The 144179-nt window shown below is 35.9% G+C and overlaps 3 protein-coding genes across 5 annotated transcripts in view; 1 reads left to right on the forward strand and 2 right to left on the reverse strand.

Annotated features, from left to right (window-relative positions):
- Positions 1 to 1245, reverse strand: part of C5H3orf38 (chromosome 5 C3orf38 homolog) — a 6125-nt gene extending 4880 nt beyond the window's left edge. The window contains exon 1 of the mRNA XM_060149391.1: positions 823 to 1245. Coding sequence (XP_060005374.1) covers positions 823 to 949 — 127 coding nt within the window. The 5' untranslated portion in view covers positions 950 to 1245. The remainder of the gene's footprint in view (positions 1 to 822) is intronic.
- Positions 1246 to 6274: 5029 nt separating this feature from the next.
- ZNF654 (zinc finger protein 654) lies at positions 6275 to 100556 on the reverse strand. Of its 3 annotated transcripts, XM_060150743.1 has the most exons (9): positions 100318 to 100556; positions 78175 to 78320; positions 41346 to 41427; positions 26056 to 26191; positions 23171 to 23373; positions 22420 to 22559; positions 15901 to 16042; positions 9986 to 12326; positions 6275 to 9392 (listed from the first exon to the last, which is right to left on the reverse strand). In XM_060150743.1, exons 1-9 carry the CDS (start codon positions 100504 to 100506, stop codon positions 9385 to 9387), a joined length of 3387 nt encoding a protein of 1128 aa, XP_060006726.1. In that variant the 5' UTR covers positions 100507 to 100556; the 3' UTR covers positions 6275 to 9384. The 3 variants fall into 3 exon arrangements, with proteins under 3 accessions (XP_060006726.1, XP_060006725.1, XP_060006727.1); XM_060150742.1 differs by lacking the exon at positions 6275 to 9392 and having other exon boundaries at positions 9461 to 12326; XM_060150744.1 differs by lacking the exons at positions 6275 to 9392; positions 23171 to 23373; positions 26056 to 26191 and having other exon boundaries at positions 9461 to 12326.
- A 1114-nt stretch (positions 100557 to 101670) lies between these two features.
- Positions 101671 to 107852, forward strand: CGGBP1 (CGG triplet repeat binding protein 1). The gene is made up of 2 exons (XM_060150745.1): positions 101671 to 101811; positions 103730 to 107852. Exon 2 carries the CDS (start codon positions 103749 to 103751, stop codon positions 104250 to 104252), a length of 504 nt encoding a protein of 167 aa, XP_060006728.1. The 5' UTR covers positions 101671 to 101811; positions 103730 to 103748; the 3' UTR covers positions 104253 to 107852.
- Positions 107853 to 144179: the final 36327 nt, after the last annotated feature.

Here is a 144179-nt window from a genome sequence, read left to right on the forward strand (position 1 = left end):
AAATTTATTCACTTAGTGTTCCTGGTTCACTTTCAAATGAATGACCTTAAATGGCAGAAATGTTAAAAGCAAAGAAAGACAGTTTTAAAAGGCAGACTCTTTTGTAGATACTTAAGTCATATGCTAACACAGGAGGCGGACATTTTCTCATTTTAAACTAAAATTCAGCAAATTTAAAATATAACTAGCCAGGTAATATACAAAATCATAAATGCTTAAGCTACTCATTACATTACAACCACACTGAATATTTATAATCCATGAAATCTACTCTACCAAAATGTTTATTTGGCTCTGAAAGTAATGTAGTCCTAGTACACAGAATCATCTCTGAAAAACTTTGGATCCAAAGAGACATGGATTGATCCTATCTGCTCTTTTATCACAGTAGTTATTTTACGCAGCACACTGATAAAAAGTGTTTATGATAGATATCCTCCCCCAAGCTTGAAGAAAATGAGCAGCGGCTGACACTCCTCAGCTGATCCAAACTGAAAATGGAAAACACCCTGACTCCCCGGAAATCTTCAAAAAAACAAACAAACAAAATCACTATTCACGTACTCTGCATCTTCGAAACAAGCAGCATTTGCCCACAACGTATAATGAATAAAACCTGGAAGCAGCGCCATTTTCAGCGTGCATCTGAAGCAACAGAGCAGCTATAGGGGCCGAGATTCCCGAGGGTTCCGCACAAGCGCAATCCCGGACGGGCTGGGAAGGAGGCCTACCACGGCCTCCACTCACACGCTCCCGCCAGCTGGGGGCCGGGTGAGGTCTGGGGAGGGACGGCCGCCCTTGGGGAGAAGGGTCTACCTTTACCTTGGCGGTCCTCCGGCTGCACCTGGCGGTTGGTGATGGTGTCGCATAGGGCCATGATCTCGTCGTTGTCCAACAGACCGAGCAGGCTACGACAGCCCTCCATCTCTGAGTAGCTGAGCCCCGACATCTCTACCCCCAGAAAGCGGCGAGAGGACGCCAATAACTTCGCCCCCTTAGGCCCACTGGGCCGGCGCCGTGGCAACAGGTACCGGAAATGCTCTTCCCGTTGTTCGCAGCCAAAAGGCCTCGGGTATTCCAGAGCCGTGGGCGCGTAAGTGATCGTTAATGAGGGCACTAAGGGAACGCGGTGCTCCGACCGGTGGTTCCGGGCTCTCGGGGACTGAGTGGAGTCCCACGGGTCTCACTTTAGGGAAACTCCGCATTTACACCGGGAACATCGACCTTCCACAAGGGAAAACGAAACCTAAACTCCTCAGGAGTCCCTTCTCCAAAAGAACGCCTGGGAGGCTGCGCAGGGCAGGTGCGCGGAAAGCCGGCAGCGGCCCCAGCGCAAGACAAGCTCCCGTGATGCCGCGGGGCCGGCCAATGGAGGCGTCTCCTCCCCGCCTTTGGGCCGGGACCCCGGGAGCGCTCGAAAGTTCTCTGCGGCCACTTCTGCGTTGGGAGCACCTGTAGTTTGATATTCTTAAATTACGTAGTTCTGTGTTAAAACAATTTGGTTTTGTTTAACATTACACTTGGAAAAGTTAAGGGGAAAAAAATCACCTATCCTGCCACGCCTGCCCGCCTTGCAGCTGACTTAAATTCCCCAACAAGCTGCGGTCCGCTGTTGCTTCCCTTCTTATTCTCGCCGGCTTGGCTTTAGGCGAGGCAGTATCACGAATAGTTTAAGGTTGGGGTCTTTGAAAGCCAGATTACCAGGGTTTTATCCCGTCATTTACTAACTGTGACCGAGAGCAAGCTCTTTGGTCTTCCAGTTTTCTGTCTCGAAACGAATCTAGTAGAGATACCTACCTCATAGGGTTGTTGAAGCGCAGGGAGGGGGTGAAGAACTGTGCCTGGCGCCTAGAAAAAGCCCAGTATATATCAGCTATTGTTACCACTGTTGGTGTCAACATTCACGAGAGGGAAACTTCAGACTTCAACGCATTGTCACTGGCTTCTGTCTCCTTGCATTGTTTTAGCCATTTTAGATTTTTAACATTTAATTAGATTATTGCCAGTTAGTAGCTGAAATGTACACACCTGCAGATACAGGTGAGCAGATTTAACTTTTTAAAAAAAATATCACAGCTAAATAGTCAAAATGAACTGTAAATACAGTCTTTAAAATAAGGCATTCAAACCATGGTTAAACTGATTTGCCAGTGGATGTTACTGGGGGTACCACTTACTCATCAGATACCAATTCTTCATTTGTCATTAAGCGTTGAGTGCCTACTATGCTAGATATTGAAGATTCCGAGAAATGACACAGACCCTCCTTCAAGGAGCTTTTGGGAGTGTTGCAAATAAAGAGATAAGTGCTCACAATACTGGTGTGGAACCAAATGGAAGAAGACATGCCCAACTTTTTCATTCGTTCATTTTTTTAAAAATGTGTTTACTGAGCATGATTTGCCAGACACTGGTCTTTATGCTGGGAACAAATGCAAGTCCTTTGGAGCTTGTATTCTAGTGAAAGGAAATAGACAATAAACATAAAAGAAACTATACTATGGCAGGAAATTCTGTGGAGAGAAATCAAAAAGAGAGGGATGGAGGAGAGGATGTTGCTATTTTATACAGGCTGTGAAGAAAGGCTTCTCTAAGTGACATTGAAGGAAAGACCTGAAAAAAGTGAGAAACTGAACCACAGAAGAGTGTTCTAGAAAGAAGCAAAAGAAGAGGTTCTGAGGAAAGAACAGAGTGCTTGGCATGTAGGAAGGAGGCCAGGAGGCTGCAGCAGCTTGTGCAAAGAGGAAGCAGTGACTGGTGAGGTTGGAGTTGTCAAGATTGATCTAGAGCAGGGTTTCTCAACCGTGGCACTACTAACATTTTGGGCAGGATAATTCTTTGTTGTGGGTCTGTCCCACAACATTGTAGGATGCTTCAGCATCCCTGACCTCTCCCCACTAGATGCCAGTAGCACCTCCTCTCCCCTACCAAAAATACCTTGTTCCTCAAATGTTTCCTGGGGTGGGGGGGCAAAATTCCCCAAGTTGAGAACCACTGATATAGAACCACTTGTCCAAAAGTGCTTTCTGAGATGAAAATATTCTGCATCTGAGCTAATACAGTAACCATCAGGCACATATGGTTATTGAGCTCTTGTAATGTGGCTAGTGCAGCTCAGCCGGTGAATTTTAAATTTTATTTGAATTTTAATTAAATTTTAATAGCCACTTGTGGCTAGTGGCTACTGTATCAGTACAGTCTAGAGTCTTGCAGCCCATTGTAAAAACTTTGGCTTTTATCTTTTACCTCTCTCTGCATTTCCTTTTATTCTCTCAGTCTCTCACTCCAGACCAGTCAGTGGTTCCCTTGCTATTTTGTTCCTTAAACTTGCCATGCAGGTCCTTGCCTCAGAGCCTTTGCTCTTGCTATTCAGCCTAGCACATTTTCCCCTCATATATGAGTGGCTCTCTTTCCCTTAACTTCATTCATTACTATCCCTGCTCAACAGTTATCAAAGAGGTGGTATCATCATATTTTATCATCATCCTGTTTAAACACCACCTACAATGCCATGCTTACTTATACTTTCCCTACGCACTTAATTTTTCTCTATAGCACTTATATTGTATTTTTGTCCCCCCTCCCTACCACCCCCCCGGTAGAATGTGAGTTCTGAGATTCAGGGATTTTTATGTTTCTTTTTTATTATTTTTTTTCAATTGTCTATTACAGAGGCTGGCACATAGTAGGTATGCAATAAGTATTTGTTGAATGAATGAATTGTAAAGCCATTGGAGGATTTTAAACTGAGGAATGGCATGATCTGACTTGTTTCAAACAGTATCATTTTGGCTGCTGGTGTCTAGAACAGACTGCCAGAAGGGCAACAGTAGAGGCAGGGAACCCAACTAGAAGATTAATACAGTAGTCCAGGTGAGAGTGAAGGACACGATGAGTCAGGGATGATTGCAAGGATTTGGTTTGGGCAACTGGAGTTGCTGTTTACTGAGAGGAGGAAGACTGGGAGAAACAGGTTTCAATAGAGAAATCCAGAATTGTCAAGAGATTAGACTTTCTGGAGAGTGTGGTGATGCCCAAGAAGATAAAGCAAAGAATGAGGAGTGGGGTGGAAAAAGAATTACAGGTAAAGGGAGCAGTAGTGAAAAATGCATGGAATAAAACAGCATGGCTGTTTTTGGCTGGAACCAAGAGAAAGTTAGTAAAATCACTAACAGGAAGGCCTCAGCTCCCTTCAGGAGCTTAATTCTTAACCTTGCAAGAACGGCTCTCCCCTTTTAACAGATGTGGAAGTCTGAGCTCAGTGGGATACACTTAATTGCCTTAAAACTATCATGCTGGAATTTGAATATAGCTGATCACACATCTTTGAGCTGTTTTCATTAAATTACATTGTGGTAGTTTCAATCACTGAATACTTTGAAAAAAGTTCTCTAGATTAGAATTGTTTTGGGGTATTAGATCTGTTAAAATATCCATTCATTCAACAGTAGTTATTTAAGTACCTATTAATAGGGGACTTCTTTAAATGTCCTGGAAATTGAGTTTCTAAGGCTCTATAAATTTAATACTTTATGAAGAAACTGGTTGCTTTGTATCTGTGGTTTTCAGTCCTTACCTGGAGGACTTGTTAAATGACAGATTGGTCCCTCATCTGATCAAAAATTTAGCATTTCTTTCTTTTTTGAGGGGGGGCGGCGGGCACGCCTCATGGTTTATGGGATCTTAGTTCCCCGATCCCTGGGGACATGGCAGTGAAAGCACAGATTCCTAACCACTGGACCGCCAGGGAACTCCCCCAAATTTAGCATTTCTAACAAGTTCTCAGATGATAGCGATTCTGCTCTTCTAGGGACCACACTCTTAAGAATCACTGCTAGTAGAAGAGAATGGAACATCAAACAGCCATGTCCGTACCAGACTTCATCCTTTGTGAAATCACCGATCCTTAGGCAAGACTAACCCTCTCCATCTGGATATATTAGATCCACTCATGCTCTACAATTTGTAGGGAAAACTGCATGGCAGAATGGAAACTGCATGGCAGGATTTTAGGAGGAAACATCCGACTTTTCAGTTCCACCTCTCCATTTACTAGCTGTGTGACTAGTCAAGTTATTTAATCTTTCTGAGCCTTGGTGTCTAAAAAGCATTGTTCATATCTACCTTTGGGTTGTTTTAACAATAAGAGGTAACACACATAAAGTAACCTGGTACACAGTAATTTCTTCTCTAGTTGCAGCACCCATAAATAAGGCATGAACCTCTCTCCCTTTAGTTTTTATTCCATGTAATATTGGATCGCCTCCATTTTAAATATTGATATATAGCCCAAACTTCTGGCCTTGTTATCAGTTGATTCTTGAATTAGTATGGACCTTATGCTATGAAAGCAATCTAATTTATCTTGGAAGTGTATTTAATATTTGATTGCTTCCCAGCATTTCTCAAATTTCAGAAAAGAAAAAAATGGAAAGTCTAGATAACCCCAATAACTTTATCTAAATACCTCAATACATTTATTTAATAGTCTAAGATCATATGACCATAAATCATAGATGGAGAATTCTAGATCTCAGCTCTAGAATGTTTCAGTAATTTTCTCATAGTTTTTCAAAGCATAACATTTGTAATATGTGCAAATCACCGTAATTAACACAATATCTGTTCTTTCATTTGCAGTGCTCTCATCGTATCAAAGAGTTTCTCTCTACTTCAGCCCCAAGCTGCAAGTTATAGCAAAAAGTGTAGGAGGTTTTCCTTTGTTAGTGAGCCAAAAGAGTAGAGCCCTCATGCCCAAGAACCCCACTTTTAGATACAGATTACTAATTGGTTTGAACGTTTTCCCATTGAAATACTTTCGTAGGAAGTAATTTTCATAATTTACATCTTATTTCAAAGCGACTTCACAGTCTTTAAGTTCCACCAGAGGCTCTTCATCTCTGAAGAATTACCAGTGCAGATCAGTCCATCCACTGTCTTGGAGAGTTCTGATATTTGTTTTCCACCTACTAAGTTTCCAGAGGGTACTATTTCACACTGAAACCACTTACCTGAAATGACTTTAGTAACCAGTGTTCTATCAACTTGTAATTCCTGCATATGGACATTAGTTTAAATAATGTCAAAAATATCTATTTTGTGTAGACTTTTAGCGTTTTCTATGTTCTTTAAAATCACTCAATAACCTGAATATGGTAATATTAACTGAAATACCTCATTCTCTTATGAAACATAATAGAAATTTCTTATTTAACATATACCTTAAGCCTAATTCCTTTTGAAGTAATGTGCTACATAAAACTGAACAACTTCATTACCAACAAGGACAATGTTTTATTGAACAAATCTATGTACAGTACAAAAAATTTCTTGAAATGAGACACTGTTGATTTATTGCAGTTCAATGGCTCAGTTTTAATTTGTACTCTTATAAAATGCAAAGTAAAATAATTTAATGTTCAACAAGGAAGCACATATTTCCTTTCTTGCTGAATCTGTAATATCTTTCACATATTAACAATTCCAAAATGCATATGCAGCATTTAGTCATTCTGAAATGGTGTTTTACAGTACCAAATAAATTAAAAAATAAACACTACCATCCCTTTTAGGTTTTTCACCCATACTACAGTTTGAACCAAACATGAAAGGAGTACAGCTGAACCTTCAAGTGTGATTTGAAAAGAATCACAAGTTCAATGTTATGTTATGTCTTCATTATATAATTGGTGGTTTATTAAAAAAAAAAAAAAAGAGTATGACTGAAGCCCAAAGTACCAGTGCCCCTGTCCACGAAGGTTCTCCTTTTCTATCTTCTCCATAATATCTGAGCAGCAAAAATTCAGATTTGCTATTTTTTTGACCTTACTGAAACATAGCAGAAAGTTAATATTTAATGTTTCAAAGGAAATTTTTATTTGAAAATAAAGGATGGAAACTTGGTCCACGTAAGATAAACACATCCTTAAAATAGAAGGAATAGAAAAGAAAAAGAGAAGAATTTGAGGAATAAGAAGAAAGCTTCCTTGTCTTCTGAATTCCACATTGGAACTGTTGGAAGTTTATGCACCCCGTAAAAGCAAAATGATGTAAGTTTATGTTTTATAAGGCATACATAAGAAAATGTACACATTCTTTCAATAGCAATTATTTGATAAGTATATAAAGAGGTTAGAACAATGTGGTCAAACAGAATTTTATAAAACATTCCTTGATCTAGTTATGTATAAACCAATTTGATCTCAGTCTTTCAGAAAGTTTTCCCTTACCAACACAAAAGTAGAAATAAAACCTCAAAGACAAAAAAATAACAAGTGGAATATGTTTAAAACATCTTGGTATGAACTGCAAAATGAATGAAAATAAGTTGCAGACATGGATTTATGTCAATAGTTACAACTTATAAAACATAAAAAGTTAAAAGTGTGATAAAATGTTAAGCTGTGATTTTAAACATCTGGAAAATGTACAAAGCAGAAATATTTTAAAATAACTTCATTGTCCATATGAACTAGTTTCCAAATACTTTTTATTATATGATGTATTTTAGACTGAACTGAAAAAGAACTCAAGTATTATATTTTTAGTATCAGGAAGTATGGAAAACATTTTTTTCTTTAGTTGACCTTAAAGGATTTAAAAACCTTATCGAGTTGTTTACTTATGTTTTTAAATGTAAATTCCACAGCCTAATGTAGGCTACATAACAAAACAAAAACCTGATTTGATTGATATGGACTTATGACTATCAATTGCATAGTAGTGAACGCCTATGATAAATAAACTAATAAAATTGGGTAGTTTTTTAGATATCTGATTTATCATGACCTGGAAATCCTAATTTAATAAAGCCTGGGTGCTACCCTGGAAGAAAAGTCACACTTCCTTAGTGACTTCATTCAAGAAGCTTTAATATCCAGAAATTTATAATAGTAGGGTCTGATGAGATTATATACTTTGAACAAGAATGTATCAGTTGGAATAACTGGAATATCTGGTTGACATTGGTACATTAATAACTCTGTTTTTGAAGAATTTGCCTTTGCATTTTTGTTCATTTTACCCCTGCTATAGATTAACACACTGTTAGGTAAAAGGAAGTCTTTAAGCTTCCTCTTTTAAAGACATGGAACACATCTGAGAGGGTATTTTTAAAAACCTTTTTGTTTTAACGATTTATTGACTATTAAGTTAAAATCTTCCTTAGGAAAATTACTGGTCATCAAAGAAAATAAATGCATCAATATATCTTACTGTGTTCTTGCTGTGCAAATTTTTGTGTAAATATTTCTTTTTATATATAAAAATTACTATTCAGACCAAATTCATCAGAAATAAATAAGAAAGCATAAGTAATATGGCTTATTTTAGAATTAACTCTCCTAATTGAATAAAACCAATGAATTCTTGACCGGATTCTTAGCTGCATATTTTTTTTTTATAGTCAGTTATTTTTATAGGACTGTACTTAGATAACTCACATTAATGTCTAAAGGACCTTACTATGAATCATCAAGCAATGTCCTAACACTACTCTATATACAAACAGAAATATCCCAGTGTGCTTATACCATTATTCACATTGAAGAATTTGCAATTCAGTGTTTTCTTTCAACTAAGATAGCCTTTAATGGTCTTAGATCCTCCCATCTCTTCCCAGAGTTACTGATAATATGTTTTCTATTGACGCTGCTGCCTTTTAAATATAACTCATTGGTATTATAAAAATGGAAAGTGGAAGGTTCTGTCAAGAGCTTATTAGCAAAGCACTGTTGTTTTGTCTTCTTTGTTTGTTAATTTTAAATGCTGGTATGTCATTCATTGAACTTTGACCTAATCAATCATCTGGAAACAAGGTACAATCTTTTATAGCTAGTATGGTGATAAATCGTTTTACTTTCATCTTATCAATCAGTTTCTAAGTAATAATAAATCAAACAGAAATGGTTCCTTAAAGCATGTTTGACCAGAAAGGAGGACATAATCTGATTAGGCATGACAAGAAAACAAACCCTATTTGTGGAATACTTTTAAGTTGTAAACCACCCCCCCCTTTTTTATAATGGGTTTTTCCCTTTCTGTAAGGCCATAGCTGGTTATTCTTTTTGACTAGTTGCCTGCATATGTTTCTCACATAAGCGAAACTGAACATGCTGCTATTAATCATCATCGACTTCTTAAAAAAAATGTGGTTTTTCTGGATAACTGGTACTTTGGGAGTTTTGTAATAACCCTTTTGGAGTCTAAACCAGCACATCTCCTCTGTGGGTTCATTCTAGAAAATGTGCTTTGTCTTTATCTTTAGTAATCCAAGACCGCTCTAAAATTAAGGCCATCAGGGAAATAGCAAACTGATGATGCATTTTCTTGTAGTGCTTTTTGCACACTACTGCTTGATCGACAGATCGTTCTGAAACATTTTTATCAGGCACCTGTAAAACAGAACACGTCTGTTAATTCATATTTATAGATGTTCATCTAGTATTCTAAGTTAGATTTCCTGTTTATTTATACCCTTACTCATTTAAAGAATATTAATATTAGTAGAAAGGCAAGCTCTTCTTTTGCTCAGTTTTATTTTTCAATTATTTTCTGGTTCTTTCTTATTTTTGTTTTTGTAATAGAGGCTCAACTTGGTTTACATTTCTGGCATGCAGATGAAAAACATTTCCATCATAATTACTTTGTTTTTAGATCTCTTACTACATAAAACTTGGAATGAAGAAAAGCCTCAGATACAGTTAAAGAGTATGATCCAAAAGTATGAAAAAACTGTGTTCAAGTTCTGGCTTCCACAAGTTCACAGGTGTATGCCTATGCAAATTACTTGTGAATGTCAGTTGCTTGATCTATAAAACAGGAATAGTGATAGCACCTCATGGTGGTTGTATGGATTAAAGGAAATAATGTATGGGGTAGTGCTTTATTATCTGTGTTATATAAATGTTAATTTTTTTAACCTTACAAAGATCTATGGCATTTTCTATTTCTACAGATATACCTGCTGAGAAGACAGAAGACTTACTTTCATCATCTGAATCAAATCCAAAGAGTGTCTGACATTTCTTTTGTGCAAGGTGAGCCTCAAGTGCTTCTGCATTACAGTAGGTGGTCAGGCATTTGCCACATCTTAATCTTTTCACTGATTTTTTACAAACGTTATCTTGATCAGAACAGGCATCTACCCTATCAGTCAGAAATTTTCTGCGTTTTGGCATACTAAGGTACCGTTCATCAAGGTAACTGGGAGGCAATGGTCTGACATATGGCTTTGTTAAAATTAAGCCATATGAAGTATGTTCACTCGTCTGATTTGGTTTGGAAGGTGCCTGAGGTACTGGCAGGGTACTGTGTTCTTGTGGTACAACACTAGGTAAAATGGAACCGTTTTCTGTCCTGATTCTATTTGTATCAATTTTCAAAGCAGGATCTGAGGAAACTAAAGGTGTTTGCTCTATTCCACTGTGTCCATTGACTAAATCACTAATACAATTATTTTCAGAATTTGGCTCTATGTCAGGCATCTTTTGGTCTGTCAAGCTTATATCAGAAACAGTGTGATCAGAATGTTCATTTCCATTCTGAACTAAACGGTCTTTCTTTTCCATACTTTCTATACATGTCTTTGGTTCTGTAGGATCTTTCCTTGATTTACTAGTAGAAACTGGTAGACTAACAGTTTGTTTCTCATTACTAGATGAGTCTTTTTCCTGATGATTAGATTTTGAGTCTGTAAGAACATCCCAAAGAATTGCTTCACTTGGTTGTGCAGATGATTCTGGTGTTTTACTTAAATAGTGCTGAGCTTCATGTTCATATAGCAGAGGAAGATCTTCAAAAAGCTCATGGCATTCTGGAAAACTACACTGAGCTTGAAATATCCTGTGACTTTTTGTGTGCTGAGCAAGTTGGATTGGCAGCTTAAATGACTCATTGCAATTAAAATGCAAACAAAAGTACACATTTGGATAGCTGTGTCTATTAAGGTGATCTATAAAATGTTGAGAATCTTCAAACTGCCTTTGACAAAATTTGCATTTTCCTTTGCTCCACTTCATTACTGTTTGCCGCACATTTAAATCAGTTGGATGTACAGTCCTTGCATGCTTATTTAGAAATCCAATTCTTTTAAATATCCTGACACAGCCAAGAGCGGGGCACTTAAAGTTTCCTTCTTGATCTGTCGCATATATGTCTTTTGGATGGCACACGGTTCCATTGATTTTATGAAGTACTGAAGTTTCCTGATTCAAGTCGTAATCATCTTCTTCATAATCACCTTCTTCGTCTTCTTCCTCCTCATAGTCATCCACACATACAGGTAATGGCTCTGAGACATTATTTAAAGAAGTATCAGGATTGCCATTTTCAGTAATATTTTCAATAACATCTTCTGATACACTTCCGGGAATTTCAATGAATTCACCCACATGTGAAGGGATGACATCTTTGTTTCCATCACTGGAACGGGTAATAGTCTCTACTTCCAAATCCTTATTATCAGACTTCCCATTTTCAAATGAAATGAAAGTATCAGAACAATTTATTTCTTCCAAAGCAGGATTTTCCTGATCCTCCTGTTGAGCTGCAGCAAGTTGCTGTCTCTGTATTTTCTTAACATGATTCTTTAAATGCTTCTGCATAAGTCCTCTGTTTCTAAATTTTCTACCACATATCACACATGAAAAACTGCCCTTTTTCTGATGAGCCTGGGCATGCCGTACAATGTGACCACCTAGAAATTCCTTGTTACATAACATACACCGATGCCTTGGGACATTGTGATCTACTCTGGAAGCATTAAGAGCTGTGAGGTTTTTCTTTGCATTAATATGACCTTTTGGTTGCACTCCAGATATATCATCAGGATCAAGCTCTCCAGTGCTCTGATCTGTAAGAGAGTCAAGTCCTTCATCTAAACCTTGCTGTTCCACTGCCTTTTTTACATTACCTGTAGAATTTTCCAGTGTACTTTCATTTAGAAATCTAACTGCTGATTTATCACTCAGTAACGCTACACAGTTTTTCTTAATCATTATGAAGTTCCAGAATTCAGGATCAAAAAACAATCCCTTTTTCAAAATTGGAAGTAATTCAAAACGAACACGATTTTGAACACTACTTGTGCCTTCATTATATTCTTCATCTGGACGTTTGTAAAGCTCTTCAACAGTATGATAAGCTTCCAAGGAGCGCTCAAGAAAAAATATTGAGAGTGCACAAATCCTGAGAATCTCCAAATCATTTGGCAAAAAATGTGCAATTGTTTTATAAATTAGACATTTAGTTTTAGGATCATCATGAAGGTCTAGCTGTAGAGCACAACCACATATTTCAACACAAATTTGTAAGCCTTCTTCTTCAACCTGTAAAAAGAAAAATATTACTGCTACTTCTTAAAAAAAATTATTAACACTTACTAGATTATCCTTTTAAAATACAGGGTTGGCCAAAACGTTCCATAGCATCGTACGGAAAAACTCGAACAAACTTTCTGGCCAACCCAATACAACTCTGAAATGAAAGCTAAACAAACAGAGTATTCTAAATGTGCAATTTTCTTCAATGGGTAGCCATGTTTAACTGCTTTTTAATATATAAATAAATCTGTTTTAACTTGAGAATAACCTGGAAAAGACAGTATTTTAGCTTCCAATTTATTTAATTTTCAAGTCTGACAAGCCCTACTGACCATAATACAAAATGCTTCATAACCTTATGGTTATTAAAAAAATAAAATGCTTCATGAACTTATGGTGGTTCAAGTTTCTTACATATCTAGGCCCCTGTTTTAAGGTACCAATCTTACATTCTGTGGCAGAAGGGTTAAATTATATGTATTTAAAAACACAGTTATCAATTTTCTTTGTTTTGTCTTTGTTTTTGTTTTTGCGGTATGTGGGCCTCTCACTGTTGTGGCCTCTCCTGTTGCGGAGCACAGGCTCCGGACGCGCAGGCTCAGCGGCCATGGCGCACGGGCCCAGCCGCTCTGTGGCATGTGGGATCTTCCCGGACCAAGGCACGAACCCGTGTCCCCTGCATCGGCAGGCGGACTCTCAACCACTGAGCCACCAGGGAAGCCCAGTTATCAATTTTTGATGTTAAAAAAATACTAAAGTAAAAACAAAAAGAACTGCTTATGGAAACTCTTTCATAAAGCTGCACTAAATAATATTACTTATTGTACTTATTAAGTAACATTATTTATCCAAATAAGGGGAGAAGTGTAATCCACATGAAGAAGGCAATTATAAACTTTCCAAATCTAATAAGGTATCAGAATAATGAACCTACTGGAAGTTATCTGAAAAGTATTCAAGCTTTGAAACTTTGACTGATGACTCAAAGATAACTGCATCAGCTTTTAGTTGGGAATTTGTTGTCTATCCACCTTAATTCAAGTTATAAATAATGCCTCTAGAATGACCTAAATGCTTGTTTGAATAGAAAGAGATAAAATAATAATATGTCTTTAACAGTTGTGTCTGTGTATCATATTGCCTGCATATGGTATATTACAGATGACATGCAAGCCTCATGTCCTCTGAGTTCCTTATGTGCTATGCAACCCTCACTTACAGTTCCACAAGCAGAACTTAACTCTGCATATCACTTTACCTCGCTGGTAAATTCCTACCCATCTCCTATTCATTCTTTGAGAATCAATTCTGCCTTGACAGTTTTTCTGATTCATTCTGGCCCCTACCTTGGGGTAGAGTTAAAAACATTCTCTATTCTTTCCACTGAGAATAATTTATACTTATTTCTAAAAAGCATGTAATATTGTTTTATAACTGTCTACGCCCCTACTTCTTGACTTGGAATTCCTAAATCACAGGGACAGTATCTCATTTTTCGTATCCTTCTGTGGTTAACATAGGAGTTGACATACAGTGACCTTTGAATAAATGTTTGCAGAATGAATGAGATCAGATATATTCCACTGATTTAGTCTCCTATAAATCCACCATTTCCAGCTTGGAATCCTTTTCTGAATTCAAATTTCTTATTTCTATAATTGTCAGTTATAAAACCTACCTAGATTTTCCAGATATAGCAAATTCAACTCCACTGCTTCAAAACAATTCATTCTCTTTGTCCAATGTTCTATCTACATCCTCTCTTTTCTCATGAAATTATAATGTACTCACAGTTGCTGAGGTTTAAAAATTTCAGGATCATCACAAAAGGGAACAGGCTACTTTCTTACCTGAAAGCCTTTAACAATTCCAGTATATTTATGGACTGACATTTCAATTTTTAGAGTAGCATTCAGTCCCTTTAGGGCCTATAGCAACCCCACCCCCAACCCCATAGAAACTAAACTCTTCGATTAGTTTTGTCATCCACACACTTCCCCGTTTCTGTGCCACCCTATTAATGCCACTGGACAGCTGTGAGAACCAAATAATAAAATGAGGAGAAGGGGCTCTGTAAACACAAAATCCTCTACAAATATTAGTATTATCCTCCCCTATCATTTAAAACCCAACTGAAAGCATCTTCCTCTGTGAAGGCTTTTCAGATATGCTATCTGTAATGTCTCCTTCTGAACTCACACAGCATTGCCTGTGCCTCTTAGCACTGAGGCGTGTGAATGATCTATTCCATCAGATAAAAATGTTTTTAATAGACTGTATAAGAAATTAAGCACATTTTAAATATTTATTTCATCTTTGAATTTTTCCCCTTATCATGTATTCTTAGGTTGACCACACATGTGAAAACGAGAAAGCTCTATGATAATTGGCTGAACTTCACCTATATTGTAAATTTTCTATAACAAAGTCTCTCGATTTTTGGTACAAATGAGAATCATATGTTAAAAAAACAGAGATAGATAAATATTTTTTAGAAAGTTTTACAGGTAATTCTGATGTACTTCAAATATTAAGAAGTATTCTATAGCATAGTTTGTTTTTTCTTTGTTTTTTTGGTGGGGAGAGAGGTTAACTTTGACAATGCATTTAAATAACATTTTACTCTTTAATAATGAAGCTATTAATGCAGTTAGCAAAATAAATAGGAAATAAAACAAAACCAAACCCTCTGATATAGTGCTTTTTATCACGGGAATATGATCACTACATGGTCATACATCTAATGAGTGATGTGATAATGAATGTAATAAATGCATAAATATGTAAAAAAATTAAAATATATTATTTAATGGATGCCTCCTTATATATTTAAAAGTAACCCACATAAAGATTCAGTTAAATGGAGCTACCTAAAATGTAAGGTAGCTTTATCTTTCCTATCTTTGTACTCAAAGTTCTGTTAATACTTGAGGAGAAAAAGTAAAAGGATCTGTAGGATCTACTTTCATGTCTATGTAAGAATCATATGTAGAATTTTACTCACTTGCCAGTGGCCCATGAAAAACTTGCTTCAGAACTATTTTTAAAAATAGGTAATGGGTTTTTACTATTATTTTAAATAAACACTTTAAAAATTTGTCCTTAGGTTTCAAAAATGTCTCAGAATTCATTATTCCTTTTTACCTAAACACCAAACGTAAAACTATGAACTATTTATTTCTCTATGATGGTGAACAGGTATTAGCTATAGTTACAGAAAGTTCATTTGCAAATTAGTTAAGATTCTACATACAGGACTTAGAATAATGTTAAAAGTGCCAGGCTTATTTAATTATAAGAAAAGAGATAATAGCTTCTTATGGAAGCAGTTCCCATACTAAACTTTATGTAACACTAAATTTTTTTTCTTTTTTCAGTTATTTTCATTTATGCATACTTTTTGTACCATGTTGGGAGTTTGAGGTGGGGGGAGGGGAGGATATAATATATGGAGAATGCCTTAAAATCCTCCTTTTCTTCAATTACATGATCAAATACATTTTACCACAAGAGATTCAAGTTTCAGTGAACTGTCATTTAAATTTAATTTAAAATGAAGGGATAAATATATACTATTTACCTCATCTTTAATGATTTTCATGAAAGGAAATATGACTCTCACATTAGTTGCTGTTCTTAAAAGCTGGTAGCATTGATCTACAAAAACTTGTTTTGAAGGATTAGACTTTAGCTGAAGTTTACTCCATATGAAAATCAACTCCCTGTAAATGAGAAAAAAAGAGAAATATCAAAGATACAGTTTATTCAAATACAGACATTAGCTGTCTTTCCCTGATTCTGTAGTGCCCTGGCTGGGATGTATACAAAGTGGGTGTAAATGGATATTAAGTTAACTTCCAGGCTACTTCCACTACCTATTTGGGACTAATAGAAGCTAGGAGAAAAGGTGAGATTAGAAATTGCAATTTGCTATATGCAATGCATTCTAATTATATGCCAACAAACCTAAGGCATCTCTAGTATTTGATCAAAACAAATTCTAATCTCAGTATACCAATATTAATGATATTGCTTAAAAAATTTAACTTTGACCTTAATTAATACCCACTTGCAAATTTAGAAATCAATGTTGTAGAATTTCTGCAAAGAATGGTTCATACTTTTCAATCTATTAAGATACCAAAAGTACTACAGATTAAAAGTGTAAGTATATTATAGTACTGATTCTGAAATTTTGTTTTATATCATCTACTCTTCCATTAAGATGTAGTATTTTAAACAAGCTATGGACCATTTAAAGTATTTCACAGGTAGATTCTTTTCTAAAATATGGCCAAGGTTATTAGATGAACAAGGTAGGAGCAGTGGGTTTTGAGGCAAAGGAAATCATAAGATATAATTGTTACATTTGGATATCACATTTTAGCAAATTAGAATTCCTTGAAAAGTGTCATAAAAGTTACATAAAACATCATAATCTAAAACGTATTAAAATAATTGATGAAAATGTTAAAAAAAAAGTGATATACTGAGAATGTACTTTGAACCCAGCACATACAGCTATTAAATCTAAGGACACCTTGACTACTATCATGAAGGTATGCATACTCTATTTAGAGAGACAACACAGAACACAAAACAAAAAATGATGGCAAGCAACACAAAAAGTAAAACCAAAATTCCTCTTCTATTTCACACAAGCTGTGTGGGTGTTCCTAAGCTTTCGTCCACCACTCACTTTTTTTTGGCACACATATTCCTTTGGAAAGCTCACCAGGTTTCACACCATGTTCCCAAATCTCTAGCTCTGACTTCTTTCCCACTTTCCGTAACTGGATATTTCAACTTAGATTGGTTTCTATCACTTTAATCCATTTAGAACAAATCAAATTCCTGCAAAATTGATTACCTTTTCCTAGACCAATGACACTAAACATTTCTCTAACCTGTCTGGTTCTAACCTGCTTGTTTTTCATAGTCTTTATATTTTTATTATATTTTTGCCCACAGTTATATCATTCTTTCTCAATGCTACCACGTTAGGCCCTTTAATTTTCCATATGTACTTCTATAGGGGTTGCTAAACTGATCTGCTTCCAGCCTCCCAGATTATTTCATTTAGTACTTGTTCAATATGCCTTGTGTTAAAAGCAACAGAAACATGGGCTTTGGTGTCAGAAGGATCAGGATTTGAATCCTGGGCATTCTCCTAAGTTGGTTTCCTCAGTGTCAGTTAATGTGCTTCATTTATTCTCACTTTTTGTTGTGCTGATTGCTCTACTTGGAAAATATTTATTTCTAAGATAAGCTTATCTTTCAGAGTCCATATCAAGTGCCTCTTCTTCATGAAAATTTTCATGAATACCCCGAACTTAAAGTGATAACTACTTCAGAACAGATCTTATCTCTCTTACTGGTTTAATGCCTTTCATATACTTCCTTGTTTATAAGTCCTGTTTCCCCAACTATTAATACATTGTAAATCTTCTCAATGACACATTATATAGTGGAGGTAGTGAAGAAGAACAGGAGATTGGGAATAAGAGACCTACATTTCAATAGGGCATTACATGCCAACTGAGATGGTACTCCCCAGTTCACAGTGAACCACCATTTTCTAAGAATAGCCCGAATACACAGGGCTGGAACCTCAGTGGCCGTGCCTCCTAAGTGACCCTCCTCACTCTCCTTAAAATATTAATTCAGGAATGGGAAACTGACCCCAATTAAGTCAGAATCCCTGGAATGTTTTCAGCTCTAAACTATGAAGCCTGGGGACTGTTGGCATTCTTCTGGTCTGCAACAGGAAAGACTGAAGCCAAATGGCAGAACAGAGATACTTCTAAAAAACCCCAGCAATCTCAACGTCCCTGTTAGCAATTATCTTTGAGGATCACCTATAACCCTGCCCTTTTTGTGGCTCACGTCATACTCCAGTATACATTCAATAAATACTACCTTCTCCCTGAACTAGTTAGACATAGGATGTTATCACTTGGAAACTGACTAGTATAAATTCCAACTCCATTTTGTTACTAGCTGTGTGGCTTTTATCTCTTTTATCCACAGTTTTCTTATACATAAAAAGAATTAAGAGAGATAAGTGAAAACACCTAGGTGAAATGTCTGGTATATACTGATGTTTAATAAATTGCTCAGATAGTATTCTTTGTGAAGATGAAAGGGAAAGTTTAATGAAGCTTATGCTTTCCTTTCCAAAAAAGGGTCCTTAAAAAAGAAACAACACAGCACTGATTTGGTGTACAAACACATTTCCCAGGTAGCTAACTGCTAATATAACCTCCAAGTTATCTAGTTGCAGAGAGACTATAACAAGGTCTATAGCCACCCTTACCACATAGATTTTTTTTCATACTATACCCATTTTATAGTAAGTAATGTTTAGTAGCAGAGACTGCCTGGGTTTGAATCATTATTTACTAGTTGAATGGTTTGGGCATATTATCTACCCCATAAGATTGCTGGAGTAAATGAGATAATGCATATACAAAGCATAGACTAATGGAAGCACTCAGCAAATATAAGCAGCTGCTATTATTATAATATTCTTATTATCGATGGTGAGAGAACTGGATTAGTAGCTTGCTTCATTGGCTTGAGACAGAGCAAAACTGGACTGTGATCAGGTTTTGTCCTCAGAGAGGGGAGATGAAGAGTAATCTGAAGACCAAGATGAAACAGACAACACAGACCTTATAAGCTGGAAAGAATCCTGCTCTTGAAGTTACCATGAAAATCAACTTTTTTCGGACCCCAGCACTCAGAAATATAAAGGAGAGAGGTAGAAGAAATAAGAGGGCAGGCAATCAGAACTCAGCCTACTCAGAAGGAAGGACAAAGAAGCAGGCTAAAGATTCCTTTTCAGTTAGGCAGCTGGGAGTCACACACCCAGCTTCTATTCTTAGAAGGTGACTGTGGCCAGGAGCAGGAAAGATAGGCACTGTTCTATTTTTAAAGTTCTTCCCTAAAGAGTAGAAATTGGTCAGCCAAGAGAAGAAGAAAATAAAATGTTTTCCTGGTCCTTTTTGGTTTGTTTATACTTGATTCCAGTTTACTTATGAGTGTGTTAAAATGAAAACAATGGATATTCTGTTTAAATAGTTTAATATAGCCAAGGGTAGAGAACATTCCTATCACCATAGGAAAAGATATACTATAATAGTAATGACTATATCCTGTTTCAAAATAACTGCATATCAAGAAATGATAATACTTTGAAAACTATTTAGAAGTGTATGTCTTACCATTGTCTCCTGATCCTCCACTCTATTTGTAATTTCAATTTACATGGTAAACTTCTGAATAAAAATTTGTATATTCTAAGAGTACAGTCCCATAGAAGACAAAATCCACTAGTTTCTAGACCCAGTTCTATTAATTAGCTATTTGACTCTATCTCTGAATCTGAAGATTTTAATCTATAAAATCTATAATATATTAAATAAGTTTATCTTTAAACCCCCTTCAAGCTATTGTTTTAAGTATCTAAGAACTTAAAATTTGAAAGCATTTATTAAAAAATGTTTATAGCCCATATCATTTCATATTATGATGTTAGGCACATGAAACCTAGTTTTCTCTTAAGAATTAATGGCATGTCAAAGTGGTAGGGTTTTTTTCTTTTGTGTGTGTGTGTGTGTGTGTGTGTGTGTACTGGGGTAGGGGAGGCAGAAGTTATTAGAATCTTTTCTAATTATTATTCATGATTTCATCTAATAGCACTTAAGGGTTGGTACTAAAAATACTCTCAAACCACATTCTAAATTACATGATTGCTAGATAAATTTGATGCTTCATAATATTCTAATAATTTTTTTTCTGCTAATAATTTTTAACTGGTTTTAAAAATGCTTACAATAACTAATAGTCACACAATACCATTTATATTAGTGTCCCCAAAATGAGTTACTTAGGTATAAGTCTAGCAAAATATGTATAAGATCTACATGAGGAAAAAATCTAGCAAAATATGTATAAGATCTACATGAGGAAAACTACAAAACTCTGATGAATGAAATCAAAGGACTAAATAAATGGAGATATATTCCATGTTCATGGACAGGAGGGCTCAATATTGTCAAGTTATTAGTTTTTCTCAACTTAATCTACAGATTCAATCCCAATCTAAATCCCAGCAGGTTATTTTATGGATATGGACAAACTGTTTATGTGGAGAGACAAAAGACCCAGAATAGCTAATACAATACTGAAGAAGAACAAATTTGGAGGAATGATACTACCCGACTTCAGGACTTAATATAAACTAACATAATGAAGACAGAGTTGTACTGATGAAAGAAGAGACACATAGATCAATGGAAGAGAACAGAGAGCTAGAAATAGACCCACATAAATATAGTCAACTGTTCTTTGACAAAGGAGCAAAGGCAATACAATGGAGCAAAGATAGTCTTTTCAAGAAATGGTGCTAGAACAACTAGACATCCACATTAAAAAAAAAAAAGAGTCTAAACACAGACCTTACACCCTTCACAAAAATTAACTAAAAATGGATCATGATCTAAACAGAAAACACAGAACTACAAAACTCCTAGAAGATAACATAGGAGAATACCTAGATGACCTTGCGTATGTTGATGCCTTTTTAGATATAACACCAAAGACATGATCCATGAAAGAAATAATTGATAAGCTGGACTTCATTAAGATTGAAAACTTCTCTGTGAAAGACAATATCAAGAGAATTAAAAGACAAGCCGCAGACTGGGAGAAAATATTTGTAAAAGACTCATCCAATAAAGGACTGTTATCCATAATATACAAAGAACTCTTAAAACTCGACAATAAGAAAACAAACAACCCAATTAAAAAATGGGCCAAAGACCTTAACAGACACCTCACCAAAGAAGATATACAGATAGCAAATAAGCATATGAAAAGATGCTCCACATCATATGTCATCAGGGGAATGCAAATTAAAATGAGATACCACTACACACCTATTAGAATGGCCAAAATCTGGGACACGAATAACAAATGCTGGTGAGGATGTGGAGCAACAGGAAATCTCAAACACTGCTGGTGGAAATGAAAAATGGTACAGCCACTCTGGAAGACAGTTTGGCAGGTTCTTACAAAACTAAACATACTCTTACCATACGTTCCAGCAATCGTGCTCCTTGGTATTTACCCAAAGGAGGTGAAAATTTATGTCCACACATAAACCTGCACACAGATGTTTATAGCAGCTTTATTCATAACTGCCAAATCTTGGAGGCAACCAAGATGTCCTTTAGTAGATGATGGATAAATAAACTGTGGTACATCCAGGCAATGGAATATTATTCAGCACTAAAAAGAAATGAGCTATCAAGCTATGAAAAGACGCAGAGGAAACTTAAATGCATATTACTAAGTGAAAAAGGCCAATCTGAAAAGGCTACATGCTGTATGATTCCAACTATATGATATTTTGGAAAAGGCAGAACTATGGAGATAGTAAAAAAAAAAAAAAATCAGTTGTTTCCAGAGGTGGTGGCAGGGGTGGGACGGAGAGATGAATAGGCAGAGCACAGAGGATTTTTAGGGCATACTCTGTATGATATTATAGTGATGGATATATGTCACTATATATTTGTCCAAACCCATAGAAAATTAACACCAAGAGTGAACCCTAAAGGTAAACTGTGGACTCTGGGTAATTGTGTCAATGTAGGTTCATTCTTAGTAAAAAATGTACCATTTGGTGAGTGATCTTGATAATGGGGGAGGAAATGCCTTTGTGGGGGCAGGGAATATATAGGGAATGCCTGTACCTCCCTCTCAATTTTGTTGTAAAACTTAAAACTGCTCCGAAAAATGAACTCTTAAAAAAATTTAAAAATAACACTCTAAATTTAATTTAAAACATAACTATTTTATTGTAACACATTCCTTAAATATCAACACTATCAATTACTGGTACATGATCATTTTCTTTTTTAATCCTTACGATAGGTCTTACAACCTATCGTTTTTTGCACAATAAATGTGGGGGAAAAAGTGGCTTAACATTTTCACATAACTTTAAAAAAATATATAAAGTGCAAATTCTGCTAACCAATTCTCCTTCTGTACCCCATCTCACCATTTCAATTTCTATATTAGGAACACTTACCAGATACAGTACATATCCCCATTCTGGAGCTGTGGAATAAGAAAGGATTCACAGAGTTGCAAGGCTAACATAGTCTTGCCTTCTTTTTCAGTGTTACAGATGATATCAATTCCACTCTTACAATCAGTTTTCAGTAAATGCTATAAGAGAAAAAGAAAAACCAGTTTGTATCATTAAAAATATCTAGAAAGATAGGTGTAATAAATGTTTAAATTAAGCATTCAGAAGAAATTAGATTTCTAGTTTTCTTCTACAAAGACAATGATGAATTGTACAGAGATATTTTCATGTTTTCATAGTTTCACTATATAGAACCTACAGTTTACAATGACTACTTTTAATCTCAATGTCCACAGCTTGTCGATATGTAGGGTCCATATTCGAAAAAGGTTCTTTCATCTTAAAAAAAAAACCAAAATAACAAACATATGCATTTAATTTCTTACAATTTTATTTAAAATGCAAAATCATAATGCTTCTCGGTTTTTATTTAACCTCTGTCACACCAGAAGCTCACTCAACATGAATAATGCTTATCAACAAAAATTTTAATTTCATCATTTGTTAATATCAGACTCTAATTCAATATGAGCTTAAAGAATGGTGCCAAAGGGAACATCTAGATAATGTAATTTTAAAACCTTTGATATTACTGTAAAAGGAATTTAACAAGAATGGGCTACTTTTTTTTTTTTTTTTTTTTTTTGGTAAGGTTAAAATGGTAATAGGCAAACATAATCTCAAACAATACCTCCCGGAATAGGTGATCTTCTACAGGTGACATAAACAGACATGTGAAGAGTGCTTGATGGAAGTACAAGTCTTTACTGATTTCTGGGTGATTTATACAACATTTAATGAGAGCCATTGCTTCAGGTATGCGTTCACAAGCAATTAGATATCTGGCACGTAGTTCAAAGAACAGTGGATTTTCAGAACTTAAATATTTGTTCACTATAGTAAAAAGAAAACAGACTCTTATTACTCTCATGAAAAGACTGTCTCAAACTTTGTTCTTTGACACCTTAGCGCTAACATGTGGTATCTAATTAAATCAACTATTTAATTAAATAGCATTTTTCTTATTAGGAGTTTATTTGTGAAAGGAATGTTCAGTTAAATGATTGGAAAAATGGAAGTAAGAGACACCAAAACTGTGTCCAAGAAATATTTGCTGATTCTTTCTCAGTCTAAAAAGTAAGCAAAATTTAAGAAACAAAACAAAAAAAGAAATATTCTTTTTTTGTGTTCACTAATGTTAAAATGTTTCAAATTTCTTTCTAGTCTAAGATTACATACTTTATCTTCTTACTGACCAGTATTTTCATTCCTATAAGATTAAAAGGCTAAATTGTAATTTGTCATTAAACCATATTAATTCAGATTAATTATAGAGAAATGTAATCTGAATTAATGAAAAAGTTCAATCATAAAAGAAATATATTTTATTACTTTCAAACAAAAAAATTAAGTTACAAGTAGTGCCAAACAGGACTGCTTATTAATATATGCCCATGTGTCACTAAGGATAATTACTAATTAATACTTGCTTTTACACAATTTTAAAATATATAAAAGCCTTTATCTATAAAAGTTCATTTAGACCTAACAACAACCTCATGACAGGTATAATATTAATACTTGTTTTACAGATCACAAAACTGAGTCTCAGAGAGGTCAAATGACTTGCCCAAGGACAAAGAATTAATTAAATAAGTGGCAGAGCAGGAACTGGAACCCATATTTCATGATTTCAAATCCAAAAATCTTTTAATTAGTTATATATGTTTAATCAGTAGTTTCTGAAATGCCTATGAATAATGTTTTATTTGGGCTTCAACATTTGCCTTGCAATTCTGTTTACACTATAAGCTAAGCAGACAATGATTTTGTATAGTTGATGCAAAGATAAACTTCAGACTGATCTTTACCCTGATGATCACCAACTAGAGTACAGTCATCTACATTAATGAGGTTCTAGAGCAGCTTTTCCCAAAGTGAGGTATGCTAGTGTAAGTATAAAAGGAATATATATGAAAGGACTATATACATATTATAAACTGTATATATTGAGGCCATCAGCCCTCACACCAAAAAGCAACAGGTTTGTTCTAGCTCCTACTGAAAGGAGCCTAAAAGCTACCCTAAAACCCCAAACTCTCCTCCCCTGTTCTCATTCCCTATGATTCTGTCTTTGCCTAGCTCCTGTCCCCTCTGGCCACATTCTCCAGTTTCCTCAGAGATTCCTTCAAGGCTGTCACCCTTGCCTTCCCTATATTTGATGGTTCATACTTTTCCTCAATGAGCCGACTCTTCCTCCTCTGATCTAACTACTGCCTCCCTCTTCAGTTTTTTTCTTTTCTTTTTATTCCTTTCCAAGACCCTCACATCAAGTGCTACTCTCCTTTGTATCCTTTATATTTATACCACACCATTGTCACATATACCTTAGCTCTTTCCTTCTAGTCTTGTCCTACCTCCCATCTCATTCCACCACTGCTTCTCCTGGTCTTATCTCTTTTTTCATCTTCTCTAACATCTCTTCTAGTCCTCTACACTTGTATCTGGGGTCAGCTTGCTCTTAAGCCCTAGAATCATAGCCCCTTCTCCATTCAGTTCTAATCACAACCCACCCCACTCCTTTACCTGGGACAAATGGAAAGATCCTAACCTGCACAGGCAATTGGTGGTGTGAAACGTCTTCTCACCAGACCAATATCTGAATGGTTCCAGCTGGCAGGTCTTGTCTTTCCCTTTGGCCATGTTATAATTGCACTCCATAGGCTCTCTCCATGCTCTCAAATGTGTCCACACTTTTGTGCTTATTCACTACTGCTGAGCTTACATTCTATGTTTTGGTGACCCAAATGTTCTGGGGCTCAGGAATAATATGGCAAATATTTTTTTAAAAAGAATTAACTAGAAATAGTTGACAGAGCTTCCTGCCTTCAAAAGCAGATTTTGGCTCACAGGAACCACTGTGTATCTAGGTTGGAGAGGAAGTGATGTCCAAAAGGTATGCAGGTGGTAAGGGGATGAAACAAAACTTAACTTCTGTTAATGAATGAAGTTTGGGAAATACTGCTTTAGAGTATTTGGAATCGAAATTTACTTATTAGTCACTCATTCAGTTATGCATTCATCATGTGGTCATTCATTCAGTAAACAAATATTTATACTGAGCACTGGCTAGGTGTAGGATATATGGTAGTGTACATCAAAACAAAAGCTGAAGGAGTTCCATCCTTCACAGAGTTTCCTGTATAAGGGAGATTCCATGTGTTTAAGGAGGGTGTTTTTTTGTTTGTTTTAAAGGGTGTTCCTACTTAAATAGATTTTAAAAAACATAACTGAAGTGAAAACAAACTCTGTAAAAAGCATGGGGATACTAAATATGTTAACACTCTGAATTCCCATTTTAATAGGAAATTACTAGAAATAATTGTACCTAATCTTATGTCAAGTCACTCTTGGGCTGGGTTAATGTAACAAATTAGACACACTTCATGTGAAAATACATTACTCTTATTCAGTATTATAAAATAAAGAAAAATCACTATTACTGCTCTAGTTAGAAAATGAAATTGTATTTGCTTCTCACAAATGTTGGTTTAGAGTTTGAGTCTCCTGAAGTACCTATCTCCTGAGATGCTGGCTGGGCTTTTAGAACAGCTTGCAACACTGGATCTTCCCATGGGCCACCATCTCTAATGATTCGAGTCACCAGTTCCAGATTCACATTTCCATATCTGCGGAGGTGATTCTGGCATTCCTAGGAGAGAAAAATCATTTTGGCTTTGTGAATTTAAAGGGGTTAAAAACTAAACTTGATCATCATTGTCAATAAAATGACTGATGGTCAGTGAGGCAGCTGTTAAACTACAGAAGAGAAAGGGTTGCTTTAGTAACCTAATTAGGGTGTCAAAACCCCATTAGTACACAAATAGGCTTTAATGCCAAAGGTTACACAGTTTGTACATAATTGGACTTAGAAAATCCCATTATAACAGGGATGAAGTGTAACCTAAGGGAAAAACATATGGGATGCATCATTTCTAGGAAAAGAACCAGGCTGCAAAACCTAATGGAAAAACTTACAGGATGCATCATTCCTAGGAAAAGAACCAGGTTGCAAAAATGTAAAACGTGTACGTTCAGTTATGTGAGAGTTCATAAAGTCTCTGTTAACAATGGCAGGCCTAACAATAAGAAGGTAATAGAGAGGTCCCTGTCCAATGCAGATTCTGGTTGGCAGGTAGGTACAGGTCTCTGTCACTGATCCCAAATGTAGAATCTTAGGTGTAGCAGAAGGCTGGAAGATGGAAATTCTATTCCACTTTGTTGTGTAAGTAGATTTATAGTCTTGGGATGAGAAATGACAGGCTGAAGGAATGAATCCAGGCTATAATATGAAGACTTTGCATTAGGCTTAAGATAAAGATACTATTGATAAGTTGGGCATTAACTGATAATTTGTCTATGCATTTTGGAGGACTTTTTAAAAAAAGATATTTGAAATGTTTTTAGAGAATCTGGTATCTCAGACTTGTGATTAAAATACGAAATATGTAACAAGTTTGTGAACTATGTTTAATATTTAGGAGAACTTGGTTTACTGAATTTATAAATTTATTAGACTTAGATTTACAAGATTTAATCATTTGATTATGATGCTTTGATTCATTATATACTTTGTTAGGTATTTTTTTAAATGTTTCATGGAATTTAATTTGATAATTTAAAAAGATTAACTGAAGGCCTAGTGAAGGTATGGATAGATTTATTTTTTAATGCATAAATTGAGCTTAAGGCCTTAAGAAAAAACTAGATATTGAAATTGGCAATGCTAAAAATTGGAATAAACTGCACATCAATTAAAATACAAGCAACTGTCAGAATTTCTTTCTGTGCTAAAAAAATCCCTCAGACATGAAAAACTTAGTAACAGTTATAAAGCGAAGCTTCAGGATAAAACCATATATATTTACAAATTTTATTTATCAGATGAATCATTAGGCTACATATTCAAAGTGGCAGTGAACACTGTGCTTTTATTAAATTGTCATGCTCTTTCATCGTTTCAACTTTCCAAAGTGATATCTATATGCCACTTTTCATTCATTGTTAAAATACATGAAAGAGGTTTTGTTTTATAAGAGAACAAGGCAGTAGAAGGAATCAAGTTTCAAGATGAAGAATCATTCAAAGAAGCCAAAGGATCATTAAGTCAAAACATGAAAGTAAGTATCTTCTAAAAGTTACTTAGGGAATTCCCAAATTAAAATGAGCAAGCAAGCAAACAAAAACCCTATAACCAAATGGGCAAGTTACTTAACCTCTCTGCTCCTTCAGTTAACTCCTCTATAAAACGGATACTAAAAACACCTACTTCATAGGATTGTTGTGAGGATTAAATAATACACAGTATTGAAAAGTGCTTAGGACAATGCATAAGTACTTAATGTTAGATATTTTTTTTCTATTTTTTAAGATTCTGAATAAATATTTCATTTTAGGACACCCACCTGCCTTAGCATAAAATTAATTTCTACATTTCCATGTGTCAGCATATTATAGCACTCATAAAAATATGGTATAAAGTTATTGATCAGCCATGATTTTTTAACACATGGAACATAGTAATGATCTGTGGCAATGACTTCATGGTTAAAAATAATCATCGATTTCAAACCTCAAGGTAAACAAACTCCTAAATTACTCTAGACATACATATTGCTGCCCATACAAATTAAACTACCGTAAGCTGGCTTTTGGTCCAGGCAAAGCATAAGAAATAAGGTGAGCTGGATGCCAGCCCATGAATCACTGATTAGGCTTTAGCTCTGCTGCTGAGCTCTTGGACAATCTTTCTTTCTAGCTGTGTTAGGATAGGTGAGGCACCAATCATACAGCCATTAGTGCTGTGGGACCCAGAACTGGACTTGGGCCTAAAGTCAAGATATGGTGAAATAGGTCTATTGCTAATTTCTTAAACTTGGCTGAAAATAAGAAACACTTGGAGGTCCTGTTAAAAAATGATTCCCAGACCCCAATTCAAACCTACTGAATCAAGGTTTCTAGGAGAAAACCCTGATAATCTGTATATTTAACAATCCCTACCCCACAGTCAACTCTGGCATACTTTTTGATTGTATTGGGTTGGCCAAAAAGTTCCTTCGGTTTTAAAGTAAAAATAAGACAGATTTTTCATTTTCACCAAGAACTTTATTTGCCATTTTGTTCCACTACCTTCTGCCATTTTTCAGGCAACTTCATAATTCCATCTTGCCAAAACTTTTTACCTTTTTGAGCAAAGAACTGTTCCAGGTGCCTTTTATAGTCTTCCATGGAATTGAAATTTTTTCTATTAAGAGAATTTTGTAAAGACCGAAATAAATGGAAATCCGAAGGTGCAATGCCTGGTGAATACATCGGATGAATCAGAACTTCCCAGCCACTGTAACAGTTTTTGCCTGGTCATCAAAGAAACATGCAGTCTTGCATTAACCTGATGGAAGATTATGTGTTTCTGTTGACTTTCTGGATGCTTTCTGTCGAGTGCTGCTTTCAGTTGGTCTAACTGGTAGCAGTACTTGTTGGAATTAATCGTTTGGTTTTCCAGAAGGAGCTCATAATAGAAGACTCCCTTCCAATCCCACCATATACACAACATCACCTTCTTTGGATGAAGACCGGCCTTTGGTTTGGTTGGTGCTGGTTCATTTCACTTGCCCCACAATCTCTTCCGTTCCACATTATTGTATAGTATCCACTTTTCATCGCCCGTCACAATTTGTTTTAAAAACAGAACATTTTAATTACGTTTAAGTAGAGAATCGTATGTTGAAATACGGTCAAGAAGGGTTTTTTTGCTTAACTTATGTGGAACCCAAACATCAAAGCGATGAACATAACCAAGCTGGTGCAAATGATCTTCAACACTTGATTTGGATATTTTGAGTATGTCGGCTATCTCCCACGTGGTATAACGTTGATTGTTTTCAATTAATGTCTCAATTTGATCGCTATCAACTTCAACTGGCCTACCTGACCACGGAGCATCATCCAGCGAGAAACTGCCAGCACAAAACTTCACAAACCACTTTTGACACATTTGATCAGTCACAGCACCTTCTCCATATACTGCACAAATTTTTTTTCACGTTTCAGTTGTATTTTTACCTCTCTTGAAATAATAAAGCATAATATGCCAAAAATGTTGCTTTTTTCTTCCATCTTCAATATTAAAATGGCTATACAGAAATTCACCAATTTTGATAAGTTTTTTTTTTTAACACACGATGATATGAGAGCTGTCAGAATACAATCTAACAAAATTGTTCCAAATGAAGTTAAAGACAACTAAGCACTACTAGCTACTAGAGCCATCTTACAGAAAAAACTGAATGAACTTTTTGGCAAACCCAATCCCTCCTACATTTGGAGTGCACTTTCATAAATGTTTATACTGTAAATTATATACCTGTACTCCTACCAATCCTTCTATTAAAGATTAGTAAATTAGCTTAAATTCATCTTTCTAATATAAAAATTATAAATGAAAGTTTTGTTTTTTGTGTGCGTGCACTCGTTAAGTGCACCATATTTTGGAGGCCACTTCTATGGGGAAATAACTCTGGATAGGAAATAGAGATGAAAGAAAGATTTCACTTTTGTCTACTTAAAAAGACACAGGATGAAAGAAAAGTTTCTAAGTATCTTCTGGCTTATTTTTCCTTAAATAGTATGGTGGCTTTTTTGGATGATATTCAATTTAAAAGCCTCCCAAGTGAAAAGGAAACACTTAAATCACTACAGAATTTACAACTTATCTTTTCTAGAGTATATTCATATTGTGTTTTTTTAGAATGTTTACTTAATTAAATTTGGACCTGTGTATTAACCTCATCCTTTATTTACCCACTGCACTGTGCTAAATACAACTTCCTCAGAAACTTACATTCAATCTTGTGTTTTTGCCAAAGGCAGAGAGAAAACATAACTACCTCACTCTTCTTTTAGAATCCATTTAGTTCCAGAAGATGTTTCTTCCCTGCACCTGCTGCCACTTTAGAGTTGGCCACCACAACATGTCTGTGAAGCTGCAGGTCAGTGTTCTGGACATCACACAAACTTGATCTTAACCCTTTCGCTTATCATAGGATAAAGGTTCTTAATGCCCCAACTTCATATTTAAGGACCTCTGGATTTACGTACCTACTCACTCACCTATTATTGCACATCATGACTCCTTTTCTCCATCCTGGTCTCTTCCATGTCTCCCAAACTTATCTTGTCCTTTCTTGCCTATGCCTTTTCTCGTATCATTCTCTTTCTCTTACAACTTTTGGTAAACCTATCTAAATCCTTTCTTAACTATTTTTCCACAGAGAAGCCTCCACTAGCCACCTCAATCCATAATAATTCTTTCTCCTGCAGTACTGAAAACCTGTACCACTCCACTCTTCTGGTACTCATAATATAGGAGGAAGGCCTTGCATTACTAATTAGGTGTTGCCATCTTACTTCCTAGGTAGTTAAAAGCTTCTTCAAACAGTCAGAAAAGGAAAGGTATATCAGAGAAGACGTATTTGCAATAATAAATAACTTTTTAAATCAAAATAGGAATTTATAGAAATCTGTGTAAGTAGAAGCACTATGGAATATCTGTCTTATTTTGAATGAAATGCAGATTCCAGAAGAAAAGTATAAAATACCACATGTCAAATTCATTCATAAGCAAGCTACTGCAGTAAATCAAAGCAAAAATACAAAAGGTATTCAATGTGGTTAATTTATAAAAACAAAGCCTTAAAATACAGTAAAATCTTTATAATACTTTGAAATGAGAATGCTCATGATATCTTTTATTATTATATTTTCATCGATTATCTTATGGCAAAGCACTTTAAAAGTGGTAAAATTCAAAGATGTTATGCAGTTTTCATTTACAAAAAGACAGTTCTCACAAATTTGCTGTTCATTTCTGTGATAAGTTCCTAAGAAGTATTTACCTATGTTTTTGAAAACATAAACATTCTGAGTTTGCTCATATAAAGAGAATAGTATACAGTGAAAAAGTTACTGCTTTGTAAAAGAAAGTTCTTAAGGAGAAAATCATTTAAAATGGATGTTTGGACGTATTTACATCATTACGTGATTGTTGTTGCCCAAAATCGGTATCACCTATAATGCTTGTATCTATGCCATTAAAAAACTTAAACTAGAATTTTTTGTTTAAAACAATCCTTCAATAAGAACCTGCTGTATAAAAAAAAATAAATAAAATTCTAAAAAAAAAATTCTTCATTTGGAGCATTTAAATGAGTTATTTTGTTTAAAAAATGGTTGCTATTCAAGAAAACAATGATTGATTTCAGAAACAATAGAAATTCAGCAGTCAAATTGCAACAAAAAATTGCAAATTTGCAAAAAGTTGCAAAATTGCAAATTTTTTATTAAAAAAATTATAAATTTGGTGGAAGGCATTTAAAACTGAGTATCAACATTTAGAAAAAAAAATTTTTCCATTTGGATCTACCAAAGGTATCTTTTTCACCTACGACAACTATTAAAACCAAGTATCAAAGCAAACTGAACTTAAAAAATCAGACTTTGAAGTACTATGTGAACTGTTAAAAATTTTTCAAAAATAAAAGCACATTCAGTCATACTGATGTCATTAAAGTCTCACACTGTTAAAATATTTTACTATGTATTTTTGTGTTTTATAATGTATTATAGTATTAGTGCACGTACATAAATAACAAATATACATATATTGGGGATATGCGCTCAAACTTAAAAAAAAATCTCGATGAGTATTATATCAGAAGTCTGGGGATTCTTGGTTTTAGGTATTATTTGTTTTTATGTTTGTGTTTGGAATTAAATATAAAACTCATCTGCTTCTATTGATCCTAATGTCATGGCAGTTTTCTTCAACATCTCCTGATCTGCTTCTTCCTTGCCATTTCTATAATTTGCACTCTAGTTGATGCCTTCATCTGCTATCATTCAGGTAACCAAACTAAAGTTTCTTCTTCTTCCCTCTCCCGGATAAGGTGGTCTTGAAAAGGCTTTAAAATGTTAAGACCATGAAGCATTTAAGATGGTAGTATAAATAAAAACGTTTCTTTAAACCTATTCTTTTGACATATACATTATTGCAAACACATGGTTACATCATTTCATATAATAGATTAGGGAATACTGGAAAGAATGCTGGGTTGAGAACAGGATTTAGGCCCTTTTTCTGCTTCTATAAACCTCAACTCCACTGGAGCTTAATTTTCTGATCTATAAAATAAGGGATTATTGGATTAAATAATTTCTAAAGTGACTCTCAGTCTTAAAATTATAAAAATGCATTAATGCACATAAATTACACATATTTGATTTTTTAAAATAACTAGAATCACGTACTTAGTGAACTATTTAAGATACCTCTTTTGGGGCTTTTGAAAAAAACAAATATTTAAATATGAGTAACTGTCTCCTGTAATAAACCTGATTGCATTATTATATTTAAAAAATTTTAGGTAACAATGTAAATGTTACTTAAATTAGCAATCAGTTTTTTTCTGAAGCGGAAGCCAATCATAAATACAGTAAAACTATCAACTGAGAGTATAATCAAATTTCAAAATTAATTGGTGGTTGCCATGCTAATAAAAGCACAACCGTGCCCTACTATCAATATTTTTAAATAAGTAATGAGATATTATGGCCAACAGAGAAGTGCTATTATTACAGTTCTAGCCTCTAAGATAGACCCTGAAGCAGAATTAAAGTATATGCAAGATTTATTTGAGCACAGTTTCCTACACAGAGAGCTAAATGTAAAATATAACTCAGCAGAAAGAGTACTGGAGTCAGTCAAGAGAACAGGTCACAATACGGGCTATGCTACAAATTGAACAAGTTACTTAAGCATCAGTAAACATTGTTGAATGAATGAATTAATGAATCTCTCTGGTCTTTGGTTTCATCATTTATTAAAAAATTAGATTGGACTTAATATCCTCTACAGTTCTTTACAGCTAAATTTTCTATGAGCTAATATTTTATCTGGGAAAATATAAACTACTTCAAGCACTAATATGTTGATAATTCTAATTATTATGTATTAAAGACACTCTACAGAATCAGCTTTCAGTGAATAATGAGTGCCTCAGTGATCCTGATATGCTTTTAGAACTAATTTCAAAGTTAAGTCCTATCATTGACTTTAAAGGCACGTATATGTCTGCTCCTGACAACACAGATTGCAAGATACTCAGGATATTAAGATCTTCATTTATGTTGGATACTATGGTGTGAATAACTATCAATGTTCATCTCTTTTGAGATGACTGCTCTTCCATATGCCCAGGTATACCCGCCTTTCCTGAGATATGCAACTTACTGATGTTGACAGCCCTATCTTTTGGAGGCTTGCTCTTGGTCCCTTGAGCTTAACTATCTCAAGTTTATTTATTATATATTTTATGCTTGAAATAATTCTGGGTCTTTTATCTCTTCAAAGTGACTGTAGAACTTCAACAGTTGAACCAAAGTAAAGTGTTTCCTACTCAAACAGATTATTAAAAAAAACACAGAGAAAGTGAAAACATTTCTGAGGCGGTGATATATAAGAATTATTAACCATGAGTAATAATTTCAAGATAAATGCCAGAGGAAAAATATCAAAGCTTTTACCCATTTCAACACAAGATTTATCTAAGGAATACAATCTTTACAAAATGATTTCAGAATCTGAAACTTTAATTTTAACATCAATCCCTCTTACTCCCAGTGCTAAATATGTGGCACACTTGTCAAACATGTTTCTTTCATAGATAGTGAAATCTTTTCTCTTATACTTTTCTCACAATTAAACATACTTTAGTTTCTCTTTTTTCCTACACATCGTCAAAGTATAATCTACAAGTAAACATTTGATGGTTTCATCCCATGAATACATTTATTGATGTCTCCCCCATCTTACTGTACACAGTGGTAACCAATGGACCATGAAGTAAACAGCTTCAGACAATACACCTCATTGTTTCTTATTTTTTAAGAGTTCAGCAAGGATACTACATCTCTAAATAGAACTTTTTTTTAAAGTAAGAAATGGCTAGACATCAGATGGAAATGTCTATGGACTTATTTATCCTTCCTTTGTACTGGCAGACATACCAGTCCCCCTTAGGGGACTTAGACTACTAAGTGTTGGAAACAAAGGGATGAAAGTTAGTCTTTGCCCACCAAATCTAGTTATGTCGTAGTTGGAGAGACTATCAAACCACAGACAGAATATAGATTAGTGCTTTGTAACAGTGGAAAAACTTAGGTGGGGCAAGTCATATGCAGTCAAGATGGAGTTGTGCAGAGACAGGAGAGCTTCTATTCAAGCAGAAAATATGGGAACACAATTTTGAAACTGCTTCTCACTTATGTCTTGTTCTTAAGCTGATATGGTTATATTTAAAAACCTTTTAACCAGCAATACAAAGGTGGTTTTGAATACCAAGATGAGGAATTTTGGTATTCAAAACCGCCAAATTAAGTATTTGGGAAATTTCTTCCAAGTAGCCTAGGGAGGAGGGGACATGATCCCAGTTTTGAGAAGGTTTCAATGGAATGTTAATAGTTCTAAACTTATTCCTATTAGCTACAAATAATAAAATCTGGGAGATGTGCTGGTCTTATGACCACGATGAATATATACTCTAACTTCTCAGGGGAGATCAACACTTGCCCCAGTGCAACAGGGTGGGCATAACGATCTATTGTGGCTGGTTGTTTTACTGCTGATTATGTTTTGCTCCTTTTTTTTTTTTTTTTTTTTTTGCTGTACGCGGGCCTCTCACTGTTGTGGCCTCTCCCGTTGCGGAGCACAGGCTCCGGACGCGCAGGCTCAGCGGCCATGGCTCACGGGCCCAGCCACTCCGCAGCATGTGGGATCTTCCCAGACCGGGGCATGAACCCATGCCCCCTGCATTGGCAGGCAGACTCTCAACCACTGCGCCACCAGGGAAGCCCCTATTTTTTGCTCCTTTTAAGATGCTATTGCAGTAAGATAGCCTTGGGCCTCTTCCTGTTTGGAAGTTTATGTCCCCTACCTCACCTCCTCCCATCTCCTTCCTCTACTCCCCCAAGGAAGATCAAGCAGATTTAAAAATAGGGTGAAGTCCCAGGAAAAAAAGCTTAAGGAAGGCCAACTTCTAGTCTAAACAAAAAAGATCTTTGTGATTTATACACTGACCCCAAAGGATGGGGATAGAGTTTTCTCTGAGATAAAGGTAGGCTCATTAAAACATTTGTGGAGCTCTAGCAGTAACGCTTTTAATTACTGGTTGGCATTTTGTTGACTACTCCAGGGTCTCTGTTTTTTTTCCCCTAAATTAAACAAGTGAACAAAAATCTTTATAACATCTATTTTTCTCTTGATTAATAAAAATTATACATGTTCTTGGATTAAAAAGAAACAAATTAGGAAGATACATATATAGACCCATGAAACTAAACATTATTGTGCATCATCAGTACTTGGATATTCCAAAGATATTTAAAACTCTTACATCTAGAATGGAACTTATCTTCTTTCTATATCCTCCTCTTCCTGCTAGGATCACTGCTCACTTAGTGAATAGCACTACCCTACGTGGTTACTTCAGCTTAGATGCCCAAGAATATACTTGATTCCTCCCTATCTTCCTTACCTCCATCCAATCAATAACATAATCTGAGATTTTAGTTCCTGATTACTGTGTGTGTGCTTTTATTTAAAACTTGTATTTTCTTTTCTTGGAATCATTTCTGATATTAATAGGATTTTCATAATAACGATATTAACAATAGTGTGCTAATTTTTACTTGTTTCTTCAGGTCAGTCCTTTTTTTTTCTGTAACAACTCTGTAAATTCTTTGTTTTGATCACTTCTAAATCAGCTGGCATACTTCTTTTATTTGTTTTCCTGATAAAAGATGTAGCTGGTTTGTTTTCCAAGTATTTGGACTATTTATTTCTGTTGCCTTCTCTCATAGACTATAGGGCCTGGCAGCTGTATTATTAAATAATATTTTTCCCTTTAAAAACTCCAGACATTATTTATTTATTCTGGCATTTGTTACAATGAAGAAGTTCACTGCAGACCTGATTTTATTCTTTCCTTTGTGAGAATCCTGTTTGTTCTACAGGAGTCCTGCATCTTTCTTTATCTTGAAAACTGAAATAAGATACAGCTGTATGTAATTATGAATTGAAAATTAATTTTTAAAAATTATTTCCTTCACTGATTTGGATTTTCCTGGAGCTAATCTGCTGTTGATCGCCTTCACTACACTTTTAGTTTAGTAGTTTCATCTCCATACAATATTTTACTTCCATACATTCCTGAGGTTGTCCCTTCTTTACAATTTCACTTCCAGTTTCATGGAAGATACCATAGACTCAACCACAGCAAGAACATAACTGATCCTTGTTTTAAAAACTGTCTTATCTTACCATGTAACTGATGGTAACTGGTGTTAGTCTCTTTATTCATCTTTACCTAGAGTATTTAGAACAGAGAGCTCTTTTACTAATGGGTAAACAGGTTTCTGTGAAATCCTTCAAGCCCAAACAGAGAAGGTAAAAGTTTATAAGTTTGATTTGTTAGATGAATGGCCCATGAGGCAGTAAATTATGAGGAAGCTACAGTGGGAGACAAAACTTTACAAAACTTTCTGACCTCTGGGTATTGGGGCAGGCAGCATTTAGTTTGGGTCATACAGTCATTCTCTCAGTGGAAGGAATGCTCTCATGCAGAGCCATACATCCCATTCTTAATGTAGGTATAACACGATTCCTGTTCTGTTGGTTCTGCTGCACACCTAGTGCATTTTGAAGAAGCACCAACAAGAATGAGATTGGTCACATACCAAATGCCCCACCACCTGCTACTTCCTCCAGCCCCTATTGTTACAAGCTGGTAGGGGGAGTGGCGTATTACTGGATAGCACTGGAGGGTCTTTCTTTTATCGCTCTCTCTCATTTCCCTATTTAATCACATTCAGTTAATTGACTGTTAATAAGTCCTCATCCTAGTTAACAGAATTTACAAGGAAGTTTTTCCAAATTTTATATTATTTTTGTCATTTCATTAGGAATCTAAAATATTTAATTAAATTAATCGATTTTGTAGTGTATGAATTCAATCACGAGCCTATGGAAAGCTCACCAATGAACAGATTAAAAATAATAATGAGGTAGGGGCATCATATAAGAAATGTGTCATCTTCTTGTGTTGAGGTAAAGAAAAGTTACTGGAAGCCAAGTGCCAAGTAAGCAAGGGTCTTAGAAGCCAGCATAGATCTTGCTCAACTTACAATGGGGTTAAGTCCCAATAAACCACCGTAAGTTGAAAATATAAGTCGAAAATGCATTTAATACACCTAACCTCCCAAACATCATAGCTTAGCCACGCCTACCTTAAAAATGCTCAGAACACTTACATTACAGTTGGGCAACGTCATCTACCACAAAGCCTATTTTATAATAAAATGTTGAACATCTCATGTAATTTATTGATTATACTGAAAACGAAACAGAATGGTTGTCTGGGTACAGAACGGTTGTAAGTGTATTGGTTGTTTACTCTTGTGATGGCATGGCTAACTGGGAGCTATGGGGAGCTGCTGCTTGCTGCAGCTGCCCAGCATATGAGACAGTATCATGTGGCATATCACTAGCCTGGGAAAAGATCAAAATTTGAAGTACAGTTTCTACTGAATGGTATGCTTTCACACCATTGTAGAGTTGAAAAATTGTAAGTTGAACCATCGTTAAGTTGGGGACTATCTGTATATGGAACATCTGGCTCTAAGAATGAAGTTTCCTCTTGGAATAAAGCATTGGAAAAATATAGTCAGTGGATAAGAAAAATTAATAATTTCTACTTGAACAACTCAAGGTTTAGGAAATCTGAAATTCATGGAGAACAGAATAAGCTTAAGAGGTAGGTTTTGATCTCACTGTGAAAAACAGAAATCCGAACAGTATGACTTCAGAGTTAACACATTTCACCAGACAGGTTACAGGCCTGCCTTAGGCCTTAAGCCTGATCATTTTTCTAAGAACCACGCCAAACCGATGAACCTATATACAGCAAGTACGATCATTATCCCCATTTTACAAATGATAAAACTGACACAGAAATTATGTAACTTGCCCAAGATGACAGAGTGGCAAGCTGGGATACTCACAGTTGGAAAATGGGAGGGGAGTAGGTGGGGGAACAGATAAGCGATTAACTCAAACCCAGCAAAGAATGTTAGACCCTTGCTAACCCAAAGCGTGATCAGGGAACGGCACCATCAGCATCACCTCAGAGCAGGTTAGAGATGCAGACTCTCAGGCCTCACCCCAGAACTACTGAGTCATAACTTGGACTTTAACAAGATACCCAGGTGATCTTTATGTACATTAAAGTATTAGCAGCACTGTGTTTGTCCTACTTCTTGTAGAGGAGAAAGAGCATGATCTTAAGCTGTATGAAAGATGGATAGAAATGTACCACTTGGGAACTAGGGCTTGCACTAGTAGAAAGTATTAAAAAATTCAAAAGGTGACATTGAGATTGTCACTGGGTTATCAAAGGTCAGTCAAAAGCCTGGAGAATTCACAAAACTTAGCAAATGTGAGGTTTTAGAAGAGTATACATGATGGACTACGTGTTGGCCTTTCCTGGGTCGCTTAGGGCACATGTCTGGGAAGCACCAGCAGCAAAGCACCAGCAGCAGCAGTTCAGTTAGAAAATGGAAGACTATTCTCCAGATAAAGCTAAGATGGGAAGAGAAGGTAAAATCTCTCCAAGGAGGCAGGAGTTAGAGGCCCAAGAAAATTCAGAGTAGGAAGAAAGAACAGCAACAAAAGTAGTGGAAATGCAGAGATTAAAAACAAACAGGAGAAGGGGCGGGCTTTAGAATTTGAGTAGGAGATAGAAAACAATACAAAACCATGAACTCTCCCTTGAGGGATTAATTATTTTGATAACTGAATGGAAACCCTGTTCACAAGAAAAAAAGAAAAAGGATATATATCCCTTCACAAATGCTATGATTTCACACATTTAAAACAGAAGTCAAGTATTGTCTCTCATCTACTCTAAAAACACTTCAGTAGTTCCCACTAAAGTCATCTGTCACTTTCTAAAATACTCTTACTTTACAAAGGTTTGACTTCTTGTCTTTGTGTCTCTACACCAGAATTCAACTGCACAGTAGTAGGGGCTCTTTTGTTTTTGCTTATTTTGGTTTTTCCAGAGCTTAGCGCCTAGCACACAATGGGGACTAAATAAATATTTGCTGAAGTAAAAGTTCAAGAATAGATTGCCAAGAACACAAGTGTCAAAGGAAAAATGGAATGGAAAATTAAGAAGTTTTAAATACTTGAATATAGACTCTAATTAGAATGCAGGCTCCATGAGAACAGGTATTTTAACCACTTGCTGAATGTAAGGATGGATAAAGTAGAAAGTTCAATATAATGTACCTAATTTCACTGATTCTAAGATACATTTTTTCATATTTTTATAACTCTGAAATCAGATTATGTTTTACATTCAATGCTATCTTTGAATCCATGTCAGCCTGGTAATGGTCATGATGTAGTTGTCATTCTGCATGCACGGACATTCAGAGACAATATGAAAACTTGCAAAAGGGTATATTGGTGACGCAGAATAAAATCCAGGAGACTAGCAGAGCACTCTCTTAACTCTTGGATATCAGATGGTATAGGAAGGGTATAGGGTAATTAATCTAATTTAACACTACCCCTGAAGCAGGAGTCAAAAGTTGATTAAACAGAACTTATTATAAAGCCAGCTTAAGCTTTTAAAAGCCCAGTACCAGTGACTTTGAGTTCTTTTATTAATTATTTTAGGAAATGCTGCATCACCAACACTTTTGATGCCACTGAAGACAAAATGGTGTAGAAAAATAGACACTGATGACTGGAAAGGAAAAGCAATTCTAGAGTAAGCTTCTGAATGTGAAGAAGTTTTAGATATACCTTAGCCAATTAAGTTTGCTTATAGTTTTCCTATTTTATGTATGTACCAGAGTGATCACTCATAAAAATCTGTTTTAATTCAGTCTAAAAGTTCTTTAAATAAACATGAAATAAAAATTCTAGGTGAGAGAAAGCACTGCATAACTTTCTGTTACTCTGATGACTTCCTTCCTCAAGGTAGACTGCAATACGTTGTCTGAACAACTATACCTCTAGGGGGAGCTCAAAGTACATCTTTCTTTATTCCACCCCAAAAAAGGGCAGTGAGACTGCCAAGGACCCATCAGTGAGCCACGGTACTACGTATTGCTTCCCAACAAAATGGTAAAAACATCAAATGTTCTTTTATCTACAGGTGAGGTCTTAGATCTTTTGTCATTCCCTTCTGGATTTACTCTTCACTCATAGAGCATGTGCAAAAAAAAAAAAAAAAAAAAAAAATCTGTCTCCTATCTTGGGAAGGCTATTAAGAAAACAAATGACAAAATCAGGAGACAACCAAAGGAAAAAGTGGCATGGGACAAACAGCCTGCTTCTAGTCTAGGCAAAAAGAGTCCTTTTTCCAGGCTGAGTTCTACATGGGGCTTTGGAACAAAAGCTTTTAGCAATAAAAAGCAAGTATATGTCCAAGATGCGCTTGGGAATCTATAAGGGTGGTGGCAGCAGGCTCTAGTCTAGCAAATGTGGAATTAGAATCCTCTGTATGAATTGCTTAGAAGTACAGCTAAAGATTAATTTTAAGAACTTTCTTTTTTGCCAACATAACAGAATCTTAAGCACTGCCACCTTAGTAAATATAAAAGCTTATAATCAATATACTATTTTTAGGTGGGGAATAAAGGCCTGTTTTAAATGTAGACAAAATGTAGACAAAATGTTTTACCTGGAATGATCCAAGAATATCCTTTAAGGGCTCTTCATAAAACTCATCTCTTCCAAAGAACAGCAGCAACTCAAAGAAACTCCTGGAAAGAATAAGTGAATGATAACTTTCATTGCTTCTCTGAATTTTTGCCCCAATTTAAAAGTCTCAAGAGATACCAGTTATATAATATCAGATATTTAGTTTTAAAATAGTTGGCTTTGAAAAATTATATTGATCATTTAGGATTCATGTTATGTTTTCAGTAAAATTATAATAAAAAGAAATACACTGAAATTCTATACCTATAGAATGAACAATTACATTACTTATGTCTACCAGTGTTCACAGTGGGGGAAAAAATGCAATGGTATACCAGGTGGCAAAAATGTGGCTATACATATAACAATGATTCAAAATGGGCACATAGTCCAGCTTCACTCCAATACAATGGACCCCAGAGAAAACTCAAAATCTGATTGTTTTTCAAAGAGATACAAGGGGTGGTAAAATTGACCCAAAAATATAACAGGCACAATGAAAAGTCTCAGCCAACATTTATATTATAGCAATATCACCAATTTTATACCTAATACATGACACATGGTCCTCAAACCCTAGGCTTACCTTGATTATCCCATTTATGATAAGTTGTCCAAACTCTGTGGTTCCTCCTTTTTAAATAAATTATTTGGAAAATACTGTTACTAAGTACTTTATGTGCCTTTAACAATTCATGAGTTCACACAGGCAGAAATATAACTTATTTCCTAATCATGAGCAAGGAAAACTATTAAAAATTATTTAGTAATCCTAAAGTATCACAATGACGAATCCCTGAAAAATTTTAAATTTTATTAACCTAGAAGACTCAATTAGGAATACCTGAGGTCGTATTTTTTTAAACACTTGTGGCGCCTTTTTTTGAGGCATAATTGACACACAACAATATATTGGTGTCAGCTGTACAACATAATGATTCAACATTTGTATATATTGTGAAATGATCACAGTAAGTCTAGTTAACATCCATCACCATACATAGTTGCAATTTTTTTCTTGTGATGAGAACTTTTAAGATTTTTTCTCTTAGCAATTTTCAAATATGCAACATAGTATTATTAACTATAGTCACCATGCTGTGTATTATTAATACATCTCCATGATTTATTCATTTTATAACTGGAAGTCTGTACCTTTTGTCTCGCTTCGTGCATTCTGCCTACTCCCCACCCCCCACCTCTGGCAACCACTAATCTGCTCTCTGTATCTATGAGCTTGGTATTTTGGGGGTTCTTGGGGTTTTTTGGTCTTAAAATTCAACATATAGGTGAGCTCATACAGTATTTGTCTTTATCTGACTTATTTCACTTAGCATAATGCCCTTAAGGTTCATCCACGCTGTCACAAATGGCAATACTGCATTTTTTTAATGGCTAAATAATGTTTGTGTATATATACCACATCTTCTTTATCCACTAATCCACTGATGGACACACTTAGGTTGTTTCCACATCTCAGCTCTTGTAAATAATGCTGCAATAAACATGGGGTGCATATGTCTTTTTGAGTTAGTGTTTTCATTTTCTTTGGATAAATACTGAAGTGGAATTGCTGGATCATATGATAGTTCCAATTTTAATTTTTTGAGGAAACTCCAGACTGTCTGCACCAATTTACATTCCCACTAACAGTGTACAAAGGTTCCCTTTTCTCTGCATCCATGCCAACATGTATTATTTCTTGTCTTTTTACTTTTTGCCTTTAATCAAAGCAAATCACTAATAAAGACAACTTTTAAAATACAAATGCAAATGTAGAATATAACTGAGAATTTTAAAATTATATAAAAGACCTAGGTATTACACAATAATTACAAAGACCCTTCTAAATACAGTATAGTAACCATACTCCATAAACTGATATATTTATAAATTTGACTACTTAAAATTTTTAAATGTCAACAGAACAAAACCACATAAAAGCAGTCAAAAGTAAAATAATACACTGAGAATCTTTGCTGATTTCCTTAATTAAAAAGCTTATATAAGTAATTTTTGTTTTAAAAAAAACCAGTTAACAACCTAGTAGAAAACTGGGAGAGAAGACCACAGAAAAGAAACGCAAGTGGATTTTTTTTCAAATATGAAAAGATTCTCTATAATTAAATAAGTGAAATTATAAAGATGAAATGTCATCTCTCCTATCTTATTTACAAAAATAAAAATGTTGATATATCCCATGATGGCTCTGAAGTACAGAAATAGGCTCTGCTATCTAGTTGGAGGGATGGTAAGTGGTACTACTTTTAAAGGCAACATAGTAATAGTCAACAAAATTTTAAACACACACATACCACTAGACTTACCATTTCCATTTATAAGAATTTAATCCTCCAAATAATACACACGTAAGTTCAAAGACACACATATATATGGATATGCATCCACAGATGGTTTGTAGCAGTAAAACAATGGAAACATACTAAATGTCTACCACAAGGGACTGGTTAAATTATAATATACCCATGAAGTGAAATATAATACAAATATTAATGAGAATATTATTGAGAATATATTTACATCTATATGAATAGATAAGGGGAAAATTCCAGCATATATTGTTAAACAAAGATGGAGAAGTCTATTCATTACATTATCACTGGTGTAAAGGAAGGGAGAGAGTAGAAGGCACATGTACACCAATGCATATTGCCAGACTACTAGAGGGATATGCAACAAACTGGTAAAAACAGTTGCCTTTACATAGGGGAAAAAGAAACTAGGGGTCAGGGATGAAAAGGAGAATTATTTTTCATTATCAACCGTTATATATTTATTTTACCATCAATAAGTAAGTATAAAATAGCACCATCAACATACTTCTGGAATCTTCTCCATCCCTATTAATAAAGCATTAATTCACATCTATCTCATCTTTAAACTTCTAATAGACCCTATCTCCTGTCTTGCTATTCCACACTTACCTAAAATCCATGTTCAACATGGCTGCCATTGTTATCTTCCTAAAACACAGAATGATCTACTTACAGACTTAACACTTGCTGTGTAGATTTTACCATCTAAAGCAAAGACCTTCAGCTGACACATTTGTTTATATAGATCAAATATTTTTAAAAAATATTTTAGTTTCCAATATTTAAAAACTGTGGTATTTCAGATTAAATGTAGATTTCTCTGAGCTCTTGATAAAGAGGAACCCCTGTAACACAGGGCTTGCATCTCTCCATAGCAAAATAAGCTGAGCAGCTACTGCCTTTAGTCAGGGCATGGACCTCTCTTCCAATTTGTCAGTCTCCATCCATCTCCCATTTCCCCAGCACACTGCCTACTTGACTTATTTATTACTTATATTCCCATTCTATTTTATTTAGGTATTTGAGATCACTGATGAAGAGGAGGAAATTCAGATTCCTTATTTTGACATAAGAACCTTTATGTCTGATCCAAAACTACTTTTACACACAGATATTACTAAATTCCATGCTCAAATTGCAGCAAACTTTCCTACATAGCCTAAAACTCCTGTGTGCTTAAAGGTGTTTAGATCTGTTGCTTCCTCAAGACCTATTTATACGATTCCACCTAGGAACTTAGCCCAAAAACTCCCTTGCTTCTCTCCAGACTAATACATAGGTGATTCTTCTGTACTATCATAGTACTGTACTTTGCATGTATCACTATTATAACATGTTGAAACAAGGTGTTAACTTTGTACTAGGTAGAATGGGGTAGAAATTGCATCATTACATTGAGTAGATAGTACTGACTGGTAGACCACTTAATTCTATTGAAGGAGGAAGAGATACAAAGGTTTTTAGTAGAAATAAAATATGCTATGGCAGTAAATTTAGAGATGAATGTGCAGATTAATATGACCTTGTAGATAATCTAAATATGCAGAATTATGTCTGTATTATGTGAACATGAAAGGGGAGCCAACATTACAAGAGATCTGTATATGCCTCACTATCAGCTACCTCAATAACAAGGCCCAAGTCCATTATAATGACATTAAAATGAGAAAAACTATATGCAAAATAAGTAGAGTAAATAATGATAAAACAATATGGTCTAGCTAACTCTGCCTGAGGGTAAGATTCAGGAAAGTCAACAAGTATTTACATAGTAGTGAAATCACTAAGGGAAAAAACCTAGAGTATATGTAGAAGTAGAAACTTCTTGTCTCAGACCTGTTGAATTTCCTATTGCCTAGTGTAAAGGATCAACTAAGTGTTTAGAGATCAAATTGTCTAGCCCTCAAGGAGGCAAACTCTACAAGATGCAGAGTAAATGAGTCCACAATAGAACAAGGTAGGACTCCAAAATATACATAGCAGTCTAGAGCAGGAAGGCCTGTTGTTGTATAATACATGAGATAAGAATAGTTAGCCATATTTAAACTGTTAAAAAACAAAGACGGGCTTTCCTGGTGGCGCAGTGGTTGAGAGTCCGCCTGCTGATGCAGGGGACACGGGTTCATGCCCCGGTCCGGGAAGATCCCACATGCCGCAGAGCGGCTGGGCCCGTGAGCCATGGCCGCTGAGCCCGCGCATCCGGAGCCTGTGCTCCGCAATGGGAGAGGCCACAACAGTGAGAGGCCCGCGTACCACCAAAAAAAAAAAAAAAAAAAAAAAAGACAAAAACAAACACCCCCCCCAAAACAAAACAAAACAAAAAACCCAAGAGAATAATATTTCCTAACAGGTAAAAATTACATGAAATTTAAATATTACTGTCAATAAGTACATTATTATTCAAACAGAACCACACCCATATATTTACATATTGGCTATGGTTGCTTTCATACTAGATAATAGAACTGAGTAGTGGCCACAGAGACCTTATGAGTTAAGCCTAAAAATACTTGCTATCTGGCCCTTTACTCATCCATGGTCTACAGCCACACTGGGTTTCAATCTCAGCACCACCATCTCCTTGATATGTGACCCTGGGCAAGTCACTTAATATCTCTGTGCCTCGGTTTCTTTATTTATAAAACAGGAACAATAACTGTAGCTACCTCTTGTAAAGCACTTAAAACAATCCCTGGAGGTGCTATAGGTGCATGCTAATAATAATATAGTACTACTACTTCTATTATTAACATTGCCATCAAAGTTTCCTTCAACAATCTAAGAAGAAACCTGAGGTCTTCACAGATTTGTTCTTCTCAGCTCTGCATATGTCAATTTTGTTGATATGTAAGACACCAATTTTTCCTCACTTAAATTATGAAGATTTTTTAAGATATCTAACTAAATTCATCAAAATGTTTCTTTCCAAAAATTTATTATTGTATAATGTTATATTGGTTTTTAATGTTGAATATGTTTCATATAGTGTTTAATGTTTGTGTAATAAAATATTTAGTATAATGCTTAATATGTCATAGTCTGTACATTAACCAATTATAATTAATATTAGTCCAAATTATGGGTTACCTACAGTTCATTCACCTAAATTGAAATAATTACTCAAAATAGAAATACCTAGGTAAAATGATTTATATAAAAACATAAATTATTTGCAGTGGGACAAGTATATTATAGATGGTATGCCCTTTGAATTTAAAAAAGTATACCTTTTACCATCATTTTTATTTGACTTTCATCAATCAGTATATTCCTATTAGCTATGTAAGTTTAAATAACTAGAATATCACTAAAGTCTCCATTTATGAAACAAACTATATTCTATCCTTGGGCTGCTTGGAATTCAGACAATATATTACAAGTGTTTACCAGACTTCACATATATTACAAGTGGTAATAAGGTGGCAGACTTCTTAAAATACAAAGGCACACATAAATAGATTGGTAATTATGACCAGAATTACTTTTTTTTTTTGGGTCTCTGAAGCAGATAAGTAATTTTCACACTAAAATATAAGAATGTGGATTTGTGCATTTATCTGCCATAGGAAAATTCCACTAAATTATGATGCTTAACTATCCAAATATAAGAAATCCACTTACTAATTTAAGCCAAAGAAAATTAGGTCTGTTCTACATGAATTAAATAAGAATAGAATAAAATGTTATTGCCCACACTTTAAACACTCATTTTTAACAATTTCTTCTACACTTACTAACTCTAAATCTTTGATCATATAGATGTTTCAACTCAGCAGTACTTAATCTTTTTTTTTTTTTCCTTTGGCCATGCCCGTGCAGCATGTGGGACCTTAGTTCCCTGACCAGAGAACGAACCTGCACCTGCTGTAGTAGAAGTGTGGAGTCTTAACCACTGGACCACCAGGGAAGTCCCAGCACTACTTAATATTAACAAAGAGCATTTACTTTGTCATACTCAAGCATTCCAATGCATTTATCTTCAAAATACTTTCTTCAGTAACGTCTTTAGTGAGGAAAGAAGAGGTTCATAGTTTTTTTTTTCAACTATATACTGATAAACTGTATCAGTATAAAACATTATTTTCTCTAAAGTATGACAGACTAGTACCCTTAGCGATTCACCATCAGAAAACAAGTAAAATGCTGGATAAAACAGCTGGCTTTTGCCTTGACTAAAACTTCAAACAGCTATGCCAATATGCTCCTCCCACCAACTTCACCACATTTCTAAGACTGTTAAGGAAAACTGTCTGGTTGCACTTTGAACTACCCTGGAAAAGAAAAAAAAAATCTAGTTTTAAAATCCTCTCATATAGGTTGTCACCTGAATTCATATTGCGTACATGGTCCAAAAATTCTCAAGCCAAGAATTTAGCTAAGATTGGTCCTGGACTAGTAATATCTCCAGGTCCCTGCCAGAAACAAATGTAGATCCTTTCTGAATATCCACTTCAAATTCAGGCCTCAATTTTTGCAAATAAATTTATTCCAAGAAAATACAAATTCACAATGTAAATAATAATGATGAAGACAATAAAAACCACAGTATATAAGGAAACACAACACCATGAGCAAGAAGCAACAGAAAGTCCATAAAGACTTTATATATTTAAACCAGACCCAGAATATAAAATGAGGATAATATTAAGGAATAAAGTAATATTAAAATAATAAAAAATAGCAGTCAAAAAATTATAGAAATAAAAAGTAAAATCAATGAAATTAAAAGCCAATGAACATATTTAATTGCAGATTAGACACAGCTGAAGAAAGAACTGGTAAACAGAAAGATCTGTAAAAAAATAAAGTGCAATACAGAGAGACAAAGAAATGGAAAATACAAGCAAGAGTTAAAGACATGAGGAATGGAGTGTACAAGTCTAACATCCCTAATCATACTTCCAAAAAAAAAAAAAAGAATGAGAGAATGAAGCTAAGACAAAAACTGGGTAAGAATTTTTTCATAACTGATGAAAGATACCAATCCTCAGGTACAGGAAGCCCAGAAAATCTCAATAATGATTAATAAAAATAAATCTATACCTAGCTAATCACAGTAAGCTATAAAATGCCAAATACAAAGAACAATATATAAACAACCAGAGAATAATAAAGACAGTTTACAAAGACACAGGTAATTAAATTAGCAAGAAGAGTCTAAGATGCAAATTAGTAAGCATATAGGCTAAAACATTTGACAGCATGAAGCAATAATAATAATTTCATCTGGGCTTTTAAAAGTCATAGCAAAAATACATGGCATCAATAAACATTAAAGTTGGAAGGAGAAGTTTCAGCCTTAGTGTTCCAGTGTTTTTGAAGTGGAGGAAGATAAAGAGCATATAAAATATATACTTCAGTAAGTTAAATATTAAATTCTCCTAATTTATAAATTTACATAACTTCAAGTTTTTCTGAAAGTAGAAAGTTGATTACAAAGTTAATATCTAGGAAAACCATGAAATAGCATGAGCAATGAAAAGGAACTTGCCAATATTAAAACATTTTGTAAAGCCTTTATGATTCAACTAGCATTATACTGACACATCAACAAATAGCCTAATGAAATCAAATGGAAAATCCAAAAATAGGACAACTGCATGTGAAAAATGAGTATATGACAAAAACAGCATCTCAAATCAGGGAAAATGTTTACTCCATATCACATAGCCCAATACTAAAAGACAAAATTGATTCACTCCAATTTCCAAACATAAGAAAAAATTCAAAATGGATAAAAAAACCTAAATATAAAAAATTAAACACTACAAATATCAGAAGTAATCACATATAACTTGGTTATAGAGAACTTTTTCTTAACTATGACTCAAAAGTCAGAAGCAACAGAACACTGATAAATTTTAATTACATTTTAAAATGTCTAAAAGTATAATTGCCATAAGGAAAGCAAAACATAAATGAAAACATATACATTTGTAACTAGTATCAGAGGAAGGGGTTAATATCCCTAATACATAAAGAGTTTATGAAAACTGAGAAGAAAAAGTCCAACTAACTTATAGAAAATGGGCTTGAGATAATATAAACAGGTAGCTCATGGAAAATGAAACAAAATAGTCTTTAAGGATATGCAAAAGGGTGTTCACCTTCACTCACAATAAGAAAAATACAAATTAAAACCACATTGACGTGCCATTTCTCTCCTATTAGCTTAGCAAAAAATCAAAAGTTTGACAACAAAAAACTGTGGTGAGGTCGGAAGTAAAGCTTTATTTTATGGGTGAGAATGCAAAATGGTACAAGCTGTATAAAGGGAACTTTGAGATTACTTAGCAAAATTACATATCTATTCATCCTTTGACACAGATTCTAGGAGCCTACCCCAAAAATCTACTGGCAAACATACAAAAAGATGTATGCCAATGGATATTACTCATAGCACTACTTGTAATAGGAAAACAATGGAAGCAATCCAAATACTTATCAATAGAAGGCATGTTGAATGAACTATGGTACATCTACACAATATTGTAAGATGTAAAAAGGAATTTGGACTATCTCTGTATCACTATGGAGTGATCTCCAAGATATAATATTAAGTGAAAAAAGCAGAGTGTAGAAAAGTGTGTACCTGTTTATCTAAAAAAGGGTGTAGGGGTATGGATATATATCTGTTGGAACTTGCTTTTTTATCCAACTAATTTGTCTTTTTTAATAGGTTTAGGCAATTTACATATATTGCTTGGATTAAAACCTACCATGGATTTGTTCTCTGTTCATTGCTCCATTTGATGCTTCTTCCCCCTTCTTTTGGATTGAGTGATTTTATGATTCCATTTTATCTCTATTTTCGCTTAATATATCCATCTCTGTATTCAATGTTTTTAGTGATTACTCTAGGGTTTACCTTATATATAAGTCCTAGCCTACCTTCAAATGATATTATGCTGCTTTAAGTATAATATAATAATCCTTGTGCTCTTTTTGCCATTCATTTAAATTTTACATGCTACAAACAATACTTCACTACAATTTTTGCTTTAATCTCAGCACTTAGAAAATATAACCCATAGGCTGGCTGCCAGTTTCTGTAAAAGTTTTACTGGAACACAGCCACATGCATTCACTTATGTTATCTATGGCTACCTTGGTGCTACAAGAGCAGAGTTGAGTAGTTACTCTATGATCTGCAAGGCTAAAGTATATGGCCTTTAAAAAAAAAAAAATGTTTGCCAACCCCTGCATTAAACAGTTACGTTTCACAGTGACTAAAAATTTTTTAAATTCAATTTTATATTTACAGTTGGCCCTTAAACAACATAGATTTGAACTGTGAAGGTCCACTTATATGCAGATTTCTTTCAATAAATATGTACTGAAGTACTATGCAATCTGTGATTGGCTGAATCCATGGATGCAGAATTGCAGAAATGGAAGCCTGACTGTAAAGTTCTACATGAATTTTCGACTGTGTGGGAGGTTGGTGCCCCTAACCCCTCCACCATTCAAGGGTCAACCGCATCTTCAAGCTTGTACCATTTTCAGATCTCATTTCTTTAGGTAGATTTTCTGTCTGGCATCATACTTGTACTACTTTTTTTTGTAGTTCAGGTCTTCTGGGAATAAGTCTTTCAGTTTTTGCTTCCCCAAAAACATCTTTATTTCTCCCTCTCGAACTGATAGTTGAAAGAATTGTTCTTTCAGCACTTTAAAGATGTCACTTGACTGTGTTCTGGCTTGCATAGTTTCTGAGATGCCTGCTGTAGCTTTCTAAATTAGGTAATGTCTTTGTTCTCTGGTGGCCTTCAAGATTTTCTCTGTAATTTTTTGAGTTTGAATGTGATGCACCTAGGGGACCTAGGTGGTAGTCTGAGAGAGTTTGAAATTATCCTGTATGTTGTTCTGAGTTTCTTAGACCTGTGGTTTAACATCTTTCATTATATTTGAAAACTTCATGGCTACTATTTTATACTTCTTCTGCCTCATTTTTCTTCTCTTTCTGGGATTCTAACAGACGTATGTTATACAATTTCATATTTTCCCAACACTCTTAGATGCTCTGTTGTTTTCTTCTCTTTTTCTCTTTGTCATTTAGTTTGGGTAATTTATTCTGACCTATATTTGAGTTCATTCATTCTTTCCACAATTGTGTTGTGTTGACTCTACTGATGAGCACATCAGAGGCATTCTTAATCTGTTACTATATCTTTTACTTCCAGCATTTTCATATGAATCTTTCTTAAAAAGTGTCCCAGCTCTCTGCTGGAATTCTCAATATGTTCAACCATGTTATCCATTTTTCCCACTAGATCTTTATATCTAAATTTGATTCTACAAACTGCTTTGTCTCTTGATAGTGCATTTTTTTCTTTTTTATGTGTCTATAATTTTTGACTGAAAGCTGGACTTTATGATATATGAAAGTATAAACAGATGTTAATAAAATTGGTGCCTGGAAACAGACAAGCCTTTTCTTCTGCTAGCCTTTACTGTTGGGCATTTAAATAAATCTACTCATGAGTTAAGTGAGTTTGTGTTATTGCTATCATGTGGGTTGTTGCTATCATGACCTTCAGTGCACCACTGTCTTCAAATTCCTCCAATGTTATATTATGTTGAGGAATATTATATTCCTCCAATGTTATATTATATTATAATATTATGTTATATTATGTTGTTATATTATATTATGTTGAGGGTGGAGCCTGGGTTGCCAGATAATATTTTAGGCTTTCTGGGCCACATTAAGTCTCTCTCACATTTTTTTTTTTTTACACACCATTGCTTAAAAATATAAAGACCAGTCTTAGCTTGGGAGCCATATTAAAAAAAAACAGAAAAAACAGAAACAGTCATGGGCAGCATTTGACCCCATGGGCCATAGTCTGCCAACTCCTAAGGTAAAGAATAATCAGGTTAAGCAGAGAAATGGAAGACATAAAAGACCCAATTAAAACTTTCATAAATAAAAAAATCCAATGTCTGAAATGAAAAATACATTGTATGGGATTAATGTCAGATTAGACTCTGCAGAAGATAAAATCAGTGAAAACAAGGTATAGCATTACTAAAACAAAACACACACACAAAAAGACAGAAAAAAATGAATAGAACAATCAGTCAGGTATGGGTCAACTGTGGATTCCCTTCAAGTGGTGTCCTTTAAGAAAACATAATGGTGATTTCTAAAAAAATTCTTTTTTTTTTTAACAACTGAAAATAAAATTTATTTGTAATATTTATTTAATTCATTTTAAGAAAGGAAATACATTTCTACATATTCTTGTGAAGTATCTATAGATACATGTTTTTTCTTAGCTTTCTTATCAGTTGTCTAAATAGTGAATTCTGAAAATTCTGACAAATAAGCAATGTAGGATATAATTTATGATAATCCTGTGAAAGACCTCCATAAGTTTCCACCTTACTTCTTTTTTTTTCCTAAAAAATTCTTGAGAGAATTTCCCAAATTTGGTAAAAAAGTACAAAACCAAAATTCCAAGAAATTTAAGAGTAAGAAATGTGAGAGATATTACACAAGGAAAATTACAATCAAATTTCTTAAAACCAGCAATAGATTCCAAAAGACACCAATAAGAAAATGAAAAGACAAGCCACAGAATAGGTAAAAGTATTTACGAATCATAGATCTGACAAAGAAATGTGCAACCAGAATATATAAAGAACTCTTACAACTTAATAAGGCAAACAATCCAATTTAAAAATGGGCAAAGATTTGAACAGACATTTTACCAAAGAAGATATGCAATAGCATACAGGTACATGAAAGGATATTTGCCATCAACAGTGCTGAGGAAGTGCAAATTAAAACCAAAATAAGATACCATTACACAACTAGTGGAATAGCTATCATGAAAAAGACAAATAATCACAAGTGTTAGTGAACATATGGAGACACTGAAACCTTTCTAGATAGCTGGTTAGAATTTTAAATGGTGTAGTTAGTCACTTTGGAAACAGTGTGGCAGTTCTATGTTAAACCAAAGTTAAACATAAACTTATCATAGCATCTAGCAATTCCATCCCTAGGTATCTACTCAAGAGAAATAAAAACATTTGTCCACTTGTACACAAATGTTCATAGCGAAAAAACTGCAAACAATCCATATATCCATCAATTGCTGATCGTAAAAACAAAATGTACTATATCCATACAATGGATTACTATCCAGCACAAAAATGAATGAGCTACTGATAAGTGGTAAAACATGAATGAACCTCAAAAACATTACTCTAAATGAAAGTACTCATATGTAAAAGCCTACATGTTGTGACATACTGTTTACACGAAATGTCTAGGTATAGCAGCTCTATTAAGATAGAAAACAGATCAGTAGTTGCCTTGGGCTGGGAATTGTCTGGAAGTAAGTATGAGGGATATTTTAGAGGTGGAGAAAATGTAGTAACACTGGATTGTGGTGACGGCTATACAACTTTATAAATTTACTATAAATCATTTAATTATACTTAAACTGCATGAACTTAATGACATGGAAATTATGCCTCAATAAAGCTATAAAAAATAGATAACTAGCAATGGGTAAAGAGTGTGGAGGTATAGATGAAAGAAGACTAACGATATATTGATAATTACTGAAGCTGGTGATGGGTAAGGGCAGTTCATTATACTACTCCTTCTACTTCTGTGTAGGTTTGAAAATTATAATAATTTTAAAAATTTATAAAACAATGTATTGACAAAGGTGTAGGGAAACAGGTCCTCTCTTATATGGCTGGCAATACTGTAAATTGCCTCAACTCTACAGAGAAAATTTGGCACTATCAAAATGACAAACCTAAGACTCTTTGATCTAGCAATTCTTCTCCCAGGATACCTGTACAATATACAAAACTCTTTGCACAGGTATACCTCAGATATTGCAGATTCAGGTCCAGATCACTGCAATAAAGCAAATATTGCAATAAAGACACATGACTTTTTTGGTTTCCCAGTGCATATAAAAGTTATGTTTACACTATACTATAATCTATTAAGTGTGCAATAATGTCATGTATAAAAAAGTATATACCTTAATTTAAAAATGTTTTCTTGCTAAAAAGTGCTAACCATCATTTGAGCCTTCAGTGAGTTGTAGCAGTAACATCACAGATCACTGATCACAGATAATAACAAATGTAATAATAATGAAAAAGTGTGAAACATTATGAGAATTACCAAAACATGACAAAAAGACATGAAATGAGCAAATTCTGTTGAGCACCAACAGACCTGCTCAACGCAGGGTTGCCACAAACCTTCAACTTGCAAAAAACACAGTTATCTGCAAATCAAATTAAGCAGAGTGCAACAAAACAAGGTATGCCTGTATATATTCCAAGTGTCACTCATACGTGGCAATTCATTAAAATTCAAGATTCATTATTGTTGACAACAGCAATAGATTGGAACATAATCTAAACACCCATTAATAGAGTACCAGTTAGTTAAAATTTTTATATATCCATAACAGTTAAATACTCTACAACCATTATAATGACTGATGATAGTTTTTCTATGATGGGGAAAAATATCTGAATGAAGATATCTGAATTAAGAAAGGGTACAAGACAGTGCGCACACTACACTAGCATTTTTGTAAAATGGAGGAAAAGGAAACATGATTTTTTTTCTTGTACATGCATAAAATATGTCTGGAAGGAAACCCAAGAGAACAATTACATTGTTTGCCTATGGAAATGGAAACTAAATGGAACTAAGTGCGTTTCCACGGTAAACAAAATTGAAAGATGTAAATTGAACAATATCTACTTGTATGCTCCTTGTATGCTCAGCATAATTTTTGAATTTTGAAACACGAACATGTGTTACCTACTCAAAAAAAAAAAAAAAGAAAAAGGGCACATTATATACAGGGAAACAAAAATAAGGACAGCAGACTTTTCATCAGGAAAAAAAAAATTGTGCAAGCCAGAAAACAATGGATGGACACCTTTTAAAGTACTGAGGATAAAAATCCTGTCAACCAAAAATTCAATAATCAGTGAAAATATCTTTCAAAAACAGAGGTCTCTGACCTCCAAAACAATCAGCACACTACAGAATCATATCCATCTCACTGCTGACAACCTTGTGATGAACCTATAGGATGAAAGTTTCACCCAAGGAAGTGACAGCTTTATAAAGGGTAAGAATTGAGCCTAGTGACCAAGAACTCCTCCCCCAGAGAAGAAATGAATCTCTTTCTCCCTTGGTGTTTGAGGAGCCAGCTTGGGGTCCAGCAAGCCCCACCCTGACCCCAGTATCGTGTGATGGTCCCCTCTGCTCCAGTCCTCCCAACCCTTCTTGGATGAATGAAAACTGACCCATTTTCAGGGGAATGACTTTCCTCCTCACTGTGTTGGCCTGAGGTTTTGGAACAGTGTGTGATTTTTCAGTGGTTTCCTACACTGTTGGTTCCTCCCTCGAGGCTGGGAGGCAATAACTACCATCCCAGGACTTCTCAGTACATTTTTATTACCTAAACTGATGGGGGAAAATACCCCAGAGATCTCTGTCAGTTATGCAGAAGCCAACTGGTTAATGGTTAAGTTTGATCAAGGGAGGCAATGGTAGAAAACTGAAAGTTAGGAAGAAGGGAGGAATAAGTGGTCTTTTCCCCCTGCCCTTCTTCTTCTGGGACCTCTTTAGCAGTAATTATATTTCTTCTGAGGTCTCCTCTCACACAAGTCAATGCTTCTTCCCCTCATCAACCATTTCCAGTCTCCGAGTTCTAGTATTCCATCCTTGTGCCTTTGTCCTTTTATTTCCAGGACTAACAGCGACTTAACTACTAGTTGCTAAGTCTAGGTTCATCATCCTCTCCTTGGTCTATTCTCTCAGATCTTCAAACTATGAACTGGTTCTATAAATTAAATTAAATTCTCTCTACTGAATTACCTAGCATGACTTACATTTTCCTAACGAGATCTTGATTTAAATAACCTATAAAACTCACCCATAACTTATAAACTTATCTCCACCTATAAACCTATCTTAATCAAAAAGAAAGTAAAAAAGGAAACAAAAATAAACTTACTTGTGATTATTCCCTATAAGACCAGCAGGAAATTATACTCCATTCCCCCAGTTCCAAAATTAGAATGGAAAACTTTTTCTAAAGTCCATGGCTTAAGAAAAATATAACCAATAAGCTACAGCCAAGATGAGTCACATATTTGTTTTTATTAAATATTTAAAAAATATAAGTTTGCCTTGGTACCTTCATCCTAGGAAAAATTTTTAATTGCAATATAATTTACATATAACATTATATTAGTTTCAGGTGCACAATATAATAATTTGATACTTGCGTATATTACAAAATGATCACCACAACAAGTCTAGTTAACATCCGTCATCATATAATGTTTTTTCCTGTGATAAGAGCTTACAAGATCTACTCTCTTAGCATCTTACAAATTACTAACTATATAGTCACCAAGCTATACATACATTCAATGACCTATTTATTGTATAACTGGAAAGTCTGTACCTTTTAACCACCTTCACCCATTTGGCCTACCCCCAACCCCCACCTATGGCAACCACCAATCTGTTTTCTATAGCTATGAGTTCAGTTTTGTTTTGCTTTCTTTTAGATTCCATATATAACTGAAATCATTAGGGTATTTGACTTTCTCTGTCTGACTTATTTCACTTAGCATAATAACCTCAAGGTCCATCCATGTTGTCACAGATGGCAAAACTGAATTCTTTTTTATGGCTGATAATAGTCATATATATATACATACATATACACACATACACATACATATCACATCTCTTTATCCTTCCATCTATCAGTGGACACTTAGGTTGCTTCCGTATCTTGGCTACTGTAAATAGCAATGAACATAGGGTTGGCAATATCTTTTTGAGTTAATGTTTTTACTTCTTTCATATTAATACCCAGAAGTGAAACTGCTGTATCATATGGTAGTTCTATTTTTAACTTTTTGAGGAACTTCCATAGTAGCACTTTCCACAGTGGCTGCACCAATTTACATTCCCAAAAACAGTGCACAAGGATTCCTTTTCTCCACATCCTTGCAATGCTTACTACTTCTTGTCTTTTTGATAATAGCCATTCTAACAGGTGTGAGATGATAGCTTATTGTGGTTTTGATTTGCATTTCCCTGATGATTAGTGATGTTGAACATATTTACACATACCTTTTGGTCATCTGTATGTCTTCTCTGCAAAACTGTCTATTCAGACCTACCCATTTTTTTTTAATCTGATTGTTTTTTGCTATTGAGTTGTATGAGTCTTTATACTTTCTGTATTTTGGGTATTGACCCCTTGTCAGATATATAATTTGCAAATATTTTCTCTCATCCAGTAAAGTTGCCTTCCATTTTGATGGTTACCTTTGCTGTGCAGAAACTGTTTACTTTGATGTAGTCCCACATGTTGATTTTTCTTTTTTGTTTCATTTGCTTTTGGTGTCAAATCCAAATAAATTATCACCAAGAACAATGTCAAGGAGCTTGCCACCTATGTTTTCTTCTAGGAGTTTGATAGTTTCAGGTCTTACATTTGATTCTTACAACCATTGTTAGTTGATTTTTGTGTATGGTTTGAGATAGTGGTCCAGTTTCATTCTTTTGCATTTGGCTGTCCAGTTTTCCCAACACCATTTATTAAAGAGGCTGCCCAATCCCCACTGTATATTCTTGGCTCCTATGTTATAAATTAACTGACCATGTATGTGTTGGTTTACTTCTGGGCTCCCTATTCTTTTTGAAGACCTATGTGTCTGTTTTTATGTCAGTACCATACTGTTTTGATTACTATAGTTTTGTAATATACAGTTGACCCTTGAATAACTTGGGTTTGAACTGCACAGGTACACTTATACCTGGATTTTTCCCCCTAAATATGTACTATAGTACTACACAATCTTCAGTTGGTTGAATCTGTGGATGTGGAACCTTGGATACAAGGGCTGAATGTAAAGTTATACACAGATTTTCAACTGCACAGGGGATGGGAAAGTTGGTGTCCCTAGCCCCCCATTGTTCAAGGGTCAACTTAGTTTGAAATCAGGAAATATGATGCCTTCAGCTTTGTCTTTCTTTCTCAAGATTGCCTTGCCTATTTGGGGTCCTTTATGGTTCCATACAAATTTTAGGAATTGTTAGTTCTATTTCTGTCAAAATTTTAATGTATTGTTGCATTCAGTTTGTTAATATTTGATTGAGGATTTTTGCATCTATGTTCACCAGGGACATTGACCTGTAATTTTCTTTCATGATACCCTTGTCTGGTTTTGATATTAAGGTAATGTTGGTCTCATAAAATGAGTTTGGAAGTGTTCCCTTCTATTCTATTTTCTGGATGAGTCTGAGAAGGACTGGTATTTAATTGTTTTAATGTTTGGTAGAATTTGCCAGTAAAGCTGTCTGGTCCTGGATTTTTGTTTTTTGAGAGGTTTTCGATTACTGATTCAATATCCGTACTAATAATTGCACTGTTCAGATTTTCTATTTCTTCATGATTCACTCCTGGTAGGCAGTATATGTATGTAGGAATTTATCCACTTCTTCTCAATTGTTAAATTTACTGGGGTATAATTATCCATGGTATAGTCAACTCTCTATATCTGTAGGTTCTGCATCCATGGATTCAATCCACCATAGATCAAAAATATTGGGGGTAGGGGCAATTCCAGAAGGTTCCAAAAAGCAAAACTTGAATGTGCTGAGCACTAGCAATGATTTACATAGCATTTACTTTGTATTTACATTTACACAGCATTTACATTGTATTAGATATTACAAGTAATCTAGAGACGATTTACAGTATATGAGAGAATGTGCTTAGGTTATATGCAAATACTAGGCCATTTAATATAAGGGATTTGAGCATCCATGGATTTTGGTATCTGTGGGGAAATCCTGGAACTAAGCCCCCATGGATAACAAGGGACAAATATAACCACTTATGATCCTTTGTATTTCTGTGGAATTGGCTATAGCATCTCCTCTTTTGTTTCTTACTTTTAGTCCTCTCTCTTTTTTTCTTGGTGAGTCTAGCTAAAGGTTTGTCAATTTTATTTATCTTCTCAAAGAACCAGCTCTTAGTTTCATCAATCTTTCTTATCATCCTTTTAGTCTCTATTTCATTTAGTTCCACCCTGATCTTTTGTTATTTCCTTCCTTCTACTAACTTTGGGCTTCATTTGTTCTGATTCCTTAGAGTGCAAAGTTAGGCTGTTTATTTGAGATCATTTTTTTTTCTTGATGTAAGTATTTATTGCTATGAACTTTCCTCTTACAACTGCTTTGAGACTTTCAAGATGGCGGAGGAGTAAGAGGTGGAGATCATCTTCCTCCCCACAAATACATCAGAAATACATCTACATGTGGAACAACTCCTACAGAACACCTACTGAACCCTGGCAAAAGACCTCAGACTTCCCAAAAGGCAAGAAACTCCCCACGTACCTAGGTAGGGCTAAAGAAAAAAGAAAAAAACAGAAACAATGGAATAAGAATGGGACTTGCACCTCTGGGAGGGAGCTGTGAAGGAGGAAAAGTTACCACACACTAGGAAGCCCCTTCACTGGCAGAGACGCAGGGGTTGCGGGGGGGAAGCTTCGGAGCTACGGAGGAGAGCACAGCAACAGGGGTGCAGAGGGCAAAGCAGAGATTCCCGCACAGAGGATCGGTGACGACCAGCACTCACCAGCCTGAGAGGCTTGTCTGCTCACCTGCCAGGGTAGGTGGGGGCTGGGAGCTGAGGCCCTGGCTTCAGAGGTCAGATCACAGGGAGAAGACTGGGGTTAGCTGCGTGAACACAGCCTGAAGGGGGCTAGTGCGACACAGCTACTACTCCCGGAGGGAGTCCAGGAAAAAGTCTGGACCTGCCTAAGAGTCAAGAGACCACTGTTTTGGGGTGCACGAGGAGAGGGGATTGAGAGAACTGCCTAAACGAGCTCCAGAGATGGGCGCAAGCCGCGGGTCTCAGCACGGACACCACAGACGGTCATGAGACACTAAGGCTGCTGCTGCGGCCACCAAGAAGCCTGTATGCAAGCACAGGTCACTATCCACACCTCCCCCCACACCCCGGGAGCCTGTGCAGCCCGCCACTGCCAGAGTCCCGTGATCCAGGGACAACTTCCCCTGGAGAAAACACGGCGCACCTCAGGCTGTTGCAATGTCATATTGGCCTCTGCTGCCGCAGGCTCGCCCCATACTCTGTACCCCTCCCTCTCCCAGGCCTGAGTGAGCCAGAGCCCCCTAATCAGCTGCTACTTTAACTCCATCCTGTCTGAGTGATGAACAGATGCCCTCAGGCGACCTACATGCAGAGGCGGGGCCAAATCCAAAGCTGAACCCCAGGAGTTGTGAGAACAAAGAAGAGAAAGGGTAATCTTCCCAGCAGACTCAGGAGCAGTGTATTAAATCTCCACAATCAACTTGATGTACCCTGCATCTGTGGAATACCTGAATAGACAATGAATTATCCCAAAATTGAGGTGGTGGACTTTGGGAGCAACGACATATATATTTTTTTCCTTTTTCTCTTTTTGTGAGTGTGTATGTGTATGTTTCTTTGTGTGATTTTGTCTGTATAGCTTTGTTTTTACCATTTGTCCTAGGGTTCTGTCTCTCCATTTTTTTTTACAGTATAGTTTTTAGCACTTGTTATCATTGGTGGATTTATTTTTTGGTTTGGTTGCTCTCTTCTTTTTTTTCTTTTTCTTGTTACTTAATTTTTTTATTTTCTCATAATTATGTATTATTCTTCATTTTAATAACTTTATTTTATTTCCCCTCCCTCCCTCTCTCATTTTCTTTCCTTCTTTCTTTCTTTTTTTCTCCCTTTTATTCTGAGCCCTGAGGCTAACAGGGTCTTGATACTCCAGCAGGGTGTCAGGCCTATGCCTCTGAGGTAGGAGAGTGGAGTTCAAGACATTGGTACACCAGAGACCTCCAAGCTCCACGTAATATGAAATAGTGAAAGCTCTCCCAGAGATCTCCTTCTCAATGCTAAGACCCAGCTCCACTCAATGACCAGCAACCTTCAGTGCTGGACACCCTATGACAAACAACTAGCAAGACAGGAACACAATGCAACCCATTAGCAGGGAGACTGCCTAAAATCATAATAGGGTCACAGACACCCCAAAACACACCACTGAACACGGACATGCCCACCAGAAAGACAAGACCCAGCCTCATCCACCAGAACACAGGCACTAGTCCCATCCACCAGGAAGCCTACACAACCCACTGAAACAACCCTAGCCACTGAGGGCAGACACCAAAAGCAACGGTAACTATGAATGTGCAGCCTGTGAAAAGGAGACTCCAAACACAGTAAGTAAAGCAAAAGGGGAAGACAGAGAAACACACAGCAGATGAAGGAGCAAGGTAAAAACCCACCACAACAAACAAATGAAGAGGAAAGAGGCAGTCTACCTGAAAAAGAATTCAGAGTAATGATAGCAAAGATGATCCAAAATCTTGGAAACAGAATGGAGAAAACAAAAGAAACGTTTAACAAGGACCTAGAAGAACTAAAGAGCAAACAAACAATGATGAACACCATAAATGAAATTAAAAATTCTCTAGAAGGAATCAATAGCCGAATAACTGAGGCAGAAGAATGGATAAGTAACCTGGAAGATAAAATAGTGGAAATAACTACTGCAGAGTAGAATAAAGGAAAAAGAATGAAAATAATTGAGGACAGTCTCAGAGAACTCTGGGAAAACATTAAATGCACCAACATTCGAAATATAGGGGTGGCAGAAGAAGAAAAGAAAAAGAAAGGGACTGAGAAAATATTTGAAGAGATTATAGTTGCAAATTTCCCTAATATGGGAAAGGAAATAGTTAATCAAATCCAGGAAGCACAGAGAGTCCCATACAGGATAAATCCAAGGAGAAACAGGCCAAGACACATATTAATCAAACTCTCAAAAATTAAATACAAAGAAAAAATATTAAAAGCAGCAAGGTAAAAACAACAAATAATACACAAGGGAATCCCCAAGGTTAACAGCTGATCTTTCAGCACAAACTCTGCAAGCCAGAAGGGAGTAACAGGACATATTTAAAGTGATTAAAGGGAAAAAACCTATAACCAAGATTACTCTACCCAGCAAGGATCTCATTCAAATTTGACAAAGAAATTAAAACCTTTTCAGACAAGCAAAAGCTAAGAGTATTCAGCACCACCAAAGCAGCTTTACAGCAAATGCGAAAGGAACTTCTCTATGGAGGAAATACAAGAGAAAGAAAAAAACTACAATAACAAACCACAAACAATTAAGAAAATGGTAATAGGAACACACATATCGATAATTACCTTAAATGTAAATGGATTAAATGCGCCAACCAAAAGACATAGACTGGCTAAATGGATGCCAAAAAGAGACCTATATATATGCTGTCAACAAGAGACCCACTTCAGACCTAGGGACACATACAGACTGAAACTGAAGGGATAGAAAAAGATATTCCATGCTAATGGAAATCAAAAGAAAGCTGGAGTAGCAACACTCATATCAGGTAAAATAGACTTTAAAATTAAGACTATTAAAAGAGGCAAAGAAGGACACTACATAATGATCAAGGGATCAATCCCAGAACAAGACATAACATTTGTACATATTTATGCACCCAAACAGAAGCATCTCAATACATAAGGCAAATGCTAAGAGCCATAAAAGGGGAAATCGACAGTAACACAATCAGAGTAGGGGACTTTAACACCCCACTTTCACCAATGGACAGATCATCCAAAATGAAAATAAATAAGGAAACACAAGCTTTAAATGAAACATTAAACAAGATGGACTTAATTGATATTCATAGGATATTCCATCCAAAAACAACAGAATACACTTCTCAAGTGCTCATGGAACATTCTCCAGGATAGCTCATATCTTGGGTCACAAATCAAGCCTTGGTAAATTTCAGAAAACTGAAATCGTATCAAGTATCTTTTCCGACCACAACGCTATGGGACTAGATATCAATTACGGGAAAAAATCTATAAAAAATATAAACACAGGGAGACTAAACAATACACTACTTAATAACCAAGAGATCACTGAAGAAATCTAAGAGGAAATAAAAAAATACCTAGAAACAAATGACAATGAAAACACACCGACCCAAAACTTATGGGATGCAGCAAGAGCAGTTCTAAGAGGGAAGTTGATAGCAATACAATCCTACCTCAAGAAACAAGAAACATCTCAAATAAACAACCTAACCTTACACCTAAAGCAATTAGAGAAAGAACAAAAACCCCTCAAAGTTAGCAGAAGGAAAGAAATCATAAAGACCAGATCAGAAATAAATGAAAAAGAAATAAAGGAAACAATACCAAAGATCAATAAAACTAAAAGCTGGTTCTTTGAGAAGATAAACGAAATTGATAAACCATTAGTCAGACTCATCAAGAAAAAAAGGGAGAATACGCAAATCAATAGAATCAGAAATGAAAAAGGAGAAGTAACAACTGACACTGCAGAAATACAAAGGATCATGAAAGATTAGTACAGGCAACTATATGCCAATAAAATGGACAATGTGGAAGAAATGGACAATTTTTTAGAAAAGCACAACCTTCCGAGACTGAACCAGGAAGAAAAAAGAAAATATAAACAGACCAATCACAAGCACTGAAATTGAGACTGTGATTAAAAATCTTCCAACAAACAAAAGCCCAGGACTAGATGGCTTCACAGGCAAATTCTATGTAACATTTAGAGAAGAGCTAACACCTTCTCAAAGTCTTCCAAAAAACTGCAGAGGAAGGAACACTCCCAAACTCATTCTATGAGGCCACCATCACCCTGATACCAAAACCAGACAAAGATACTACAAACAAAGAAAATTACAGAGCAATATCACTCATGAATATAGATGCAAAAATCCTCAACAAAATACTAGCAAATAGAATCCAACAGCACATTAAAAGGATCATACACTGTGATCAAGTGGGGTTTATCCCAGGAATGCAAGGATTCTTCAATATATGCAAACCAATCAATGTGATACACCATATTAACAAACTGAAGGTGAAAAACCATATGATCATCTCAATAGATGCAGAAAAAGCTTTCGACAAAATTCAACACCCAGTTATGAAAAAAACCCTCCAGAATGTAGGCATATAGGGAACTTTCCTCAATATAATAAAGGCCATATATGACAAACCCACAGCCAACATCATTCTCAATGGTGAAAAACTGAAACCATTTCCACTAAGATCAGGAACAAGACAAGGTTGACCACTTTCACCACTAGTATTCAACATAGTTTTGGAAGTTTTAGCCACAGGAATCAGAGACAAAAAGAAATAAAAGGAAACCAAATCAGAAAAGAAGTAAAGCTGTCACTGTTTGCAGATGACATACTATACATACAGAATCCTAAAGAGGCTACCAGAAAACTACTAGAGCTAATCAATAAATCTGGTAAAGTAGCAAGATACAAAATTAATGCACAGAAAACTCTTGCATTCCTATACACTAATGATGAAAAATCGGAAAGAGAAATTAAGGGAACACTCCCATTTACCACTGCAACAAAAAGAATAAAATACCTAGGAATAAACCTACCTAAGGAGACAAAAGACCTGTATGCAGAAAACTATAAGACAATGATGAAAGTAATTAAAGATGATACAAACAAATGGAGAGATATACCATGTTCTTGGATCAGAAGAATCAACATTGTGAAAATGACTATACTACTCAAAGCAATCTACAGATTCAATGCAATCCCTATCAAACTTCCACTGGCATTTTTCATAGAACTAGAACCAAAAATTCACGATTTTATGGAAACACAAAAGACCCCGAATAGCTAAAGCAATCTTGAGAAAGAAAAACAAGCTGGAGGAATCAGACTCCCAGACTTCAGACTATACTACAAAGCTACATTAATCAAGACAGTATGGTACTGGCAAAAAAAACAGAAATATAGACCAATGGAACAGGATAGAAAGCCCAGAGATAAACCCACGCACATATGGCCACCTTATTTTTGATAAAGGAGGCAAGAATATACAATGGAGAAAAGACAGCCTCTTCACTAAGTGGTGCTGGGAAAACTGGACAGCTACATGTAAAAGAATGAAACTAGAACACTCACTAATACCATACACAAAAATAAACTCAAAATGGATTAAAGACCTAAATGTAAGGCCAGACACTAGAAAACTCTTAGAGGAAAACATAGGCAGAACACTCTATGACATAAATCACAGCAAGATCCTTTTTGACCCACCTTCTAAAGAAATGGAAATAAAGCCAAAAATAAACAAATGGGACCTAATGAAACTTAAAAGCTTTTGCACAGCAAAGGAAACCATAAACAAGACAAAAAGATAACCCTCTGAATGGGAGAAATTATTTGCCAATGAAGAAATTGACCAAGGATTAGTCTCCAAAATTTACAAGCAGCTCATGAAACTCAATATCAAAAAAACAAACATGGGGCTTCCCTGGTGGCACAGTGGTTGAGAGTCCCCCTGCCGATGCACGGGACACGGGTCCATACCCCAGTCCGGGAAGATCCCACATGCCGTGGAGCAGTTAGGCCCGTAAGCCATGGCCGCTGAGCCTGTGAGTCCGGAGCCTGTGCTCCGCAACAGGAGAGGTCACAACAGTGAGAGGCCCGCATACCGCAAAAAAAAAAAAAAAAAAACAACCGAATCCAAAAATGGGCAGAAGACCTAAATATACATTTCTCCAAAGAAGATATACAGATTGCCAACAGACACATGAAAGCATCCTCAACATCACTAATCATTAGAGAAATGCAAATCAAAATTACAATGAGGTATCACCTCACACCGGTCAAAATGGTCATATCAAAAAATCTATAAACAATAAATGCCGGAGATGGTGTGGAGAAAAGGGAACCCTCTTGCTCTGTTGGTGGTAATGTAAATTGATATAGCCACTATGGAGAACAGTGTGGAGGTTCCTTAAAATACTAAAAATAGAACTACCATACGACCAGGAATCCCACTACTGCGCATATACCCTGAGAAAACCATAATTCAAAAAGAGTCATGTACCACAATGTTCATTGCAGCTCTATTTACAATAGCCAGGACATGGAAGCAACCTATGTGCCCACTGCCAGATGAATGGATAAAGAAGATGTGGCAAATATACACAATGATATATTACTCAGCCACAAAAGAAACGAAATTGAGTTATTTATAGTGAGGTGGATGGACCTAGAGTTTGCCATACGAGTGAAGTAAGTCAGAAAGAGAAAAACAATACTGTATGCTAACACATATATACGGAATCTAAAAAAAAAAACTTGGTTTTGAAGAACCTAGGGGCAGGACAGGAATAAAGATGCACACAGAGAATGGACTTGAGGACAAGGGGACGGGGAAGCGGAAGCTGGGACGAAGTGACAGAGTGGCATGGACTTGAATATACTACCAAATGTAAAATAGATATAGCTAGTGGGAAGCAGCTGCACAGCACAGGGAGAGCAGCTCAGTGCTTTGTGACCACCTAGAGGGGTGGGATAGGGCGGGTGGGAGGGAGACACAAGAGGGATGAGATATGGGGATATATGTAAATCCATAGCTAATTCACTATGTTATACAGCAGAAACTAACACACCATTGTAAAGCAATTATACTCCAATAAAGATGTTAAAAATAAAAAAAAAAGACACTTAAAAAAAAACTGCTTTTGCTGTATCCCATAAGCTTTGATATGTTGTATTTCCATTTTCATTTTTCTTAAGGTATTTTAAAATTTTTCTTTGACTTGTTCTTTGACCCACTGATTGTCAGTAAGAATGTTGTTTAATCTCCATATATTTGAGAATTTTTCAGTTTTCTTCTTGTAATTGATTTCTAGTTCCACACCATCGTGGTCAGAAAAGATGCTTGATATGATTTAAGTTTTCTAAATGTACTAAGATTTGTTTTATGGACTAACATATGATCTATACTATTCATTTGAGAAGAGTGTGTATTCTGTTGCTTTTGGATGGAATATTCTGTAGGTCTGTTAAGTACAACTGGTTTAAAGTGTCATCCAAAGCCAATGGTTCCTAACGGATTTTGTCTGGAAGATCTATCTGTTGATGAAAAGTGGGGTATTAAAGTCCCTTACTATTATTATATTGCTTGTCTATTTCTCCCTTAAGGTCTCTTAATATTTGCTTTATGTATTTAGGTGTGTCTGGGGGAATTTCTTTTAAGATTTCTGCATAAGGAGCAATGAGCAAAATTTTGTCAAATTTTCAGCAACTACAGATGTATTTCGTATATGTTTTGTTTTTGTTTTCTTTTCCTTCTTACTTCAGTCCACAGTGAAAGCTGACAGTATAATGCTGTAGTCTAGCTCTATGAACCAAAGCTAGCGGGGGAAGGAAGGAAAAGTTAAAATGTTCAGATCTGTAGTTTTTCAGGGATCTGACTGAGCATAAAATTAAGACAGTCAAATATTAGAAAAATTCAAACATGTATTTACATCCTTCATAATGACTATATACATGTTCTTCTAAAGAATATCACCGATCTTCCTGATAGCAGCAGAAATAGTAACACCTTTCAGTCTACTGCTTTTTCACTCTAGTTTTAGTGTATCCACACTGATCAAGGCAATTATCAAGCTGTCCTTCCTTTAGTTAGATCAGAAAAAAATAAATACCATTTTTAAAACTACACACATACATCCTTCTAGATTTTGATACATAGTATGGGTGAGAAGAGAGTATGTCATTATCCGATCACTTTTCACTTCTGCCAAAACAAATATACCACTTAACAATCCCTGTATCTCTTTGTCATTAAAATGACTATAGTCTCAACTACTTCACTCCAAAATTAACAAAAGGAGTAATAAAAACCAAAATTACAAGGAAAAAAGACGCCAGTCCACAACTAGCGCCAAATGAAATGTTGAGCACCTAAACATGGCCAATATAAATAAATGCACATAGGTTTGTCTAATTTGACTTTAAATACAACAAATCCTGAAAACAAAATATTCTAATGAAATAGTAATGAGAAACAAAACAATGTTGAGAGAAGTTAGTGAGGGAATTTAATTAAGACCCCAAATGGACTCAAAAAGGAAGACATCTCTTCCTTAGAGAGAGAAAACAAAGAAATAGGCTAGACAGTCTTGATTTCTCTATAAAATAAACAAGGTTCACCTGTCACAAATGATTAGTAAAGATGATGGATACAAAATTGGAGACGGTTTTGAGTAAGTGTTGGTCAAAATAATTGAAGAGTCTAACCTTACACCTAAAGGAACTAGAGACAGAAGAACAAACAAAACCAAAAGTTAGTAGAAGGAAAGAAATAATAAAGATCAGAGCAGAAATAAATGAAATAGAAACAAAGAAAACAATAGCAAAGATCAATAAAACTAAAAGCTGGTTCTCTGAGAAGATAAACAATATTGATAAACCATTTGCCAGACTCATCAAGAAAAAGAGGGAGAGGACTCAACTCAATAGAATTAGAAATGAAAAAGGAGAAGTTACAACAGACACCACAGAAATACAAAGCATCCTAAGAGATTACTACAAGCAACTCTATGCCAATAAAATGGACAACTTGGAAGAAATGGACAAATACTTAGAAAGTTATAACCTTCCAAGACTGAACCAGGAAGAAATAGAAAATATGAACAGACCAATCACAAGTAGTGAAATTGAAACTGTGATTAAAAATCTTCCAATAAACAAAATCCAGGACCAGATGGCTTCACAGGAAAATACTATCAAACATTTAGAGAAGAGCTAACACCCTTCTCAAACTCTTCCAAAAAACTGCAGAGGAAGGAACACTCCCAAACTCATTCTATGAGGCCACCATCACCCTGATACCAAAACCAGACAAAGATACTACAAACAAAGAAAATTACAGAGCAATATCACTCATGAATATAGATGCAAAAATCCTCAACAAAATACTAGCAAATAGAATCCAACAACACATTAAAAGGTTCATACACCACGATCAAATGGGATTTATCCCAGGGATGCAAGGATTCTTCAATATACGCAAATCAATGTGATACACCATATTAACAAACTGAAGAAGAAAAACCATATGATCCTCTCAATAGATGCAGAAAAAGCTTTTGACAAAATTCAACACCCATTTATGATAAAAACTCTCCAGAAAGTGGGCATAGAGGGAACCTACCTCAATATAATAAAGGCCATATGCAACAAACCCACAGCCAACATCATTCTCAATGGTGAAAAACTGAAAGCATTTCCTCTAAGATCAGGAACAAGACAAGGATGTCCAATCTCACCACTATTATTCAACATAGTTTTGGAAGTCCTACCCATGGCAATCAGAGAAGAAAAAGAAATAAGAGGAATACAAATTAGAAAAGAAGAAGTAAAACTCTCACTGTTTGCAGATGACATGATACCATACATAGAGAATCTTAAAGATACCACCAGAAAACTACTAGAGCTGATGAATGAATTTGGTAAAGTTTCAGGATACAAAATTAATGCACAGAAATCTCTTGCCTTCCTATACACTAATGATGAAAAATCTGAAAGTGAAATTAAGGAAACACTCCCATTTACCACTGCAACAAAAAGAATAAAATACCTAGGAGTAAACCTACTTAGGGAGACAAAAGACCTGTATGCAGAAAACTATATATAAGACACTGATGAAAGAAATTAAAGATGATACAAACAGATGGAGAGATATACCATGTTCTTGGATTGGAAGAATCAATATTGTGAAAATGACTATACTACCCAAAGCAATCTACAGATTCAATGCAATCCCTATCAAATTGCTAATGGCATTTTTTACAGAACTAGAAAAAAAAAATCTTAAAATTTGTGTGGAGATACAAAAGACCCCGAATAGCCAAAGCAGTCTTGAGGGAAAAAAACGGAGCTGGAGGAATCAGACTCCCTGACTTCAGACTATACTACAAAGCTACAGTAATCAAGACAATATGGTACTGGCACAAAAACAGAGATATAGCGCAATGGGACAGGATAGAAAGCCCAGAGATAAACCCACATACCTATGGTCAACTAATTATGACAAAGGAGGCAAGGATATACAATGGAGAAAAGACAGTCTCTTCAATAAGTGGTGCTGGGAAAACTGGACAGCTACATGTAAAAGAATGAAATTAGAACACTCCCCAACACCATACACAAAAATAAACTCAAAATGGATTAGAGACCTAAATGTAAGATCGGGCACTATAAAACTCTTAGAGGAAAACATAGGAAGAACACTCTTTGACATAAATCACAGCAAGATCTTTTTTGATCCACCTCCTAGAGTACTGGAAATAAAAACAAAAATAAACAAATGGGACCTAATGAAACTTAAAAGCTTTTGTAAAGCAAGGGAAACTATAAGCAAGATGAAATACATCCCTCAGAATGGGAGAAAATATTTGCAAATGAATCAACAGACAAAGGATTCATCTCCAAAATATATAAACAGCTCATGCAGCTCAATATTAAAAAAACAAACAACCCAATCCAAAAATGGGCAGAAGACCTAAATAGATATTTCTCCAAAGACGACATACAGATGGCCAAGAAGCACATGAAAAGCTGCTCAACATCACTAATTACTAGAGAAATGCAAATCAAAACTACAATGAGGTGTCACCTCACACCAGTTAGAATGGGCATCATCAGAAAATCTACAAACAACAAATGCTGGAGAGAGTGTGGACAAAAGGCAACCCTCTTGCAGTGTTGGTGGGAATGTAAATTGATATAGCCACTATGGAGAACAGTACAGAGGTTCCTTAAAAAACTAAAAATTGAATTACCCTATGAGCCAGCAATCCCACTACTGGGCATATACCCAGAGAAAACTATAACTCAAAAGGATACATGCACCCCAATGTTCACTGCAGCACTATTTACAACAGCCAGGTCATGGAAGCAACCTAAATGCCCATCAACAGACAAATGGATAAAGAAGATGTGGTACATATATACAATGGAATACTACTCAGCCATAAAAAGGAATGAAATTGGGTCATTTGTAGAGATGTGGATGGACCTAGAGACTGTCATACAGAGTGAAGTAAGTCAGAAAGAGAAAAACAAATATCGTATATTAATGCATATATGTGGAACCTAGAAAAATGGTATAGATGAACTGGTTTACAAGGCAGAAATTAAGATACAGTTATAGAGAACAAACGTATGGACACCAAGCAGGGAAAGCAGCAGGGCTGGTGGTGGTGGTGGTGTGATGAATTGGGAGATTGGGATTGGCATGTATACACTGATGTGTATAAAATGGATGACTAATAAGAACCTGCTGTATAAAAAAATAAATAAAATAAAATTCAAAAAAAAATAATTGAAGAGTCAGGAAGTAATAAGAGTTGTTACATGTTGTAGAGAAAGGATATACGCACTGATTGGGGCCTACAAGACTAACACCTTTTGTGGGGCCTGGCACCACTGAAAAAAAATGGCACTTTAGAATTAGTCTTTCTTCCTCTGATTTCTAGGCTGTCTCCTAAATTAGTTGAAGCCTGGACTTAAGTTATAAATGTAATCAAATAAAACATGGTTTAATATAGTAGAGACTGAAATTAGGCACAAATTCTATGAAATATGGTAAAATTCAGCAACATAATCAGAAAGGGTCACTGATCTCTCATGTAATATGTGTGGCCCATGATTGTCTAGTCACTCTAAACAAGAGGCTGAGTATACCCACTTAGTTCCATGAAAAAGAAGGCCCTTTGGTCTTCTCTCCCTATGCAACTTGACATATATACTTTTAGTGTTTGCCACTGCATATACTAAATGCTGCTAGCTGAACTAGTTTCCTCCGCCAGTGGACTATGTGGGTCCTTGTGGACCTAATGGACCTAATGCTGCCAGGCAAATTACTACTTCCATTACTGAACCCTGCCTGGACTGCTGAAATCTATGAACATTTACTTTCCGCCTGGCTACAGAGGCTAGAAAGGCAGCATTAAAGCTTGCTTTTATGTAAAACTTACAAAGTCTATGTTCTCTGCCTGAAGGTCTGCTTAGTTTCAGGGTGTTTGGCTTTGCTCTACCTGGAAAACTTAGAAATCAGTATTTAACCGATCTAAAACAAGAAAACAACAGGAAAAATAAACAGTCAGAACTTAATTAACTTGAATTTGCAAAAGCCCCCTAACTTCTCAGGCCTCAGTTTTCTTATCTATAAAAAAGGAATTAATTTGAGGTCCTTTTTAGTGCCAACACATACATACATACACAGCAAAACCTTCATTTCTTTAGAAAATACAGCTTACAAGGAGAGTCAACCCAGGTAAAATTATAATTAATCAATTTAAGACAATTCTCTACATAACTATTCATTTCCATAAACTTTAAAAAAACAGTCAGGTATGAATAAAAACAGAATCCAGTTTCCTTCTCTGTAAAGAACATCTTGGAAAAAGTGTAGTTTTTAGAATCTCCCAGTCTACAGAAGGCAGATCTTCACATACGTATTAATTTACAAGGTGGGTATAGGATTTTATGAAGGTAGATATACAGACCAGACAAAACTACCAGAGAATATAGTAGTTTTATGTTTAACATATATTTTGTATGCATATATTATACATATATATTAGCATGAGACAGAATGTTATAAACATTACTTCTTTAGCTCACCTATATATTTTTTAAGTGACTAAAACTTTTAAAATACATTATATATATCATAAACAATTCTACAAATAGATATGAGTTATAATGAAATCCATTAATAACCTGATATCCTGTCCAGGCACCTTGAACATTCTGTTTACCATTCCTGGGAGTCTCTTTTGCTCCTTCATCTAATTTACTCCCATCATCCCTTCAGAGCTCAGCTCAAGTTTTAGTTCACCGAGCAAATTTTCCCTGACAGGGAAAGGTCCCCTGTTAAACTCTCTCACTGTACCCTATAATTCTTTCATACTTAACAATACGTACTAGTGGAGCCTCTTGTGTAATATCTTTTAGCTCTGTAAGGTCTTTAAAACAAGGACTCACCAATCTTATTTTCTATTTTACCTCTAGAAGCAAGCACAGAGATTTACAGAATGAATGAATGAATGAATGATTATGGAATAATTGTTAGAAGAATTTTCTAGCTTAAATATTTCAATAAAATAGAACACTGTTCCAGACTCACTAACGCTTTCAATGGCACCACCATATGGCCATTTCCCCATTTTTCTTCTGGTATTAAAAGTACAATTATCTTTTCCACTAAAGTAAATTCAAATAATGCAGAAAGTTTTCTTTATAAGAAACATTACCATTTAACAAACCACTAAGATAATTTACTTTCTTTTGCCCAGTGCTGTCCATCTTAGATAAGATTTACCTTTGCTTAATACATTATTCTTTTCATGAGCAGTAGTTAAAAAAAAAAAAAAAGCTAGCAAGCAGTGAAACGTAAGTCAACAAATGACTTAATTTACTTTTGAAAGCCTTAAAAACATTTTCACATTACAACACAAACGTTAACAAGATTATACAGATGAAAAGGGGGAAATATCCAAATGGGCACTGAATCAAGAACAATGCTTCTTGCTTACAAATAATGTATTTCTTTCAATACTTATTTATTTTCCTCAGAAATCAGCAGAGAATAATTGAAGCTGCTTCAGTAGCTTTCAAAATATCATATAAAAATATTCTTTGTAGTGACATCCATTACTTTTGTCTACTTAGCCAGCTCTCCTTCACACTATCGCATTCACTTCTTGAGGAAACTGCTTATCCCTCCAACATTTCTATGGTCCTCACAGGGCTGCCAATGTAGTGTCCTCCTTTCCCCTAGCCATGAGGTGGGCTTGCTATCAGATAGCCAAAAATCTTACCATACTCTTCTCAACAGAGTGATTAGTTTAAGCAATTGGCACATAACCTCAGACAGGCCTGAGTTCCCAAAATATTTTGGGGAATAGAAGTGGGAGCAGAGGGTTTCTTCTCCCTTGGTTAATAAAGTAAACTTAATCCAAGAATTGTCAACAGCCCTGAGAGAATGAAGCCAAAAAAGGAATGATGGAAAGGAAGAGAACAATTCTAGATATTTTATTCTCTAGGTTCGGAAAATCCTGAAACTAGCTCTAGTCCTTGCTTTTCCATGATTTAGTTATCTAATAAATCCCTCCAAGCGCTTCTTTTTTTGTTTAAACTAGGCTGGGTAGGATTTGTCAATTATAATCAAGAAGTCCTAATACTTCCCATATTTATTTAGGTATCGCAAAAATAAATCTATTTTTTAAAAATAATACATATATTTTTAAAACTTCTGTGCTCTTACAAGTCTAAATAACGTTATATTCTAAACTCTTCCCCCCCACAATTTTTTTTCAGCTTTACTAGGCTATAATTAACAAATAGAAACTATATATATTTAAGGTATACAAATTGATACATAGTGAAATGATCACCACAATTAAGCTGGTTAACATATCCATCACTTCACATAGCTTCTATAACTTTAAATATATATAAACTTTTAAAGAAGCACAATGTACATGCACTCTTTAAAATTTTTATGCATGTATGTAAATCAAAAAACATAAAAGTTCACATATATTAAATTTACACATCTTCAATATTTAAAAATGCTAAGTGTATAGAAAGGTTTCAACACTCTCTCACTGCCAATTACCCAGAATTAACAACTTTCAGTATTTTTAATAGCTGGTGATAATAAGCTCTGCTAGTATTTCTTGATTTACCAATTTTAAATATTATCTCTTAACTTCCTGCTGTGATAGAAGAGAATTAAACTCCTCACACAAGTACATCCTCCTAACAGTCATTCACTATTATTTCCTCTATTATTTATCTTTGTAACTTTAGTTACACCTTTATTTACGGTTTCATGTACTGACACTCCATTTTGTAAAATAAGAATTTTAAGGAAGGATATTAGTGCCCTTGTCCTTCACTTTCAACTTGCAATTTCCATCAAATAGTCTTATATTGAAAGGTTAATAATTCTCCTCCGTTCTGTAATTATAATTATTTTTGTGCTTTAAAAGTTTGAAGTCAATAAGCATCATTTACATGAAGAAAACTATATATAAGTAACATTCAGTGCATATCTAAGTAGTTTGTTATGACTCTGTGTCATTTCCTGTTCAGATTATTTTTTCTAATTGCTTTTTTATTTCCTTTGCCTTGTCTACTTTTATCACTACCTTAAATGGTTCCAAATTCTCAAGGTGTTTCAAGTCTCCATTTTTACTGGATATTCCCCTCTGGGAGGTGACATATCTGTAAGACCTACTAATTAGCAGCGACCCTGGAACTTCTCTTCTGTCTATCTTAAGTAAAAGCTACTGTTTTCTAGATCCATTGTCATCTGGTCTTTTTATATTATACCCCATTTTTCTGGAGTACATTCTCTAATAACTTCCCAAGAAAGAGAATGTGGACAAATCAATCTCCTAGGTCCTTACATGCCTGGAAATATTGTTTCTACTCTCACACTTCACTGACAGTTTGAATGAGTATAAAATTCTACACTGAAAATAATTTCTCTTCAAAACTTCAGAGACATTGATTCATTATATTCTACCACCCACTGTTGGGTGGTAGAATATATCAACAAACATCAATCTGATGTTTGTTCCTTTGTAGGTGACCTAGTTTTTTCTCTCTAGAAGGTGTTCAAATCTGCTTTTTCATTCTTGTTATTTTCAAATTGCAAAATGATGTATTTAGATGAGTATTTTTTATATTCATTGTGCTGAGCACTTCTTGGGCTCTTTCAGTCTGGAAGTTTATGACTTTTATTTCTGGGAAATTCTTTTATTATATATTTATTTGAAAATTTCCTCCAACATATATTCTCTAAATTCTTTTTCTGGAACTTCAGCTAGTTAAATAATGAACCTCCTACATGAAGTCACTGTATCAGTGTTCTTCTGAGCATTCCTTCACTTTGGTTTTGTTTTACATTCTAGATTATTTTTTCAACTTTACCTTGCAACTTTCCTACAGAATTTTAAATTTTAACCATCACATATTTTTAATTTCCACAAACTCATTTTTGGTATCTCTTTATTCCTTTCACACAGCATGATATGTTGATGTTTTAATGTCCTACAAATCTTCTCAACTCTCTCTGAAAATGCTAATTATAGATTTTACATTTCTCTTTTAAATTTTTTGTTTTCAACATTAACTGTATTTCTTCCAGAATTTTTTTTTAGTTTGTTTTCATTGTATTTTTTTCATGTTGAAGGCATTCCCCAAATGTCTGATGATTCTTGAATATCCATTAATATCTAAGAATAAAGCCACAAGCAGTTTAATTGGGAGCCCTGTGAGCAAGCATGTCTAGAGTTTGGTGACTGGTAAGTTTTTCTTTAGGGTAATTAAGTGATTAGGTAGCTGTCTCAAGAAGAACACTTAATTGCCAGAATACAAAGGTCACTGCTTCAAAGTCATTTAATTTCATTAGAGAAAAAAAGAAAGTATCAATGCTGTTTCCCCACCCTACCCAGGCCCTAGGGTCTAGTGAATGGCCTGAATGGAAAAACTGCAATTAACTCCTTTATCTGTATTCTCCCAAAGTATCTCATTCCCTACTCTCTATTTCATACCTATAATGTTCAAATTCTATACCTCCCTAGGATTCCAAGGGGAAGGAGGCAGGACAGATGGTCTTCCTCCTATCTTATAAGGCAGAGGATAATTTTGTTTTATATGCTACCCACAGTTTCAAAAAATGTTTTACAAATAATAAAGTATACACATACATAAAAATAAATATATAAAACAAGAGTTTTACAAAATAATACTTATCCCATGAGACACACTCTGATATTTTCTATTGTATTTTGTAATGTTGATAAATGAATTCAAACCCACTAATGTGATGTGAGTGTAATGTGAGGAACAAAAAAAGAAAAGAAAATTAAGTTGTGACTTGCTCTGACATGTTTCAAAGACACTCCTCTATCTGTTTTCTTTCCCAAAGAAAATTGTTGAAATCTTTTCATTCACTGATGACTCTTCTCTATTTTCTTTTCACTGTATTTCCCTCTTTTACTTCTTTACTATTTTAGTAGGATCTAGGAGGGCAAAAACGATAAATACAAGTGCTCAGTTTGTGATCTTTAACTCGAAGTCCTTTACAAGTATTTTTAAAAACCGAAGTTTCCTAACCTCTTTCTGGCCCGATTTAAGATCTATGATGGCCTCAACTGCTGCTGGGATTTACCATTAAAGTTTGCCAAGGGAATCTGGGGAATTAAAAAGGAAAGGAAAGTGCTAGTAGTAAACCTAAGAATCTATATAACAATTCCACTTAACTCTAAAGCTAAAAGTAAAATTGTGGTTAAATGTCCAAAATTAAACCTAAACACTTAAATGAAGAAATAGAAATCTTTTTGAGGGAAGACTTTAGGAAAGGTTTCTTCTGCAGGGAAAATAATCAAAAACCAGTTCTCAAATATATCAAGAAAATACTTTCGTAAGAAGTAAAGAGTACTTACAAAGCAAGGCTACTCAAAACATATTGTACGTGCTCACATTCATCTGGGAATGATGCACTGGCTGATGTAAAACAGCAAAGTGCAGTCTGAAGAACCTGAAGCTGTGGCAAAGGGACCTGCCATCTTCCAGCATAATCTTCAACCACCTGACAGGGAAGCAATCCGAAAAGTACATTATTAGAGAAAATGTTAAATTTGGATAAATTAAATTATACCAGATAAATTAAAATATTAGTTCAGCATGAACACATGATTTAGGAAGGGGAAAAAGTTCTTTATTGTTTAGTTTCATGGTATACATCTGAAAATAAAATGAACTATTATTTGAAAATGTGGAAAAGAAATATAGTATATAAATGACCACACAGTTCAGCTGCCAAATGTTGTAACAAATGCCTTTACATCCCATATCTAGTTTTTGTCAAAATGCCAATTATCAAATATTAAAATAGCTAGACAGTAGACTATAGTAATAAAGAAAATTAGAAATGAGCATGCATTATTATTACCATTAATATTTACAAGACTGAACTCTAAACATTCTGGCAACAAATGAGTATTATAGTGGTGTGATACTCTGATTAGGAAAGTTTAAACTGTACCATACTGAGGAGAAAAGAATACAGAATATAATCAGTCTTGGCTCTGTCACTTAACTAGTTTTATGAATTGGGTATGTCATCTTCCTTCTCTATGCAGTAGTTGCCTCACCATAAAATGGAGATAATAATGCTTATCTTGCAGATTTACTCTGAAGCTAAATTGGGAATAATTTATGAGAAAACATTTTAGAACTATCAATTGCTATAAAATGTTAATTATGATATCTCATATGCAAGACTGCTGTATTAAAACTATTATATTCTAGAAATTCATCTTATAAAACAAGTTGGCAAACTATGGCATATAGGCCAAATTCAGCCTGCTACACATTTTTGCATGACCTACAAGCTAAGAAATGGATGTTACATTTTCAAATGGTTGAAAAAAACATTTTGTGATGTACGAAAATCACATGAAATTCAAATTTCAATGTCCATAAAGTCTTATTGGAACATAACCAGGCTCATCCATTTACATATTATCTATGGCTGCTTTCCTGCTACATACAACAGGTTGAGTAGTTGTGACAGAAATCATATGGCTCACAAAGTCTAGAATATTTAATATCTGACCCTTTACAGAAAAAGTCTGCCAACTCCTGATTTAAAAGCTGGTAAAACTAGAGCAGAGTAGAAAAGCCAAGAACATTCAGAGCTCAAGGACTTTTCATACTAATCACTTCCTGTTGGAGATAATTTTCCATGAGTCTCTTGTATTTCCACAGTTTTTTAAAAGAGGCCCTGACTGCCTTCATCCTTTCAAAGATGTTTACAGGGAACAGCCTTGAAAAATAGAGATGATATCCATGATGCCCCTGCCCAAAGCAATGTGTCTCTCTGGAGCAAAGGTCAGGCAGATATGCTTGCAGACTATTATAAAAGATTAGGACTCCCTAAGCTTGGGGTTCGTAAGCTGTGATATAAACTTACTATGAGTTCAGGATCCACCTGGGCCATTCACATCACCTTTGTGACACTTGAGGGGCAAAGGGAACCATCATGAACTTGAAGCACATGCTGCTTGCTGTGCCATGAGTAACAGAGTCTGCTATCTCTGATCCAGGAGTTTCATATCTTGGGCCAGCATTTGTGAAACTGTGGCAATCTACCTTAGATAAAATCCCAGACACTTCACACTTGTTTGACAATTCCAAATTGCATTACCAGGTGTCTAGCATGTCTCCAATGTTTCTAGGAACATGTATGGATAAAGAAGAAAGCTATGTGAACTTGTATCCCCCTTCTATATCTAGTAGTCCTTACTAGCTGGGAAGTAAAAACTACTAGTAACTATGATGACTCCAAGTAGGACAAATTTTTCCAAACCACCACAGGCAAAAAAAAAAAAAAAAAAAAAAAGAAGAAGAAGGAGAAGGTTAGATAAATGGTGGTTTCCTGGCTTTAAATTTTCTCTTCACTAAAGTGTTTGACCACCTTTATTGCCTCTTTTTGGCCCCCACACCACGATTCTGGTGCCACATAAAAAACAGGTACTAACAGACTCACATTTTTTCTACCTTTAATCCGAAATAGTTTGCCCTAATACATTTCTACTTACAACCTTATGCACTTCCTATTTATGGGCTGGGTTTATCTCCTTAGAAGAGAAGCTTTCTACTTTCTCAGGTTCTGTTCTCATTGTAGCTTCCCTCATTCACCAAGATTCGGCTATTAATACCCTGCCTCATCCAGCTGAGCCCAAACCTAACACAATAAAAGTACTTGTGCACGACACCCCCAGTAGGTTTCCCACAATACCCTTTAAGGGACATAAACAAAACTGGCTGAAATTTACAACAGTTGGCCCTCAGTATCTGTGGAGGATTGGTTCCAGGATCCCCCACCCCATACCAAAATCTGCAGATGTTCAAGTCCTTTATATAAATAATGTATTTGCATATAACCTACACACGTCCTCTCGTATACTTTAAATCATCTCTAGATTACTTATAATACCTAATACAATGTAAATACTATGTAAATAGTTGCTAGCGCATAGCAAATTCAAGTTTTGTGTTTTGGAACTTTCTGGAATTTTTTTTCCAAATATTTTTGATCCACAGTTGGTTGAATCCACAGATGTGGAACCTACAGATACAGAGGGCTGACTGTATCTTCTTATACTGTTTAATGTCATGCCAGACACTAATAATTCACTATAACATTCACTATAACACCACTTTTTAAATATTTTCCTTAAAATATGTAAAACTATACATTACACTATCTTTTTACTTTGAAAGTTTTCTCCTGCATTATAACTGTTATCATAAGCACTCAGGTAATGAGAGCTGATAACCATGACATCATAATCTGAATGTGCTCTACCAGGTCACTGTGCGGTGAGCAACACATCCTACATTTGTCATTTTCTTTGGTATTCTAATAAGTAACAGTTTTTACTGTTACTATGTAAAGAACTGCTGTATAATTACATTCTTTACTTACGAACATCATCCAAATTACTACAGACTAAAATGTGTCCCCCTAAAGTTCATGTATTGAAGTCTTAACCCCAGTGTGACAGTATCTGGAAATAGGACTCTTAGGAAGTAATTTAGGTTAAATGATGTGATAAGGAAGGGGTCCTAATCAGATAGTATTGGTGGCCTTATAACAAGAGGAAGAGAGGAGAGATCTTTCTGTCCCTCTACATGCATGCACTGAGGGAAGGCGATGGGGAGGCCACAGAGAGAAGGCAGCAGCCTGCAAGCCAGGAAGAGCATCTTTGCCAGAACTCAACCATGCTGGCACCCTGATCTCAAACTTCTAGCCTCAAGAACTGAGAAAATAAATTTCTATTGTTTAAGCTGCCAAGTCTGTGATATTTTGTTATGGCAGCCAGAGCTGCCTAATACACAAATGTATAAAAATAATACAAACGTAGCAGTCTAGGAACCCCTAAAATGTCATATAAAGTGATTGACTAAAATATGATTATCTGTTTCTTAACTGAATTCTCCTTTTTTCTAATGTAACAATGAAGACTACCAAACACTAGTTTGTCACTGAGCAAACAATCCTCTTGATTTCTAAATCCAGGTAATAATAGACTAGATCATTAACATAGTTATCACACATGACTTTACTTCCGTTAGCTGGCCATTCACATCCCTGTCATTTTCCTACCTGAAACCTCCCACTGGCATCAACTTTCATTATTTATATCAAACACTTCACAGGTGTCAGTGGAGCTGTTCACTAATGTTAATTTCATTACCTGTTTACAGTGAATCCACCCACTTTTAAAATCTGATTTACAAACCATGGCCATTATCGTATGTGATTAGCCACATCACAACTACCTTCCATTCTAAGAGCTTCAAAAAATGCCTAGAATACATGCCAATCTATGCACTGAATAAATTTGTTAATCTTCTAAATACCTAAAATAAACATTGTAAGAAACATTAAGTTAGCCTTTTCCCCACCCCCTTTCAGTATGATTAGGTTATTCATTTGTAATATACCTACTATATATATATATATATATATATATATATACACACACAATTTCCTAGCTCTGTCCATTGAGAGGGCCACACAGCAATGACACCTCAGTAGCAACATACACACTTAGGGCCCAAATCTTGGTTTCTAAACACTATTCTCCAATATGAGGAACTTGGGGCTCCTCAGGCACAAGGAACTTGGGCTGCTCAAGCCCTCCTCCAGCAGGGATGGAACAGGGAAAATAACTAGATAGGACTAAGTAATGAAATGCTGAAACAGTGATGGAATATAAGAACATGGGAGCCAACCTGAAGGTGCTCCGAGCAGTTAAAGCTAGAACAATTTGAGCAACAAAATAAATGATGGTAGTATTGGACTTTAATCCATAAAACCAGATAAATATCCATGAGTCCCTACAAATAATCAAATTAATCAGTAAGTGTAAGAGACAGCTCTTCCTCACGGAAGAAGACTAATTAATAAACATAGAACAAAAGAGAGAAATAGAGAATCACCATTAGGCAAATACTGTACACAGCAATGAATGTTGCAGACAAGATCCATGGAACAATGCTAATATTAGTGGGTGAAAAGTTTGAGGATGCAGGATTTGCAGTTTCAAAGCATCTCCCGCAAGACGGTTATCAACTACAAACAGATAGCAACTTTAGAGTGGAGAAACCCCACGGACACAAACTTAACAAAGCCATCAAGGTAATATCACTAATAAGTAATAAAGCATATTATTATCATAAATCTCTTGATATGAAGCCCCAAGAAATACAAAAGCATTTTTGTGGTACTTTTGCCAAAAATGCATAAACTCATTCCAATCATGAGAAATCATCAAACAAACCCAAACTGTAGGATATTCTACCAAAAAAATTGATCAGTACTCTTCAAACATGTTAAGGTCATGAAAGGAAAAACAGAAGAACTGTTACAGAATAGAACAGACTAAGGAGAAATAACAACTAAATACAATGTGAGATCAGAAATAACACCCTGGAACAGAAAAAGAGCATTGGTGGAAAACCAGTGAAAAGTATCACTCCCAGAAGACTCTCATCTCCCTTCTTGAGTATGTTGCATCCATATGGTATGAGGCTGGCCAGAGTTCTCCCTGTGGCTGCCTGAGTATCAACTTAAAGACCCAACTTTTCTCTTAAGTAGGTCCAAAGGTAAGTAGTAGGCTCATTTTAAAGGCTTTAGATCAGTTTTGGTACCCATCAATTTTTTCTTTGATTTCAAACTCACTAGAGAGAATAATATACTAAATGCTCCCTGTATAAACATTAAAATTGGCACACAGACAAGGGAACCCCAAATATAAGGAAATGTATATGAATATCAAATGAACATGTTGGGTGAACAAATATCTTCTTTTGCCTGCAGCTGGTGATATCCACAGATGTGTGTGCACATGATAATGTCTTAACTAGCATGGGCTAAGCAAAATTCTAAATCTGACTTCAATTTAGCATGGCCACTAAGGCAAAAGAAATAAAAGCAAAAATAAACAAATGGGACCTAAACTTAAAAGCTTTTGCACAGCAAAGGAAACCATCAACAAAAGGAAAAAAACCTACGGAATGGGAGAAAATATATGCAAATGATGCGACCAAGGGGTTAATATCCAAAATATACAAACAGCTCATACAACTCAATTAGAAAAAAAAATCCAATCAAAAAATGAGCAGAAGACCTGAAAAGACATTTTCCCAAAGAAGACATACAGATGGCTAACAGGCACATGAAAAGATGCTCAATATTGCTAAATATAAGAGAAATGCAAATCAAAACCACAATTAGGTATCACCTCACACCTGTCAGAATGGCTATCATCAAAAAGTCTACAGATAACAAATGTTGGAGAGGATATGGAGAAAGGGGAACCCTTCTACACTATTGGTGGGAATGTAAATTGGTGTAGCCACTGTGGAAAACAGTATGGAGGTTCCTTAAAAAACTAAAAATAGAAATACCATATGATCTAGCAATTCCACTTCTGGGTATATATATGGAAAAAAGCCCACAAAAACATTAATTCGAAGATACATGTGCCCTGATGTTCACAGCAGCACTATTTACAATAGCCAAGACATGGAAGCAACCCAAGTGCCCATCAAGAGATAACTGAATTAAGATGTGGCATATATATACAATGCAATATCAGCCACAAAAAAATTAAAAAATACTGCCATTTGCAGCAACATGGATGGACCTAGAGAATATTATGCTTGGTGAAATATGTGAAAGACAAATACTATATGAAATATGTGGAATCTAAAAAATAATACAAATGAATGTATATGCAAAACAGAAACAGACTCACAAATATAGAAAACAGACTCGTAGTTACCAAAGGGGAATGGGAAGGGGGGAGGGACAAATTAGGGGTGTGTGATTAACAGATACAAGCTGCTATATATAAAAGATAAGCAACAGAATATACCATAAAGCACAAGGAATTATACCCATTATCTTGTAATGACCTATAATGGAATATAATCTGCAAAAATAATGAATCATTATGCTGCACATCTGAAATTAACACAATATTGTAAATCAACTATACTTCAATTAAAAAAAAAAATTAGCATAGCCTGGCCACAGATGGTATTACAGGTGTGGCTGAGGCAATAATTATATTATTGAATTTTTTAAATGTCCATTAGCCGTATAGGTTTTTTAGATATTAGTAGGTGGAAATCCTTTTTGTTCCTTCTGTCTGGTTTCTCAACAAAGACTACAAGCCAGAGGATTAAACTGAAAAGCTGGTTAAGTTCCATATGGGTCTTAGCACACTAGTGTGTTAATGTCTAGACTTTAAATTGTTAATATTAGTCTTAGATCAGCTGACTTAATTCTGTCCCTCTTAATTTTGTTCTCAGAGAACAGCTCTTATATTCATGTGACTTGTCCAAAGGCTTCTAGAGTCACTGTCATAATATAATCTCTAGTAACTTCTGAGATTGATATGTACACAAATAATCAAAGCTATAGATGTCAAGATTTTACCTGAGTTCAGTGAAGATGTCCAGTGGATTTTATTAAGTGCAGAGATAAAGAAGGGTCAAGGTTCTTTATTGTTTAGGGCATAAATCACTTTCCTAGGATGAGGAAGAAGAAAAGCTCAATGGAATTATTACAAAGTCAAAGCCAAAAGGGAAACTTTTAAAAGGCCTATGCCTCAAAAACTAACTTTAGGTACCAGGTTTGCTTAGTCTCAAGAAGAGCTAAATTTGTTTTAAAAAGATGATAAACTTTCAATTAAAGTAACAGTGGAAGAGTTAAAGTAAATAAAAAAAAGGAGGTCATGTTAAGATGGAAGAAGAGAGGGACTTCCTTAAAAGTAAGTTCAATCGCAGAAGCTAGACTAGTCAGATATGAAAAAAGACAAAGGAAATATATATACCAGAACTATGTGTTCCTAAAGATGGAATGGGGGCAGAAAGTATTTTAGTTGCTACTCATCAGAAAGGAAGGGTGACTGACTCCAAAGGTATCTAACAGAGGGATAGCAGGTAACTGTAGGATGGAAATCTCGGTGAACTGAACTGGAAATTCAAGTATGGTAAGATGGTATTTTAAAGAAACAGAAAGTACATAATAAAAGTGAAAAAAAACACACCATGAAGACTGCGTACAGATTTGAAAGGTTAAAAAAAGCTAAGAGATTACCTTTAAATACCTGAAGAATTTCAGGTGCATTTCAAATTACTAGTTATTACAGAGGGCAATGTATGGTATGGCATGGTGTCACAAAGAAAAGTGCCCCAGGAACTCAAAGTTAGGCCTCAGGGAGTGGACAAGGAAAAGCAAAACTGAAGAAAAACAAAATAAGAGGTCAGACCTAGGTTTTATGTTGAGCTGGTAAGACTTCCTTAAACCTGGGAGAAGAGAGTGGGAAAAATCTGTTTGATAATAAATGCTTTTTTTTTTTTTTTTTTTTTTTTGCGGTACGCGGGCCTCTCACTGTTGTGGCCTCTCCCGTTGCGGAGCACAGGCTCCAGACGCACAGGCTCCGCGGCCATGGCTCACGGGCCCAGCCGCTCCGCGGCATGTGGGATCTTCCCAGACCGGGGCACGAACCCGTGTCCCCTGCATCAGCAGGCGGACTCTCAACCACTGCGCCACCAGGGAAGCCCGATAATAAATGCTTTTTGATAAACTCAGAATTCCTTGACTTTCATCTCTGACATTATGGCAGATCTTAGAAGACATAATTGAAGAATAATAAAACCTAAGCCCAAAAGCAAAGAGAAAGGGAAAGGAAGACAAGAGGGGCCAACTTAAGAATAGGCTAAAATATAAACAAAAACAGAAACCAACTATGTTTATCTGAAATGGCATATCCTATTATTGCTGAAAGGAACGTGACAAAAAGGAATGTTTACACTGCCAATGAGGTAGAACAAATTATGCAAGGCCTATAACAGTTAAAAGCAGAATAAAGAAAAGGTCTAGAGAAGCAAGTAGCTGAAGAGGTACTGTCTTTACTGGGCTCCTATGAGTGCAGACATCAGAAACATTAAAAGTAGCTTCATTTCAGGTACCCATTTATGGTTATTATCCAAATAATACAAATATGGGGCACAAGAGGAGTGCTTTTATGATTTTAGCTCAATAGGCCTAAGAATTTCAGGGGAAGTGGCAAAAGCCAAGGTAGCACAGGGCTAAAAATGTCTTGGCACAGGTTGGGGACGGAGGAGTCCAGAGACAAGAGCAGGACACTAGAGCTATGGAAATTGCAAGGCTGGAGCCTTGTGGGGCCTTGTAGAGATTATACTTTGAGCTTTACACACTGCAAGTAAGTGATACACTCTTTACAAGAGGCAGTATAGAAATTGGTGCCACTAAACAGAATCTATGCTCACTGTAGCAAAGGAGTACAGGACAACACAGAAAAAATGGAAAGTAAAAGCTTTTTTTTTTTTTTTTTTGCGGTACGCGGGCCTCTCACCACTGCGGCCTCTCCCATTGCAGAGCACAGGCTCCAGAAGCGCAGGCTCAGCGGACATGGCTCACGGGCCCAGCCGCTCCACAGCATGTGGGATCCTCCCAGACCGGGGCACGAACCTGTGTCCCCTGCATCGGTAGGCGGACTCTCAACCACTGCGCCACCAGGGAAGCCCGTAAAAGCTTTTAATATATAAAGGAAATCTAAAGGAAGAGACATCAAGTATGACCTTGGTGCCTGTGGCTATAATCCATGGAAATTTATAAACTCTGCAAGACAGAAATTCAGACACAGCTTTCAAGGAAGTAGGAACGTTCAGGTAAAGTGCTTCCACCCCTCAGAAAAATGTCATAAGCACACAGTGGCACAACCACTTGATGAATTTTCCCAGTACAACTTTACGAGTTATAGACACTGGCAGTTGCCATAACTGACTGGCACCCTGGTAAAGTTGAAACCAAAACTGACTTGTTACCCTGTTTTTTGTGCACCCATCTTTCCTCTAATATCCATCTTTAGTGATATCACTAAATCCTATTGGCGAAAGTGATGTGAGTCAACTGTATTATGTATTAAATTCAAGGAATTACTAGTGTTTCTAAATTTAATGGGTGTTGGCTGGTTAAAATATTAAGTGTTTGCCCACTGACCTACCGGATTCTTTAAAAAGTAAGATTGGAGGCTAAATAATTTTCCTTTTGAGGTGTGAAAGAAGCCACTCCCAGTCAGAGGAGCACGACCAAGCTATAGCTCCTGAAAACTCCCCAACCCTAACCAGACAGGCACACTCTGTCTCTGATTACGCAATATTCCAGGAAGGCAAGAATTTCATATCTTAACCTCTATGGGACTCTAGTTTTTAATTTCTCTTTGTGAACTTGATAATGGGAAACAATTCATTTGACCCAAATGAAGTGTTTCTGACAGACAAAGCAAAGGCCAAGTGGCAGGAGAATAGTTATTCAAGTCGAAGGAGGGGGCAAAAACACTAGGGTAGCTGAAGGTAAGTAGTAGACACAAAGAGTAATAGGGGACAAGTCAAAGAGCTAGACAGGGGCTGGATCACGAAGCCCTGCAGTCCATGGTAAGAATTCTGGCTTTGACCCTGAGATAGAAAAGCATGGAAGGTTTAGAAGAGACCTCACTCATGTCTTTAAAAGGATCACTTTGGCTGTGTGGAGAAAAAACTGAGAAAAACTAAAAGCTGGGAGATAAAATTGTCCAGGAGAAAGACAACTGTAGCTTGCACCAAGGTTGTAACAGCAGTTACAGTAGTCAGATATGCTTTTTCTCCCTTATTAGATGATTCAGTTCCTTGAGGGAAGGGGTTGTGACCTTTTCCTCCCTAAATCCCCTGTAATCATTAGGATGAAGCTTTCCACATAGTACACAGCCAATGTTTTCTTTCAGGAATATCTTCTACAACACTTTTATGTATCTAGATCTATGCCTAAGATAATTAAGGATAATTCAATTGACTGACATTAAGAAAAAGTAAGTTACGTATACATTGTCAGATAGGCACATATGCAGCATTTTATGACCACCTATTAAGTTATGAGCAATTAATAGTTGTTGAAGTTAAATTCAAAATATAAAAGAGAGGATAAAGAATCTCAAGAGTTAAAGGGCGACTTCCCTGGTGATGCAGTGGTTAAGAGTCCGCCGGCCAATGTCAGGCACACGGGTTCAAGCCCTGGTCCGGGAAGATCCCACATGCCGCGGAGCAACTAAGCCAGTGCACCACAACTACTGAGCCTGCTCTCTAGAGCCCGCGAGCCACAACTACTGAGCCCACGTGCCACAGCTACTGAAGCCCCCACGCCTAGAGCCCGTGTTCCGCTACAAGAGAAGCCACCGCAATGAGAAGCCCGTGTACCACAACGAGGAGTAGCCCCCACTCGCCGCAACTAGAGAAAGCCCACGCACAGTAACGAAGACCCAATGCAGCCAAAAATTTAAAAATTAATTAATTTAAAAAAAGAGTTAAAGGGCAATGTATGTGGAATCTAAAATATGGCACAAATGAAACTATTTACAAAACAAAAACAGACTCACAGACATAGAGATCAGACTTGTAGCTGCCAAGGGGAAGGGGGAAGGGAGAGGGATGGACTGGGAATTTGGGGTTGGTAGATGCCAACTATTACATTTAGAATGGACAAACAACAAGGTCCTACTGTATAGCACAGAGAACCATATCCAATCTCCTGGGATAAACCATAATGCAAAGCAATATTTTAAAAAGAATATTAAAAAAAATGTGTATATGGTAAAATTAAGTCACTTTGCTGTAAGCAGAGATGGGCACAACACTGTAAACCAACTATACTTCAATTAAAAAAGGCTAACTAGTAATTCAAAATAATAAAATTTGAACAACAATAATAAAAAAAAAGTTAAAGGACAAAATGGCTTCAGTTAATAAAGAATTTTTAAGAAACTATCAACAGAATAACAGAAGAATTTATTTTTTTCAAAAACATCAAGAAAGGACTGCATAAGAGTTAAGTCCCATAAAGAGAAGCAGAAATAGCATATCTGCTCTTTACAAACACAGGATGAAATGTAGCAAATCAAAATAATAAAAAAGGATGAATGACTTTTAAGATTCTCATAACTCAGTTCTATCTAATTTTTTTTCACAACTTTCTCCCCTCTTGATTATGTTATGTACACTCACTATAGTGAATCTGGATACTTAAAAAAATCATCCATCATTTTCTGCCCATATATCACCACTATTAACATCTTGGTAATTTCTCTTTTCTAGCTGTGTGACTTGGGGTTAGCTGTTTAACCTCTCTGCATCTCATCTAAAATGAAGATAAAAATAGTATCTATCTCACAGGGTTGTTGAAAAGAATAAATAAGAAAGTAGGACATGAGCTGACACACTTTTTTTTGAAAGGGCCAGAAAGCAGCTTATGGGCCATACATTCTCCATCTCGACTATTTAACCCTGCTATATCATGAAAGCAGCCATAGAAAATACAGAAGTGAAAGGGCAAACCCCAATAAAGTTTTATTTGCAAAAGTAGGCAGTGCTGCTTGTATCACAATGGCTTACAGCAAAGGTTCATAACCTGTTGGTGTGTTTGGATGATTGTGGTCTGTGTTTGTTTAGCAAGTTTTGAAATTCTTAAGAGAATGTGATAAAAACAAACAAAAAACCTTAGACCGGCTCACCAAGGAAATGTAAATACAACTTTTTTTTTGCAAATAATTTCAGCGTTCACAGACTTCCTGAAGTACACGAATGGCCCCTACGGATTATCATCAAGAAATCCTGTTTCTAGTGAAATAGCTCATTTGATTTTTCTTTATGGCACTTTCCCCCTCTAAAATACGGTGAGAATGGACCAGCCTATATTCGAACTGTATAATCCTGCTACAAACAAATTTTTCCACCTAATATTTTTGTCATTGTACTTTATTTTCCTAGATCATTTATAGTCATTGAGGACATAATTTTTTAAGGTTGAATAATATTTTAGTTTATGAGGGTTGAAAAATGTTCAACTGTTTTAGATGTTCTGGTTGCTTTTCCATTTTCAACTCATTCCTTTCATTAATTACAATTAATGCTATGATGAAGCACTTTAATCCAAATTTACATTTCCTCAGAAATTAATGCTATAAGTCAAAAAGTACAAATTATTTTTAAAGTTTCTAATATATTTTGATGAATTATGGTTCAGAAAGGTTGTGGTGATTTCTGCTCCCACCATTTGAAAATGAGATATCCATTTCACCATACCCTCATGAGCATGGAATATAAATCTTAAACTTTACTAACAAGTTCTATAATCTGAAAGATCTTTGGCAAAAGCTTTCAAAACATAGTAAAGGATAGATAATAAAGTCTAAAAATGTACATCCACTGTGCTCTGGGTTAGTAAGATTTCAAGATATTCAAGGTTGAATCTTAAATAATATGGAGAAACAAACTTTAAAATTTTAATCATTAAGAAAAACATCTAAAATATATTCCATACCCTCCAGCCTTCAAAACACAAGGTAATAACATAAAGTAACAGGTCTGTAATCATCATAACTCTTGCATTTAAAAAATAACCATTATAGTGAACCACTGCTTCAGAGCAAAGCATATCCCACTCAGGTAAGTTGGGGGAAAAAATAAAAAAGGTTGAGAATCACTTCTTACAGGGAACCTCTGATAGCTTAAGTTCGATTTTTTTTCTCTCTTTTACATTCATGAACATCTTTAGTTTCTGCTGCCTTGAGTCTTTTTAAATCACTACTTTTACTCAGTCAATAATTGCTTAAGTATGCTGTAGTACATATCAATACATATGCAGATGCTATAACAGATACCAAATGCATATTCCTAGATACAATATATGTGTATGTTGGAATGGTTAAGTACACGGGCTCTTGACAGATGGGCCAGGATTCCAACCTGACTTAATCAAACCATTTAACCTCTCTTGGCCTTAAGTTTCCTGATCTGTAAAATGAGAATAATGGCACATACCCTGTGGGATAGTGGATTAAATGAGACAGAACAGGTAAAAGACTTATCACAGTACCTGACACATGGAAAACACTCAAAATATTATAAGTTATATACATAGCACTCCAATAAAATAAATAAATCTTCCAGATACTAAAAATATAACACACACATATCAAATCATTGGCAACAGTGATCAGCGAATATTTAGAACATTTCAACTTTAGGGTAACCAAAACAGATATGGGTTAATTTTAGTAAACTCTAGTTATAGAACTATATATTAATAAATTGTGTACATGTTTTATTGGGGTATCATATGTGTATACATATTTTCAAGGTACACAGAACAATGTTGTACACTTATCTATTAATATCTACTGATACAACTACTTTTCTAATTTCTCCTTCTCCTTTCACTTCTCTCTTTTACCACAAATGTAGCCAGAAAATGAGGATATCCCCTTCTTTCTCAAAGTTAATTAACTGATCAATTACAGTATATCACTCAACTCTGAATAACTACTCCAGTCTGACTCCTGCTCCCATCGTTACATCAAAACAGCTCTGCTTAAAGTCACCAAAGACCTGCACGTTAATTCAATGGTTGGATCTCATTAGCTTTTGATGCCAGTTACTATTCACTCCATCCTGAAATATTCTCTTTTCTTGTCTTCTGTGACACCGTAGTTCCCTGGTTTTCTCCAAGCTCTTTAATCCTTCTCAGACTTCATTTGAAGACTCAACCTCTTCTACCAGGCCATTTAACTATGGAGTTTCTGAAGCTTCACTTCTAAGTCCTCTTCTTTACTCACTCTATATTATCTCCTTATGTGAGCTCATTCACACACACGGCTTCAAATACCATCCACACAACTATGATTGACCAGATCTCACTTCTGAGCTCTGGATTATGTAAATCTAGCCATCTTTAATAAGATCTCTTCTTCAGTGAGGATACGCACCTTAAATTCAACAAGTTCAAACTAAACCAAAGAATCTCAGCCAAGTTCAACTTGCCCAAGAATGCCTTTTATTAGCCTGCATTTTATAGTATTATACCTTTTCTTCGTAGAACTTATCAAAGTTATACCTACATACAAAAACAGAGACAATGCCTCTTTATCACTATATGCCCAGTGCCTTATATAGTCATTCGTCAGGATCTGGGAGACTGGCTCCAGAACCACCCCCCAACCCCTACCCCCACCCACAGATATCAAAATCTACAGGTGCTCAAGTCTCTCATATAAAATGATGTGGTATTTGAATCTACACATATCCTCCCGTATACTTTAAATCGTCTCTAGACTACTTAAATACCTAATACTATGTAAATGCTACATAAATAGTTGCCGGTGTGCAGCAAATTCAAGTTTTTTTTTTTTGGAACTTTCTGGAACTTTTTCCCCCAATATTTTTTCATGTCCGGTTGGTTGAACTCGGGGCTGCAGAACCTGCAAATATGGAGGGCCAACACTATAAACAAGCGTCAACCCTAACATCAAGGACTCTTTTTTCTACTGTTTAAATGGAAAGCCTTTCAGCTATTTTCACATTCATGGCTGCTTTGGAGAACTTAGGGTATTAAAAGGTTGGTACAAGAGTGTCAATGTACTGAACTTTAGGATCTTATGTAGCACTTTATACAGATTGACCTCCTCTCATGTTTAGTTGCCACCAAGTGTTCCACCATAGCTCTAACCAGGTGATGCTGACTGGGTCTCATCCTAGAGAGCAGACCCAAACTGAATAGAGTGTACTGCTGAAATGATGAACTGACCTGTCAGAGAAATAAGGAGCTAAAAAATAAATGTGATATATATTACATGAAAGCTGAAGATTACCTTGTATTAGATTCATTCGAAATTACAAACCTTAAAAATGCTCTCCAAAACAGACTAGGTACTGCTGTATTTACAGCATAACTAGAATTAATATTTAGTTAAATAAATTACATTAGATCTTAAATGGCCTAATAGCCTTTCCATTACATTTTTTAATATAAATTTATTTTTTTATTTTTGGCTGTGTTGGGTTTTCGTTGCTGTGTGCAGGCTTTCTCTAGTTGTGGTGAGTGGGGGCTACGCTTCATGTGGTGCACGGGCTTCTCCTTGTGGTGGCTTCTCTTGTTGTGGAGCATGGGCTATAGGGGTGCATCCTTCAGTAGTTGTGGCACACGGGCCCAGTAGTTGTAGCGCACGGGCTCTAGAGCGCAGGCTCAGTAGCTGTGGCATGCGGGCTCAGTAGTTGTAGCACACGGGCCCTAGAGCACAGGCTCAGTAGTTGTGGCGCACAGGCTTAGTTGCTCCGCAGCATGTGGGATCTTCCCAGACCAGGGCTCGAACCCATGTCCCCTGCATTGGCAGGTGGATTCTTAACCACTGCACCACGAGGGAAGTCCGTCCATTATATGTTAATATACATTTTAAATGGCATATTAATTGACCATATTTTATTGATCATGTTTTATTTTTTCAAATACCTCACCAGACACACATTTTACCATAGCTTTCTTAAATTTAATTTAAACTTTTCTTTTTTGCTTTTGTTTGTAAATGCTAAGGTATAGTTTACCACATTTTGGCAAGGAAATCAAAAAGATTCTGTGCCAACAATAACAGTACAATTGGTGCCTTCTCTTTGGCAGAACTGCAAAATAATGCTATCACTAAAAATTTTAAAGCAATGAACTTCATTTAAAAATATTTTCTTCTACCATCTTATCTATAAAAATTGAGAAATTTCTTTAAGCCAATGTCATGAGTGCTTATTAGAAAGCAGTAATGAACATATATTTTAATGCAAGGCTGTGTATAAAGAAGTTACATAAGTTTAGGATCTCATTGGTTAACCTAAAATGACCTTCATAAGTTCACTTAACCAACTCATTAAAAAAAAAAAAAAAGCATTTCACTTATTTTTGAGAAACAAGGAGTTAAAATTTCATCATGCTCAAAATATTCTTGCATTTATTCACAGAAAATAAGCAATCTGTGAAATAGGGAGAGAAAAAAATAAAATGTGTTTTTTATATTTCCTATGTTTATAAAGATAGTAGGTTTAATCAAGAAAATATAAATGCAAAGAAAAAAATTTAGCTATAAACATATCACTAATAAATTATCCACTGTTAACGATTTGGTATATTTGTTTTCAGTCTTTTTTATTTACAAAAGTGAAATCACCTGTCATCTGTGTCTTTTCAGTCATTATTATACCACTAACAGTTTCCCATATGAATAAATATTCTTTAAATACACGACTGTTAGGAGAAGATAGGGTTCCATTATATGTAACAATTCCCCTAACTTTGGCCTAAAGGTTTTCAATAATTTGGTATTACAAATAATGTCATTATGAACAGTTAGCATTATTCAATTCTGAAAGTCAACATAAAAAAAGCATAAATAACAACAAAGCATTAGCTCTCCAAACACAGCCAACAAGATCTAGGGTTCATTTTGTTCTGTTTTTCCTTATTATAATAATTATAATAAGGAATATTATATAAGGAATATAATATAATAATTATAATAAATAACATGGAGATAAATATCATACTTGCTAAGAGAGCTGCAAGTAATTGCCTCTGGGGAAGATGCAGGGAAGAAAAGGGACAAGGAATGACTGATATTTAAAAAATACTATATTATATAATAAAATTATAACCAGTGGCAAAATAGAAAATCAAAAACAAAATAAAAACACAAACAAACAAACAACAATTGCCTCTAAAATATCTTCTTGTTTTCTTCCTTCCTTATTAATAGAATCATAGACATGTGTCTTATCAGGGAAAAAAATACAAAAAAAAACAAAAACAAAAAAACCCCCAAATCCTAACATTCTTTTCAGATGAGAATAGCTAACAAGATGGAAATGGAAGTTACTGAGTAGAACTTAGGGCAAGATGTTTTTGGCTTACCCCAGAGACACCCTGTCCCTGCTACATGGAACTCAGATGTGATGGCTGGAACTTCAGCAATTATTTTGGGTCATGAGGCCAACTTGAGATAGGAAGATAAGGATGACTGATAAGAAAGAGTGAATGATGGTAAAATGATGATAAAGCTACCATATCATCCCTAAACTATCCATTCAAGACTTTTCATGTGAGAAATAAATGTGTACTATTGTTTTGAGCTGTTTAAGTCAGGTCTCTCCTAGCAGCAAAATTCAATTCCTCATATTTAAGTTTTATATGACTCATTAAACCAAGTACATGTAAAACACATATAAAAAGTAATAGCAAATCAAAAAATAGTTCCAATTAATTCCAAGACTAGTAAAAACATATTATTATACCCTAAGAAACTGCTCAAGAAACTATAAATATTATGTAAATTTTATACCAAGACTAAGAGATAAAACTTGTATTTTCCTAAAACAATTAAATTTTAATTTCTCTAAAGTAAGAGGCATTAGCATGTATTCTATAAAACTATGAAGCGAACCCTTTTTCTGTTAGATTATCTCTTTATCTATTAAAGTGCCGGGTACCCAGTAGCTGCTTAAAATTATCTGAGGATCATTAAAGACTTTTTTTAAGACATAAAGTATCCACTAAGGGTTCCAAAGTAAGATTATAGCAGGGTTTCTCAACTTTGGTACTATTGATATTTTGGACCAGACAATTCTTTGTTGTTAGGGCTGCCCTGTGCATTGCAGGGTGTTCAACAACATCTCTGGCCTCTACGTACTAGATGCCAGCAGCAACGCCCCAATTAAGACAATCAAAAATATCTCCCGACACTGCCCAATGTCCCTACAGGAAATAAAATCTGAAAAAAAAAATGTAGTTGTTTTTGCAAATCATTTAGTGCTTCATCAGGAACATTTGGCTTTTCTAGTAAATAAAAGAATTTTAGAATTGTAACATTTCTAAATTCTCTCTAAAGCTGATTGTGGTATACAAACTCAAAGTGACCTACAGATTAGGTTATCTCTAATGTCCCTCTTAAACCTTCAGAGGATTTCACATGAAAGAAATATTAATAGCTTCTATCTATTTAAGCCTATCTATGTGCTAGGTATAGTACTGAGCACTTCATGTTCATTCTCTCTATACTCCTGACATCCTCGTGGGATGGCTACTTAACCCCACTGTAATAAAAAATAATTTTAAAATCTATTTTAGTCAACAAATCAAAATGCTTCCAGAAATAATTATTTATCATTCATTATATTCACTCTGGCACTGAACTAAGAAGGTACCTTTACTTGCTTAATTTACAATTTATGATAAAAAATATTTCAATATATCTAGTAACAAAATTAAGTTGAATTACCACAAACTTCAGGAATTGGGGAAATGTTCACAGCCCCTAACAAGTCAGAGAAATAATAATTAACTGTTTCTTGGAATATTTTTTATACTGTGGCATAATGAAAGAGCACTTTTTAAATTTTTTTTCCATGATTCCCTGAGTTCTTTCAGTAACCTTTTTTTTTTCTCCTTTGTACAACTTGACAAAGAAAAAAAAAATCACTTTATAATTATTTGAGGATTCATCTGTAATTTCAATCTGTTGTTCAGGAGAAATTGAAGGCTGGATCCAAAATCCCAGCTTCTTCACCTGACAAATTAACTTGTTCAGGCCTCAATTTCAACTATGTAACTTGCATAACAAGACCTATCTGAAGGCCTTAAGAGTTAGTAGGTCCTCAATAAATATTACATTCCTCTTCCTTTCATCCTGAAATTAAATATCAGCTAAGTGCCAATTCTATTTAAGCAATTGTTGAGAGTCCACTAATAAGAGCAAAGGGAGGATATGATGGGGCAGTTAGTCTAACATTATTCAATGTAACTGGAAATGAATACATTCAATCTCCCAAATCCATCATCTCAAAAAAGCTGTAGCCTAAGCCCTTAGTTTGAGATTTTTAATTACTATGCTTGTATTGTTTCTCAAATAGAAAAGTATATCATCAAATACACTGAGTACATGCATAATTTTTCACTTATATTATCTATAAGTGAAATAGCAGCAAAATGCAATTCCTTTTTACTTTTCCCTGTGGTAAAAGACACAGAACCATTTTTGAAAAGAAGTGTTCCTTCCTCTCCCTTCACCCACACAACTAACTGCCAAGAAATTTTGATTCATATTTCTCTCTAAAAGGAGGAAGATAAATTGGAGCCTTTCTTCTCAACTTCACAAGGCTCTGTGTATAATTCATATATTTAGTTAACTGTCACCAACCCAAGTGCATATTATCCATTTTATGGATTACTCACAATTAAGTCATTTACTAATGAAGGCAAGTTACCCTCAGCGAACATTAGGAAACCAAACGTTTAAAAAGAAACAATCTTTAGGAATTAGATTATATAATCTACTGCTTCCCTCACTGGCAAATAAAACAGAATTACTATACTAGAATTTTGTTAATCAGTCGGTAAAATTCAACTTAATACAGGTAATCTTTTATTCCATCTAAGTTTTAATACAAAAAAGGACTTCACAAAGCTCACCTACAACGTGGAACCAGACAAGAACTCTAAGAAGAGATCGTTTGGTAATCTAGAGTATTATAAAATATGTTATAAGGGTTCAGGTAAAAGTTGGTAACATGAAAGTATATCAACGTAACACTCATAATTTAGCAATATAAAATAAAAGTTCATTAAGTTCATCCTGTTTAGTTTTGCTTCCTTGGATATTTTAGGAGGTAGTGGAGTTTTATAAAACAGTCAACTTCATTTGTTCTTAAAATAATTTACTGTCACTATTCGGACACTGCATTTCACAAACTAAATTTATTCATTTGTTCTTAAAGTTGATTTCAAGAAACAGAATAAGAGTAATTAAGAGTTCTCCAAAAATGTTCTGGCCCTCAAATTAAATTTCGCATTCTACAGAAAGTAAGGGTTATCTGTTCAGGTAAATTTACAAAGCTAAATGTAACCAAAGCCAAGTTGCTCATTAATGATATACAAGCAAAACACAGAAAAAGATAAAAAGACTTTCTGCCTATGACTATATTAAAAAGAGCAACTGTAACCTAATTTTTCAGAAGTTTAAAACTCCTGTAGATACAAAGTCTACTGATAACACGGTTTCTAGATATAAAACATAGAAGACAAGCTCTGTAAAGACACTGAACCTGTAAATCCTGAATGCCAATACCAACAAAAAAATTTTTAATAAAGTCACTAAATAGAGAGCAATGCCAAAGAAAATTGACATATCCTTTACACCAAGACAATTTCCACTGTCAAACCAACTTATCTATTGGGGGAAGGGGGGATGAAATCAAAAAACAGTTTAAAGTATTAAAAACTTACCTGAATATGTCAACCCCAGCCTTTTTCTTTCAATACTTGGAAATACATAAAATCAGATTTCAGCAAACATTATGCCCACTTCTGCTTAACTTTATTTCCTATTTGTTAACCGGAATGAAATTAATGGCTTACTTTAATTAATAGGTAAAGGATCCAAACCCTTTACATATTCATTCCTTTAATTACTATCCCTATTTGACATAAGAGGAAAGAAACTAAGGCACAAAGAGGTGAAGTAATTTGTTCAAGGTAACACAGCTAGAAGTAGTAGAGCCATGACTTGAACGCTATATAGCCAAGATAATAAACAAATAAAGGAATGGGGTGGAAAAGGAGGAGTTAAATTTTTTTTCCAAAAGAGTTTTCAAAGTAAGAGTGTTGTGAAAGAGAACAAAATGTTTAAACTATAAATATATGTAGATGTGAATGTAGATAACACAAATTTTACCCCTACACAAGTACTTTGGTGCTTTAATATTTGATTATGGTCAAACATTCTAAACTACATCAAATTTTAGTGGCAGTCAACCAAGTAAATAATTTACTGCCACTATTCAGACACTTTCCTTTTTTTTTTAACAAGCTAAATAAATACACTATAATTTAAAGGAAGGGGGTTGGTGGTGATGTAACTGGAGCAATAGTTTCAGGAAAGCTACTTTCTCTATTAGCAGTTAATTAGAAAAGAGCTTGCGTGTATCGGGGAAAGGGGTAAGAAAAGGAAAGATGACAATCCCACTGCCTTAACCCCACCTCCCAGAAAAGTAACTAAGTCACTGTGGGTCAGCGCCTAAACCAACTGGAGAACAGGCCCAGCGGGGTCTCGCGAAGAGATGACAGGAGACCCTAGCAGAGGGGGAGGGGTGGCGATGACAGAAGAGGGGGCGGTAGAGAGATGGCAAGCCTCCCATCTCCGGAAAAGGGGAGAATACGGGGGCAAGGGGCGGAGAAGGGAAGGCAGGAAATGTTGCCAGAGATTCCAAATGAGGTGACAAGAAACCGGGTAGGAAACACAAGAAAGGCGGGACCCTCGGGCAGAAAGGGGTCTGTTTGGGGCAGGGGAGGCTTGTCAGTACAGAGCTTTCCTGCCAGCTGGCCCTCCTCTCCAGCCCCTCCACCCCTGACAAACTCTCACTTTCTCAGCAACCCTAAACCTGCGCAGGTCATCCCCGTCCCGCTCCCCGCCCCCCACCCCAAGCCGGATAGGTGGAGGGGGGAGCTTCACCCTCACGCTCCTTGTTGGGCTGGTGGCGCGAGCGCTGGACACAGCCCAAATTCGGGGACTGGAAGACCAGGAAAAGCAGGGAGGCCCAGGACCTGGCTGACAAGTCCTGGCGGCCGACGGGCGCCTCACCTGACAGAAGCGTCGGCAGTAATCCCGACTGCTGATCCCGACGCCGCCGCCACGGCAGCTGCCGCCGCCAGCGCCGCCTCTGCCTTCGCCCGCAGCTCTAAGCCCGGGAGGGCCTGGAGGGGACTCCACAATGGCCACGAGCTCTTCTCCAAGGCGTTCGGCCTCTTGATCGCTCTCTTCCTCCGCCATGAGGCTCTCGCCGCCCAGCGCGTACCAGCCCCTGCGCCCCCGCCGCTGTAGCTGCCTCGGCTAACCTCCTCCTCCTCCTCTAGTTCCCTCCCCCTTCCCTCCTCCCCAGCCGGACAGGGGCCTCTCCGCTGGCTCTACTTCCGGCTCCGCCCACCCACGCCCCCAGTTTTCATTGGAGAACTCTAGATGCCAATCATGCACATGTCCGCCCTTCCACTACTATTGGCCAACTCAGCCGTCTGTTTGATAGGTCCGCGGTCCGTTGGTCAATGTTGCTCGGCGGTTACTGGGTACCGCCTACGAGCTCTCTCATAGGCGGCGCAGGAGGACTGGGCTCGGCGGGGGACACGGCGGCCGCTGCGGGGCTCGATCGGGCAACGGCGACGGCGGTGGCGGCGGTGGCGACTGGTCCTCCTCCTTCACCCCATTGCACCTCCTTTTCTTCCTCTTCCTTTTCTTTCCGGCCGCGTATCGTCCATTTCCCCTCAAGGCGGCCCCGATCCTACGGTACCAAGGAGCTAGGGAGGCCGAGGGTGGGCCCGACCGTTGGTGCGGGCTTTGGGCCCGGGGCCTTCCGGCCCGAAGCGGGAGCCGGGGGCGGGGCCGGGGCGCTGTTGTCGGCGGTAGGAAGAGGGAGGGGACGGGAAGCCTGACAGCGGTCGCCTCCGCCAGGCGCCTGCTGCCTCCTCCCTTGAGACTGCCGCCAACTCGGCTGTCGAGTTCCCGGGCCCACGGCCGGCAGCTGGGACTCAGCCCTGCCCAGCTAGCGGGCAGGGGCGGTGGGGCGCCGGCGTGCTGGGCTCCGCGCGGGAGGAGGGAGTCTAGACGCCGGGCGCGTCGCGAGCCCCGCCTTTCCCTCCTCCCGAACCCTGGGGCTTGGGCGCCCGGGGAGGTGCAGATCCGGGCGCACCACTGTGGAGGGACTGAGATGAGGAGAGTTGGAGTAAACGTTGGGATCCGAATTTGTGGTGTGGACCTAGGGTGATTTTAAGCACACCTGCGTGGTGGTTGTGGTGGACGTTCTTGTTCGTTTTTTCATCCACCCTTTTTCCTTCCCCCTCCCCCATTTTTTCTTTCCATTTGTTTTTCGTGTTTTACAGTAAAGGCATGACTTCCCAGCACCTCAGGGAAAATAGGGTGCAAGCCCAGAAACTATTTCCACACCACCACTTGTTGAAAAACTGATTTGAAGGCATCTCCGGGTTTGAACAAACTGAAAGTGCCAGGATTTCATGCGTCTTTGGTTTTGCTCTGGAGACCCTTCGCTTCTAGGTATCAAGACGAAAAAAACTGGAAACTAATCTGGTAAACATTTAAACTTGAAAACTTCTGTTGAGTTTTATTTTTATCTAGTAAATGATTTGCTTCTTTTGTTGGCCAGTTCCTGCTCTTAACTTTGTAACTTCCTCGTTTAAAATATCTTTACTTCTATGGAAAACACTTTGGTTCTTCGGTTCTGTAAACTCGAGCATCCTCTACTGGGTGGATATTTACCTGTGCAGTAACACAAATATACTTTAAAACTTAAAAGATTTTGGAATGTATAGGCCTTTCATATTAGCACAAGTGATTGCGCGTTTTATGCTTCAAAGAATAAGGAACATGTTAATTGTCTTAGAGTATGAAATCCAAAGACAGAAGACTTTTCACATAGAATGATTTAAGCATTACTGGGCACAAATATGTAATGTTTTTCATAAATAGCTTAGAACCATTAATTATAATTGGGACTGACTTGCTATATGATTATAAAACACATACCATTAACTTAAAGTACAAATATGTGTAATGGTAATTCACTGTTTAGTAAGCAGGAATTGTCTTACCTGCCATTGAAAACCTATAACCTAAATAGTATTTGGCACGGGAGCCTTGCGTTAAACACATTTTTAATGGGGAAAAAAAAGAATTAAACCTATTAAAACCTAAACTTGATCATACTTTCCAAAATTTCTTTGGAATGTTGACTTCTTCTCTGAGGTTATGTCCACAGGTGTCTAATACATAAATTCTTTTGAGAGAGATTTCATGGTAACCAGCTATGAATTCTGTAGTATAGATTAACGGAATACTCCATTGTTTCTGATTACACTTATAAAGTACAGTTCTTCAGAGCATACCTGGGAATTTTTCTCTAATGTATTTATACAGAACAGAATTCCATCTTGAATTCTATCAAATTCATTTCAATTTCTTATATCTAGGTTAATGTAAGAGCTTAATCCAATGGCATGGCCTCAGGGAACAAATGGTTATCACTTACAACTTCTGTTATCTCAAGTTTTCAGTGCCCATAACCTTACAATTTTGGCAATGATCACAAAAATTTGTTTTGGGGTTCAACTGAGAAATTATTAAGCTGCTTCTGAGTTAAATATTTGGAAAAATAGTGAAGATAATCACTTATTCCATATCAACAAATTGTGATTGAGCATCTGTCATGTACAAGATACTGTGTTCTTAGTTTTGGTCTAACTTAATAGTTAAATAAGTGAAATAAATATTAGCAAATGTAAATATTATTCTTTAGTGAAAAAAAGTGTTAGATAAGGCACTTTGCATAGCTTGTCTATCACCTTTTGGAAAGGTATCTTAGTAGAGGTATATATGCATTAAAAAAAAATGACTTACTTTGAGCTCTGTATTTTGACTTTAAAATTTAACATCATTGTTGCTACTTTTAATTGCATTTGGCCTGTGTTCTTTCTTGGTTTTTACTTTCTTTCTTCTCAGAACAATTTGGGAAATTATATTCAACTTCATATAGAATTATGCCAGTTTAGTGGCCCACCTGTTTGAACAAACTTTGTACACAGTTCCTTGCAGTTGTTTTCCTAAAATCTGTTGCCCCAGAGCTGTGAAGGGAAAGAAGTTCTTTTAAACTTGAACACATATCTGAATTGGATGAGATTAATACCATAAATGTTGACCTGTAGTTAGGTTTTTCTAAAGGATAGTGACATCTGGGATAGTTTTTTCATAGTTTGAATTTATTTGAATTTCATCATAATCAAGGAATGGACCTAGTTGTTACTAGTAACTTGCTCTGGTTTTGCCTTCACTTAACGTATCTCAGGTAAGTTAAGACTTAATAGACATACAGTCTATTAATCGGAATTAAGTTTTCTGAAGCCTTTAATCTTAAAATGTTTATACCTACCTTTTTATTATTCCTTCCCTCATGAAGTGTTGTTATAACACTCTGTTTCTCTTGTCTTGAAAGAACCCTATTCAAAGTCAGAATGGAAAGATTTGTAGTGACAGCACCACCTGCTCGAAACCGTTCTAAGACTGCTTTGTACGTGACTCCCCTGGATCGAGTCACTGAGTTTGGAGGTGAGCTGCACGAAGATGGAGGAAAACTCTTCTGCACTTCTTGCAATGTGGTTCTGAATCACGTTCGCAAGTCTGCCATTAGTGACCACCTCAAGTCAAAGACTCATACCAAGAGGAAGGCAGAATTTGAAGAGCAGAATGTGAGAAAGAAGCAGAGGCCTCTAACTGCATCGCTTCAGTGCAACAGTACTGCGCAAACAGAGAAAGTCAGTGTTATCCAGGACTTTGTGAAAATGTGCCTGGAAGCCAACATCCCACTTGAGAAGGCTGATCACCCAGCAGTCCGTGCTTTCCTGTCTCGCCATGTGAAGAATGGAGGCTCCATACCCAAGTCAGACCAACTGAGGAGAGCATATCTGCCTGATGGATATGAGAATGAGAATCAACTCCTTAACTCACAAGATTGTTGACAAGGAGGTTACCACCATTGTGATCAAGATAAATAATGTGGAGTATTAAAGTTATGTGTTGATTGTGTGGTTCATTTTTATATTTATTTCATTTTAAATCATGTGATGCAGAATAGTTTTGCAATGTATATATAGTTGCAGGCAAAAAAAAAGAAAACATAAAAAAAAACTTCACTGCAAAACATATTGTTAATTTTAGTCACCAATGGTGTAAAGCAAAACTTAGGGTTTAGAGTGTGCTAGGATACCTGAAACCTGATGGTTATCTTTAAAATTGATGGTTTTTCTCCTGAAATGTTTGTGCATGGAAGAACTGCCCTGCTTTTTTACCCCATTGCCATGTATGATTATTCCTTGTGAGATTACCTAATTACTTGGATTGAAGACTAGCCTAGGAAATTGAAGCTGCTGCCAGGCAATACCACTCACAGTAAATTAAAGGAATTATTTCTGATTAGAGGATCCTCAAAAAGGAAGTTTCCCATCCTCAAAATGGTGGGAAACTATTCTTACATCTTTAGATTCCTAGCAGAAAATGATCGTTTATTTCAGACTATGCTTTACTTGTATATGAGGTAGTTAACTATCTTTCAGTTCCTCACTGTCTTTTTTCCTTTTTTTTTAAAGGCTTATTGTATTTAGTAGCAGCTTCAAGTGACCAAAAGACTAAAATCTTTTAATGTCAGTGCCAAAAGCCACCGGGAATTTTGCAGTGACACAATTTTAGTCTCGTACTATAAACACAAATGTTCGAACCATAGCTTTCATTTCAAGCATCATCTTGAATTTGAAACTTTTTTATGTCATGGTGTTAAAAGACCTCAAGATTGGCATTTTAATTTAAACAGGTAGACATTTTATGATTGAGTTTCCTGTTTTTACAGAGAATTAATAATTACTTTTTGGCTGACAGATCAGATGATAAGGAAATTACTTTTTATGCATTAATTTTTCCACAGGATTTTATAAGAGTTTATTTAGATAGACTAGAAACAAGTTTACTTACTTTCAGTTTTATGTGCTTTGCCTCTGGTGGTATAAGGTTTTTAAACAGATAGTAAACCATTGTCTAAAAATACTGGCAAGATTTTTGTAATGGAGATCTGGCAGTATCCTGCATAACTGTTTGGGTGAGGAAATAATCAATTCTGTTAAAGGTCAACCATGTTCAGGAAATGATCTCTATCTGAATTCCACTATCCTGTAAGGTTATTAAAGTGGCTTAGCCCAGGTATGTCCTCTTTGTTGGATACCCAAATTATATTTTAAAAAAAATTAAAGAGCTGAAAACTTGGAGTAGAGCTTTAAAAAAATGTGTTAAAGTCTTTGAAAACATTCAAGTTAAAAATCTTTATAAAGTATATTTCTATTACAAAGCACTGACAAAAAATGCCCTATGTGACTTAGAGGGAGTTATCTTTGAGGTCATTTTACCACAAGTCTTCATTAAAAAACAGCCAAAGTGAATAAGAAAAAGATTAGATATTAGGTTTTTCAGAATCGGCTTTCCATGTCTAAGTTTTTTTGGTGGACTTAAGTTCCTAGTATGAGGTGTCAAAGTGCCCATCTTATTTTAGATTTTATGTGGGCTTTTTGTTGTTGTTGTTTTCATTTTTAAATAAGTCTGCCACCAAAAAAAAAAAAAATCACTTGTCAAAATTTGAGCTACCAGTTTTTCTCATGTTCAGTTATGTTAAAGTAGCACAATTAATGCCCAGAATAGTGCTCTCATTTGTTAAGCACATGCAAGAGGAAACCAGTGGCAAAACATAACCAAAATGTACTTTGCTTTTACTTCCTCTAGTAAAGAATTTGCAGGCAACCATGTTTAACTTGAATTATCTAAGATGGTACAAGATCTAAGAAACTCGGAAAATAATTGATTTTTATAGCAGTATTTTCAGAATACAAAGATAAGGTTAGATATACAATCATTCTAATTTTTTCAAGACTTTCATGTGATTCAGACTGCTCCCTATTGTTTTGACATTAATTTGCACTAACAGCAAACACATAGTGGCAGAAAGGCTTTAAGTAGTCCTAAACAGTAAACTGGATGACGTTGTACTAGAAAAATACCAATAATTCACATTTGAGTTTCTAGCAGTTATTACTAATTTGATGATCATTTAGGTCCCATATAGCTTAATGTATTTCTCCAGGCTCCTAACTTTTTGTATATCCAGTATATCTAGGGGCATAATCCGTCCTCCTGTTAGGATTTATATCATGTCCTTAGAAGTGTTTTCCATCCTGTTATAGAGGTTTAATGTGTTTCTTTACTAATTATGAAACTTTTCGTTCCCTGAAACTGGTTAACTTTACTTCATAGTTAAGGCAGAATGATTGTCTTAGCCTGCTCAAACTGGTACAAATCTGTGAAACCATGGTTAGCATACGTTGGGTAACAAATGGAGAATGTCTAAGAGGCATATGCTGCTGTGGAGGTGTGGACGTGTGTACAGAGCTCTCAACTATATAGTGTTAGTGTGATGCTATACTATTGGGAAAAATAGCACATTTTTTCTATTTTATAAGTTGTATGCATAAACATAAGATTTGTAATGTTTCATTTATAAACTGCCTTCAACACATGCTTACCTGTTAATAGTGTCTTCTCAAAGTATGATAGTATGTCTTCCAGAATTTCACTATATGCTTACAGTAAATATTTCCTAGCTTGTTGAAATGTTAAATTCCTTGTTGGTTTCTTTTGATTCTCTGGGGCATATAGCAAGCCTGAAAGACATTATAATCATTTCTTACAGGGTGGAAATTTAGAAAGATTGTGTATTGGAACCTAAATAGTTATTTTATTCATTATCATCTTTGAGTAAGACTTTTCTTCTTCTTTTTTTTTTTTTTTTAAACAAATGTTACTTCCAGTTAACGCATTTGGCCCTACTGAATTTCAGGGACCAAAATACCTATACTTAAAAAGTTCTGCATCTTACAGTTGTAACCAATTAAGTATCAGCTTGGGATTGTTCTGAAGTCTTCATTGCTTAAAAACTATTGTAAGTAACAGTTGGCAAGATCTCTAAGCAGAAAGTTCCATGTTAAAATCTTTTGCCTGAAAGAATTTGTATGTAAATGTTAATGGAAAACACATTTAAACAAAATAAAACGTAAGGTGGCCCCAAACAAAAGCCACAAACAATTTGTCATTTGGTGCTTAGTCTTTGTAAGGGCTCTCTGTGGTTTGACTTGCCCCAGCTGCCTTTAAATGAGTACAGATCACCTTAAAACATGTTTATTAAATAGAAGATTCATTCTATAATTTAATTGAAAATCTTAGCCTAAAATAAGTTGCTTTGGCTTCTAGTCAGCACTGATTAAAATGTGAATAGTGAAGTGACTATCCTAAACCTGGTTTATCTCAATCCATACTACCATAGACTTTTGAGGTAAATACAGTTCTTAATGTAGTGGTATTCTACTTGTATCCAGAATACTGTATTCATTAAAATTTTACTATGTTCATTTTTGTATTCCCTTCTTATTTTTTTTGCTCACGCATGTATCCTTAGTATAAATGTGTCGCTTTTAAAGTTTTGTCTCTGTGACTTTTAGAAATAAATTTCAAAAATTGTTTCAGAAGTTTTTGAAAGCATGTTTTGTTTTGTGGGTCAATAGCATATATTTCATCATTCCAACAGATTAATAAAACTTAGATTTATTTTTCTACTAGTTATATCTCTTTGTAAGATTATTAGTCCTTATGTCCAATGTAAAAGCATATATATTCTGTCAAACCAAATTTACATCATAGCTACAGATAGCCCCTTTCCCCTAAAATTATATAGGTAATATTTAAATAAGCTTAATCAGTGCTTTTAATTGGAAACATACTCTAACTTTCTACCTTTAGAAAGACTAATTATGGAAGACAAGGACCTAATTTGCATCTCGTAAGTTTTATCGGGTTTTCGAAAGATTTGCTGTACTCTTACCAGCACTGGGGAGAAAATGCATAGAAGTGGAAAATTGTCTTTTATTAGTTTTACATAGTTTTGAGGACAGCTATTCCTCCTATTTACTTCTATTTGGAAAAAATTAATGAATTTATAAAGTAATTGACTTGTTTTTTCTGAAATCAAAATGATAGAAAGGACCTTAAGAAATTAGTCAATACTTCTGTTTCCAGCTTAATATCTCCAAATCAACAGACGCTTGTCTTCATTTTTCCTAAAGAATCTCATCATAACCTTTATTAAATGTAAACCAATTGAATGTGTGTGCCTTTGGGTCTCATAATAGTTCCTTTTTTTCTTTCTGTGTGTATACTGAGTTGTATTATGCACCTGTAATATGGTATCTCATGATGCAAAGATGTTTCTGGGATCAGACTAGCTAACCTAGCCCAGTAAAGACTAAAACTAGGAAGTAGAGTAGGACTTAAACTTGTGATGTGATGCATTTGATACGTATGGCATGACTTCCATCTGATTACCCCTCTAATATGTTACTTGATTTCATTTGTTTTATATGCATACTATTTAGAATGAATGCTTAGATCTCTCTTGTTTAAATGTTGGAATCAAATAATTTAAAAGTCCATGGCCTCAAGTTCTTGGTTAAATTTGAATAATATGCAATCAACTAGTACTTACTGAGTTCTTATCATGTGCTTGACGCTACTCCAGCCATGCTACTCTAGTGGCTAACTCTAGCCACTCCATCACATCTACTCTACATCAGAGAAAATAAAGATGATTTATTGTCGCTAACACAGTGATGGGGGCAGAAGAGCGGGAGGGCATATATTGTTGTCTTATCTAGCCAACTTCTTTAAGCATTCCTTGTAAGACTAGTAAATTACCAACAAAATAGTTATCATTGGTTTCATCTTCACTCTCCAAGTCTTATTCTGTACAGGAAGAGCAATAAAATTTGAAAATTTCCAAATTAAATGGTGTGCATATCCTTTGAAAATCTGGTAGTATATGTTATACAGAAACTATCAATTTCCAGATTAAATTCTATTAAACAATGGGATTGACCAATGTAAATAAGAACCTGCCACACATTTTACTGCAATGCCCATGATACATCAAGAGCTTCACTGAATACTGAATATCAAGATAGTCACTGGTGTACCTAATCAATTAGACATTAATTAATGATGATCATAATCCAAACCCCTGAGCTGGTATGTATATTAAATGACAGATTCTACAACCTCTTCTGTTTAAGCATACAAGGAATCAGTATGTAATAGAACACATTGATTTTTAAAAATTTTTTTCTTAGAATGCTCATGTAGTACATATTCAATAGTAATAGTAATAATTTATGTATTCCTTTTAATCTAACAAATTCTACTTTTATGAATATATCAGAAACAAAATGGCCAATATATAAAGATATATGTAAAAAGAAGTTCATTTTAATATTATAATCGTAAAAAAATGCAAATACTGTGAATGTCCAGCAAAAGTGCAATGGTCCAAAAATTATGACACATCAATATTATGGAGTTATTCAAGTGCCCTAAAAGCGTGGATTAAAAGAGACACCTACAAGATTGTTAAGTTTCTCTATATATACATTTATAAATATATATATTGTTTTGAGGAAAAATAAAAGAACAGTGCTATGCAAAGTACAATACATTTGTATGTGGTAAAAAACACACTAAATGGTTAAGATTACTGACATGGTGATACTGAATGGGGTCGGGGGGCAATATTTGCCTTGTTTTATATACTCCCATATGTTGACTTACAACAAGCACATTGTCTGTGTCACACACACAAAATACGAATTAGACTTTTATTGAAACTTGCTCCCACAGTAGTTATATCCTAACTGTAAAGAACAGCAATAGCACATAATTCATCGACCTTATTAATGAGAATATTAAAGAATTTTAATTGCTGAACAAATATTTTAAAACATCTTTTTGAATTCTTTAAAACTTATCTTTATAAAATTTAGTTGCATATTTACAAAGTGAAGTCATTATTCTTCTCCCCAAGTTATTCATTACTAAGTATGTAATGGGGAGTCATTTTCAAAGCTATGACTAGTATCCCTGTACTCTATAAATAGCCTAAACTTTTTCTAGTTTTTTACAGTAGTTGTAAGTACTAGTCCACAATGCTTCAATAATACCTATAACAAACATAAATCTAATAACTGCTAAAACCTTGTGGGTGTTTCCTAATCTGTCAGTTAATGAGAATAAAACAAATGTCATAAAATATCAGGTAGTTTTTCTATCTAATACCTTAATTTCCTATTTCAGAAAACCAGCATTAGATCAGGATTGGAACTCCATGTCTGGTAATCATTTGTCATTTAATTCTGTTCCTCTCCATGAAGGTTGCTATTGTGGAATGTACACTCTTCTGAATACTCTTTTCCTACTGGGGGATCACCTAACATCACTTTGCTTGCTGACGCAACAGCAGTTTCTTTACTACTTAGTATAGTAGTGACACAAAACAATTAAGGTGCAATCCTTCCCTGTTACCAAGGGCCATCTGTCCTTAATCTTTCTTTCCTGATTTCCTTCTTTCTCCTCTAATGCTTCTTCGTCATCTCCCCTTGTGGATTCTTAATGCTATTACCTTCCTTTGACTAACACAAAATATTATCAACTCACTGTGAGATCACAAGAGTTATAAGTAGCAAAATCATGTCTTAATCTGTGTAGTCGTTAATCCACATTTTTAAGTGTACCACTGTATTGAATCTACAGAAAAACAGGTTCATATTGGAGCAAAAGGAAAAAAAGGGCTGGGAAGGAAGGTCTCCAGGGAAACAAATGGAATATATATTATTTTGTATTATATTTATATTATTTCTTTGATCATCTACTCTCCTTCATTTATTCCATCCTGCTCATCCTCTTTCTTGTTTTCTGAACACTTCCTTTTCATAGCATCCCATTTTAGGTTTATGATTGCAGAATTTTCTTTTATCTCTGTGACAACTGTAATTTTTTAAAAGCTTTCTTCTGCTCCTGCACTGTCTCTATTTCCTCCAGGCTCCTCTATTTCTGACTGTTTAATTTTAATCTGTCTCTTCCTTATTGGAAGCATTATTTAAGTATCTAGTGATTCATAGATGCTGATTCATATTTAAGAACTAAATAGCTGATTGGAATCCCTATGTGCATGAATGGGACCAGGCAACAGGTAATCAGAAATAAAACACAATTTTTGAAGAACTCCAGAAGTAAGTTGCTGAAAATCTTTTATCTAAGTGCATTCAGTTTCTTCAAACTCACAGGGACAAATGTAGAAAAGTAATAAACAGAAACCTCAATCAAATAGAGTCTGAAGACCAGAAGGGGGAGCTCTCATGCCCTGTGATGATGGCAGAACCCAACAGGAGGAAGAAAGACTCCTATTCTTTCCTGGCAAGGACTCAGCCAATGAAAAGCCATGGGTCTGTTTATGATAGCCCTCTCAACTTCCTTTTCCCCTTTATAAAAGCTTTCCCCCATATGGGGACTTGCCCATGGCTTGCCTACACATGGCCATGGTTGCAGACCGCAAGTTGCAATTCTCTGCTGATCCTGAATAAACCCATCTTTGCTGGAGAAATATCTGGCAGTCTATTTGTTTAGTCAACACAAGAATGTGAATAATATGCCCAATTACTGGAATTCTGAGAACAGGATGAATAAGAGAGCTATTATGAGTTGAATTGTGTCCTCCCCCACCAAATTTGTAACTTGAAGTCCTAACCCACCAATACCTCAGAATATGACCTTATTTGGAAAAAGGATTATTGCAGGTGTAATTAGTTATATTGGAATAGGATGGGCCCCTAATCCAATAGGACTAGTGCCTGTGAGAGGGGAAATTTGGACACAGACACACACACACACACACACACACACACACACACACACACACACATAAAACAGGGAGAATTCCATGCTAAAGGTAGAGCTCTAGGTGATGTGGCAGAAGCCAAGGAATATCAGAGATTGCCAGCAAACCATAGGAAGCTAGGAGAACAGGTCATAGAACAGGTACATAGAACATAGAACAGGTGCTTCCTCACAGCCCTCAGAAGGAACCAATCCTGCCTACACCTTGATCTCAGACTTTTAGCCTGTAGAACTGTGAGACAATACATTTATGTTGTTTAAGCCACCAAATTTGTGGTTTGTGGTACTTTGTTACAGCAGTGTGAGGAAATTAATACAGGAGCTTATGGTTCAATATGTAATAATTCTTTCAATCCCATGTTGTTAGCCCTGTGCCTCATTGCAACCCTTTATTCACTGGCTTTCCTGAACCTGGAGCTTCTCTGGTTCAAATTATCCAGAGAATAAGCTTCTGATCCCTTGCTTGGTTAGGGGTGTGGATGTGAATGGAGAAATAGTTGCCTACTGGTATGGTCTAAGGAAGTGGGCCTGGAGCATGCCAAGAGCTTCCTTGCAGCCTGCAAGTGCTGAGCCCCTGGGGGTTTCTGTAGAGTGAATTGACTGGCTCTGTGTACTTGTGCCACTCAGTCACTTATTACCTACCCAACTACACTTTATGTTTTGAAGGTTCAGGAAATTTCTCATGCATTATGTGTCCTTTTCCATTTCATTTGTCCTTAAGTTTTAAATACACACACACATACACACACATATACATACATATATTTGTAATTCATGTATTTTTATTTTAGTGAAGTTTTATGGGATAAAGGAGATAAATACATGCTAATCCACCAATTTTAACCAGAAGCCTTTTGCTTCTGATCTCAATATGCTACGTTTGAACATCAAAGCCAGAGACTGGATAGACAGGTCAGACACATGCACTTCCTTCCCTTTATGCCTCAAATCCCTTAAATTCTGCGAAGAAATTCATAGTAGCATCATAAAATAAGAAAGGGTTCATGAATGCATAAGACTTCTTGAGGAATTCCTGGATGATGGAAAAATTGATTGTATGGGACAATTAACTGTATAGATGTTGGAAAAACACAGTTAACCCTTGAGCAACACAGGTTTGAACTGTGTAGGGTCACTTATACATGGATTTTTATCACTAAATACATACTACAGCACTACACAATCCAATCCTCGGTTGGTTGAATTCAAGAATGTGGAAACTCAGATATGAGAGCCAACTGTAAAGTTATACTTGGATTTTTGACTGCGTGGTGGTGGGGTCTGTGTCCCTAATTCCTGAGTTGTTCAAGGGTCAACTGTAGACTGATTGAGAAGTGACACAGCTAGAAAAACCAAAGCTCAAATGCTTTGAAGAAAACCACATCCTGAAGAAAACCACTGCTGAATTCACAGCAGAACCAGAAAAACAGCAAGCTCAAGAACAAATATGAAGAATAGGAGATGTTGTTTCTGAGTAATTATCAGGGTAAATGGCTAATAAGGCCAGCTATACCTTGCAGGGTGGGGGCAAGATTCTCCAGAAGGCTGTATATAGTCTGAATCAACATCCGATATACGGTGCTACTTCTCCCATAGCTGGTGTACAGGAATCATGAGGTGAAAATGCGAGTGGCACCAGTCTCTATTACCCCTAGTGATCACTAGCAAAATTTGTGCTTCCTGTTCTCATGACTTTATGTTCTGCTGGCCTAGAGGTCTTAGTTCCAAAGGGAGGAATGCTTCCACACTGAGACACAGCAATGATTTTCGATTGAACTGCAAGTTAAGACTGCCACCCCGCCACTTTGGACTCCTCATGCCTCTGAATCAGTAGGCCTAGAAGGTAGTTACTGCGCTGACTGGAGAGACCGATCCTGACTACCCAGGGGAAATTGGACTGCTGCTCCACAATGGAGGTAATGAAGAATATGTGTGGAATACACAGATCTCTTAGCGTCTCTTAGTATTACCACACTTGTGATTAAAATCAATGGAAAACTACCACAACTCAATCCAGGAAGGACTACCAATGGCTCAGAGCCTTCAGGAATCAAGGTTTGGACCACCACCCCCCCCCCAGGTAAAGATACATGACAAGGCAAGGTGCTTGCTAAAGGCAAAAGGAATATAGAATGGGTAGTGAAAGAAAAGTAAAACTACCAGCTACAACCACATGACCAATTATAGATATAAGGACTGTAACTGTCATTGAGCATTTCCTCCTTATTCTGCTATGAATACATTTGTGTATCTATATATCTCTATCTGTATCTATATGTCTCTGTCTTCTTACCTCTCCTATTACCTTATAACATAGGCGTATTGAGTTTATATTGCAGTATTTAAGTACTGTTAATTTTACATCATAGTATTGAAAGTATAGGATATCAAGAAGAAGAGTAAACATCACTGAAGGATTTTATCTCCTCTTCTAGGGAAGGGGTTGGTACATTTTCAGTTGTACACAGGATAGTTGTATCATGTTAGATGGAACTTTGGTCTTAATATTGTTTTCATTTGAGTATTGTTTAATGAGATGAATATGGGTGCCACATTGACAAGGGGTGGGCTTGTGATGATCAGTTTTATGTGCCAACTTGACTGCGCCATGGGGTGCCCAGATATTTAGTTAAACATTATTCTGGATTTGTCTGTGAGAATGTTTTTTGGAGGAGATTAACATTTGAATCAGTAGAATGAGTAAAACATATTGTCCTCCTATCCAATCGGTCGAAGGCATGAATAGAATAAGAGGCTAATACTCCTTTAACTGACAAGGAATCTCCTCTTGCTTGACTGCCTTGGGCTGAGGCATGGGTTTTTCCTGGGTCTCAAGCCTGCAAATATTTGGTCTGGAACTACAACATTGGCTGTCTAGGGTGTCCCTTAGGTCTCCAGCTTGCTGACTACAGTTCTTGGAACTTGTCAGCCTCCATAGTGGCATGAGAAAATTCCTTACAATAAATCTCTTCAGGGACTTCTCCGGTGGTGCAGTGGTTAAGACTCCACACTCCCAGTGCAGGGAACCCAGGTTCAATCCCTGGTCAGGGAACTAGATCCCACATGCATGCCACAACTAAGAGTTCACATGCCACAACTAAGGAGCCTATGTGCCACAACTAAGGAGCCAGCGAGCTGCAACTAAGACCCAGCATAACCAAATAAATATTAAAAGAAATAATAATAAATAAATCTCTTCATATATAATATACATATAATATGTATTGGTAAGATATATATTTATAGATAAACATCTATATTTATTTACCTGCATCTATATCTATATCTATCTACCTGTCTATCTGTCTATCTATCCATCCTACTGGTTCTGTTTCTTTGGAGAACTCTAATACATCACCCAAGTAAAGTCTTCCTTCTTTTGGGAAATAGGGAGGAGTTGACGGAAAACAAATAGGCTGCCAGATATTTCTCCAGGAAAGAAGAGTTCATTCAGGATCAGCAGAGAATTGCAGTTTGGGGTCTGCAACCATGGCAAGTCACATACAAGTCCCCACAGGGCAAGGGAAGGAGAATGCTTCTATAGAGAGGGAAAGGAAGTTGTAAGGGCCATAGTAAACAAAGAATCTATGTCTTTTCATTGGCTGAGCCCTTGCCAGGAGAGAAGAGTAGACTTTCTTCCCCCGTGTTGGGATCTTCTATTGTCACAGGGTGTGAGAGCTCCCCGCTTTTATTCTCCAGACTCTATTTAATTGAGGTTTCTATTTATTAATTTTAAACATTTCCCCCTTTTGATCAAGATCTTGCTCTGAAAGCATTGATGATCAAGCATCAGGTTTTTATAGTTTTAGTGGCTTTAGTGGCTTTCTCTTCCTTAGTGCCAGGAAGGACCTTTCCTGGATGTAGTGTCCCACATATGAAGGAAAGTGCACAGGTTGAAAACCAATTAAAATCACATTTGAGTAACAAGGAGGGGTAGGAGGGAGATCTCTCAGGCACTTTTTATCTAAAATCCATATGTTATCAAGCTCATAGACATTGGTGAGGTCTGATCCGGATAACTTTGGAAAGCTGTTGAATCAGATTTCCTCTGCTTCTATTCTAGAAAATCTACTTTCAGTCACCAGATTATGTGCACGTTCAGTCAGAGTTCAGTGCTTTCTTTAGGTGCATTACATAAATCCAAGAGTCTATTCCCTGGAGTCTGGCAGTATCTGATGGAAGCCTCTATAGTGAGGTTGAAGAGAGTTCTTCTGGAGGTGCCTTTTCCAATAGATGAAATCTCCATGTTGCAAGGTGTGATGCTTAAGGTCTTCATCTCCTGAGAGCACACCATGAAAAGACTGCTCTACCAAAACATGTTATTTTTAACAGAAGCAATCAGGCCTTTGTAATATTGGAGTATCTCTCCTTTTATCTCCTTCTATGAATTGTAGGTCAAAAGAAGCAGGAGCCAAGTGCAGTGGGAATCCTGTGACTATCTCAAAGGGTGAGAGTTAATGTGTTCCAAAAGGGGTGAATCTGAGATTTAGAAGGACTGCAGCAACAATTTTGGTCAAGGTTTTTGGAGAGCCTCTACAAATTTTATCACTGGGTCTTAATAATGCCATTAGTGTGTTCAACATAGGATTGAGGGTGGTAAGCATAGTGAGAGTATTGTAAAACTGACCAAACGGCATAGACTTTTTGAAGTACCTGTCCAGCAAGATAGGTTCTTCAAAAGTTCAAGAGGAGTTCCCCAGGTAAGGATAATCTTTTCCAAAAGGGCTTTAGAAGAAACAGTAGCCTGTCTGCAAAAGAAGGCTTCAGTCCAATGTGAAAACATACAGACCAAGCCTAAAACAGATTTATATCCATGAGACAGAGGAAGTTGTATGAAATCCATTTGCCAGACTTCAAATGGTCTGTTAGGCAGTTTAAAATGTCCAGGAGCAGTATGAACAGGCTTCCCTGGTTTGTATTTCGGACAAGTGGGATAAGAAAGGTAGGTATTTTTGCGGCCTTGTTAATGTTTCCCCACCAACATTATTCATGAAAGCTATCATTTTGTCAATAGATCAATGATTTAATGCATGTACAGTGGTTAGGACTGGGAATTTGAGTCTCCAGTGAGACTGGGTTGTTATTTGGTCCAAACCAGAGCTTTCTCTTTTAATCAAACTAACAGTTGTTGATTTCCAATCTTGTTTTTCTTTTTCTGAGGCCAACTATTGGGCTTTTCTAGCCAGTTTTTCTAAGTTATCATTTGGGGAAATATGCCTTTGAACCATGACAGAGATTTGGCTGTTTCTGGTCTCTTTAACAGCAGCATTCCTTGCAAAAATGCCAGCAAGGTGAGTGATTTCCCTTAGCTTCCAGTGAGTCAAGTTTACAATGCCCCAGAATCTTAATAATAGCCAAAGCAGTAGGTAATAGTACTACAACCAATAATTCCTGAACATAGGGGCCATTTTAAACTTTATTTCTACTGGAAGTTAAGGAAGCCATGTTGCTTCCTTGACATTCCAAAATCTTGAGCTACTCTGAAAGTGTACCTTCTATCAGTATAAATATTGGCAGTTTTGTCCTTGGCTAAAGTACAAGCTTATCTAAGAGCTTATAATTCAGCCTGTCGGACGGAAATAGCCATAGGTAAAGATACTACCTCAACAGCATCATAAGGAGTTGCAACAAATGAACCTATCTACAAAACAGAAACACACTCACAGACATAGAGGTCAGACTTGTGGTTGCCAAGGGGGAGAGGAGGAGGGAGAGGGATGGACTGGGAGTTTGGGGTTGGTAGATGCCAACTATTACATCTAGAATTAATAACCAACAAGGTCCTACTGTATAACACAGGGAACTATATCCAATCTCCTAGGATAAACCATAATGGAAAAGAATATTTAAAAAAAAGAATGTCTCTATGTGTGTAACTGAATCACTTTGCTGTACAGCAGAGACCGACACAACATTGTAAATCAATTATACTTCAATTAAAAAAAAATGAAAAAAAACAGGAGTTGTAATAGCATACCCAGCACTACATTTGCCATTGTCAGTTTTTAAATAAGAACCATCAGTGAACCATGATGAAATCAGTGTTACCCAAAGGAATTCCCTATAGATCACCATAAGGGGTCAGAAGGTGGTCTATCAGCATTAAGCAGTCATGAGGGACCTTGCCTATGTACCTCTTTATCCAGCTATTCGTCTATATTCTTTATAGTATCCTTTATAATTAAATGGAAAATGTTTCTCTGAGTTCTGTGAACTGCTCTAGCAAATTAATAGAACTGAGGAGGGGGGCATGGGAACATTTGATATACGGTTAGGTTGGTCAGTCAGAAACACAAGTGACAGACGACCTGGACTGTGACTGGCTTCTGACATGAGGGCAGTCTTATGGGATGGAGCCCTTAACTGGTCAGATCTAATGCTATCTCCAAGTAGATAGTATCAGAATTGAGTTAACTTTGTAGGATACCCAGTCAGTGTGAGCACTGGAAAAATTGGTGGTGTTGGAAAACACTCCAGAAATACCTTCCAAATGCTGAGTATGAACTATTTCAAAAACACAAGTATACACTCCTCCAAACTAGAATTTAAATGTGAGGTCAAAATAAACAAATGTTCTGACTTGCAAAGGTCAAAAGTTACCACCCACAGAACCTCTCTGAGATAATTACATGAGAATCATAATAGAAAAATGTTAGATATAAAAAAATGTTAAATATAAGAGAACAGAAAACGTGATATACCAGAAAGGGCAACACACAAATATACAGTTAAGTCTTAATACTATTGATATATAATGCTTTAAAAGAGTGAAGAATGTGGTCATTAAAATTCCTGATGATACTAACATTTAGACATTGGGATAAAGGGATGGGGTAAAAACCAAAGTAAATAAAACCTAAAACTAAGATTAATGCTAAGATTAATTAGTGCTAAGATTAATCCTAGATATTGCTAAAATTATAACTTTCAGATGTTGCTATAATTAACTATAGATATTGCTAAAAATATAAATTTGTATATAAACAAGCAAACAAACAAACAAAAAGACAGGAATTGGATGTGTAACTTCCAATCCCACTAATAAAAAAGAAATTTAGTAAAAGAAATCCAATCAAACAAAAAAAGAAAGGAACAAAAAAAGAAAAGGAAAACAGCACTGCAAAAGACAAAACATAAGATGGCAGGAGTAAGTTCAAATATATCTGTTATTATAATTTATAAAAGTCTTCTATTAAAAGAATAATTAGATTTTTGAAAAACAAGGTATGATTGAAAAAACTGTACTTACAACAAAATTGCACTGAAAGTTTGAAAATGATATATTAATCAAATGCTCAGAAAATAAGAACAACTTTGACAATATTACAATCAAGAACAAATAGAATTTACAATTATAATAAAACAGAAAAGAATAATTTTTGATATTGGTCAAATATACACTGTGCCTCTTTCTATCCTTTTATAATCCCCATTCTCAACAAAGAAAACACCAACCTCAGCTTAGAGGCTTCTGCAAGCACTGATAATGCCTCAGCATTTATAACTTTTTGTTTTTAGTACATGTATTTTTATAGTTAAGTTCTATTTGTGGATATTTCACTTTGGCTTTCCAATTACAGTTTTGATGGTTTTCTTTTTAAATAAATTTTTTGAAGTATAAAAAGCAAGTGAATGTAAAACATACCAAGGAAACAATAGCATTTGTGAGACTTCGGTAGGACAAAATACTCGAAGGTACCATGTGATGCTACACAAATATGACAAAAAACAAAAGGTGATGTGGCACAGAATGGTTAGCTGCTCACCAAACCTGCAGATAGCGAGACTGCATTTCCCAGCCTCCTTTCCTAGGTGACAGAGTCCTGGCCAATGGCATGTGAGTGGAAGTCAAATTTTAATCTCTATCATGCCATCTTCTATTCTCTTCCTCCTCTGATGACTGAACCCAAGGCTCTAGTGAAAGGAAAAATGATAAAACAAAAGGAGTTTGGGAGTTGAATTGTGTTCCCACAGAGGTAACAGCAAATATTGATGCATACTGCCTTGTCATCCAGGAAGATTTCCCCCTAGAAAGTCTTCAGGGCAGTGAACTTTTTCTTTCACTCAACTGGTTGGTAATATGATGGAGAGACACACACACAGAAACACACTCACTCACTCCACACACTTGTGCTTAGTGTTCTACTGGTTATATTCCTTGATCAGAGGTTTTTATTATATTAGGTATGATAACTAGGTTTTTTCTTTTATCAGCATTTGAATAATCAACAGAATTCATCATATTACTTAAGGGAATATACCTTTTTTTTGAGGTTTTTAGCAATGAATTTAATACAGGCAAGGGAAAGCTCTAACTATAAATACATCTCATCTGTTCATTGTAGCAGGCCCATAAGTAGTCTTAGAAAGGATCTGGAAGCTCCTACTTCAAGTTGTGGGTGTATGGCCATAAATTAGTAAAATCACATAAAAATATTCCAAGGTTAAAGATTTTCATTACTTTAGACTGATTTTTTTCCAGTTAGTACCAAAAAAGGTTCTTACATTATAACGATGAGAGAATGAATTTCTTTCTTAATTGATATTATTTATGTATTTAATGTATTTAATTATTATGTATTTAATTATATGTATGTATATTTATGTATATTTTATGTATATTATATGTATTTATATATATAATATATGTATATATTATGTATATATATATATATGTATATATATATGTGTGTATATATATATATATGTATATATATATGTATATATATATATATGTATATATATATATATGTATATATATATATTATATATATATATATAATATATGTATATGTATATATATAATTATATGTATATTATATGTATTTAATTATTTATGTATGTGTGAATTGTTCTTTTGTGTGTATGCGTGTTTAACAAATTTCTAATCATGGGTGACCCATACTCACTATCTATTAAGTTCTTGACTAATATTTTCTGATGTCACTTTCATTTATTCAACAAACATTACTGGGTACAAACCAGTCAGGTGTTGTGAGAAACACTCTTTGCTCTAGACCTGAGGGACCAGGACTAGGCTCCTATTCTCAAGAAGCTCTAATAGGGGAGAAAATGGAGACAGAAAAAAATTCCAGTATGGTACAATAAGTTCACTCTAGTCAAATAAATGAAAATTGAAATATTAGTGAGATAAGTTATTTTTGGCTGGTAAAGATGAATATTACTTTTTAATGTTAGTCAGTGTATGGGAAAAATGGATATCTCATACCATGCTGCGAGAATAAAAATGATAGATTCTGGATACAATTTGGGAATATGCCATAAAAGCCTTAAAATGTGCAAACCTTTGGCCCACAGATTCCATGTCTTTGATTCTGACGTGAAGAAATATTCATGAATGTATGCAACCAATATGCTTCTAGGAATTCATCCAGCATTGCTATTATTAGTAAAAAAATTGTAATTAATTTAAATGGCTAATAATCAGTACATTTTTATAAACCAGCCATAGGGTAGAATGCTGCACAGCTTTTAGAAAAAGATGCTGTAGAAGAGGATTTCGACATGAAAAATTTTTCACATTCTATTTTTGTATTAAATGAAAAAATAAATTACAAATATATCTATCCTTAGGTGTTTACATTTATCTCTGGGTAATAGAGTTGCAGGGAATTTTATTTTCTGGTACATGCATATTTATACTTTCTAACCTGGAACTGTCCCTCGAACAAACAACTGACCATTGGGAAATGGGAGCCTATCAAATCCATTACAAAGAGACTCTGTTATATACGTGCTGCTTTTATGAGTATGAGAGGGGCCCAAGGTATGGTGGTCATATTAATTTAGAATTAAAATCTTGAGGATCTGTATAAAAGGTGTCAATTGTTTCACTATATGGTTGATAATCTGAAAATTCAGGAATCACTGATACATTTTGGTTTCCTCCCTCTTTACCCAACTGATATTATGACACACTAGCATATGTATGGTACTTAATAACCCTGGCAAAATGGAATAGTATGTTTATTGCTTTCTTTTTAAAGAATTTTGTCTACACTTCCAGTGTTACAACAGCTAGAGCTTAATGATAGTGGTCACATAAAGTACATGTTATATCCTCAGGGATGAGAACAGGCTACAGGAAAAGCACGTAAAATTTTTTTAAACTTGCTTCTGTAGTTTGAGAGAGTTGGTTGTCACCTTGACTGAATGAGATTTATCATTTCCTTGGGGTGAGATTTCTTATAATGACTGAATTTCTCGTAGTTATTTATAAAATCAATTAAATGAATAAATGCATTAATTATAAACCTTGGTGTTATAATTTTATCTACTTAAGCGCTATTTATCACCTATATCCTCAATACCAGGCAAGCAGTCTGAGGAAGTTCAGGGAAACTATGTTTGCCAATAGGTTACGATGAAATCTAAAGTTGATTTGCCTTTCATAGGTTCTTTAAGAGAAGTAAATTTTCTACCGGATATCCGAGATGGGGACTAACAAGCTCGTGCGTTTCTATGGAAGGAAAATACATTCTATTTTCCACAAGACATTATCTTGTAAACAGTTAAGAGTCAGTGGTCACATTAGACTAAAGTGACCAGAACAATCTTAGACACAGGAAGGCTCTAACTGGGTAACCAGAGGAAATCCAATCATTTCTATGGTTTGGTACTCTGGGTTTGATTAACTTAGCACTGAAAAATAGTTTTTCCTGTACAGCACCGAGAACTCTACTCAGTATTCTGTAATGACCTATATGGGAAAAGAATCTAGAAAAGAGTGGATATATGTGTATGCATAACTGATTCATACCTGAAACTAACAGAACATTGTAAATCAACTATACACCAATAAAAATTTTTTAAAGATAAAAAGGTTTTCCTTTTTAGTTTTCTAAAAAAATTCCATTTGAAAAAAATACCAACACAAAACACATATGCCATCTGTACAACTGAAGAAGTTCAATGAGCCCTCAATGTTAGTTCAGGCTCACCTATAAATTACTTGCATGATTTGGCCAAGCTCGTACAGACTTCTCTGAGCCTTAGATTTCACTTCTGTGAAATGCCAAGTTTGGTCTATGTGGTTCCCAAAATACTTTTTGGGTTTATAGGCTATCATTTAATGATAATGAGAAAAAGTCTGTCCACGCTGAGATGCTGGTAATGGTATCACATTCAATCTGCTTTAGAAGAGCAAAGAGTCTGGAAGTATTTAAACAGTTGGAGGCCAAGAAGGAAAGAGTAGGGACAACAATAAGCATTACGAAATTTCTGCCTTAACTTTTCATTCATATTGGTATACAAACAAGTTGGGCATAAATGTAAAAATATCTTAGTGTAGACTAAGATAAGTGGTGATTAAATATAGAGTAGCATAATATAAGGTACTATGTGATAGCTATAGCAGTAGTAATCTGAAAACAGAGAAGAACAAAAAGTTCCTTTCTTTTGGGTACCGAAAAAATATATTGAAGAATATCATTTATAAGCAAGAATTGCTGAATGGTAATTGGGCTGTTTGGTGGATTATAAATGAACCCCAATTCTTTGACATTTCTCCCATATAGAAGTGAGAGTCTATGTCCCCTCACTTTAGATCATTGTGGGCTCCAGGCCTGCTTTTACCATTAGATTGCGGCAGAAACAACACTGTGCCAGTTTCCAGGACCAGAACATAAGAAACTGGTAGTTTCTACTTCCTGTTTCTTGAAAAATTCTTTCTGGGAGCCCTGGGTTGTCCTGTAAGAAATCCAACCACCTTGCAACTGTCATGCTACAAAGGTCACATGTTGATACTCTGGGCAATAGTTCCAGCTGACCTCAGCCTTCTAGACCCTCCAAGAAGTAATAGTAATAGTCATGTGAGTGAAAGGTCTTGGACCTTCCAGACCATCCCATTCACCAGTTTATGTAACTTGATGTTGCCAATCAATCCCACATGGAGAGGAGTCTCTCGGCTAAAACCTGTTCAACTTCTTTACCCACAAAATTGTGAGATACAGCAAAATTGTCTTTTGACACTCCTAAAGCTCGGGGTAAGCTGCTAGGCAGCAATGGGTAACTGAAACAAGACGATAAAAGATTCTTAGAAGTAGGTCTTTTTTCCCTGAAATTTTATTTGGTTTGTGGTATACTGGGGAGACAGTTTATGACATCAGACCTTCTAATCTTGGATCTTCTAATCTTGGATGACTCCTGGAGTGTTACATCTAGAAAGAGAATTACATTACTTCTGTACATCTTTTTGCTCCTTCTCCTTTATATTCTTGGTTGGCTGCCTGCCCATTAGAGGACAGGAATTCCTTTATGTCTGTTGAATGGTAATCCAAGCTCCATTAGGTAAGATTCAACAACCTCTTATTCTGAACTGGGAATTCCTCCCCAAATATTTCTGCCTTTCATGGTTGATACCATATTGGGATTGGGAGAAATTCCCTATCTATTTTCTATCAACTAGATTTAGATAGAAGAGCCAAGACTTTTGATAGAGAATTTTTTGCTACTTACACTAATCCTGTTCACCTCAGGCAAATTACTCAAACTCTCTGAGCACCAGATTGCTTTTTTTTTCAATAAAATGAGGATAATAATTCCTTCTTTGTTGTGAGGTTGATAGCAAATATACACATACAAAGTATGAAATAAAATTCATATTTTATGACAAGACAAGAAAAATATTGACAAAAAAATCTCTGCCTTTTGACCTCCTCTCTCCCCACACTTTGCATTGTGTATCTGCATTATGCATTGACCAAATCTCCCCCACCTGCAGAAATACCTGCTCACCCATAAAGAACAACATTCCCCTAGGATCAACAAGATGACTCCTTAAAGATAACATTCCTTCTTGATCTCGTAAGGGGTCACATGGCACTTAGATCTGGATCATGTAAACTGTCAATAATATGTCATTTGAGGTACAGCCCTCTGTCTCAAACTGTGCCTTGACTGTGTGTCATATAACTATGCCTTGACTTCTAATGGGCGGAACAGTTCTCAGAGCTTTCTGAGATGCTCTTCCTGGGTTATAATCCTCAAATTTGGCTTGAATAAAATTTTCCATTTCTTTCTTAGATCGACTGACTATTTTTTCATCGACAAAAGTATATTCCATAAAATAACCTGGCCACAAAATATGACATATAGTATAGAATAAATTTGATGATTAGAATAAGTTTTTCCCAGATTCCAGTCCCTGACACTGCTTCTCTTTCTATTCACTACAATTACTGAATGCTTGCCGTATTTCAGGTTCTGATCTATATACTGGAGATACAAAGATAGATAAGTTACAGCTTCTGGCTTTGTGGAGCTCAGAGATCAAGAAGGAATTTGGAAATTAAATCAGGCAATTAAAATCGGACGGCTCACACCTAAGGAATTGTAAGGGCTCATTTACACATCATGGCAGCTTACAGAACACAAAAAAATGGAAGTTATTAAGATACAGAATGAAACTCAGCAAAAGAGATTATCTACAAGCACAGAGTGAAGCAGGACAAATCATGTTCTCAGAGTCAGAGAAGAAGTTAAGAACAAGAAAAATAGTGTTAAGTAAAACCTGGGCAACAGAAACCCAAGTGAATTAAATATGCAGAATAAGCCTTTAGACAGGCATTTTGTAAAAGGCTTGGTATATGATGCTCTTTTGTTAAAGAGATTTAAAGGAAGGTAAATTTGGACAGTTGGTGCCAGTAGTACAACACTCATTGTCAAACCAGACCATTATACCGTGAGAAACTGAAAGTGAAACTAATGGCAATAAACTCGTAGTAGCCCACCTACTAACATTAATGCATACATACGTATATTTAATCTGTTGGACAGCAGCTCTAAAAGTCACCTAATCTGTACCCTTAGGGACATAAAACAACCCCTGATACATATTCAGCCAGAGGCCCATTATAGGCAACATGAGGAGCATTAGTAGGGAAAACAAAAAGAATAGACAAAGCTCTCACTCAGCCCCATGTGCACCATCCTTCAGGGCCTGCCTCCTGCCTCCTGATCCTTCCTGCTACTTCTCCAGACAAAAGAGTTCAATGAAGGGTATTTAAAAGAGAATGATATGCTGTGATAACATATGTTAGCATTTCATTCATTCAACAGTATTGATTGAGTACCAGCTATATTTCCAGTATACATATTAAATTATTTAAATTTTATTTTTTAACACAAATGATTCTTTTAGCAATTGGTTTTCATGAACCAACCTAAGGTCTCTTCCAGCCTTAACACCCAGGGATCCTGGAGCCAAGAAATTTCTTTGGGACAATTATTTTTGCCTAAAGGAAGGTTTTATTCTATCTCCAGTCCAAAATTGATTACCCAACTTAAATATGTCTATTTTTGTACAAAACTGTGTTTGGCTTAGGACAAAGCTATCATCCGTATTCAAAGCAATGGAAAACACATGAATTTGGTTATTCTGTTCTGAAAGTGTCCAAAACAGAGATAAATTAATATCACTGTTAAAGATCTTTACAGTTAGAAAATGTATACTTTAAAATGTATAAAATACATAATTTATAACATAAGTAAATTAATAGTTAGATCTGACCTAAAAATGCCTTAAGGTACCTTGCCTCCAAAAATGGAATTGAAATATTAAAACTAGAGCTCTAAAGCTAGGATTTTACGATCAGATACTGCAATTCATTATTTATAGGATATCTTGATATTTGGTTAACTATATATTTTTCCACGGTTTCCAACTTTCCTATTTAGATATAAAAATTTTAGAAAATGTATAAAGATAAAATTGATTCTGACCCTATTTATGGAATGTTTTATTCTGCTAAGTATTTTTAGATTTTTATTTTGATATTTACTAGAAAAATGTTTCCTCTTAAACTATATGAATAAATGTTAAGAAATCTAGGAATTTCTGCCTGTAACATTTGATACAAAGAAAGAAATATATTTTGTTTAGATATCTTTAAGTAGAAGACATTTTCTGAATTTTTTATTTATGAATCATACTTCTGACCCTTTTTCACTGAATGTTATTCATTATTTTAATTAATTCATCTGGAATGACAATACTATATGAAGTTTTAAGTTGGATAAATATTAGAATTCCTTAGGGACTGAGAATATTATGCCCAAACTTTGCTCTCAGAAAAAGAATAAGAAAGCCCAAGGGAAACCGAACCAGAAATCAAATCTCAAAATCTTTCAAAGAGAGGTATGTATTTACCTGACACTATGAAAGAAAATTATCTCTACATTACATAAAAAACTACAACTTCCATGTCATGTAATTAGTAGTTAATAGTGACATACAAATTTTTTTTAATCTCAGGTACAAATAGTTGCCATTCTCATTTTTTGGATCATGGTACACCATCATTATTGGCACACACTTCTCTTATTGGGTTTTGTCTTAATTTTACTATTGATATATTTCCTCTTCAGATCCTACTCCAACTTATATCTACACCCGTCCCCCATGGTATATGCTGATGTATTTTATGTCTCAGAAAAATTTTGTATCCCTAAAACACGCAGTGTTTCTTTTCTATACATGTGCTTTTAATTTACACAAATGGTATTGCACTATGTATTTTTCACTTAGCATGTTTACAAGATCTATCCATGTGGCTTTGATTACATCTAGTTCATTATTTCTGACTACTTCATAGCATACTATAATATGCATCATCACATTTTATCTATCCATTGTCTCAGTGATGGACAACTAAGGTGCCTTCAAATGCCCACTTTCACAAATAATGCTGAGGTAAATCATCTTGTATCTGTTTCTTTATGGGCCTGTGCAAGATTGCCTCTGGGCATATGACCAGGAGTGGGGTTTCTGAGTCATAGGTTACATGCATATTTACTTGTCTATCTTATTTGTCTTTCTAAAGAACCAGCTCTTGGTTTTTTGATCTCTCCTATCAAATTTTAATTTTTTGTCATTCTCTAGTTTATTGATTCTGCATCTATCTTTATTATTTCTTTCTTCTTCTTCTTCTCTTTTTTCTCTACCAGCTCTACTCTGTTGTTCCTTCTTCATCTTCTTGGGTTGAACTCCTAAGTCATTTGTTTTCAATTGTTCTAGTTTTCTAATAAATACATTCAAAACTATAATGTTTCCATTAAACATGGCTTGAGTAAAGTTCCTTAGACTTGATATGTAGTACATTGTCTTTTAGTTCTAAGTATTTTGCAAGTTCCCCCCACCCCACTTTTTTTTGTTTAACAAAATGTCATTTAGTAGTATGCTATTTAAAATATCCAAAACATGTTTTTTTTTTTTTAAGGCATTCTTTTAAGCCTAGTTCTACAGATAAGTTGGCTTAATACGTTGGAGTGAGCTAAACATAAACCACTGCTACACTGTGGACCTACTCGAGCATGGCCCTAAGACACGGTAATGAGGGGAAATCCTCCCAGAGAGCTGAGCTTCAAGACTCACACTAGGTCACCACTTTCAGTAGTCTGAAAGAAGACTGTACATAAGATCTTGAGAAGTGCCATGTGGCTTGGCTGGTGGGTCAGGAGCCTGGGTGAAGCACTGAAAGATCAGATGAAGGAAGATTGAGGAAGAGACACGTGGATAAATCTTTGGAATGAGCATAGAATAAGGAGGAGAAAATGAACAACAAAGTATACAGGATAACTCATCCAGGGACCCTTACCAGTCTCTGTCCTTGGTCATGGCGTAGCTCACAATGGGCCTAAAGAGAGTAGTCATGGTGGTGGAGATGGAGGCTGTATACGGACTCAATAGCTTAGCTCAATAGCGTAGCTTCCTTTTACTGATGCTAACCTAACTACTGCTGCTGCTGAATATCATATCTCCCAGCAGCACAGACTGATGCTGAGCCTTAAAATGGTACTGTCCTTCAAGGAGCTCAACCGACAACTCTGCAGCAAACTGGTTGCACTGGACCTCTTTACAGCAAAGGAAGCGTGACAATATTCAGATGACCAGGAACCACCAGTCCTACCATATACTGCATTACCAGAATCTGCCAGTATGATAGAATGTTGAAATAGCCTCTTAACAGGTACAAGCCAAGGCATCAGCTTGCGGATGACCCTCTGTGGCACTGGAGTGTTGTTCTTCAGGATGCGATATATACTTTGAACCAATGGTCATTATATATGTTGCAACGGCCAGCACACATGGGTATAGGAATGAAACAATAGAAATAGAAGTTGTTCCTGGCATCACTCACAATGAACCACTTTGGATGTCTGTCCTTCTATCTGCAAAACTTGGGTTATGCTGGATAACAGGGGACCAGTAAGGTTCTACTGAATCTGAGGCTGTGGCTGCCACCTGGTCACTTTCGACTCCTCAGGTCAATAGGCCAGGAAGCAAATAAGAGTTACTATACAGGAAGGTGTAATTGAGTTACTATCATGAGAAGATAGAGTTACTGCTGCATCATGGGGGCAAAGAGAAGTATGTCTGGAACTTAGGGGATTCACTGGTTTCTTCTTGATGATCATATGTCTGATGATAACAGTGAGAAGGCAACTACAACAACCATGAATTAGTTAGAAAATGGTAAAAAAAAAGGGATCAGACCCCTCAGGGATGAGGGTCTGAATTTTCCTAAAGTGAAGCAACCTAGACTAGTGGAAATGCTAGCCAAGGATGAGTGGACTGTACAATGGCTTCTACAGAAGTAAGACGCTGCACAGCCATCATAGGCTCACGACCAACTGCAGCAGTGGAGACTGCAGTTTGTCCTATTAGCTTCCTATTGTTAGTATTTCATTTCATTTCATTTAAAAATTGTGACTGTCCACTAAACTGAAGAATAGTGACTAGACAGTGGGGCATAAGTAGATCTGTGCAGTGCAAGGGGAAGATTACAGCAGTTGCCATTGGTGTTCAACCCAGATCCCCTGTGTGATTATGTTTCCCATACATCCTAATAGCTTCTTACTTCAGGTACAGTGAATCTTAGCCAGAGGTTTTCTTGGATCTCGGGAGGGTGCTTGGCCATATGTGGGGCAGACTGGAATGTCCAGGGAGCTAATGACCATGGGAACAGCCCTTAACCAATGAGGGACTGGAGTTGGTGGGTGAATACCCAGTTTTTTTGCTCTTCGAATGGGGTAAATCTGAGGCCTGCTCGACATCTCCCAGAGGGCCCCTGTGGGATTTAGTTTCATTGTCCAAAGTGATAACTTGTTCCTTAAAATGTTCTGTATTGACTTTCTTCCCTTCGCTGTCTCACTTCTGCATTCCCCTATTGGTGCTTTTTAAAGTCACCAACAAAAATAAAATATTTGCACTCAGATCTTTGGCTCAGGGTCTGACTGGGGAAAATCCAGCCTAAAACAATCAGTACCTTAGCCCTCTCTCAGCCCTCTTTCCAGTCTTTCTAGAAGCCTCCAACTGTGTTAACATTACTATTAGTTTATCTCAGAATCCTTATTGATGGGTATTTTTCCTTTTTTCCCTCTTTTTAATGTTTTTTCTTTATTTTTTGGTAGTAGTCATATAAGAAACAGTAAATGGTATTAATTGTTCATTTCTCTTCTTTCTGGAGTGCTTCCTCCCAAAGTGTTTTCGATAATGGCTATGTGTGGTAAAACTTCTGAGACCTTGTATGCTTGAGAACCTCTTCATCTTACCCTCACATTTGAATATCACTTAGATATAAAATTCTAATTCAAAGTTCCTTCAGCACTTTCAAATGAGTGCTCTCTTGTCCCCCTGTTTCTGCTGTTGCTGTTGGGAAGCCTGATGTCAGTTTAATTCTTGTTCCATTGTAGGTGTCTTGGCGAAGCTCTCTGAAACCTTTTAGAGTATTTTTTTCTTGTACACACTTTATTTCTACAATAAATAAAAGAGCAAATTGTCCATATGATCTATTGTTAAGATACATATATTACATTTGGCATTTAAAAATGATCTCTCCTTCCATGGAACAGAATAGTGAGCCCAGAAATAAACCCAAACACTTATGGCCAATTAATCTATGACAAAGGAGGCAAGGATACACAATGGAGAAAAAACAGTCTCTTCAATTAGTGGTTCTGGGAAAACTGGACAGCTACATGGAAAAGAATGAAATTAGAATATTCTCTAACACCGTATACAAAAATAAACCAAAAATGGATTTAAGATCTAAATGTAAGACCGGATACCATAAAACTCCTAGAGGAAAACAAAGGCAGAACACTCTCTGACATAAATCACAGCCATATTTTTTTGGATCCATCCCTTAAAGTAAAGGAAATAAAAGCAAAAGCAAACAAATGGGACCTAATTAAACTTAGAAGCTTTTACACAGCAATGGAAACCATCCACAAAACGAAGACAACCTACTGAATGGGAGAAGATATTTGCAAATGATATGACCAATAAGGGATTAATATTCAACATATATAAACAACTCATATTATGTAACGTCAAAAACAATCTGATTAAAAACTGGGCAGAAGAACTGAATAAGTATTTTTTCAAAGAGGACACACAGATGGCCAACAGGCATATGAAAAGTTGCTCAACATCACTAATCATCAGGGAAATGCAAATAAAAACCACAATGAGATATCATTCACACCTGTCAGAATGTCTATCATCAAAAAGAACACAAATAGCAAATGTTGGCAAGGATGTGGAGAAAAGGGAACCCTCGTACACTGTTGGTGGGAATGTAAATTGGTTGCAGCCACTGTGAAAAATAGTATGGAGGCGTCTCAGAAAACTAAAAATAGAACTACCATATGACCCAGCAATTCTACTCCTGGGTATATATCCAAAAAACATTAATTCAAAAAGATACATGCACCACAATGTTCATAGCAGCATTATATACAATTACCAAGGTATGGAAGCAACCTAAGTCCATCAACAGATGAATGGATAAAGATGCGGTATATATACATACATACATACATACAATGGAATACTACTCAGCCATAAAAAAAGAATGAAATCTTGCCATTGCTACAACATGGATGGACTTGCAGGGTATTATACTAAATGAAATAAGTCAGACAGAGAAAGACAAATACTGTATTATATCATTTATATGTGGAATCTAAAAAATACAACAAACTAGCGAATATAACAAAAAAGAAACAGACTCACAGATATAGAGAACAAACTAGTGGTTACCAGCGGGGAAGGGTGGAGGGGAATTATAGGAGTAAGGGATTAGGAGGTACAAACTATTATGTATAAAATAAGCTACAAAGATATATTGTACAATGCAGGGAATGTAGCCAATGTTTTACAATAACTATAAATGGAGTATAAGCCTTAAAAATTGTGAATCACTATATTGTACACCTGTAACATACATTGCACATCAACTATACTTCAATAAAAACAAACAAGAAAAACACAAAAAGCAATCTATCCTACCATTAAAGAGAAAGATAGCTTTATGGATCACTATAATTTGATGGGAAATGTGGCAGCCTGAAGGTATGCTGTTCGGATCTCCCCTCAAGAGAGAAGCTGCCACTATGGAAAACAGTACAGCGGTTCCTCAGAAAAATAAAAATAGAATTACCTTATGATCCAGCAATCCCACCCCTGGGTATATACCCAGACAAAACTATAATTCAAAAAGATTCATGCACCCCTATGTTCATAGCAGCACTGTTCACAATAGCCCAAACATGGAAACAACCTAAATGTCCATCAGCAGATGAATGGATAAAGAAGATGTGGTACATATATATATGATGGAATTCTACTTAGCCATAAAAAAGAATGAAATAATGCCATTTGCAGCAACGTGGATGCAACTAGGGATTATCATACTAAGTGAAGTAAGTCAGAAAGAGAAAGACAAATACCATATGACAGCACTTATATGTGGAATCTAAAATATGGCACAAATGGACCTATCTACAAAACAGAAACTGACTCACAGACATAGAGAACAGACTTGTGGTTGCCAAGGGGGAGGGGGGGCGGGAGGAGGGGGGAGGGAGAGGGATGGACTGGGAGTTTGGGGCTGGTAGATGCAAACTATTACATTTGGAATGGACAAACAAGGTCCTACTGTATAGCACAGAGTACTCAATATCCTGTGATAAACCATAATGGAAAAGAATATATAAAAAGAATGTACATATGTGTATAACTGAGTCACTTTGCTGTACAGCAGAGAGTGGCACAACATTGTAAATCAACTATAATTCAATTAAAAAAATATTAGAAAAAAAGAGAGAGAGAAGCTCTCCATGAGTACCGTGAGCTGACAGTCTCCAACTGCAGTGCCTTCAGGTTATACCCCAGGGTTCAAATCAAGGCCAAGCTGTCTTCAAGCAGCTCCCTGGAGAGACAGCACAGCACGCTCTTGGAGGATGGAAGTCTCCTCCCAATTAGAAACTATGGGCAGTCTTTGCACCAGCGTTCCTCACTGGGCTGAGACTTTCTCAGAGCTGCAGCATGGTCTGAGGCTCTTCCTCCCCAGTCTTTTGTCCTTACCCTTTCACTTTCACAAGTGTCAGACTTGTGCGGATTGTAGGCTTTCTCTGACCACTTTTGCTCTCTCTGCTCTTGATCTTGCGCAGGTGCTATCTCTACTGCAACTCTTGCATTTCAAACTCCATCTTGGTGTCTGCTTCTGGGACAACACAGACAGGAGAAAATGAATGTGTGTGTATGGTATTTAGTTAACTAGAAAGCCCAGCCCAGAAGGCTTGCAATCTGATTATTTTCCATATGCTGCCGCGGGACATATACTACTGTTACCCAGCATGCTCTGCTTTCCTTATTCCTTTCGCATCAAGGCTTGCAGTGAAATGAATCTTGAGCTATCAAAACAGATATATTTTTATTATAGATCAATAGATTCTTTTTATTATAGCCTTCCCTCGCTTGAGATAAGGTATTTTATATTTATAGTATAAAAAGAATACAAATGCTTACTATTATCTCTTTAACCCATTTGTAGTTTACCAAACAGACTCATTTGGTAGATCACAGTAGATCACAGCTTGGATACTGGTTTGACAGTACCAGTTTGGTCATTCTTGTTTACTTTTTTGGCTTTAAGAAATCTGTGAGTGGTTTCTGACTCATTTAGAGTTATTTTCTCCATTTTTCAATGTGTTCCTACTTTACAAAACACTAAAACTGAAGAATTCAGATACCAGTAATTCACAATATCTTTATGGATTGTATAAGCAAGTTATAAAGAAGACTGAAAATATAAAGATAAGAATTGTTTTTAAAAACCTGATGAATTTTGGAAACTCTTTTTACAAATACAATTTCAACATGTTTATTTTTATATCAAAGTATATTGACTTGGTAAAACATAAAGGACCTAACTGCACTCTTAGTTCAGCTGTTAAAACACCAAATTTGTTAAAACACCAAGAAATTTATAGCTACTCCTCTATCTCAATCAATTCAAATCACTGAAGTTTATAGTAGAAAGATTATATTTCTCTAGTCTGAAGGCTTTGTCCAATTACAGGTACTTAACCTGCCAGTAAGTAAATCGGAGACATTTTATGAAAAACATGTGGTTTGTACTGGTGTGACTATGATTATTTACATTTCAATTTTTACCATGTATTAATCTGCATACTGGCTTTTTTGCTCTGTGGTTAGCATCAAATGTTTGGCACCAGGGTACTTATATAAAATAGACTACCGCGGTGGTATTTTTCTGAGTTCACTGTTTATTTTTTGTGTCCACAAAACCCACAGGGCTACTAGGTGTCATATGACAGCTGCATTGCAGCAAAGTTTTGCTCAAAGCCACGCTTACTTTTGCCCCAGTGTAGTGGATTTTTACTGTATGTATTCCAAGGCTTGTCCTTGGAAGAAAAATGCCTGGCATATCACAGGCACTTTTCTGGGATTTTTTTTTTTTTTGAAATTGTAAATGTTGAATTTAATTTTAGTGTAATAAAGACAAAAAAAATAGCAGCTGACTTGTCACCTTGCATAGTAATTCTGACATAAAATGTTTAAACTTATCTTGCCAACATTTTCTTCATTACACATAGCCTTAAAAAGAGATGTCAGAAATCTGTGGGATGTATTTTATAAATAAACAAGGTAAGAACACAAACTGTTAAATTTCTGGTGCAGGAGTTAATCCTGTATTAAAGGGGCTGAAGCTATTAGTAATAAAATAGAAAATGTAAGAGATCACTTGATAAGGGTAAGAAAATAAAAATTTTTAGTATCTGAAAATGTACTAGGGATACAGTGGTAAACAAAGTCCGTGCTCTCATTAGACATATTCTAGAGGAGACAGACAATAAGCAAATATATAAAAAATTTAAAGTCAGATAATGAAAGGAGCTATTATTAATAAACCATGTATTCAGAGAGGAACTATTCCAAGTAACTTAAAACAAACAAACAAAAAACCAGCTGGTCTCTGAAGAAATGGCTGATTCCAGATCTTGGGCAGTAATAGTACAGGATAACCTTAGAATATCTTCTTATACCAGAAAGTAAGAGTTATTAAAGACTACACAACGTCAAAAGGACTCAGAAGCCAACTTGAAGAAACTCTTTATCAGCCCAGATTCAAATAAGAGAAGAGCCACAACAATTATTATGGGAATAAAAGGGTTTGTTGTAAGAATCTTAATTCACATGAGTGTGGAAAAGCTGAGAAAGCAGCCAGAGGATCATATCACTAATGTCTTTAGCATGAAGCTTGGATCAGTTTGAAAAGCAAGAATTCTAGAAGAGTTTGAGAAGCTGTCACTCAACCTACAGTGACTTTGAAGTGGGAGCTCATGGACGGGTCTGTGAAGCCAATAAACCTGGTCACAGCAAACTCCTGAGAATAATGGCTTCTGTCTCCACTTACAACTTTCAAATTTTGCATGAGTTCCCGTCATTGACAAACTCTGACCCAAACCCACATAGGAAAGGGGAATCTGGGAAATGTAGTTTCCAGACTGAGAGGACGTGGCAGGGGGTTCCAAGTAAACGGTGGCTCCTACTGTCCTAGTATGGACAATTTGAATGCTAGCAATAAGAATAACTGCAATTGACTAAAATACATCAAATAGGATTAAATCCATGAGTTAATAATGATCCTAAGATTGATTGCCCAAACAGCCTCAATTATTTCCTTCCTTGTATCTCTGCCCCTTACCACATGACTGCAGTTCCTCGCATCAGTAGGTAGTGTATTTTTCCCCATCCCTTGAATCTGGACTGGCCCTCTAGCTCTCTTTGACCAATAGAATGCAGCAGAAAGGACGGTGTGCCAGTCCTGAGTCTGGTCCTCAAGAAGCCTTACGTTTCTGCTTGCTCTCTTACACAGTTGTGCTTTCTCATTCTTGCCACCCTCCTACCATATTGTGAAAAAGTCCAAGCTAGCCTGCTGGCCAATGAGACATTACCTGTAACAGAACTAAGTCATCTCAGCTGAGGTCATTCTATACCAGCCAGCCACCTGCTGACCAACCAAGCTCAGCCTGGAGAAGCTGAACTGCTCAGATTATGTTTCATGCCTATTTTTAAAACAGTTTTATTGAACTATAACAGACATACAATAAACTGCACGTATTTAACCTGTATAACTTGATAAGTTGCGACATATGTGTGCACACATAAAACCATCACTGTGATGATTTGACAGATGCATCCCCATCATCTATTTAATCATCTTAATTCTACTGTGATCAGAGAACGAATGTTGTATGACTTTAATCCTTTTGAATTACGTGAGACTTGTTTTATGGCTCAGAATATGGTCTTTCTTGGTACATGTACCAGGTGCACTTGAAAACAATGTCTTCTGCTATTGCTGAATGGAGTGGTCTATAATGTCTATTAGGTCAAAGTGGTTGTACTCGTCTAATCTCTGTCATGCATCAGTAGACTCTTCTTTAAGAGAAACATAGTAAACATTTTAGGCTTTGCTGGCCATGGAGTCTTTGGCACCATTATGCAACTCTTAAGGTGGAAGTTAAAGTGATTTATTTCAGATCTTTTTTTCTTTTATTGGCACTTAGTGCTATAACTTTCCCTCTAAGTAATGCTTTAGTGGTGTTTCACAAAGTTTGATGTGTTGGTTTTTATTTTCTTTCTGTACAAAATATTGGCACCTAGTGCTATAAATTTCCCCCTAAATACTACTATTCTGTTACAATGTGAAAACAGCCATAAATATCTACTGTTATGATGTGAAAGAAGCCATAGACAATACATATAAGTGAAAAAACCTGTCTTTAACCTAATAAAAAGTTATTTACAAAAACAGGTGGAACAGGGAGAGGATGGATTTAGCTCTCAGGCCATGGATTCCTGAAATCTAAGAACAATTACTGATTTTCCATCTACTTGTTCCAACAATTATTAAGATAACGGTATTGAACTCTCTAAGTATACTTGCAAACTTGCCCATTTCTCCTTATAGTTCTATAAATTTTTGCTTCATGTATTTTGAAGCTCTGTTATTAGGTGAATAAACATTTAGGAATTCTTTGTCCTTTTGATAAATTGACAATTTTATCATTGTGAAATGACATTCTTTGCCCTGGTAAAATTCTTTGTTCTGAAATCTACTTTGTATGATATTAACATAGCCATTCTAACCTTCTTTGATTATTAATAGCATGATGTATCTCTTTCCATTCTTATACCTTTAGCCTATTTGTATCTTTATATCTGAAGTGTGTTTTTTGTTGGCAGCATACCAGTTGGGTCCTGATTTTCTAAAACAATTTTCTCCTTTTAATTGGGGTATTTAGACAATGTGCATTTAATGTGATTAGTATGAGATTTTACAGCATCATCTGGTTTTTTTCCACTTTATTCATCTGTTTTTTTCTCCTTTTTCCATCTTTTTCTTCCTTCATTTAAGTAAATATTTTATATAATTTTATTTTATTTCCATTGTTTCCTTATTATCTGTAATTTATTGTTTTGTTATATTCATGGTTGCTTTAAGTTTTATAGTATATACACTTACTTTCACAGTCTATCTTAAAATATAGCAAGAGAACTTTACAATAGTACATACTTCCTTTTCTCCTCTCCTGACCTTTTTGCTATTGTGGTCATTATGGTTTTTGTTATATAGTTTTTGTGTTATAAACTCCACCCTACATTGTTACTATTTTTGTTTAAATAACCAATTATCTTTTAAAAGATTTAGATAATAAAGAAACACACATTTATTTACCTATGAATTTACCATTTCTAGAATTATTCATTCCTTGGTATTGATAATATTTCCATCATTTTTCTTCTAACTGAAGGATTTCCTTGAATATCTCTTACAGTGTGGGTATACTGGACATCTTTCAGCTTTTATATGTCTGAAGAGGTCTTTATTTTACCATCATCTTTGAAACATTTTTCACTGGGTATGGAATTGACACTTTTTCTTCAGTGCTTGCTCCATTGTTGTCTTACTTGCATTGTTTCTGACAAGAAATTTGCTGTCATCTGTATGTATTGTGTATTTGTGTAGTTGCTTTTAAGATTACCCTGGTTTTGAGCAATTTCATTATGATTTGCCTTGGTATATTTTTATTCATGATTCTTGTGCTTAAGATTTGTTGAGCTTCCTGGATTTGAGCCTTTATAGCTTTCATTTAATCTGGAAAATTTTAGCCATAGTTCTTCAAGTAATTTTTCTGTCTCCTTCTCTCTCTCTCTCCTCTCTTTCAGGGACTACAAATATGTGTGGATTAGTCTGCTTCAATTGTGCTGCAACTCACAGCTTTGTTCATTCAAAAAAAAAATCCCCTCTTTTCTGTGTGTTTTGTTTTGAATAGCTCTCTTGCTGTATCTTCAAGGTAACTAATCCTTAATATTTTCTTTTAGAATCTCTAACCTGCCATTACTCACAGTCAACGTTTTCATTTCACACATTGCAGTTTTAATCTTTAAAAGTTTGGTTTGGGTCTTTTTAACATCTTTCATGTCTCTTCTTAAGTTTCTGAATGTATGAAATACAGTTATAATAAATTTTTAATGTTCTTGTTCACTAATTCTAACAGGTGTGTCCATTCTGGATGGGTTTTAAGTAGCTTATACCCTCATAATAATAGGTCTTATTCTCCTGCTTCTTTCCATGCCAAATAATACTGTATTGGATGCCAGACAATGTAAATTTTACCTTGTGGGTATTGGATATTTTCTGCATTCCTATAAGGATTCTTAAACTTTGTTCTGGGTTACAGTTATGTGACCTGAAAATGGTTTGACCTTTCAGACTCTTGAATTTAAGATTCTTAGGTGAGATCAGCTCAGTGCTTAGTCCAGAGCTACATAATCTCTACTCTTGAGATAAGGCCCTTCCATGTACTGTTCCTAATGTTTTATAAATCATGGGTTTTCTAAGCTGGCTGGTGGGAACAAGCACTATTTGTGGCCCTGTGTGAGTGCTGGGCACTGTTGCCTCTAATCTTTTCTTTTGGTTCTTCCTTCAGCCTCAGGGAGTTTCCTCACATGCATATACTGATCAGTATTAAGCTGATACTTGAGGATGTACCTATGCTTATCTCCACAGTTCTCTCGATGAACACTTCTCTCTTCTTTGGTACTACGTCCTGAGAACTCTAGTTTCTTTGGACTCGCTAAAATCTTAGCTGCATCTCCTCATTCCAGGAGTATGCTGGGATCTGCCTCAGTTTTCCCTCCCTTTGCTGTGGCCTCTAAATTCCCCCAAGTTAGTACAGTGGAGCATTCACTGAACTTACCTTGTTTGCTTCATGTCTCTCAGAGATAATTGTCCTTTGTTGTCTAATGTCCACTGTCTTACAAATTGTTGTTTCATATATTTTGTATTTTTAAAAAATTATTTTAGGTAGAAGAATATTGTGGAGAAACAAGAAATTGTTTCTCCATCTTGGTGAAAATCAAAAGAGCTTTATTCTTTTAAGCTATTGAGTTCGTAGGGGTGGGGAATGGGGGAGTTTTTTTAACAAACTGAGATAAATAACAACACTAACTGGTAACTGCTGCAGGATGCTAAGGAACTCATTATTTTGAAACTTAATTTTAAACAAGAGAAGCAATCAAGCATTTATCCCATCTTTCCTATATGAACTCTATTGCTGGGTAACTAAAAAACTGATGAGGAGAAGTTTTTCTTTATAGCAGTAGTCCAGTTAATAAACTGAGATAGAACAACAGAATTGAAATTTATCATTTTGCAACTCCTAATGCGTTAATGGATCAAGTCAATACCAACCAATTTCTGCCTACATCACAAAAGCAGATAGTATACTTTCTGTTGGAAGAACACCACAACCCCTATGAAGCAGTCCCACCAAGAAAACCTCATATGATCCAGCCATCGCTGCACAGGAAATACAGAAGGAAAATACAAGAGGAAAGTAGTAGTGAAACTCATCAGCAAAATCCAGAATGGGAAACTAGACAGGACAAATGATCAAGTTTTTTTTTCAATAAATAGACTGCTGAGGGAAAAATATGGAGAGAGAGAGAAGGAACTTATGGATTAAAAGAGAATTAAGAAACTTATCAACAAATCAGTTATATACCTTATTTAAATACTGATTCAAACAAGGCATAAAATGATATTAATGAGTAAACTGGTCATTTAAATACTATTTGCAATATTAAAGAATTATTATATTTTTCCCAGTTCTATTGAGAAATGATTGACATACAACACTGTATAAGTTTAAGGCGTTCAACATGATGGTTAGATTTACATATATTGTGAAATGATGACCACAGTAGGTTCAGCTAACATCCATCTACTCATGGATGTAATAAAAGGAAAAGATAGAAGAAAAGAAAAAAATTCTCCTTATAGAACTATCAGGATTTACTCTTGTAATGACTTTCTTATATATCATACAGCAGTGTTAAGTATAGCCATCATGTTCATTACATCGCTAGTACTTATTTATCTTATAAATGGAAGTTTGTATTTTTGACCACCTTCCTCCAATTTACCCTCCCCCCACCCTCTGCCTTTAGTAACTGCAAGTCAGATCTCTTTTTCTATGAGTTTGGTTTTCTCTCTCTTGCTCTCTCTATTTCTTTTTTTTTTTAGATTCCACACATAAGTGAGATAATACAGTATTTGTCTTTCACTGTATGACTTATTTCACTTAGCATAATGTCTTCACAATCCATCCATGTTGTTGCAAAAGGTATGATTTCCTCTTTGTTATGGCTGAATAATATTCCATTGTATATATACCAAGCCTTATTATCTTGTTTTCAGTTATGATAATGGTATTATGATTAACAAAAAATTTCCTCATTTTATAGAGATACATATGAAGTATTTATGGATGAAAAGATATGATGTCTGGGCACTACTTCAAGATAGCATGGGAGGGGAAAGTTGGTGTGGAACTAGGTAAAACAAGTTTGCCCATGAATTAGGTAATTTTTGAATTACCTGTTTACTTTCCTATATCTGGAATTTTCTAAAATAAACATAAAAAGAGGACAACATAGGGAAAGGCGACACCGTGACAGTAAGCAATGTTTTATTTGGGGGAATCAGGAAAGGCTTCTCTTTCGAGAGAAGACTTTTGATCAGGAGACTTTTGAGAAGAGGCTTGATGGAAATAAAGTAGCAAAATGAGGATTAAAATAAGTAAATCTATAGGATTTTTCAGTTAGGAAGCCACCTTTACAATGTTGAGTGGAGTGCAGGGCATGAAATTTGAGTGCAAAGGGCTGAAAACGAGTAAGAGGAGACAGTGTTATTCTTTCCAGTAGTTCACTGCAAAGGGCAGACAGAGGACAGAGAGCGACAGGGGAGAACATGCATATCTGAAACAATACAGGACCTGATGGGTCTCTGCTTAGAATTACCATCTGACTCTTAGCTCCCTTCCTGGGGCCACTTTTTCTGATCCTGTTTTCTTTTAGCTTCAGGTAGTTCTTTCCCCGCCTAGCTGTCCTCTTTGGCCCTGCACAATTCCTTTAGGGAACTGCCTTTAAGCCCCATGTCACAAATCAGGTACCACAAAGAGGTGACTGCCGGAACTCTTGTGCTGATGGAGGCTTTTATTTCTTCAGCTTTTGCACAAAGTGATTCTTCAATTGCTTCCTCCTTCAGTCTGTTCTCCGCTATCCTGACTTCGGCCTTCATTGTTCACTTTCCATTTTCAACCTTGCCTTATCTTTTAGACTAGATTTTTAGCATTGTCTTCTTACCCATATTCTTATCTACCTGTTTTCCAAGAATTAGGTCCTTCCTGTACACTGCTTTGGGCTGCCTATCTCAATCCAGCCCCAGGAGATGTGGTGTTTCCTGAAGATACAGCAGAGGAAACCACAGATTAGGTTGTTAACCTACAGTTCTGGATCACCTCCTTGGTAAACCATGGCCATTTTTCATGTCCAAATTAAAGTCCTCCATGGCTAGCCAACCTGGCACTAGAGGTAGAACATTACTCTAATAACTGGAATCCCTGGGCTCTTTAACCATTAACAGAGACCAGGGCAGAATTGCTGGCTCTACATTCAGAGGCCCAACCCCCAAGGCTCTGAGAGCCCTCCAAGTTCTGCTGCCAGTTTTCCCAGCGGTTCTGTCCTGCTGCTAACTTCTGTGTGATAACATGGGAAGCGTGCATAACGCACTTTTGTTGAATAATGATGTATTATGATGGCTATCATGACAAAAGCTCTTGGGCTCTAGTGTCAACTGAAATCTAAATTAGCTGCTGCTTTTCAACGAATGCCAGTTTTATGTGAAAGAGTGACTGGCAGACAAACCCTGATTATCCAGACATGGGCACCTGGCAGGTATTTTCTCATAAATGAGCTTGTCACTTCAAGTGAATCAACTGACAGTATTCGTTGCCAATGAAAACTTGCAAGTTTTCAAGCAAGCGAGAGCATCTTACACATATGAGGTTTGTTTGAGTACTTTTCCTACTTAACTTTTCTCCACAATTATCCAAACTGAAGGCCAGAAAACTGCTTTTGATTAAGTGGTCTTCCCACATGGTGTTCAGTATTTGAGACAATTCACTTGTGTAATTTTGTGTGTGTGTGTGATAAAGGAGCTATTTCCTGTAAAATCTGGTTTCAGTGCCAAGAACTACACTTTTAAAATGTGATTTAGCAATTTTACTATCTTACCAGTAAGGGGCAGCAAACAACAATGTTTGTTTGAAATACTAAGCTAAATTAATCTGGAATTTGTCCTTTTATTTTTTGCTTCATGAGCACATCTCTGACCCCTTTCCCACTCTTTCTAGTGATGCTGAGCTAGAGAAACTGATGAAAGGGTCATCTAAAAGAGAAGACAGTAAACTGTAACATTTAAAATATAATTCTAAGAAAAGATAAAATCTGCCAGACCTTTGTGTTGACAAATGGTGAATCTCTTAGAATTTCCAAGTTGGGTCCTAGGAACTGCCACACACCCAGTTAAGTATCCACAAAACTTATTCACAGGCCATTAATGAGAAGGAAAAGGTGAAAGTAATATTGCCTTAATTCTGCATTTCTCACAAAAGACTGTTTCTCATCTGAGCTTTAGTCATCTAGTTAAGAAATTATTTCATTTTAATCATTATTTATTAAGCATGTACCATAAGCCAGCAACCATTCTAGGCAGTGGAGACAAATGATAAGCAAAACCGATACAATACCTGTCCTCCTGCTGCTTTCTTTTGAGCTGGGGAAAGTTATTCAAACTAAGAGAGGGGCTAAAGGTAGACAAGAAAAGGAGATACTCTGAACACCAAATGTGAACAGAGAGTAAGATGCTAGTGAAGGATGGACAAGTGCCAAGTCCTAGTGCTGGAGTGATTTCTTCAGAACATTCTTTTGAATCTTTCACTTTTTTTTTTTTTTTCCTGTACGCGGGCCTCTCACTGTTGTGGCCTCTCCCGTTGCGGAGCACAGGCTCCGGACGCGCAGGCTCCGTGGCCGTGGCTCACGGGCCCAGCTGCTCCGCGGCATGTGGGATCCTCCCGGACCGCAGCACGAACCCGTGTCCCCTGCATCGGCAGGCGGACTCTCAACCACTGTGCCACCAGGGAAGCCCCGAATCTTTCACTTTAAAAAAAAAAATTTTATTGGAGGAGAGTTGCTTTACAATGTTGTGTCAATGTTGTGTTAGTTTCAGGTGAACAGCAAAGTGAATCAGTTATACATATACATATAACCACTCTTTTTTAGATTCTTTTCCCATATAAGGTCATTAAATCTTTCACTTTCTTTCAAAACCTTC

The sequence above is a fragment of the Lagenorhynchus albirostris genome, chromosome 5 (genome assembly GCF_949774975.1).
Source record: "Lagenorhynchus albirostris chromosome 5, mLagAlb1.1, whole genome shotgun sequence".
Taxonomy (NCBI): Eukaryota; Metazoa; Chordata; class Mammalia; order Artiodactyla; family Delphinidae; genus Lagenorhynchus; species Lagenorhynchus albirostris.

Coding starts and splice junctions, on each gene's coding strand:
- ZNF654 (XM_060150742.1), bottom strand. CDS start 100,506: ATGGCGGAGGAAGAGAGCGATCAAGAGGCCGAACGCCTTGGAGAAGAG. Junction 78,321..100,317: donor ACTGCCGACGCTTCTGTCAG/GTGAGGCGCCCG, acceptor CTTCCCTGTCAG/GTGGTTGAAGATTATGCTGG. Junction 26,192..41,345: donor ATATTCTTGGATCATTCCAG/GTAAAACATTTT, acceptor TTTCTCTCCTAG/GAATGCCAGAATCACCTCCG.
- CGGBP1 (XM_060150745.1), top strand. CDS start 103,749: ATGGAAAGATTTGTAGTGACAGCACCACCTGCTCGAAACCGTTCTAAG.